Here is a 144,179-nt window from a genome sequence, read left to right on the forward strand (position 1 = left end):
ATGCACATTAATTTTCCCTCGTGTGGATTTGGGCCCCACTTAGACCCACCACCACTGTCACTATCCTTAACTAGTACTAATTAACCTTACCCCACATGTGCAACCTCACTCCCATCCCGCCACAGTACAGTACGCCCACCGTAACTCTCTCATATGTCAACTTCCATCCACACGCTCCGCACGTGTCACATTCAATACTCTTCTCATCTGTCAATTTTACTAAGCTTCATCTTTTGTTTTTTTTTTTCCCCCGTACTGTCCTATTTTGAAAGTTTAAAACTATTTCTTTTTCTTCTCTTTTTCTATATATCCACTAATTTGTACAATGGTATATTTTTATTCTATGAACATTCACTCATTTGAATGGCATCAATTTAAAGTTTACCGTTGTTAGCGTAATTCTTGTATATGTCATCAATTTATCCTTTAAACACATAATATATGGTAATGGCGGAGTGTTTGAGTCAATTTACATATTTTTAACTAACAATGGAATCATTTGAATACCTTATAAGTCCAAATATCATATAAATCCAATATGATAAATGATTCAAAATTCGAACTCAAAATATCAATAAAGGGAATAAACCTTTTTAACGTCGAACAGACCGTTTGGGGTTAATACCTACATATTAATGATCAATTGTTAAACTCACCAATTTTAGACTCAATTTTCTAAGCAAATTGAGGGTATTGCTAATATCATAAAAGAATTGATTAAAAATCTCTGTGAAATAACTAAAACCCTCTTATGGTATATTGAAAACCTGTCTAATAGTCGATCAGGTAAACATGAGAAACTATAAATAAAAAAATGTAATAATTATGTTTACGTAATTGGACCCTAAATTTAGTATAATATTACTATTTAAAACTTTTAAAAGGATAAGATCATAGAATGTCTAAAATATATAAAATAAAATCAATATTTTGATGTGAAATGAATGATTGAAAATTTGTATTTAGTTTGTCACTTCAAAATTTGGTGTGTTAATAATTAAACATAAGAAACTAAAGGCCATAATAATTGATTAGAGTCCTTTAATTTGAAAATTATACTTGATTTAAATCTCACAACTGAATCATATCTATCTTTCCTAATCAAAGATTTTAGGAAGAATTAATATAAAAAATATTTTGATTTAGATTAAATGGATGAAATTTATGTATATAATGAACAAATTATAATAATTAATATTTGGCAAATAAAACGTAACGTGGCAATGTTGAAGGCACGAATGGACTGTCTCCCTCTACCCAACAAGAAAATGACACTCGTACAATGAACCTCTTCATATATCTCTCTCTTCAATCAATTTGAAGATTTTCTATCCAATCTCTTTTTTTTCTTCTCCTCAAAAGCCCCCTCTTTCATCTGTTATTACTATCAAAATATGTCTATAGTGATTTAACTAGAAAACAAAATAATATTAAATTCAAATTTTGTCTATAGTGATTTGAATTTCTCTTCTGCTGGCCTTTTTATTCAATTCCCCTCTCCTAACAGAATTCCACCATCCACCATACTCCTACTGCCACCTGTTCATTCCACTTTTTCTTCACACTCACACATTAGTTGCCCATTTATTACAATTAATCCACTATTGCCCCTTCCTACGTTTCTTATTATAGACCAGCACCTCACGTGTTTCATCGGTAACTAAGGTGTCGAGACCAATTTGCGTGCACCTCAACTAATCATTGAGGTTCATTGAATACCCTATAAACCCAAAACCTCAAGGAATTGAGCATACCTCTTTTACTGTCAGACCAATTGGCAATTTTTGGGGTTATCTGTAAATATCCTTCAATGCTGCCAATGAGAAGCCCTTTTTCTCCTTTCTCCTTTGTCTTTTCGTCTTTTTGGGGTCCCAAATAATCCTCCAAAATTATCCTCATTTGGTAGTAAGTAGATGGCAACTGGCACAAAAACAGTCTGTAAAATCCCCACTCTTGAGTTTCTGAAGATCAAAGACATGATTTTTTGGGCTATAATAACAACCACCATATTCTTAGATTTGATTTTGATGCACCAAATTGTTATATTATTTATTTAATCACAGGTGTCACAAGACAAGAGCCAGGAATCATTTTCAGAGATTAACAAAATTATTTATTTATTAGTTTAAGCAGAAGAAATTACTTGATATAAAGGGGATTATAAAAAGAGTATAATAATTGTGTATTTCATCAAGTTAATGGTTTTGAGAATCTTGGGAAAAGGAAAGGACAAGTTTTTACAGGTCCCCGGTCTTTGATGTTCGAGATCAAATAACAAGATAGGCCGAATCACATTTTGACCCCCAATCTTTTTTAAAAGTCCAATGTTACTCTCAAAGTTAGTCATTCCATACCTGTTTTTATTTGAGTAGCTTTGACCATCAAAATTTCAATTTACACTTGTTTTCATTATTAGGAAGAGTAAATATTTTTAAAGTTAATTAAACTATGAAAAAAAAATTATATAAAACAAAAAGCCAAAAATAATAACATTATCAAATATTAAAAAAAATTAATCCTTAAAGTTCTTCAAAAATGATAAATTTGATCATCCGATTATGAATTTTTTTTATTCTTCATGCTTTTGGATTATTCAGAGATTTTATGATTTATTTGCATTTTAGTCTAAATTTTTAGTCTTTTGAGTTAGGTTATGTTTTGTGTCTGCATAATGTTTTATATGAGAGGCAAATTTGAAGAAATTTTCCTTCTTAATTAAATTTAACGTATTAATTTAAAAGATTGGGGTGATATTGTGTGTTTCCGAAACAGAAGGGGGAAAATTTTTCTTTCACGATAGATCAGGGATGAAGATATGATTCATGTTGATTTCCCGCAAAAGGAAAACAAAGAGAATAAAAAAAAATGGTGAAGATGATGGAGGGATTAAAGATTGTTGTAAAGGACAGAGCAAATCTTTGGCAAATCCCTGGTCTTTTGTTGGAAATCTTGCAGAAAATCATTACAACCAAACTCTCACATTTATGCAAATCTAAAAGCCATAGCTTGGGGGATTTAATTTTTGAAGAGTTTTTAATCATCAACAAAGCCACATATAAAGATGTATTCATTTGACTTGGACACCAACCAAACTTTTTTTAAAAGACAGCATCTACATTGTCCAACTAATTTTCCGTCTTTTGAGAGTGCCATTAGCTTTTAGCCGCTAATAGTAAGAGACAAAAAATTTATCAGAATTTTGATAGGAGAATGGTGAAAATAGTTTGTATTTTTTAAAAAGGTATAAAATAATTTTATAAACTTTCACTTACGAATTCCGCGTAATAGTTAATAATTGATTTTTTATAAAATTTTTTGTTCAAGTTAAACTTATTATCAGTTATCACATCATATGTGTGAAAAAAAGTTTGTGAGAATCATTTATTACTCTATCTCTATTGTTTAGAAAAATATAAACATCCACAAAACATACTAACTAAATATACATATAATAAATTATCACTAAGTGGCTCTGATAATAAAAGAACAAAAAACAAATTTATAAGCTCCTAAATTCAAGTCCCCAAACTTTAACAGGAATGGTCATTGAAACTTTTATCCGAGATTAATTAAAATGTATACAAATTTACTGGAACACCCAATACATTAAATTTCATGATTTTTGACAGGTAAAAAAGGCTTGATCTTTTATCCTCCTTTCTCCTTTCCCCCGAAAAAAAGGGTAGAACATATCAACAAAATTAACTGTCATGATCTCTGAAGCTCTGTTTTCAGAATTTATTCCTTCAGTGATTTAGGGGTCCATGCACAGGCACAGCAAACATGACAGATCAATAATGGATTTGAATAAATAAAATAAAATAAATATCCGCCAACAAACAGTTTGCACATGCCTTGCTCCAATCTTATCACATTGTTGAGAGATCTTGTTCTTCATATTTGCCCCCTCCACCATTCACATACTTTATAAACACGCAATATTTTTTAACTTGAAAGTTTACAGTACAGATAATGCAGAGATTCTTATCATTATTAATACAAAATGAAAGGGAACAAAAACAGTCATGACAGCTACACCAAACGATAACAATAATAATAATAATAAAAAAAGTATTATTAGACAAAGCCATAGACAATAAACAAAGCGAAGTCACAGATGGGAAAAAGACTTATAAACATGTTCTAATTATATATTATTATTACTTCTTGTCCCTTAACAAATCTCTCACAAAATTAACATATTAATTCCACATCATCTTCATCTTCATCTTCATCTTCATCTATACTAAACAATCATCATACAGACACATCATCAACATATTCAAACTCCCTGCTTGAACCCTCCCAAGCCGGTTTGCCTTTGGGTTTGAATTTTCAACTTCTTGGAACAAAATACAACTTGCTTTCAGCTTCTGTTCTTCAACTTCTCAACTGCTCTTGGAGCTGCAAATAATAATAAAAGTAAAATGTTCATATCAGAAACAAAAGTTGAGAATTACTATAAAGATTATACAAATAATAGATAATTTACCAAGTCCAATGGCCTCGGATCCTTTCATTATCCTTAAGCGTTTGCATGAATCAACAAACATCCTGTTAAATCATCAACTAATTAGTTAAAACTCTCGAAGAGAAATGTTAATATTTTAATATCAACTTGTTATTATGGTGATGAACAAACTTACTCCCATGGCACATCACCCACAAGCATCCAGTCTCCATCTTTGTCTTCATAAGTAGGTACATACTCAGAACCACACAAAAGATCTATCAGTTTGCTCTCGTTCATGAAATCCTTCATTCCTTGTGATCCACAGTTACCTATACATAAAATTAACCCAAACCCATTTTGTCACTTTTGTCTTTCATTCTTTTCTTTTATGTTTTCAAATAAACATTGTCGAGTATATTTTTATTTTTTAAATTTTAGATTATTGAATTTCAGTCAAAAATCTTTATCGTGCTTTTTAAATTCATCTATTCTTATTATTGTTATTTTTTTAATTCTTATAAAACACTAAACAAACAAATCGATAATACGGACTTCCAGTATTTCTAAGAAAATGGGCTTCTGAGTACTGAGTAGGGGTTACCAATCCATAACTTTGTGTAACCCTAATTATGAGTACTAGCCCAATAACCAGCTATTTGGATCTTCTATGGACCAAATTTAGACCAGAAGGCAGCCCGACTTTCTTATTTGCTTTTGGTTTCTTCAACTTATGGGTGTTAAATGAATATTAATAATACTGCTTTATCTCAAAAGAAGTGGAGATTACATTGAGTGTTTAGATGGGAGTGAATTTCACACTACCAAATAGTTGATAAGTGTTTTGTTTATAATTAAGAGTAAACGACTTTTTCCTACCCCAAATTTACTGGTGGATTGAATGGTGGTGACCGATTGAATATTCGTCGCTAAAAATCAGTTAAGAACAAGAAACCCTAGCTTTGCGATAACCAACAATTGACGAGAAATAAAGTGTCGAAGAGGGGCTTTGTAGAGAGGAGACAGGATGTTCAAATAGTGGTGATGGAGAGAATTTTTGCCATCGAAATCTGAATAATCGACTTTGGGTAGTAACGGAATATTAACTTTGGGTGAGAAAGTAATATTTTGAAACATTTTTGTTGGGGGGAAATGTCATTGTCATTAAGGCAAACCTTGGGTGGGAAAAAGTCGTTTACTTGAGTATTGCTAGATGCTTTTATGGAAACCTAACCCAAAACCCAATTCTCTACTCTTACAAGACAAATTCTTCTTTTTCATATGTAAATATCCCTTTTTTTTTTTTTTGGTAACCAAGACGTCAAGAGTAATTTGCGTATACCTTAACTAATCATTGAGATTCATTGAACACCTTATAAGTCTAAAGGATCAAGTAAGTTACAATGTGATAAGTGATCCAGAGGTTTGAACCCAAGGCCTCAAGGAAGGGAGCATACCTCCTTGACTTCCAGACCAATCCCTTGGGGTTTCTCTGTAAATATCCTTCAATGCTGCCAATGAGAAGCCTTCTTTCTCCTTTCTCCTTTCTCCTTTGTCTTTTCGTCTTTTTGGGGTCCCAAATAATCCTCCAAAATTATCCTCATTTGGTAGTAAGTAGATGGCAGCTGGCACAAAAACAGTCTGTAAAATCCCCACTCTTGAGTTTCTGAAGATCAAATACATGATTTTTTGGGTTATAATAACAGCCACCATATTCTTGGAATTGATTTTGATGCACCAAATTGTTATATTATTTATTTAATCACAGGTGTCACAAGACAAGAGCCAGGAATCATTTTCAGAGATTAACAAAATTATTTATTTATTAGTTTAAGCAGAAGAAATTACTTGATATAAAGGGGATTATAAAAAGAGTATAATAATTGTGTATTTCATCAAGTTAATGGTTTTGAGAATCTTGGGAAAAGGAAAGGACAAGTTTTTACAGGTCCCCGGTCTTTGATGTTCGAGATCAAATAACAAGATAGGCCGAATCACATTTTGACCCCCAATCTTTTTTAAAAGTCCAATGTTACTCTCAAAGTTAGTCATTCCATACCTGTTTTTATTTGAGTAGCTTTGACCATCAAAATTTCAATTTACACTTGTTTTCATTATTAGGAAGAGTAAATATTTTTAAAGTTAATTAAACTATGAAAAAAAAATTATATAAAACAAAAAGCCAAAAATAATAACATTATCAAATATTAAAAAAAATTAATCCTTAAAGTTCTTCAAAAATGATAAATTTGATCATCCGATTATGAATTTTTTTTATTCTTCATGCTTTTGGATTATTCAGAGATTTTATGATTTATTTGCATTTTAGTCTTTTGAGTTAGGTTATGTTTTGTGTCTGCATAATGTTATATATGAGAAGCAAATTGACGAAATTTCCCTTCTCAATTAAATTTAACGTTTGAATTTAAAAAATTGGGGTGAGATTAGGTGTTTCCGAAACAAAAGGGGGAAAATTGTTCTTTCACGATAGATCGGGGATGAAGGTATGATTCATGTTGATTTCCCGCAAAAGGAAAACAAAGAGAATAAAAAAAAATGGTGAAGAGGATGGAGGGATTAAAGATTCTTGCAAAGGACAGAGCAAATCTTTGGCAAATCCCTGGTCTTTTGTTGGAAATCTTGCAGAAAATCATTACAACCAAACTCTCACATTTATGCAAATCTAAAAGCCATAGCTTGAGGGATTTGATATTTGAAGAGTTTTTAATCATCAACAAGGCCACATATAAAGATGTATTCATTTGACGTGGACACCAACCAAACTTTTTTTTAAAGACAGCATCTACATTGTCCAACTAATTTTGCGTCTTTTGAGAGTGCCATTAGCTTTTAGCCGCTAATAGTAAGAGACAAAAAATTTATCAAAATTTTGGTAGGAGAATGGTGAAAATAGTTTGTATTTTTTAAAAGGGTGTAAAAGAATTTTATAAACTTTCTTACGAAATCGGGTGTAGTAGTTAATAATTAGTTTTCGATAAAACTTTTCGTCTAATGAATTCAAGTTAAACTAATTATCAGTTATCATGTCAGATTTAGAAAAAAAGTTTATAAAAATCATTTATTATTCCATCTCTATTGTTTAGAAAAATATAAACATCCACAAAACATATTAATTAAATATATGTATAACAAACTATCACTAAGTGGCTCTGATAGAAAAAGAACAAAAAAAATAAAATTATAAGCTTCTAAGTTCAAATCCCCTAAACTTTAAGGCTATTGAAACTTTTATCTGAGATTAATTAAGATGCGTATATATTTGATTGAACACTTAATACATTAAGTTTCATGATTTTTGACAGGTAAAAAAGGCTTGATCTTTTTTCCTCCTTTCTCCTTTCCCCCGAAAAAAAGGGTAGAAGATATCAACAAAATTAACTGTCATGATCTCTGAAGCTCTGTTTTCAGAATTTATTCCTTCAGTGATTTTGGGGTCCATACACAGCAAACATGACAGATCAATAATGGATTTGAATAAATAAAATAAATATCCGCCAACAAACAGTTTGCACATGCCTTGCTCCAACCTTATCACATTGTTAAGAGATCTTGTTCTTCATATTGCCCCCTCCACCATTCACATACTTTATAAACACGCAATTTTTTTTAACTTAAAAGTTTACAGTACAGATACTGCAGAGATTCTTATCATTATTAATGACAAAATGAAAGGGAACAAAAACAGTCATGACAGCTACACCAAACAATAACAAAGCCATAGACAATAAACAAAGCGAAGTCACAGATGGGAAAAAGACTTATAAACATGTTCTAATTATATATTATTATTACTTCTTGTCCCTTAACAAATCTCTCACAAAATTAACATATTAATTCCACATCATCTTCATCTTCATCTTCATCTTCATCTATACTAAACAATCATCATACAGACACATCATCAACATATTCAAACTCCCTGCTTGAACCCTCCCAAGCCGGTTTGCCTTTGGGTTTGAATTTTCAACTTCTTGGAACAAAATACAACTTGCTTTCAGCTTCTGTTCTTCAACTTCTCAACTGCTCTTGGAGCTGCAAATAATAATAAAAGTAAAATGTTCATATCAGAAACAAAAGTTAAGAATTACTATAAAGATTATACAAATAATAGATAATTTACCAAGTCCAATGGCCTCGGATCCTTTCATTATCCTTAAGCGTTTGCATGAATCAACAAACATCCTGTTAAATCATCAACTAATTAGTTAAAACTCTCGAAGAGAAATGTTAATATTTTAATATCAACTTGTTATTATGGTGATGAAGAAACTTACTCCCATGGCACATCACCCACAAGCATCCAGTCTCCATCTTTGTCTTCATAAGTAGGTACATACTCAGAACCACTCAAAAGATCTATCAGTTTGCTCTCGTTCATGAAATCCTTCATTCCTTGTGATCCACAGTTACCTATACATAAAATTAACCCAAACCCATTTTGTCAAAATTATATTATTAATCACATAAGTTTAATTAATTTTTAACACCACCCTGAGTTTAATTTTTTTACCAATGGTGAAGGAGCTAAACATTTTGCCAAGGGCATCAGAGAGTTCCTGGTAACTCTTGTATAATTTAAGGTCAACCTTACGTAAATATGGGGCACCATCCATGCTCACTTTAACAAAAGCTGCAGCACCAACAACAACACTACCATTAGCAGTGCTGGCCTTATCACTTTCCTCACTGCTATTCTTTTGGACGGCCATGATGTTCTTTCTGAATGATCTCACGGGTGGCCAACCAACCACTTGTGCCCTGTATCAACATCATCATTATAAATTATTTCATAAAAAAGGATGATTCTGTTTCTGTTTCTGTTTTCAAATATTACAGCACATCAAAATGGTGCCGTGTTCTGCGTTACTTTTACTTTTTTGGTGGAGAGAAAGTCCGTACCATTTTTTGTTTACGTGTACAACATGATATGGGTAGAAAGCTATGGGCTAGACAGTAGCTATACTTTTTCTCCTCCATTGAAATTTTGTTTGGTGGTTGAGAAAAAGTAAAAGATTCCTTATGTTTTGTTGTTTTCCTCTTTCTTCCCGACAACAAACCAAAGCCTCTTGAAATTATAACTAAAATCAATAAAATATCTATTTTCTTTATTAACATTTAATTAAATTAAAAAAAAAATTAGTTTGTTCATGGCCGCAACACAAACACTTAGCTCACCAACATCGTCCTGACTTCTAAATGCTTCATTAAAAATCTCCTAAACTCCAAATCTCAAGTGAAAAACATCATTATGATGCTAAAAACTTATCTCATCATCCACATCAAAGTAATTCATGGATCATTTTGAAGTTTTTTCTTGATTTCGATTTAACGGTAAGATAATAATAAGTTAGTTAGTAGAACAACTTACTTTGCCGGTGGCTTTGAAACACTAGTCTTCTCCTTCATCTTCTCCACAGCATCAACATCAATCACGACCGTCGCCGAAGACGACGACGACGACTCTTTAGTCGACAAATTAAGCTTCAAGTCAACCTCCGTCTCCGCAAAGCCTCTCTTTCCACAGCTCTTGGTTATCTCACTTTCGCCACCACCGCCACCTCCCGGTAACCCCAAGCGCAGCTCCGTTTCTTCAAAGTTAATCATCTTAACTTAACAACTCAACGTAATTAGCGTCCCAAACTTTAAACACTAACAATCTCTCCTTAATTCGCCGGCGTCGTTCGAGAGTTTAGTCTGTTTGTGAATTTGTCACAGCGGGAAGAAACGCAAGCAGAGAAAGAAAGAAAGAAAGAAAGAAAGAGGAACAAGCGTGGATATAACGGGGGAATAATATATGGTAATATGGTATTGATTTGTTGGGTAAAAGGAAGATTTTGGACGGTGGATGTGAAGGACACGTGGATGGTGTGATTTAAGTTTTAAGCGTCCGTAGTTTGTCGGGCGAGTGATGTCATGGATGATGTAATATTTTAGAATGATTGTGGTGAAGTAAGTGGACAGACCAAGTTGGCCATGTTTGCCTTTTATTTGTTTCATTGGCTCCACCAATTAATAATTACTAATATTTTGGTTTTTAATTAATTAATTAACTTTTAGATCATTTACTCAAAACTTTAATTTTTTTATATTTTTTGGTGATCAGGGTATCCGAGCCAACTTGTACGTATCTCAACTAATCTCTCAAGACCTTGAAATTGACAATTGGATAAATCCTCTCTATAGTCACTACTATTAATAACTCGGGTGAATCGAACTCATAATATACTCACTCTTAAGTGGGATAAAATTGTGAACCATTCTAGCAAAGCAAACAATCTCTCTTACTTGGACAAGTTTGACAAAATTTTAATTTAATTTACGAGAATTTGATATTTTGGATTCTTCAAGGATATTGTTCTATGAGTGCTTTTATGAAAAAGTATGTCCAAGCGTGCTTAGAAGAAAAGAAAGAAGTTTTTTTAATTTTTATTTATTATTATTGAGTTAAAGTGAGTTCTTTTTTCTTATCTTTTTTTAAAGGCATTTTTTAATAAATTAGGTACTTTAAAAAATGAAGTAATTTTATTAATGAAAAAAATAGGTAACATATTAGATTAATTCTAGGATTAATATATATAATATAATATAATTTTATAGTTAGCTAATTTGCTTTACATTTAAGGAGAATAATTTGTAATTGTATTTATTTATCAATGAAATTTATAGTTAAACCTTTATATATATATATAATCTTATCACTTATAAATGTTTGGTATTATAGTTATCCACTTACTCCACTTCGTGTGGTGAACATCAAAGCACCTAAATCATGAAATGATGGGTTCCATTACAAAATAATGCCAAAAATTACATGAAAATGTTCAACTCCATCTAGATAACATTTTTGTAATTTTTTCTTTTTGGTAACATGTAATTCAGTTTTTGTAAAAAATAAATAGTGTCATATCAAGTATTATTGCATCTTTCTAAGTTCATCAAAATTGGAAAAAAATGAAAATCTATATGGTTAAAGAGAGTATCACATAATTTGTATGATTACAATAGCATTCATGCTAGAATGCTTCTTTTATTCTAAATTATATTTACTTCACATAATAATAATAAATGATATATTACTCTAAGATGAGAAATATAAAATAAGTATTTATAACTCATAAATCCCCTAACTTCGCTTTACAAACCCAATTCGAAATTGGAATATTCATAGAATGCTAAAATCTTTGATAATCAAGCAATAATAATAATAATTTTTTACATAAGGTATTCATTAGGAACTCTAAACCCATATGATCATACTTTTTTTTTATAACCAGAGTGCTCGGGCCAGTTTGTGCTCACCTAAACTTATTCTCGGGACCTATTAAATACTTTACAAACCCAATATTTCAGACAATTCACAAATATGTTAGGTGTCCTTAATATAGTTTAAACCTATAAAATCAATAAACAGAGTAAACCTTCTAAACCATCATGCCAACCTTTTGGGTTAATATGACCATACTTTGTAGAGTAATAATGCAAAATTATTATAAATTTGTTCTCTCTCTCAATCTCTAATTAGGGTTCACTTGCAATATTGGGTATTTTTACCCTTGTATGATTTAATGGTCGGGGCAGCGGAGGTAACCGGTATTAGTCGTAACATACATCATTTCTCTTAAAGTAAAAGGAGATAACACGTGGCAAAACGTAATTGGTGAAGGGTGGGTGTGGACGTTGGGAGGAATCAACAGAAGACAGGTGGGTTAAGAAAGTCAAAGAAAGAAAGCATGTGGAGAGCTTGATTGGGGGAGAGGATATTCGGTGTGCCCCACCAACCCCACTTCTTGTCCTTAGACTTTTAAATCCAACTCGACCCATGTGCCCTTGTTTCTTCTTTTTCTTTCACCTACGTATTCTCATTTCTCAATACCCCGTGTACATACATAACAGAATCTCCATACCACCGTATAAATTATTTCAACTCTTAATTATTTTTAACATATACCATAGTCCATAAAGCTAGCACAAAGAATCTATTCCCATATCAACATGTAAGTATTATATTGAAAAAAATAAAATAAATTATTCAAACGAGGTTATTATCTTAACCTCATCAATGATCTTTTTTTTTTTTTTTTTAATGATCGAGGGTGTTTAGATCAACTTACATACACCTCAACTAATCCTTCAAACCCTATAACTACCGGTTAAGTAAAAGTTTTAGTGGTTACTCTTATTAGTAACAGATAAAAGACTTGAATTCATAACCTCTTGAGTAATAAACTAAAGAGTCTCTATCGACTCACTTGGTCAACCAAAAGTACTTATTAATGATCGTTTAATTTCATCTATACTTACGTTATCATAAAGTATTATAAATTTTTCGAAGGAAAATCTATAATAAGAAACTCGAGAAAGAGCTTATAACATGTTCTAAAAAGTAAGAGTTGATAATAGTCAAATACATTTGAAGTGAAAGTAAATTTATTTGTCGATAATTTTTCTTATCCTATGTCACTTGTGGTCCTATGAACCTACGTAGAGGATATATCTACCTTATCCAATTTTATTTTATTTGAATGAGGTCAAATTTAGACCTTACCTCTTTTTTGAATATCGAGTTTTATCTTATATAAAAGTATCGTATTTTGACTTCAATTCTGATAATGAAAGCTCTATAAACTTACTGACAAGTATTTATATCATGGTCATACCCATACAACAATTTGAATTTTTATTTATTCAGTCAAAGAAAACCTTATATTTAATACTTTATACCACAATTTAGGCTTCCTAAAGTAAATTAACAAGAAAGTATTTAACAACTAATTAGACACGTCCAACTATTAAAATTATGTACTAAAAACGGACAATATATAATAGATGGGACCTGGGGTCGTTGCAAATAAATTTTTGAAAACCTTTTTATGTAAAGAAAGTAGTTGGTTAAAAATTACTGAAGAAAAACAAATCATAATATTTAATAAATGAATGGATATGATGATGGATGATGGTGATGATGGATGATGGGGAATGAATGTGATGAGCATGACATAAAAGAGATAGGGAACAAGGAGCAAATGTGAAATAAATTTCCCCAAAAAGCTGACAAAACACAGAAAGCAAGGATTGAAAAGGACTTCCCATCTACTCCCAAACAAAAGCCATCAAAATAATAAGGCCCATTGCCAGCCTGCCACCCAATCCATTTTCCCTCGTGTGGATTTGGACCCCACTTAGGCCCACCACTACCACTGTCACTATCCTTAACTAGTACTAATTAACCTTACCCCACACGTGTGCAACCTCACTCCCATCCCACCACAGTACAGTACGCCCACCGTAACTCTCTCCACATGTCAACTTCCATCCACACGCTCCGCACGTGTCACATTCAATACCTTCTTCTCATCTGTCAATTTTACTAAGCTTCATCTTTTGTTTTTTTTTTTTTTTTCTCCCCGTACTGTCCTATTTCGAAAGTTTAAAACTATTTATTTTTCTTCTCTTTTTTTTTCTTATATATCCACTAATTTGTACAATTGGTATATTTTTATTCTATGAATATTCACTCATTTGAATAGCATCAATTTAAAGCTTTACCCGGTTGTAGCGTAATTCTTGTATATGTGTCATCAATTTCTCTCTTTAAGCACTTATATATATATATATTAGTAATCGGAGTGTTTGAGTCAGTTTACAAATATTTCAACTAATCATTGGAGTTTTTTGAATGTCTTATAAGTCCAAATGATCATAGAAATCACAATATGATCGTCGGACCAACTGTTTGGAGGTAAACGCCTATACATTAATGATCAATTGTTAGATAACTCGCAAATTTTAGACTCAATTTTCTAAGTAAATTGACGGATATTGCTTAATATCATAAAAGAATTGATTGAAAATATGGTATATTAAAAACCTGTCTAATATCAAAAGCCCCTTTATAATAGTCGTATCAGGTAAACATGTGAAACTATAATATAAAATATAATAATTTATGGTTACGTAATTAGACCCTAAATTTAGTTATAATATTACTATTTAAAACTTATAAAAGGATAAGATCATAGAATGTCTACATAATATATAAAAATAAAATCATATATTTTGATGTGAAATGAATGATTGAGAATTTGTATTTTAGTTTGTCACTTCAAAATTATTGGTGGTGTTAATAATTTAAACATAAGAAACTAAAGGCCATAATAATTGATTAGAGGTCCTTTAATTTGCTAAAATTATACTTGATTTAAGCCTCACAACTGAATCATATCTTATCTTTCCTAATCAAAGATTTTAGGAAGCAATTAATATAATAAAATATTTTGATTTAGATTAAATGGATGAAATTTATGTATATAATGAAAACATTATAATAATTAATATTTGGCAAATAAAACGTAAACGTGGCAATGTTGAAGGCACGAATGGACTGTCTCCCTCTACCCAAACAAGAAAATGACACTGGTACAATGAACTCTTCATATATATCTCTCTTCAATCAATTTGAAGATTTTCTATCCAATCTTCTTTTTTCTTCTCCCCAAAAGCCCCCTCTTTCTTCTTGCTATTACTATCAAAATATGTCTATAGTGATTTAACTAGAAAAACAAATAATATTATAATTCAAATTTTGTCTATAGTGGTTTGAATTTCCTTTTTAAACATTTATGAATCGAAGAATTACTTGATTTTAACACACACACCGTCCACCTTATTCAAAGTTAAATATAGAGTAAACCGACTTTTTCCCGCCTAAGGTTGGCCTTAATGACACCTTCCTACCAAAAAAATTTTAAAGTATCACTTTCTCATCTAAAGTTTATATTCTGTTAATATTCAAAATATATTTCACTTTCTCAATCGACGTTCAATGAGTCACCATGAGCCAATGTAAGAAGGGTTTTATATAGCGGAGGCTGGTAGAATGAATAGTAGTGATCAATTGAGTATTCATTATTGGAATCAGTCGAAAATCAGTTAAAAATAGGAAACCCCAACTTTGCGTGCAGGAGTGAAAGAAATTTTGTAAAGAGGAGACCAGAGGTTCAAATGATGATGACAGAGAGAATTTTCACCGCTAAAATTAGCTTTGGATAATAACTAAATATAAACTTTGGGTGAAAAAAGTGGAATTTTGAAACTTTTTAGGTGGAAAAAGTTATTAAGGCAAGCTTTGGGTGGGAAAAAGTCATTTACTCTTAAAAATACTGATAAAATAAAATCCTAACAAATTAAAATAAGTTTTTACCTCACATTTTTTTATCAAGAGTATAGGACGTTCAGTAAAAGGAAAAAAAATAATATTACATATTCGAACATTTATATACATTCAGCGGGCGTTTGGTTGGGGTTGTGTGAGATTACTGGGGCTAAGTCATCTTATATTATTTGATTACCATATTTGATTTGTTAAATAATATAAGATTCCGGTAATATTTAAATATTAATAGTGACTATTGTTGGTAATATTGGAAATAATCTGATTATCTCCATTTTTTTAGGTATTGTAAGATTACTTAGGTAATTTTTTTTTTTTTTTACAATTCTATCCCTTATTAATAAAATATTTAGACAATAATGCCCTTATTTTTTAATTTATTTACATGAATCTTGCTTTTACCATTTCACACCATTTAATTAATTTTTGGACAAAATTACCCTTGAAATCAAAACAAATTTCAGCTTGCCCAACCACCCCCACCCACCTGTCGCCAGCCAAACCACCGCCGACTGCCGCGGAAAGTCACTGGAAGTCACCTAGAGTCACCGTGAGCAGTCCACCGTGATCGGGAGGCCCCGATATAGCCGTTACTAGCCATATTTATGGCCAAAAAGGTCATATTAGGAGTAGATCTGGCCGATAAAGGCTAAGGGTCTGGCAGTTAACGGCCAGACCCATCGATCTAGCTAGATATGACCTTTTTCGTCCATCAATATGGCCAGAAACGGCCATATCGGAGCCTTATGGTCACAGTGAGCTACTCACGACGACTTTTGGAGACTTCCGGCGGTGGTTTGCAACACTGTTTTAAAAGTCGTACCGGACAGGTCGGTCCAACCGGTTGGACCGTGAACCGTCACATGTCCTGTTCGAGTTAACATAAAAATCGGTATTATGCAATAAGCCGTTTTAACCCGTTCGTGGACCGCGTGAACAATACTGGACCGCCGGTCCAACCGAACCGCAAGCAAAACCGGCCCAATATTGGAAAGGGAAAAAAAATCCCTAATTTTCTCACTTTCTCCCCATCGAGCAGTTTCTTCTTCCTTGGTTCCTTTGCGCGCAAAATACTCTAGAATTTTTTTTTAATGAAATTGCGAAAATCTGAAATCCCACACAAATCAAAACCGAATCTTGCTGAAATCGCAACCATTCGTTGCTGAAATCGATCACAACTCCAGTCTCTGAAATCGAGACGACGCGTTCCTCCCTCGCTGGAAATCGATGATGCGTTCCTCCCTCGCTGGAAATCGATGACGCGTTCCTTCCTCGTCAGAAATCGACGCATGAAGGCTGATTGGCATGCATGTCTTGACAATCCAATTTGATTCAAGGTGAGTTGCAAACAATAAATTTGATAATTCTCGTATCTTGAAGTTCCCGGAATGGGTATCTACTTATGCAGATTAGTATAACTGCTATGATGTTTACTATATTTCAGATTATGTGTGATGACGTCATCATGATGTGTGATAACATCACTGGTCCAACCGGTTAGATTGGTTGAATCGTGACCCGAACAGCAGAGCGGGTTGCCCTCCGGTCCGGTTTTTAAAACAATGGTTTGCGGTGGCGGCAAGGGGTGAGGGTGATTTTGTCAGAAATTAAAGTTTTATATAAGCGGGTGTGTTTTAGCTAAATCTGAAATATTGGGGGTTAAAAGAAATTATTCAAAAATTAATAATAACAAAAATATTATATTAATATTTAAAAAGAGGGTAATTTAGTAATTTAAATAACATATCCACCAATGAGCAATACTACTCTTACAAAGACAAAAACAAAGAGGTCATACAAAGACAATTTCCACCCTTCATCTTCATGATTTCTCTCTCTCTCTCTCCCTCTTTTTCCCTTTTTTTTTTGTTTTTTCCTTCCAGGTGATGTCACTTTGTAGCTCTCTTTGTATTGTCTTTGTAAGGATAGTATTTTTCATCCACCAATTTATTCTTTCTAACGAAACATATTAATATAACATATACACTAGCTAACTAAACACATTTTTCTAAAAATTTCCAGTACTTAAACCTAAACAAACAAACGATAATACGGACTTCCAGTTATTTCTAAGAAAATGGGCTTCTGTACTGAGTAGGTTACCATCCATAACTTTGTGTAACCCTAATATGAGTACTAGCCCAAACCAGCTATTTGGATCTTCTATGGACCAAATTTAGACCAAGGCAGCCCGACTTTCTTTTTGCTTTTGTTTCTTCAACTTATGGGTGTTAAATGAATATTAATAATACTGCTTTATCTCAAAAGAGTGGAGATTACATTGATGTTTAGATGGGAGTGAATTTCACACTACCAATAGTTGATAGTGTTTTTTTATAATTAAGAGTAAACGACTTTTTCCTACCCCAAATTTACTGTGGATTGAATGGTGGTGACCGATTGAATTTTCGTCGCTAAAAAATCAGTTAAGAACAGAAACCCTAGCTTTGCGATAACCACAATTGACGAGAAATAAATTTTCGAAGGGGGCTTTGTAAGAGGGAACAGGATGTTCAAATGTGTGATGAGAGATTTTTGCCATCGAAATCTGAATAATCACTTGGGTAGTAACGGAATATTAACTTGGGTGAGAAGTAATATTTTGAAACATTTTGTTGGGGGGAAATGTCATTGTCATTAAGCAAACTTTGGGGAAAAGTCGTTTACTTGAGTATTGCTAGATTGCTTTTATGGAACTAACCCAAAACCCAATTCTCTACTCTTCAAGACAATCTTTCTTTTCATATGTAAATATCCCTTTTTTTTTTTTTGGTAACCAAGACGTCAAGAGTAATTTGCTGTATCCTTAACTAATCATTGAGATTCATTGAACACCTTATAGTCTAAAGGTCAAGTAGTTACAATGTGATAAGTGATCAGATTTTTGAACCCAAGGCCTCAAGAAGGGAGCATACCTCCTTGACTTCCAGACCAATCCCTTGGGGTTTCTCTGTAAATATCCTTCAATGCTGCCAATGAGAAGCCTTCTTTCTCCTTTCTCCTTCTCTTTGTCTTTTCGTCTTTTTGGGGTCCCAAAATATCCTCCAAAATTATCCTCATTTGGTAGTAAGTAGATGGCAGCTGGCACAAAAACAGTCTGTAAAATCCCACTCTTGGTTTCTGAAGATCAAATACTGATTTTTTGGTTATAATACAGCCACCATATTCTTGGATTTGATTTTGATGCACCAAATTGTTATATATTATTTTAATCACAGGTGTCACAAGACAAGAGCCAGGAATCATTTTCAGAGATTAACAAATTATTTATTTATTAGTTTAAGCAGAAGAAATTACTTGATTAAAGGATTATAAAAAGAGTATAATATTGTGTATTTCATCAAGTTAATGGTTTGAGAATCTTGGGAAAGGAAAGGACAAGTTTTTACGGTCCCCGGTCTTTGATGTTCGAGATCATAACAAGATAGGCCGAATCACATTTTGACCCCCAATCTTTTTTAAAAGTCCAAGGTTACTCTCAAAGTTAGTCATTCCATACCTGTTTTTATTTGAGTAGCTTGACCATCAAAATTTCAATTACACTTGTTTTCATTATTAGGAAGAGTAAATATTTTTAAAGTTATTAAACTATGAAAAAAAAATTAATAAAAAAAAGCCAAAAATTAACATATCAAATATAAAAAAATTAATCCTTAAAGTTCTTCAAAAATGATAATTTGATCCATTAATGATTTTTTTTATTCTTCATGCTTTTGATTTTCAGAGATTTTATGATTTATTTGCATTTAGTCTTTTGAGTTAGGTTTGTTTTGTCTGCATAATGTTATATATGAGAAGCAAATTGACGAATTTCCCTTCTCAATTAAATTTAACGTTTGAATTTAAAAAATTGGGTGAGATTAGGTGTTTCCGAAACAAAGGAAAATGTTCTTTCACGATAGATCGGGGATGAGGTATGATTCATGTTGATTCCCGCAAAAGGAAAACGAGAAAAAAAAAATGGTGAAGAGTGGGAGGGATTAAGATTCTTGCAAAGGACAGAGCAAATCTTTGGCAAATCCCTGGTCTTTGTTGGAAATCTTGCAGAAACATTACAACCAAACTCTCACATTTATGCAATCTAAAAGCCATAGCTTGAGGGTTTGATATTTGAAGAGTTTTTAATCATCAACAAGGCCACATATAAAGATGTATTCATTTGACGTGGACACCAACCAAACTTTTAAAGACAGCATCTACATTGTCCAACTAATTTTGCGTCTTTTGAGAGTGCCATTAGCTTAGCCGCTAATAGTAGAGACAAAAAATTTATCAAAATTTTGGTAGGAGAATGGTGAAAATAGTTTGTATTTTTTAAGGGTGTAAAGAATTTTATAAACTTTCTTACGAAATCGGGTGTAGTAGTTAATAATTAGTTTTCGATAAAACTTTCGTCTAATGAATTCAAGTTAAACTAATTTCATTATCATGTTCAGATTTAAAAAAGTTTATAAAATCATTTATTATTCCATCTCTATTGTTTAGAAAATATAAACATCCACAACATATTATTAATATTGTATAACAAACTTCACTAGTGGCTCTGATAGAAAAAGAACAAAAAAATAAAATTATAAGCTTCTAAGTTCAAATCCCCTAAACTTTAGGCTATTGAAACTTTTATCTGAGATTAATTAAGATGCGTATATATTGATTGACACCTTATACATTAAGTTTCATGATTTTTGACAGGTAAAAAAGGCTGTCTTTTTCCTCCTTTCTCCTTTCCCCCGAAAAAAGGGTAAGATATCAACAAATAACTGTCATGATCTCTGAAGCTCTGTTTTCAGAATTTATTCCTTCAGTGATTTTGGGGTCCATACACAGCAAACATGACAGATCAATAATGGATTTGAATAATAAAATAAATATCCCGCCACAAACATTTCACATGCCTTGCTCCACCTTATCACATTGTTAAGAATCTTGTTCTCATATGCCCCCTCCACCATTCACTACTTTATAAACACGCAATTTTTTTTAACTTAAAAGTTTACAGTACAGATACTGCAGAGATTCTTATCATTATTAATGACAAATGAAAGGAACAAAAACAGTCATGACAGCTACACCAAACAATACCAAAGCCATAACAATAAACAAAGCGAAGTCACAGATGGAAAAAGACTTATAAACATGTTCTAATTATATTATTATTTGCTTCTTGTCCCTTAACAAATCCCACAAAATTAACATATTATTCACTCACTTCATCTTCATCTTCACTTCACTATACTAAACAATCATCATACAGACACATCATCAACATATTCAACTCCCTGCTTGAACCCTCCCAAGCCGGTTTGCCTTGGGGTTTGAATTTTCACTTCTTGGAACAAAATACAACTTGCTTCAGCTTCTGTTCTTCACTTCTCACTGCTCTTGGAGCTGCAAAATATAATAAAGTAAAATGTTCATATCAGAAACAAAAGTTAGAATACTATAAAGATTATACAAATGATAGATAATTTACCAAGTCCATGGCCTCGGATCCTTTCATTATTCTTAAGCGTTTGCATGAATCAACAAACCTCCGTTAAATCATCAACTAATAGTTAAACCCTCGAAGACAAATGTTATATTTAATATCAACTTGTTATTATGGTGATGAAGAACTACTCCCATGGCACATCACCCACAAGCACCAGTCTCCATCTTTGTCTTCATAAGTAGGTACATACTCACCCACTCAAAAGATCTATCAGTTTGCTCCGTTCAGAAATCCTTCTCCTGTGATCCACAGTTACCTATACATAAAATTAACCCAAACCCATTTTTGCAGAATTATATTCTAATCACATAAGTTTAATTAATTTCTAACACCACCCTGAGTTTTTTTTTTACCTATGGTGAAGGAGCTAAACATTTTGCCAAGGGCATCAGAGAGTTCCTGGTAACTCTTGTAATTTAAGGTCAACCTTACGTAATATGGGGCACCATCCAGCTCACTTTAACAACTCTGCAGCACCAACAACAACACTGCCACTAGCAGTGCTGGCCTTATCACTTTCCTCACTGCTGTTCTTTTGGACGGCCATGATGTTCTTTCTGAATATCTCACGGTGGCCAACCCACCACTTGTGCCCTGTATCAACATCATCATTATAAATTATTTCATAAAAGGATGATTCTGTTCTGTTTCTGTTTTCAAATATTACAGCACATCAAAATGTGCCGTGTTCTGCGTTACTTTTACTTTTTTGGTGGAGAGAAAGTCCGTACCATTTTTGTTACGTGTACAACATGATATGGTGAGAAAGCTATGGCTAGACAGTAGCTATACTTTTTCTCCTCCATTGAAATTTTTTTTGTGGTTAGAAAAAGTAAAAGATTCCTTATGTTTTGTTGTTTCCTCTTTCTTCCCGACAACAAACCAAAGCCTCTTGAAATTATAACTAAAATCAATAAAATTCTATTTTATTATTAACATTTATAAATTAACAATAAATTAATTTGTCATGGCCGCAACACAACACATATCTCACCAACATCTTCCTGACTTGTAAATGCTTCATTAAAATTCTCCTAAACTCCAAATCTCAAGTGAAAAACATCATTATGATGCTAAAAACTTATCTCATCATCCACATCAAAGTAATTCATGGATCATTTTGAAGTTTTTCTTGATTTCGATTTAACGGTAAGATAATAATAAGTTAGTTAGTAGAACAACTTACTTTGCCGGTGGCTTTGAACACTGGTCTTCTCCTTCATCTTCTCCACAGCATCAACATCATCACGACCGTCGCCGAAGACGACGACGACGACTCTTTAGTCGACAAATTAAGCTTCAAGTCAACCTCCGTCTCCGCAAAGCCTCTCTTTCCACAGCTCTTGGTTATCTCACTTTCGCCACCACCGCCACCTCCCGGTAACCCCAAGCGCAGCTCCGTTTCTTCAAAGTTAATCATCTTAACTAACAACTCAACGTAATTAGCGTCCCAAACTTTAAACACTAACAATCTCTCCTTAATTCGCCGGCGTCGTTCGAGAGTTTAGTCTGTTTGTGAATTTGTCACAGCGGGAAGAAACGCAAGCAGAAAAAAAAAAGAAAGAAGAGGAACAAGCTGGATATAACGGGGAATAAAATATGGTAATATGGTATTGATTTGTTGGGTAAAAGGAAGATTTTGACGGTGTGTGAAGGACACGTGGATGGTGTGATTTAAGTTTTACCGTCCTAGTTTTGCGGGCGAGTGATGTCATGGATGATGTAATATTTTAGAATGATTTGGGTGAAGTTACAGACCAGTTGCCCTGTTTGCCTTTTATTTTTTCATTGCTCCACCAATTAATAATTACTAATATTGGTTTTTATTAATTATTAACTTTTAGATCATTTACTCAAACTTTAATTTTTTTATATTTTTGGGTGATCGGTTATCCGAGCCACTTGTACGTATCTCAACTAATCTCTCAAGACCTTGAAATTGACAATTGATAAATCCTCTCTATATCACTACTATTAAAACTCGGGTGAATCGAACTCATAATAACTCACTCTTAAGTGGGATAAAATTGTGAACCATTCAGCAAAGCAACAATCTCTCTTACTTGGACAAGTTTGACAATTTTAATTTATTTACGAGAATGATATTTGGATTCTCAAGGATATTGTTCTATGAGGGCTTTTAGAAAAGTATGTCCAAGCGTGCTTAGAAGAAAAAGAAGAAGTTTTTTTTTTTTTTTTTTTTTTTTTTTTATCATTTTGAGTTAAAGTGAGATCTTTTTTCTTATCTTTTTTAAAGGCATTTTTTAATAAATGTACTTTAAAAAATGAAGTAATTTTATTAATGAAAAAGGTAACATATTAATTAATCTAGGATTAATATATATAATATAATATAATTTATAGTTGCTATTTGCTTTACTTTAAGGAGATAATTTGTAATTGTATTTATTTATCAATGAATTTATAGTTAAACTTTAATATATTATAATCTTATCACTTATAAATTTGTATTATAGTTATCCACTTACTCCACTCGTGTGGTGACATCAAAGCACCTAATCATGAAATGATGGGTTCCATTACAAATAATGCAAAAATTACATGAAAATGTTCAACTCCATCTAGATAACATTTTTGTAATTTTTTCTTTTGGTAACATGTATTCAGTTTTTGTAAAAAATAAATAGTGTCAATCAAGTATTATGCATCTTTCTAAGTTCATCAAAATTGGAAAAAATGAAAATCTATATGGTAAAGAGAGTTACATAATTTGTATGATTACAATAGCTTCATGCTAGAATGCTTCTTTTATTCTAAATTATATTTACTTCACATAATAATAATAATGATATATTACTCTAGATGAGAAATATAAAATAAGTTTTTATAACTCATAATCCCCTAACTTCGCTTTACAAACCCAATTCGAAATGGAATATTCATAAATGCTAAAATCTTGGATAATCAAGCAATAATATAAATTTTTACATAAGGTATTCATTAGGAACTCTAACCCATATGACATACTTTTTTTTTATAACCAGAGTGCTCGGCCAGTTTGTGCTCACTACAACTTATTCTCGGGACCTATTAAATACTTTACAAACCAATATTTACAATTCACAATATGTTTAGGTGTCCTTAATATAGTTTAACCTATAAATCATAAACAGAGTAAACCTTCTAAACCATCATGCCAACCTTTTGGGTTATATGACCATCATTGTAGGTATAATGCAAAATTATTATAAATTTGTTCTCTCTCTCAATCTCTAATTAGGGTTCACTTCAATATTGGGTATTTTTACCCTTGTAGTTTAATGGTCGGGGCAGCGGAGGTAACCGGTATTAGTCGTAACATACATCATTTCTCTTAAAGTAAAAGGAGATAACACGTGGCAAAACGTAATTGGTGAAGGGTGGGTGTGGACGTGTGAGGAATCAACAGAAGACAGGTGGGTTAAGAAAGTCAAAGAAAGAAAGCATGTGGAGAGCTTTGATGGGAGAGGATATTCGGTGTGCCCCACCACCCCACTTCTTGTCCTAGACTTTTAAATCCACTCGACCCTGTGCCCTTGTTTCTTCTTTTTCTTTCACCTACGTTTCTCATTTCTCAATACCCCGTGTACATACTAACAGAATCTCCATACCACCGTATAAATTATTTCAACTCTTAATTATTTTTAACATATACCATGTCCATAAAGCTAGCACAAAGAATCTATTCCCATATCAACATGTAATTATTATATTGAAAAAAATAAAATAAATTATTCAACGGGGTTATTATCTTAACCTCATCAATGATCTTTTTTTTTTTTTTAATGATCGAGGGTGTTTAGATCAACTTACATACACCTCAACTAATCCTTCAACCCTATAACTACCGGTTAAGTAAAAGTTTTAGTGGTTACTCTTATTAGTAACAGATAAAAGACTTGAATTCATAACCTCTTGAGTATAAACTAAGAGTCTCATCGACTCACTTGGTCAACCAAAGTACTATTAATGATCTTTTATTTCATCTATACTTACGTATCATAAGTATTATATTTTCGAAGGAAAATCTATATAGAACTCGAGAAGAGCTTTAACATGTTTAAAAAGTAAGAGTTGATAATAGTCAAATCATTTGAAGTGAAAGTAAATTATTTGTCGATAATTTTTCTTATCCTATGTCCTTGTGGTCCTATGAACCTACGTAGAGGTATATCTACCTTATCCAATTTTATTTTATTTGAATGAGTCAAATTTAGACCTTACCTCTTTTTTGAATATCGATTTTACTTTATATAAAAGTATCGTATTTTGACTTCACTGCGATAATGAAAGCTCTATAAACTTACTGACAAGTATTATATCATGGTCATACCCATACACAATTTGAATTTTTATTTATTCAGTCAAAGAAACCTTATATTTAATACTTTATCCACAATTTAGGCTTCCTAAAGTAATTAACAAGAAGTATTTACAACTAATTAGACACGTCCAACTATTAAATTATGTACTAAAAACGGACAATATATATAGTGGACCTGGGGTCGTTGCAAATAAATTTTTGAAAACCTTTTTATGTAGAAAGTAGTTGTTAAAAATTACTGAGAAAAACAATCATTATTTAAATGAATGATATGATGATGGATGATGGTGTGATGGATGTGGGGAATGAAGTGATAGCATGACATAAAAGAGATAGGGAACAAGGAGCAAATGTGAAATAAATTTCCCCAAAAAGCTGACAACACAGAAGCAAGGATTGAAAGGACTTCCCATCTACTCCCAAACAAAAGCAATCAAATATAAGGCCCATTGCCAGCCTGCCACCAATCCATTTTCCCTCGTGTGGATTGGACCCCACTTAGGCCCACCCTACCACTGTCACTATCCTTAACTAGTACTAATTAACCTTACCCCACACGTGTGCAACCTCATCCCATCCCACCACAGTACAGTACGCCCACCGTACCTCTCTCCACATGTCAACTTCCATCCACACGCTCCGCACGTGTCACTTCATACCTTCTTCTCATCTGTCAATTTTACTAAGCTTCATCTTTTGTTTTTTTTTTTTTTCTCCCCGTACTGTCCTATTTCGAAGTTTAAAACTATTTATTTTTCTTCTCTTTTTTTTTCTTATATATCCACTAATTTGTACAATTGGTATATTTTTATTCTGAATTCACTCATTTGAATAGCATCAATTTAAAGCTTTACCCGGTTGTGCGTAATTCTTGTATATGTGTCATCAATTTCTCTCTTTAAGCACTTATTATATATATTAGTTAATCGGAGTGTTTGAGTCAGTTTACAAATATTTCAACTAATCATTGGAGTTTTTTGAATGTCTTATAAGTCCAAATGATCAAGAAATCACAATATGATCGTCGGACCAACTGTTTGGAGGTAACCGCCTATACTTAATGATCAATTGTTAGATAATCGCAATTTTAGACTCAATTTTCTAAGAATTGACGGATTTGCTAATAATCATAAAGAATTGATTGAAAATATGGTATATTAAAAACTCTTCTAATATCAAAAGCCCCTTATAATAGTCGTATCAGGTAAACATGTGAAACTATAATATAAAATATAATAATTTATGGTTACGTAATTAGACCCTAAATTAGTTATAATATTACTATTTAAAACTTATAAAAGGATAAGATCTAGAATGTCTACATAATATATAAAAATAAAATCATATATTTGATGTGAAATGAATGATGAGAATTTGTATTTTAGTTTGTCACTTCAAAATTATTGTGGTGTTAATATTTAAACATAAGAACTAAAGGCCATATAATTGATTAAGGTCCTTTAATTTGCTAAAATATTACTTGATTTAAGCCTCACAACTGATCATATCTTATCTTTCCTAATCAAAGATTTTAGAAGCATTAATATAATAAAATTTTGATTTAGATTAAAGGATAATTATTGTATATATGAAAACATTATAATAATTAATATTTGGCAAATAAAACGTAAACGTGGCAATGTTGAAGGCACGAATGGACTGTCTCCCTCTACCCAAACAAGAAAATGCCACTGTACAATGAACTCTTCATATATCTCTCTTCAATCAATTTGAAGATTTTCTATCCTCTCTTTTTTCTTCTCCCCAAAAGCCCCCTCTTTCTTCTTGCTATTACTATCAAATATGTCTATAGTGATTAACTAGAAAAACAAATAATATTATAATTCAAATTTGTCTATAGTGGTTTGAATTTCCTTTTTAAACATTTATGAATCGAAGAATTACTTGATTTTACCACACACACCGTCCACCTATTCAAAGTTAAATATAGAGTAAACCGACTTTTTCCTTTCATGTGTGCAGGTCTAACGGATTGTCAGTGACCTCAACCTCACGGGATCACACCCTATTTTCATGACGGTAGATTTTTTGCATCTACATTAAAGCAAACACGAAAAATGTGTCAATTGTGGTTTTGTCTTCATTCTTTTATTTATGTTTGCAAATAAACATTGTCGAGTACATTTCTATTTTTTAAATTTCAGAATATTGAATTTCAGTCAAAAATCTTTATCACACTCTTTAAATTCATCTATTCTTATTCTTATTATTATTATTTTAATATTCTCATAAAACATAAAACAAACAAATTGATTGGAAAGGATGAGATTAAATACAAAATATTATAAGATTCTGAGAATGTGTTTGGTATAATATTTGAAAATTATATCATAGTTGAATAAAAATATATAATAGTTGTTTGATACATTTTTAAAAACATTTTCTAAAAATATTTAAATTATTGTTTAACCTCCTGCATTATTTAATTTGGCTTTATTTCTTGATATTATGATATGATATGATATGATATGGTAGTCGAACGTAAACCCTAATCTTCTTAAACAGTGATTTGAAGCAAGTTTAAAGATTTTTATAAATAAAAAGTAGTTATGAAGAAATGGAGGAAGAATGTGCAATGGAAGAAAGCTTAGTAGTTGGAGAAAGATTTATTGTTAATAGAGAATTCTCAATGCGTCAACATGAGATGTTACACAAGTATAAGCTTCTTTCTCCTTTGATCAAGAGTAACAAAGGAGTTCTTGAGTAAAAAATTAGGGCACATTAGTTAGCGTCATTTTTATTTTTAGTTTTTCAATATATATTGGCAAGAGAAATACTTATATAGGATGGTCTTACTACCTCATTTAGGTAATGTGATGCGACCATTCAATGAAATAGTGGCATGTGCTGTCACATATTATGATAACTATATGATTCTTTCGTTCACTTATTATCATGATTGTTCTATATGATTCATCAATAAACACCACCATAATGGGTGGTTATGATAACTAACTTTATATGTCATTATATCATTGGATGGTTTTACCACGTCAACCTGGTAAATTGGTAACATTGTTTCATATAAGTTTTCTCATGTCAACAAATGTTTTTTGGTTTTGTTTTTGCAAAACAAATGAAACCTTTTGTTTTTGTCAAGAAGGTACATAGGTTCTCCACCTTGTCTTTTGGTAATGGGAATGAGAATGAGAATATGTGAAGAAATAAAAATATAATTACTTTGTTTACTTGTAATAATGAATAGTGATGGAACGGAATAGTGGTGATGTCGAAAACATGAAGCAACGTTGCCATTTGGCTGTGTTAACCTGTTTTAAAATTTTGAAATTTTTTTAATCTTTTAAATAAATAAAATAATTTATATGTTTAATAAGAATTTAAATTTTTAAATAGAAATTAATATTTAATTAAATTAAATTAAATTAAAAAAAAAAAGATAAAACAGGAATATTTGTTTGAAATAGGGGCAAGGATGAAATTTTCAGTCATTCCCTTCCATTGGAATACCCATTCCTCTGGATTCCCTCATTTTCCCAAATAAAGTATCAAAGTAAACAAGTATATATGCATTTCGGCAATCCGTTAAGTAAACACAGCAGAAGTGTCTTAAAATAGTTTTATCAATTGTGTAAATTGCTTTTTTTTTTTTTTTTTTTTTTTTTTTTTTTTTTTTTTTTTTTTTTTTTTTTTTTTTTTCAAATAAACATTGTCGAGTATTTTTTTATTTTTTAAATTTTAGATTATTGAATTTCAGTCAAAAATCTTTATCAGGATGTTTAAATTCATCTAGTCTTATTATTGTTTTTATTTTTTTAATTCTTATAAAACACTAAACAAAACAAATCGATAATACGGACTTCAGTATTTCTAAGAAAATGGGCTCTGAGTACTGAGTAGGGGTTACCAATCCATAACTTTGTGTAACCCTAATTATGAGTACTAGCCCAATAACCAGCTATTTGGATCTTCTATGGACCAAATTTAGACCAGAAGGCAGCCCGACTTTCTTATTTGCTTTGGTTTCTTCAACTTATGGGTGTTAAATGATATTATATACTGCTTTATCTCAAGAAGTGGAGATTACATGAGTGTTTAGATGGGAGTGATTTCACACTACCAATAGTTGATAAGTGTTTGTTTATAATTAAGAGTAAACGACTTTTTCTCTACCCCAAATTTACTGGGGGATGAATGGTGGTGACCGATTGATATTCGTCGCTAAAATCAGTAAGAACAAGAAACCCTAGCTTTGCGATAACCACAATGACGAGAAAAAGTGTCGAAGAGGGGCTTTGTGAGAGGAGACGGATGTTCAAATAGGGGGGATGGAGAGATTTTTGCCATCGAAATGAATAATGACTTTGGGTAGTAACGGAATATTAACTTTGGGTGAGAAAGTAATATTTTGAAACATTTTGTTGGGGGGAAATGTCATTGTCATTAAGGCAAACCTTGGGTGGGAAAAAGTCGTTTACTTGAGTATTGCTAGATGCTTTTATGGAAACTAACCAAAACCCAATTCTCTACTCTTACAAGACAAATTCTTCTTTTTCATATGGAAATATCCCTTTTTTTTTTTTTGGTAACCAGAAGTCAAGAGTAATTTGCGTATACCTTAACTAAAATTGAGATTCATTGAACACCTTATAGTCTAAAGGATCAAGTAAGTTACAAGGTGATAAGTGATCCAGAGGTTTGAACCCAAGGCCTCAAGGAAGGGAGCATACCCCTGACTTCCAGACCAATCCCTTGGGGTTTCTCTGTAAAATCTCCTCAATGCTGCCAATGAGAAGCCTTCTTTCTCCTTCTCCTTTTCCTTTGTCTTTTGTCTTTTGGGGTCAAATAATCCTCCAAAATTATCCTCATTTGGTAGTAAGTAGATGGCAGCTGGCACAAAAACAGTCTGTAAAATCCCACTCTTGAGTTCTGAAGATCAAATACATGATTTTTTGGGTTATAATAACAGCCACCAATTCTTGGAATTGATTTTGATGCACAATTGTTATATTATTATTTAATCACAGGTGTCACAAGACAAGAGCCAGGAATCATTTTCAGAGTTAACAAAATTATTATTTATTAGTTTAAGCAGAAGAAATTACTGATATAAAGGGGATTATAAAAAGAGTATAATAATTGTGATTCATCAAGTTAATGGTTTTGAGAATCTTGGGAAAAGGAAAGGACAAGTTTTTACAGGTCCCCGGTCTTTGTGTTCGAGATCAAATAACAAGATAGGCCGAATCACATTTTGACCCCCAATCTTTTTTAAAAGTCCAATGTTACTCTCAAAGTTAGTCATTCCATACTGTTTTTATTTGAGTAGCTTGACCATCAAAATTTCAATTTACACTGTTTTCATTATTAGGAAGAGTAAATATTTTAAAGTTAATTAAACTATGAAAAAAAATTATATAAAACAAAAAGCCAAAAATAATAACATTATCAAATATTAAAAAAAATTAATCCTTAAAGTTCTTCAAAAATGATAAATTTGATATCGATTATGAATTTTTTTTATTCTTCATGCTTTTGGATTATTCAGAGATTTTATGATTTATTTGCATTTTAGTCTTTGAGTAGGTTATGTTTTGTGTCTGCATAAGTTATTATGAGAAGCAAATTGACGAAATTTCCCTTCTCAATTAAATTTAACGTGAATTTAAAAAATTGGGGTGAGATTAGGTGTTTCCGAAACAAAAGGGGGAAAATTGTTCTTTCACGATAGATCGGGGATGAAGGTATGATTCATGTTGATTTCCCGCAAAAGGAAAACAAAGAGAATAAAAAAAAATGGGGGAAGAGGATGGAGGGATTAAAGATTCTTGCAAAGGACAGAGCAAATCTTTGGCAAATCCCTGGTCTTTGTTGGAAATCTTGCAGAAAATCATTACAACCAAACTCACATTTATGCAAATCTAAAAGCCATAGCTTGAGGGATTTGATTTTGAAGAGTTTTTAATCATCAACAAGGCCACATATAAAGATGTATTCATTTGACGTGGACACCAACCAAACTTTTTTTAAAGACAGCATCTACATGTCCAACTAATTTGCGTCTTTTGAGAGTGCCATTAGCTTTTGCCGCTAATAGTAAGAGACAAAAATTTATCAAAATTTTGGTAGGAGAATGGTGAAAATAGTTTGATTTTTTAAAAGGGTGTAAAAGAATTTTATAAACTCTTCTTACGAAACGGGTGTAGTAGTTAATAATTAGTTTTGATAAAACTTTTCGTCTAATGAATTAAGTTAAACTAATTATCAGTTATCATGTCAGATTTAGAAAAAAAGTTTAAAAAATCATTTATTATTATCTCTATTGTTTAGAAAAATATAAACATCCACAAAACATATTAATTAAATATATGTATAACAAACTACACTAAGTGGCTCTGATAAAAAAGAACAAAAAAAATAAAATTATAAGTTCTAAGTTCAAATCCCCTAAACTTTAAGGCTATTGAAACTTTTATCTGAGATTAATTAAGATGCGTAAATTTGATTGAACACTTATACATTAAGTTTCATGATTTTTGACAGGTAAAAAAGGCTGATCTTTTTCCTCCTTTTCCTTTCCCCGAAAAAAGGGTAGAAGATATCAACAAAATAACTGTCATGATCTCTGAAGCTCTGTTTTCAGAATTTATTCCTTCAGTGATTTTGGGGTCCATACACAGCAAACATGACAGATCAATAATGGATTTGAATAAATAAAATAAATATCCGCCAACAAACCGTTTGCACATGCCTGCTCCAACCTTATCACATTGTTAAGAGATCTGTTCTTCATATTGCCCCCTCCCCCTTCACATACTTTAAAACACGCAATTTTTTTTAACTTAAAAGTTTACGTACAGATACTGCAGAGATTCTTATCATATTAATGACAAAATGAAAGGGAACAAAAACAGTCATGACAGCTACACCAAACAATAACAAAAAGCCATGACAATACAACAGCGAGTCACAGATGGGAAAAAGACTATAAAACAGTTCTAATTATATTATTATTTGCTTCTTGTCCCTTAACAAATCTCTCACAAAATAACTATTAATTCCACTCATTCATCTTCATCTTCATCTCATCTATACTAAACAATCATCATACAGACACATCATCAACATATTCAAACTCCCTGCTTGAACCCTCCCAGCCGGTTTGCCTTTGGTTGAATTTTCAACTTCTTGGAACAAAATACAACTTGCTTTCAGCTTCTGTTCTTCAACTTCTCAACTGCTCTTGGACTGCAAATAATAATAAGTAAAATGTTCATATCAGAAACAAAAGTTAGAATATAATAAAGATTATACAAATGATAGATAATTTACCAAGTCCAATGGCCTCGGATCCTTCATTATTCTTAAGCGTTTGATGATACAACAAAATCCTGTTAAATCATCACTAATTAGTTAAACCCCGAAGACAAATGTTAATATTTAATATCAACTGTTATTATGGTGATGAAGAAGAAACTTACTCCCAGGCACATCACCACAAGCATCCAGTCTCCATCTTGTTCTTCATAAGTAGGTACATAATCAGAACCACTCAAAAGATCTATCGTTTGCTCCGTTCATGAAATCCTTCATTCCTTGTGATCCACAGTTACCTATACATAAAATTAACCCAAACCCATTTTGTCGAATATTATTACTAATCACATAAGTTTAATTAATTTCTAACACCCCCCTGAGTTTAATTTTTTTACCTATGGTGAAGGAGCTAAACATTTTGCAAGGGCATCAGAGAGTTCCTGGTAACTCTTGTATAATTTAAGGTCAACCTTACGTAAATATGGGGCACCACCATGCTCACTTAACAAAAGCTGCAGCAACAAAAACAACACTGCACTAGCAGTGCTGGCCTTATCACTTTCCTCACTGCTGTTCTTTTGGACGGCCATGATGTTCTTTCTGAATGATCTCACGGGTGGCCAACCCACCACTTGTGCCCTGTATCAACATCATCATTATAAATTATTTCATAAAAAAGGAGATTCTGTTTCTGTTTCTGTTTCAAATATTACAGCACATCAAATGGTGCCGTGTTCTGCGTTACTTTTACTTTTTTGGTGGAGAGAAAGTCCGTACCATTTTTTGTTTACGTGTACAACATGATATGGGTAGAAAGCTATGGGCTAGACAGTAGCTATACTTTTTCCTCCATTGAAATTTTGTTTGGTGGTTGAGAAAAAGAAAAGATTCCTATGTTTTGTTTTTCCTCTTTTTCCCGACACAAACCAAAGCCTCTTGAAATTATAACTAAAATCAATAAAATATCTATTTATTTATTAACATTAATAAATTAACAATAATTAATTTGTTCATGCGCGCAACACAAACATAGCTCACCAACATTCCTGACTTGTAAATGCTTCATTAAAATTCTCCTAAACTCCAAATCTCAAGTGAAAAACATCATTATGATGCAAAAACTTATCTCATCATCCAATCAAAGTAATTCATGGATCATTGAAGTTTTTTCTTGATTTCGATTTAACGGTAAGATAATAATAAGTTAGTTAGTAGAACAACTTACTTTGCCGGTGGCTTTGAACACATGGTCTTTCCTTCATCTCTCCACAGCATCAACATCAATCCGACCGTCGCCGAAGACGACGACGACGACTCTTTAGTCGACAAATAAGCTTAAGTCAACCTCGTCTCCGCCGCAAAGCCTTCTTTCCACAGCTCTTGGTTATCTCACTTTCGCCACCACCGCCACCTCCGGTAACCCCAAGCGCAGCTCCGTTTCTTCAAAGTTAATCATCTTAACTTAACAACTCAACGTAATTAGCGTCCCAAACTTAAACACTAACAATCTCTCCTTAATTCGCCGGCGTCGTTCGAGAGTTGTCTGTTGTGAATTTGTCACAGCGGGAAGAAACCGAAGCAGAGAAAGAAAGAAAGAAAGAAAGAAAGAGGAACAAGCGTGGATATAACGGGGGAATAATATATGGGAATATGGTATTGATTTGTTGGGTAAAAGGAAGATTTTGGACGGGGGATGTGAAGGACACGTGGATGGTGTGATTTAAGTTTTAAGCGTCCTCGTTTGTCGGGCGAGTGATGTCATGGATGATGTAATTAGAATGATTGTGGTGAAGTAAGTGGACAGACCAAGTTGGCCCTGTTTGCCTTTTATTTGTTCATTGGCTCCACCAATAATAATTACTAATATTTTGGTTTTAATAATTAATTAACTTTTAGATCATTTACTCAAAACTTAATTTTTTTATATTTTTTGGTGATCAGGGTATCCGAGCCAACTTGTACGTATCTCAACTAATCTCCAAGACCTTGAAATTGACAATGGATAAATCCTCTCTATAGTCACTATATTAATAACTCGGGTGAATGAACTCATAATACTCACTCTTAAGTGGGATAAAATTGTAACCATTCTAGCAAAGCAAACAATCTCTCTTACTTGGACAAGTTTGACAAAATTTTAATTTAATTTACGAGAATTTGATATTTTGGATTCTTCAAGGATATTGTTCTTAGAGTGCTTTTGAAAAAGTATGTCCAAGCGGTGCTTAGAAGAAAAAGAAAGAAGTTTTTTTTTTTTTTTTTTTTTTTTTTATCATTATTGAGTTAAAGTGAGATCTTTTTTCTTATCTTTTTTTAAAGGCATTTTTTAATAAATTAGGTACTTTAAAAAATGAAGTATTTATTAATGAAAAAAAAAGGTAACATATTAGATTAATTCTAGGATTAATATAAATATATAATATAATTTTATAGTTAGCTAATTTGTTTACATTTAAGGAGAATAATTTGTAATTGTATTTATTTTCAAGAAATTTATAGTTAACCTTTATATATATATATACTCTCACTTATAAATGTTTGGTATTATAGTTATCCACTTACTCCACTTCGTGTGGTGACATCAAAGCACCTAAATCATGAAATGATGGGTTCATTACAAATAATGCCAAAAATTACATGAAAATGTTCAACTCATCTAGATAACATTTTGTAATATTTTTCAACATTAATTCGTTGTAAACATGTATTCAGTTTTGAAATAAATGTGTCATTCAATATATTGCATCTTTCTAAGTTCATCAAAATTGGAAAAAAATGAAAATTATATGGTTAAAGAGAGTATCACATAATTGTATGATTACAATAGCATTCATGCTAGAATGCTTCTTTTATTCTAAATATATTTACTTCACATAATAATATAAATATTTACTCTAAGAGAGAAATATAAATAAGTATTTATAACTCATAAATCCCCTAACTTCGCTTTACAAACCAATTCGAAATTGGAATATTCATAGATGCTAAAATCTTGATAATCAAGCAATAATAATAATAATTTTTACATAAGGTATCATTAGGAACTCTAAACCCATATGATCATACTTTTTTTTATAACCAGAGTGCTCGGGCCAGTTGTGCTCACCTAAACTTATTCTCGGGACCTATTAAATACTTTACAAACCCAATATTCAGACAATTCACAAATATGTTAGGTGTCCTTAATATAGTTTAAACACTATAAAATAAAACAGAGTAAAACTTCTAAACCATCATGCCAACCTTTTGGGTTAATATGCCATACTTTGTAGAGTAATAATGCAAAATTATTATAAATTTGTTCTCTCTCTCAATCTCTAATAGGGGTTCACTTGCATTTGGGTATTTTTACCCTTGTATGATTTATGGTCGGGCAGGGAGGTAACCGGTATTAGTCGTAACATACATCATTTTCTTAAAGTAAAAGGAGATAACACGTGGCAAAACGTAATGGTGAAGGGTGGTGTGGACGTTGGGAGGAATCAACAGAAGACAGGTGGGTTAAGAAAGTCAAAGAAAGAAAGCATGTGGAGAGCTTGATGGGGGAGAGGATATTCGGTGTGCCCCACCAACCCCACTTCTTGTCCTTAGACTTTTAAATCCAACTCGACATGTGCCCTTGTTTCTTCTTTTTCTTTCACCTACGTATTCTCATTTCTCAATACCCCGTGTACATACATAACAGAATCTCCATACCACCGTATAAATTATTTCAACTCTTAATTATTTTAACATATACCATAGTCATAAAGCTAGCACAAAGAATCTATTCCCATATCAACATGTAAGTATTATATTAAAAAAATAAATTATTCAAACGAGGTTATTATCTTAACCTCATCAATGATCTTTTTTTTTTTTTTTTTTATGATCGGGGTGTTAGATCAACTTCATAACCTCACAATCCTTCAAACCCTATAACTACCGGTTAGTAAAGTTTTAGTGGTTACTCATTAGTAACAGATAAAAGACTTGAATTCATAACCTCTTGAGTAATAAACTAAAGAGTCTCTATCGACTCACTTGGTCAACCAAAAGTATTATTAATGATCGTTTAATTTCATCTATATTACGTTACATAAAGTATTATAAATTTTCGAAGGAAAATCTATAATAGAAACCCGAGAAAGAGCTTATACATGTTCTAAAAAGTAAGAGTTGATAATAGTCAAATACATTTGAAGTGAAAGTAAATTTATTTGTCGATAATTTTTCTTATCCTATGTCACTTGTGGTCCTATGAACCTACGTAGAGGTATATCTACCTTATCCAATTTTATTTTATTTGAATGAGGTCAAATTAGACCTTACCTCTTTTTTGAATATCGAGTTTATTATATAAAAGATCGTATTTTGACTTCAATTCTGATAATGAAAGCTCTATAAACTTACTGACAAGTATTTATATCATGGTCATACCTACAACACATTGAATTTTTATTTATTCAGTCAAAGAAAACCTTATATTTAATACTTATACCACAATTTAGGCTTCCTAAAGTAAATTACACGAAAGTATTTACAAACTAATTAGACACGTCCAACTATTAAATATGTACTAAAAACGGACAATTATAATAGATGGGACCTGGGGTCGTTGCAAATAAATTTTTGAAAACCTTTTTATGTAAAGAAAGTAGTTGGTTAAAAATTACTGAAGAAAAACAAATCATAATATTTAAAAATGAATGGTATGATGATGGATGATGGTGATGATGGGATGGGAATGAATGTGATGAGCATGACATAAAAGAGATAGGGAACAAGGAGCAAATGTGAAATAAATTTCCCCAAAAAGCTGACAAAAACAGAAAGCAAGGATTGAAAAGGACTTCCCATCTACTCCCAAACAAAAGCCATCAAAAATAAGGCCCATTGCCAGCTGCCACCCATCCATTTTCCCTCGTGTGGATTTGGACCCCACTTAGGCCACCACTACCACTGTCACTATCCTTAACTAGTACTAATTAACCTTACCCCACCAGTGTGCAACCTCACTCCCATCCCACCACAGTACAGTACGCCCACCGTAACTCTCTCCACATGTCAACTTCCATCCACACGCTCCGCACGTGTCACATCAATACCTTCTTCTCATCTGTCAATTTTACTAAGCTTCATCTTTTGTTTTTTTTTTTTTTCTCCCGTACTGTCCTATTTCGAAAGTTTAAAACTATTTATTTCTTCTCTTTTTTTTATATATCCACTAATTTGTACAATTGGTATATTTTATTCTATGAATATCACTCATTTGAATGCATCAATTTAAAGCTTTACCCGGTTGTAGCGTAATTCTTATATGTGTCATCAATTTCTCTCTTTAAGCACTTATATATATATATTAGTAATCGGAGTGTTTGAGTCAGTTTACAATATATTCAACTAATCATTGGAGTTTTTTGAATGTCTATAAGTCCAAATGATCATAGAAATCAAATATGATCGTCGGACACAAACTGTTTGGAGGTAAACGCCTATACATTAATGTCAATTGTTAGATAACTCGCAAATTTTAGACTCAATTTTCTAAGTAAATTGAGGATTGCTTAATACATAAAAGAATTGATTGAAAATATGGTATATTAAAAACCTGTCTATATCAAAGCCCCTTATAATAGTCGTACGGTAAACATGTGAAACTATAATATAAAATGTAATAATTTATGGTTACGTAATTAGACCCTAAATTTAGTTATAATATTACTATTTAAAACTTATAAAAGGATAAGATCATAGAATGTCTACATAATATATAAAATAAAATCATATATTTTGATGAATGAATGATTGAGAATTTGTATTTTAGTTTGTACTTCAAAATTATTGGGGGTGTAATAATTTAAACAAAGAAACTAAAGGCCATATAATTGATTAGAGGTCCTTTAATTTGCTAAAATTATACTTGATTTAAGCCTCACAACTGAATCATATCTTATCTTTCCTAATCAAAGATTTTAGGAAGCATTAATATAATAAATATTTTGATTTAGATTAAATGGATGAAATTTATGTATATAATGAAAACATTATAATAATAATATTGGCAAATAAAACGTAAACGTGGCAATGTTGAAGGCCCGAATGGACTGTCTCCCTCTACCCAAACAAGAAAATGACACTGGTACAATGAACTCTTCATATATATCTCTCTTCAATCAATGAAGATTTTCTATCCAATCTTCTTTTTTCTTCTCCCAAAGCCCCCTCTTTCTTCTTGCTATTACTATCAAAATATGTCTATAGTGATTTAACTAGAAAACAAATAATATTATAATTCATTTGTCTATAGTGGTTTGAATTCCTTTTTAACATTTATGAATCGAAGAATACTTGATTTTAACACACACACCGTCCACCTTATTCAAAGTTAAATTGAGTAAACCGACTTTTCCCGCAAGGTTGCCTTAATGACATTCTACACAAAAATTTTAAAGTATCACTTTCATCTAAGTTTATATTCTGTTAATATCAAATAAACTATTCACATATCTTCTACTAATGACGTTAATTACATATTCAGCACAATGTATGTAAGGGTTTATATATAGCAGGAGGTGGTGAGTTAATAGAATAGTAGTGATCAATGAGTATTCATTATTGGAATCAGTCGAAAATCAGTTAAAAGGAAACCCAACTTTGCGGAGGAGTGAAAGAAATTTTGTAAAGAGGAGACCAGAGGTTCAAATGATGTGACAGAGAGAATTTTCACGCTAAAATGCTTTGGATAATAACTAAATATAAACTTTGGGTGAAAAAAGTGGAATTTTGAAACTTTTAGGTGGAAAAAGTTATTAAGGCAAGCTTTGGGTGGGAAAAAGTCATTTACTCTAAAAAATCATGATAAAAATAATCCTAACAAATTAAATAAGTTTTTACCTCACATTTTTTTATCAAGAGTATAGGACGTTCAGTAAAAGGAAAAAAAATAATATTACATATTCGAACATTTATATACATTCAGCGGGCGTTTGGTTGGGGTTGTGTGAGATTACGGGGCTAAGTCATCTTATATTATTTGATTACCATATTGATTTGTTAAATAATATAAGATTCCGGTAATATTTAAATAAATAGTGACTATTGTTGGTAATATTGGAAATAATGATTATCTCCATTTTTTTAGGTTGTAAGATTACTTAGGTAATTTTTTTTTTTTTTTTACAATTCTATCCATATAAAAAATATTTAGACAATATGCCCTTATTTTTTAATTTATTTACATGAACTTGCTTTTACCATTTCACACCATTTAATTAATTTTGGACAAAATTACCCTTGAAATCAAAACAATTTCAGCTTGCCCAACCACCCCCACCCACCTGTCGCCAGCCAAACCACCCGCCGACGCGCGGAAAGTCACTGGAAGTCACCTAGAGTCACCGTGAGCAGTCCACCGTGATCGGGAGCCCGATATAGCCGTTACTAGCCATATTTGGCCAAAAAGGTCATATTGGAGTAGATCTGGCCGATAAAGGCTAAGGGTCTGGCAGTTAAGCGCCAGACCATCGATCTAGCAGATATGACCTTTTTCGTCCATCAATATGGCCAGAAACGGCCATATCGGAGCCTTATGTCACAGGGAGCTATCACGACGACTTTTGGAGACTTCCGGCGGTGGGTTTGCAACACTGTTTTAAAAGTGTACCGGACAGGGCGGTCCAACCGGTTGGACCGTGAACCGTCACATGTCCTGTTCGAGTTAACATAAAAATGGTATTATGAATAAGCCGTTTTAACCCGTTCGTGGACCGCGTGAACAATACTGGACCGCCGGTCCAACCGAACCGCAAGCAAAACCGGCCCAATATTGGAAAGGGAAAAAAAAACCCTAATTTTCTCACTTCTCCCCCATCGAGCAGTTTCTTCTTCCTTGGTTCCTTTGCGCGCAAAATACTCTAGAATTTTTTTTTAATGAAATTGCGAAAATCTGAAATCCCACACAAATCAAAACCGAATCTTGCTGAAATCGCAACCATTCGTTGCTGAAATCGATCACAACTCAGTCTCTGAAATCGAGACGACGCGTTCTCCCGCTGGAAATCGATGATGCGTTCCTCCCTCGCTGGAAATCGATGAGCGTTCCTCCTCGTCAGAAATCGACGCATGAAGGCTGATTGGCATGCATGTCTTGACAATCCAATTGATTCAAGGTGAGTTGCAAACAATAAATGATAATTCTGTATCTTGAAGTTCCCGGAATGGGTATCTACTTATGCAGATTAGTATAACTGCTATGATGTTACTATATTTCAGATATTGTGTGATGACGTCATCATGATGTGTGATACATCACTGGTTCAACCGGTTAGATTGGTTGAATCGTGACGAACGAAGAGGGGTTGCCCTCCGGTCCGGTTTTTAAAACAATGGTTTGCGGTGGCGGCAAGGGGTGAGGGTGATTTTGTCAGAAATTAAGTTATATAAGCGGGTGTGTTTTAGCTAAATCTGAAATATGGGGGTTAAAAGAATTATTCAAAAATTAATAATACAAAAATATTATATTATATTTAAAAAGAGGGTAATTTAGTAATTTAAATAACATATCCACAATGAGCAATACTACTCTTACAAAGACAAAAACAAAGGGTCATACAAAGACAATTCCCCTATCTTCATGATTTCTCTCTCCTTCTCCCTCTTTTTCCCTTTTTTTTTTGTTTTTTCCTTCAGGTGATGTCACTTTGTAGCTCTCTTTGTATGTCTTTGTAGGATAGTATTTTTCATCCACCAATTATTCTTTCTAACGAAACATATTAATAACATATAACACTAGCTAACAAACACATTTTTCTAAAAATTTCCAGAATCTTCAAAGTAAATAAGATTCCAGTAATCCAACATTTTTGATAATCCAACATTCCCTGAACCACGCCCTCAAATATGTGACGTAATGAAGAGAGATGAATTTATATAAAGTCAACTTAAAATTAAAAAAAAATTAGTGGAATGTTACAAAAACAATGGCAGATATCCATATTGTATATATATTTTCTTAGCATGGCATCACCTAAATCTAATTCTATCTAATGATTTTCAAAATAAATTAATTACAAATAATTTGTTATAGAATTAAAAAAAAAAAAACTGTCACATTTGGAACTTTAAAAAACACAATAAATAGTAACGCTAACGAGATCATGTCAAAATGTTGGGACACAAATGAAAGAAAATAAAGTTTTCAGTACAAATTCTGAAAAAAAAAAGGAAAAGTGATAAGATTAAATAGCTGGAGATGGGGCCCGTACTGTGATGTGTGGGGGCCAGATTGGCTGGCCATAATTGGAGAAGAGACCCCAGGCAGACAGTAATAATGAGGTGTCATAAATCGGTAGGATTAATGGGCCCTATTCTACATCTTTTTAGGCCCATAGAAGTGGGTCCTTGTCTGCTGTAGGCCCATTCAAAGAAGGTTGTTGATTCATTTGCTTACCTTAAATATATTTAAAAAAAAAAAAGAAAAAAAGACATCATTAAAGTAATAAAGCGGACACATGAAAGTCACATGGAATTTGCTGATTTGGTGCAATCTGATTGGTAGGTTTGTGTAGAGGTGTCGGTGATACATGAAATTGAGACATTAGCAATTAATTGTTAGATTAAATAAAAAATATGAATAATTGAAAAAATATATTTCACTCTCATTTTAATATCTCAAATAAAAATTTATAATAGTAAATGAAAATAATAAATAAATATATATATGTATATAATTAGTCAAAATTTCCAAACTTAATTATATTTATAAATTAAAGTTGCAACAATTTGTTAAACAAAGATGGGACAATTAACTATTTCCTTGTTGACTTAATTAAAGTTACAATACATTTAATCAAAATCTATGAAGATTTTATTAATATTTTGGTAGAGCAATCAACATCCATAACAAACCAAACTTTTCCTATGTTTTTGTTACATTTATCATGAATCAATAATTTATTTGAAGATAGGCTAAACAAATATGTCAACCTTTCACTTCATTTAGAGCCATTTTAAGTTTAACAAAAAGTTGACTCTTTTAACTTTAATTAAAGTATCAAATTAAGCGCTTTTAAAAAGATTCAAAGGGTAAAAGTATTTTCTTTCTAAAAAAAAAAGGTTTTTGCTTAATGAAAGAGGTTACTATCTTATTTAACTAATTTCCACAATAAAAGCACAAAAATTGCTTTTTGAAAAACAACCAAAAAACCTCTCCCCTTGTGACCGGATGACAAACTCGTTAACCACTGGGATTAATTATATTTAAAAGGTCTTATATTCAAGTCGTATGAGAGGTATCTACCACATAATTTGTACAATTATCTTGATCTATTTAGTTTGTTTGTAGGGTATTTCGTGGCTTTGAGGATTAGACATACTCTTAAAAAAAAAAAAAAACCAAAAAAAAATATGCATAATATGTATATATATATATTTCATGACAGATTAGCTAGGTGGTCAGGTACGTGGTTTGCTCTTACAGGTTTGAGATTTATGGGCACCTACATGGTCAATAAAGGCATATTTGAATTTAGCTGTCTAGTTTCAAACACGTATAATAAATCTATTCTCATGTTCTTGAAAAACAATTTTTTTTTTTTAAATTTTTGATTGCTATTATTTTCTATTTTTTAATAAAATTATTATAAAGATAATTTTTGATAATTTTTTTTAATTGTTTATCATAAGGTGATGATGTTAATAAAGAAGTCCTAAATGCAAGGCATGGGTGATGGGGCTGCTCTAAACTGTTGACGAAATTAAAAGGGCTAAGGCCATACCATGCCTTGCCCATCAACGACAACCCATGTGGACCCAATTCACATGGGGATGACTTTTGATCCAACCAACGCTCCTGATTTCTCTAATCAAAATGGAAGAATGAAGATGGAGCGTTAGATGTGCAGTCACGGTCTTCAAAATGAGCGGCTAAGGTTTGTCCCAAACTTGTCCCCAATATACAAGGACATGAACCTCAGTTATGCTGTTCATGTGACAAACACCCTTAGTTGCCTTTGTTCAAATTCATGCACTCTTAGTCTCTTAAAGATGCTCTCTCCACGCTCTCTTTCCCCACCTATATCCCACTCTATCCCACCAAATAAGGGTAACAAATAATGGTAAAAATTTATATGATTACAACTGAATTATACAAATAAATAAAAAATAAAGAATAAAATAGTATTTTATATAAATTTTGTATAATTTTTATCAGATTATATTACCCAGTTATAAGCAAAATATTATTAAAATTATACACTCGGAGTAATTTATTATTTTTGGGTATAAGGGGGAAAAATAATTTTTGAAAACGCATTTGTTAAAATTTTTACCTTAGGACCTAGATCCTAGAATTTTTGATTAAACAAGAATTTCAGTGACTACTCTTATTAGTAGTTAAAAAAAAAATTAAACTCAAAAACATCTTAAATAATACATTTAAAAATCTATTTTAAATCACTCGATTTCCCGGTGTTAGTTTCCACGTTAAAATTCTCTCTATGAAGAAGGTATATGTAGTTACTTACCATGCATGCAGACGAAGCTGTGCACGCGCTGTCAGGAGTGGTGGGGCTCTCTTCGTTTTCAATATTCTTAGCCTTCACCGCCTTAGTCCTTCTATAAAACACCATTAATTTTGCTTTCGTCAACCACACGTTTTCTCACAACAACTCTCAACCAATTTGCAATTCATTAACTTCTCATCAAATCAACAATTTGATTCCAGTTGCATAAAGAAGGTGTTCAAGATTATAAACTACAAAGATCTTGTAACAAGAAGAAAGTTATGGCATTTATCGAGACTAGAGATCTTAACCTCGATGCTACCGAGCTTCGGTTAGGCCTCCCGGGCACCACCGAAGAATCCGAGAAGCAAACACCTCCTCCTATTGCTAGAAGCAATAAAAGGGCATTGCCCGATATGAATGATGACCAGCCTGGACCTTGCAACGACAATTCTCATATATCAGATGCCAAAAAATCTGCTCCCCCCACCAAGTAAGCAAATCTTACAACTTTTTCTATATATTTACTTTAGTTTTATAGTTGATTATTCATGAGTATTGATGGAAACGGATCTTTATTCTTACAGGGCACAAGTAGTAGGGTGGCCACCAGTTAGATCTTACAGGAAAAACTGCTTCCAAGGGAAGAAAGTGGAGTCGGAAACTGCAGGAATTTTTGTGAAAGTGAGCATGGATGGAGCTCCTTATCTCAGAAAGATTGATTTAAACATCTATAAGGGCTACTCTGAGCTGCTTAAGGCCTTGGAAGAGATGTTCAAGTTCAAAGTCGGAAAGTATTCCGAGAGGGAAGGCTACAATGGCTCCGAACACGTACCGACTTACGAAGACAAAGACGGCGACTGGATGTTGGTCGGAGATGTGCCATGGGAGATGTTCATCACTTCCTGCAAGAGGCTGAGGATCATGAAAGGATCAGAAGCAAGAGGGTTGGGTTGTGCTGTGTAGTTCAAAATCAAATCCCATTATCCACAGGCACTAACATGTGATAAACAAGTTGAGAATTACAGAAGAAAATCCATTGTCTTTTCAGCTGAGTCTTTTTTTTTTTTTTTTTTTTTTTGGATTTCCTTCTTTGTTTGCAGACGAAGCACAATTTTTTTTTTCTTTTTAAGGGGAAAAAAAGAACTCCCCGTACAGATTGGCTTGTTTTCTTGTAGTGGAAATTGTACAAAGAAAAACATGTTATATGTACTTTCACAAGTTTTTTTTTTTCCATATATCAATGAGAAATTATGTTACCCAAAAGTTACATAAAATGGCATCTATTCGGAAACTGAACCTCTTATTCTAACAGATCCAGATCTAGTGTGCCTTGAAGGAAATGATGCCATTTTCATTTCCAGAGTTTTAGGATCTCAATATGTAAAGAAACACTTACTATTTGTAATTCCAATCTTAGCAACTTAATTGGTTGATTTCAAAGAGTTTTTATGCTACTTATTGATTCCATTATCATTTCCAGAGTTTTTTTTTTTTATTTTTTTGCCGTGGATGTCTGAGTCACCTTAACTAATCATTTGAAACCTTGAAACTATCGGCTGGATAAAAGCTTCAACAATCACATTTATTAGCAATCGTGAGGACTTAAACTCGAGAAACTAACCGGACTTAAACTCGTGAAACTATGTTAGATTCTCTTCTTGATCTTTTACAGGTTATTTCTAGAATTTTAGGATCTAATTCTTGACAATTTACAAAGAGGGTTAGTGTACAGAAGATTTAGTTTTAAATTGTAATATTCTACTGTGTTATCCTAACAAAACTTCAAATTGTTTTAGGAAATGATTTTTAACCCCATCAAGTTGATCAATATCCTCCTCCATTACTATTGTATTTAAAAAAAGAAAAAATCTTTAAATCCCGTTTAATACTAAAAATAGCTCAGCTTAATAAGGGTTTCTGTTTGCACTCATTTCCCCCAATTTCAAACTTAATTAGGGTTTTTGTTTACACAAATTTCCTCAAATTTCAAGTGTGAAACTTTTTTTATTTATATTTATATTCATCTTTTTATTTGATTACATTCTCTAGAAAAAATGTTTCAGATTTAGGATATTTAGAGTTAGGTTTATGATTAAGAATTAAATGTTAAAAAATAAAATTTAAAAAAATAAATTCGAGTAGAAAGTATTATATCACTTATAAAAATTTTCATAAAGGTTAAAATTCTTGAAACATAAAAAATATTTAAAAGTGGGGATACGGATCAATTTGGGCTGAAAATCACTTCCCTTAGTATTTGAAGAACAAAAACCTGGCCCAACCCAACCCAGCCCAGCCCAGCCCAATCGAAGGCCCATCTTCATCCCTCTTTGACTCTGAGATTGTCTTCCTTATTCCTATTGACAACTCTCTGTATTACGACCGACCTTAATTATGTCGGCGCTCGCCACGTCTCATCTAATAAACTCTGGTAAGTTTTCATTGATTTTCTTTGTTTATGTTTGCCTATGCTTTGATCGGTTTCTCCTTTAATTTTTATTAAGGGTTAGTTGATTTTGGGGAAATTAAGGGTCCGTTTGTTTTATTATTTCAAACCCTATTTCGTATCCTATTCCCAAAATACCTGTTTGTTTAATTATCTGGGAAATACTATTATATTTTTTTAATTACTTTTAGACATCTTAAGTTTATTACTTTAAATAAACACCCCTAGAAAAAAAGGTTTAAAAATTAACAAAAACGCCCCCACTCACCCATAGTTGCCAGATTCCGGTAACCACCGTCGGTGGTTACTAGAATCTGTCACAACGACGAAGAAATGACCGGAAATAGCTGTTAATTCGCCGATCTAGCCGTCGAAGAAGGCCAAATCTGGCCTTTTGCGGCCGAATCCAACATGGATTTGGCATTTTCTGGCCAGATCCATGGTGGATTTGGCTGGAAAAGGCCATATCGACGCACGACCGGCTAGATTTGACCGTTTTGTATCGTAATGCCATTTTTGGCCAGATTCCGACGGTGGTGGCCGGAATCTGGCACTGTGGGTGGGTGGGGGTGTTTTTGTTATTTTACAAAATTTTTAGATATTGGGGTGTTTAGTTAAATTAGCAAACCTAGGGGGTTTTTTTTGTTAAATTTTAAATTTTACCTCGTAATACTCACCCTATTCAACTACCCAATATTATTCCCAAAATCCTATCCAAAATAACAAAACAAATGCACCCTAAATTTCACGGTTTTGGTGAGTAACAGAATGGATTCTCAAGATATGTTAAAAATTTGATTTTTTTGATGCTCAGTGCAAGTTTTTTACATACTTATGGAATGTGGGTGATGTTTAAATTGGGATGGTTTATGTTGATTAAAAGGAATTAAATTCGGTTTTATTGCTCTATGACATTATTGAAATATGGTTTGATTGCTATGACTAAATTTTGAATTTTATTGAGTTAGAATGATTTCAGTAATCGTGTTGTAATCTTAAATGATATTTGAAAAATGGACTAACATCATAGTTTAGATAACAAGGCTACTTTTGATATTTCGTTATAAAAATGGGCTACATGTGAGTGTGTTTTGATATATTTGACAACTCTGGTAAACCCTAGAGGGTGCTTTTAAAATTTTGGCAAGTAAACCAGAAAAACTAATATTTAACATGTCAAACGTGTTTTTGATATATTGACATCACGAGGGGGCTTTTCATATATTGGTAATTAAGGGCTTATTTAAAAACTTGAGGGTGTTTTTGATATATTTATAACATAATGAGCTTGATTGACATTTCAACTCAAGGATGCTTCTGATATATTTGTAAATACATGTGCTTAAAAATATTTAACTCATTGAGGGTGCTTTTGATATTACGGTAAGTGAAGGGGCTAAACAAAATTTAACACATTGAGGGTGTTATTGATATTTTTGTAAACTAATGGGCTCAATAACAGTTTACAACTATAGGGTGTTTTTGGCATATTGGTAAGTACATGGACTTTGATGATATTTGACATAACGAGGGTGCTTTTAACATTTCAGTAAGTATAAAGACAAAATTGAAATTTAACAAGTCGAGGGTTTTTTTTGATATATTAGTAAATACATGTGCTTAAATAGCATTTAATATCTTGAGGGTGCTTTTGATATTACAGTAAGCGACAAAATTTAACACATTGGGGATGTTGTTGATATTATTGTAATTTAATGGACTTAAATAATATTTGACATACAGAAGGTGATTTTGATATTTTGTTTAGTATGGAGGCAAAATTGATATTTAACATATGGAGGGTGCTTTTGATATTACCGTAAGTGAATGGCCTAAATGAAATCTAACACATTGAGGTTTTTTTGATATAATTGTAAAGTAATGGGCTTAATTGATATTTGATAATTTCAGTGCGTATTGACATATTGGTAAGTACATGGGCTTAAAGGATATCTGGCATATTGGTATGTACATGGACTTGAATGATATTTGACATACAGAGGATCCGTTTACAATTTTGTTAAGTTAGGCTAAATTGATATTTAACAAGTCGAGGGTGTTTTTGATATATTTATAACTTAATGAGCTTGATTGATATTTGACAAATCAAGGGTGCTTCTAATATATTAGTAAACAATAGGCTGTTAATTAAATTTCCATCATGAGGTAAGAGAAGTCCAAGTCTAAGACCAGAATACCCTTTCAAGTATTTTAGAACCTTTGTAGCTGCATCCATATGAGATTATTTTGGCCCATGCATGAACTGATTGAGAATATGGACAACATAGCTGATATATGGTTGTGTCATCGTAAGATAAATTAGACAACCAACAAGTCTTTGGTAATGTGACAGATCCTCAAGAGGTGGATCAATATCTGAAGATGATATCCCATTATCATATTCTTGAGTGGTGAGGTTGGTGTTTTGTTCAACATGGATAGTAATTGGTTTGCAGGTTGATAACTCAGAGTCTAATATGAGCTCTAAGACATATTTACGTTGACTAAAAGATATACCAGCTGGAGATCTTGCAATTTCAATTCCCAAAAAAAATTCAGCTCTCTAAGATCATTGATACGGAAATGCCAATTGAGATGCTCTTTTAAGTTGCCGATACCCACTTCATCATTCCTTGTGATTAGGATATCATCAACATAAATAATGAGAGTGATGAATGATTTACCTCGACACCAAGAGAAAATTGCATAATCATGCTTGGACTAAATAAAACATATGCCTGTGAATGCCTCTGTGAACTTTGCATTCCATTGTTAGGATGTTTGTTTTAAGCCGTAAAGAGATTTTCGTAGACGACATATTGTGACATATTGTATTCTTCCCATGTCTACGAATACCCAGAGGAAGATATAAATGTCCTCATGAAGATCCCCATGAAGAAATGCATTATGAAATCCATTTGGTTCAAGGACCATTTGCGAACAGAAGCAACATAAAGAAATGCTCGGATAGTAACATGTTTGGCAATAGGGGAAAAAGTCTCCTGATAATCAAAACCTTTGCGTTGAGTCAAACCTTGGGCAACAAACAGGCTTTGTAGCGTTCAATTGAGCTATTAGCACGAAACTTGATTTTGTAGACCCATTTACATCCAATAGGTTTAAGGTGAGTAGGGTGAGGTACAAAATCCCAGGTATAATTATGAGCAAATCATTAAGCTTGTCTACCATAGTCTGGCGCCATGGGTGTACTGAACAACTTCAGAGTAATAGGAAGGTTCCCCGTTGACAGATATCTAACTAACACAAATCTGATGGACAAGGGAGAGCTTGTCAAAACTAACATAATTAGAGGTGGGATAAGGAGTACTTGAGGACGTTGGGCTGGTGGGACACACATAATCAGCTATCCAAATGGTGGTCAAGAGACATGAGAGGACCACCATTGTGAAGCTAGCTCCAGAGGCAAAACAAGAGACCCTGGAGGAATATTAGGAGAGATATCACCAGATGTAGAAGATTCTACTAGATGTGAATATGAAGGAGGGTCATTTGTAGCAACTGGTGAAGGATCAAAATCTGGCTGTGGTGAACTAGTGTTAGTAGTAAAGAGCATGATAAAATGAGGTGTTGGCGAAGATGCTGAGAAATCTTCATCCAAGTTTTGACATAAGGGCTGAGAGGAGGAATTGGAGTCTACACCAATTTCTTTAAAGGGAATAGTCTTTATGAAACACAATATCTTGAGAGACAAAAAATCTTTGCTTAACTGGATTATACAATCGATAACCCTTTTGAAATATATGATAACCCATGAAGATACACAGAGTGGCACGTGGGACAAATTTATCACGTGAACAATAACAGTAGAATAACAAAGGCAACCAAAAACAAAAAGGTGGTTGATGTCAGGGGGTTTCCCAGATAAAATGTCATAGGGAGTCTTGCTACAAACTCGGGTCGGCAAGCGATTGATAAGGTAAGTAGCTATGACCACACATTCACCCCAAAATTCTATTAGAATATTGGCTTGGTGTTTTAAGGCTTAGGCTACTTCTAATATATGGTAGTGTTTTCGTTCAACTACCCCATTTTGTTGCAAAGTATAGGCACATGAACTTACGTGGAGAATCCCAAGAGACAAAGACATGGAGGAAAAATTAGAATTAAAAAAATACTTAGCATTATCGGTTCGAATATGTTGAATTAATATGTGAAATTGGGTATTGACCATGGAAAGGAAGTTTTTGATATGGTTAAGTGTTTGGGTTTTGGTTTACATGAGGAAGACCTATGTCCATTATGATTAGGGGTGTGATATGGTCCACAAATGTCAAGATGGACCAGGGCAAACAAATGTGTGGTAATGGATGTACTGGTAGGAAAAGTGGTACGAGATTGTTTTACAAAAGGATACATTGGACACTGCTGGTGATAAATGGAAGAGCTATGGCTTAATATTTGATGAAAATGAAAAGAAGTTTGATTAATGTTTGTATTACGATGCAAAATGCAAGAAGGTGACTTTGAAAATCCTCAGAAAAGCCAGTAGTATCCTAGTAGTATAAACCATGATGAACCTTACCCAAGCACATTAGTTTTCCAATTGAAAGGTCCTAAAATTCACACGTAGTAGGAAGGAATTTTAAAAGGCAACTGTTATCCATGCAAATTTTTGAGACATAAATAAGATTGAAATGGAAAGACATTCTTAAGTACTAAGTGTTTTGTGAGTTGGACAATGCCTATGTGAGTAGTGGGTGTTATATTCCCGTTTGACATACAAACGGAAGTGGATGATTTAAAGGATACATGACTGATGAGAATGCAAAATGTCATATTTCCCCCCCTTAATATCTAGTCTTTTATACTTATTTGGTGCCTAAATGTACTCATTATTATTTTATTTTGATTTAGGATGCAAATGGAGGCATTAAATGCAAAACGAAACTAATTAGGTGAATTCGGACAGTTTCGACATTGCTTCATAATCTGAGCATAACTCTCTCATCCGAGCTCCGATTGACATGATTCAAAATTTTGTGGAACACCAAGAAAGATATCTACAACTTTCATGTTTTGAGTTTGGAGAGATACTCGCTGCATCAAGGTTGGAATCGGGCTTGAATTTGACGTACCTGCACTGTTGACGTTCTGGAACATTCGGACTTATCATGCAATTCAAATATGCGGTTTATTATTGGAAGTTTTGAAGATCTTGTGCACAAAAGTTACAGCTGGAAACACCACTTTCCTAGTTATATTAGAACTTTATTTTATTTTTAATTAATCAGATCTGGATAAATGTTATTTTAGGATAAAACTTAGAATATTTTTAGGAGATTGAGTAGAATTCAAATACTTGAATTGGATATTTTTAAGAGGGGGAGAGAGATCAGATTGGGGGATACTACACACGCCTCTCCTTCCCCTCTTCTTCTTCTTCTTCTCCTTTTGAGTTTTCATGATGGCCATGAGCGGCTAAATTTTCATAACTTGGTCGAAGGAAACGGAGGCCTCGGAATCAATAAAACTGTGAGATCTAATCTGTTTTTAGTGTTCAATATATGCTTTGAGTATTGGATGTTCTTCTATGCCTATTTTCATGATTGTCTCATTTAATTATTAGGAGGCCTACTAGTTTATTATTTGTTGCAATCTATCGTTATATTAGATATTAAATCCGTAATTGTTTGATTCCTCTAATTTGTGAGTAACTAAGATTTAAGAATTTGCTGGGTCAAGAATTATTAAATCTTGAGAAGAACGCTCAACTAAATTAAATACAACCACTTGTGTTTGTGCTGTTTAGCTTCATCGATCTCTCTAGTTCTTAAGGCTGCTTCTAGATTAAACCTTTAGCGCTTGTCTTGGGTTGTTTAGTAGTAAGATTAATTAGATCGCATGTTTCCTAATTAAAAACAACTAAGGAGAGATAGGAAAATAGTACAAACGGTGAATAATCAAAGTAAAAATTGATATATACTTGCATCGATGATCAATTGTAAAATTCCGATGGTGGATGTTGACTTAGACCAAGGTTTGCTCTTTTGATTGATTTCGATAATTTTATTTGAATTGTCCCTTAGTTGTTTTTTTCCTGAAATTGTTTTCGTTATACTCAAATCCCCCCCTTCCTTGTTCACGTAACAAAAAACTAGGCTAGACACTCTCCGTGGGAACGATCCTTACTCCCACTACTACATGTATTCTTAGATTTTAATTTTGGTTGCCTGCGACAGCACACTAATGACCTGTGGAAAAAAAATTTGCATTGTAAATTATGTGGTCACTAGCCCTTGAATCAATTATCCAGATAACTTCTTTAGTAAAATTGAGACAAAAATATGTACCTACATAGGATGCCATATTTGTTTGGGGAATACGATTTAACATCTAAAGTAATTGGTTATACTGTTCTGTGTTGATTAAGGGTGCTAAAATTTGATTCTCGACAACAACAACCTAAAAAATGAAAAATTTACCAATTTTATCTTTATTGGTCGTATCGAGACGTCCATGTTATTTCCAAAAATTTTCCCAAGTATGATTCTGTCTTTTGCAATACTCATAACATAATTTTCCCTTTCCAAATTTAAAAAATCCAAGCCCATTTGAACTTGCTGGCCCAAGCCCATTAGTGGATGACATGGCGCCTTATGAGTAGGGCTACAAAAAAAAAAAAAAAAACCGATTCGAATTGGGAAACCAAACCGAAAAACCGGTTTTCCAAATTAACCAGTTCGGTTTCGGTTTTTAAAAATGATTAAACCGAATTTTCGATTCGGTTAACGGTTTAAGGCTAATATTAAACCGGTTTTGAAAAAATATAAGAAAATATTAATAATGCCTACTTTTCAATTTTCCCCCACTTTTCCTTGGGTATTGCGTCTATAGTCTGCTATTTTGCTTCAACTCTTGTTTTCTTGGGTTTGCTTCTCCACTTTTTTTCTTTTTCGCCTTCTTCTCTTTTCACTTCTTTTCTATTTCTTTTCAGTTTTTCTTCTTCTCTTCCTCTCCTTCTCCATTTTTATTTTTCTTTTTCGTCTTCTTCTCCTTTCACCTTTTTTTTTTTTTTTTTTTTTTTTTTGTTTTTTTTCATTTCTTCTCCTTCACTCATTTTCTCTTTCTTTTTCTTATTTGCTTCAGTTCGGAGAGGAGATTTTGGGTTGGTGGAGGTTATACACAACCACCATAACAAACACCAAGGTAAAATATGAGCACAGAAAGGGGAAAAAAAGGGCGATTTGCATTAGAAAAGGGTCGCAAAGGGCGACTGTTGCACGGCTGTGAGAGTTGATCATGAACGACGAATGACGAGTGGGGAAAGTTGGTGGGGGGTGGGTTTTGTTGAGGAAAGTATGAGGGTTTGATAGTGTCTCTATCATCATGGGCACTTGGAATGAATTGTTTTTGAACTAGAAAATTTCAGCAAATTGAAGGATTGGATTACTTATTCAATTATTGGGAGTTTATATATTTAGAAATTAGAATTAGGTTTACTGATTTTTAGTTTTATAATTGGTAACTGAACTGATAATTCGGTTCGGTTAATAACTGATTCAAAGGATAATTCGGTCCGATTTCGGTTTGGATTATCCTTTGAACCGAAAAACTGGTTCGATTTGAAAAGTGGTCAATCCAGTTCGGTCAATCGGATTTTCACACCCCTATTTATGAGCTGTTGGATGATTGAATGGAGGCGATCAATTGCTAATCGTCAGATTGCCTTGATGGATCTCATCCAATCATCCCTCTATATATAAGCCCATCATTTTGCACCTTTCGGAACCATAATCGCTCTTCATTTTCTCCAATCATCTTTGAAAAGACAAAGGTAGTAGCCTCAACTCTACCCTTCATTGTCACCAACCTTTGATTTTCATCTTGAACTGCAAGTTGGAAGATGCGACAAAGAGACAACGTTGGAGAGGAAGCCAACATTTGGGTGCGAAACGGCAGAAAATTATCGTTCAACCTAAGTAAAAAAGCCTGGGGCATTCCCGATCCTTTACCCGTTGAAACTGACGCAACATCTTTTGGTGTTCTTTCAAATGACTCTCGATGACGTCGAGCTCATTCCATACGGCAGACAACCGACTAAAATAAGTTGTAATCGATGTGTTTTGTTGTTTGATGTTGGCAAATTGTTGTCGTAACGTGAAGGTTTTTGCCAAATCTAACTTCCCATACATCTCTTTAATGTTCACCCACATCTCGGGGCCGTTTTTCGTTGGTAGAAGGCCAATTGCCACGTCATGTGATATGCAATTGCTGATCCAGTGACAGATCAACATATTGTAACGGTGCTAATAGCTAGAGAGATGTTGTTCAGTTGGAGGAGGAATGACACCGTCGAGAAACCCTTCTTTGTCTTTTGTCACCATCGCTCACTGGAAATCTTGTGGCCATGTGGCATAATTGTCGGAGTTGTTGAGCGACTGTTTGATTGTGATGAGTTCGGGGTTGTCGGACACGAGCACATATAACATATCGTCGAGCTCCGATCAGTTGTTGGTGGCAGTTGGAATGAATTAGAATGTGAATGGGTAAATTGACCTGGAATGTGACCCGAGAAAATAAACAAGTCTGGATTTGGGCCTGATTGTTGGTTTGGGTTGGATTGTGGGTTTGAGCTTGGTTCGAATTCTTTAGTCAGGTGTGGCCCATCTAAACGTGGGTTGGATTTTGGATTGTTGGTAGGCTCATGCTTTTGTTATGAAATGTTTGGAGATTGGTTTGTGGCCATTTTCGAGTTGTGTTTTTTTTTATCTAACTAAGTGTGTTTGTTTGTAGGAGAGGAGGGGAACAAATGGAAGTTGGTTTAGACTAGGGCTGTTAGACGAGCCGAGCAGCTCGCGAGCCGTTTCGACTTGACTCATCTAAAGCTTGTTAAAGACTCAGCTTGAAATTAGTCGAGTCCACTTGGCTCAAACTCGTTATATGCACCGAGTCGAGTTCGATCAGTAGCAGCTCGGCTTGATATGCTCGCGAGCCTGAGCTGGCTCACATATGCAGGGTTACTTCAGTGACTTTTAGAAATTGGTGGGGGGGGGGGGGGGGGGGGGGGGGGAGTGGGGGGGGGGGGGGGGGGGGGAAGGTTATCTTCAATCTTAAAAATTTGTAAAAATTACATTTCAACCCCAATGTAATTAATAGTAAAATACGAAGTAAACCCCACAAGCCAAATTTTCGAAATTGAAAATAGAGTCTGAAGTCTAAACCTTGAAATCCCTAAAATCATTTTGCCACATTTTGCCGTTCTTCTTGCCATCGGAGACACCAATGACGATCGATTCAGGAATTACCACGAAGCTTATTTAATCTTGAAACCACTTTGATTTTAGGTGCTTCAATCGAGGAGTTTTGCAAAGGTATCACTATCAGTCCTAAATTTCAGTATGAGAAATGAAGTTTAGCAGCTTGAACCATTTGAATACGATCTTCTTCAACAAAACCTTCTTTGTTTGACCCAAAATCCATGATTTAATTGGCAAAAATTTAGTTTTAGCGTCTATGGGTGAATGGATCTAGAGTGACTCCAGTCCAAGAGGATAAAGATAAAGGAAAAGAAAAATCAAGGGAATAATAATGATGAACGTAGATAAAGAAGGGAAGAAATTAGTAGAAATTGAGAGAATAAGAAAAAGGAAGTTGTTTGTTTCTTAGTAAAGCTAGGGTTCAAGAAATTAGCAAAAAAAAATTTGAGAGAATAAGAAAAAGGAAGGTCAGAGGAAAATGAGGGTTGTGGAAGTTTTTCTCATCTGACTGTCTTCAATCTCAAACACGAAACTAGGACTAAGAAGGGAAGATGCCCCTCATGGATGTTTTAACTCAACTCAAAAGAAAGAAAGAAGAATTGCAAGTTCCTCTTGTTGTTGACCTTAAAAAAATCAATAATAAAACTGGGAAATTGTAATAATATATTAATATTAAGCAAATAGATATTAAATTAGGGATATACATAGAATATTCCCAAAGTATGTGACGGATTTGCCCTTACCAAATCCGAGCACTACCCTTATAATCCAAGCACTACCCTAAGCATGATAATCGCCCAGAATTTACTAATTCAATATTATATTATCGGCTCGGCTCGGCTCGTGTATGGCTAAAAAAAAAAACTCAGCTCGAACTTGTCATACAAGCCGACCCTTAAAATCCAAAGCTCGATAGGCTCGGCTCAATTACAACCCTAGTTTAGACATGAAGCTCTGATACCATGTCAAAATTTGAATAGGCGAGAGTGACAAGAGGAAAAGAGACTACGTGAGTATGCCTAAGAAGATATTCAAAAAACATATTTATTTTTTGTATATTCAATTATATTGTGTGTCGGTACAATGCTAGATTTGTACAAAATTGTAGTAGCAAAGAATGAAAATACAATCACGCCATAAAAGCATAATCACACAAAATTAGGACAAGGAATATTGATATTAAAGGAAAATTCAACATTCCATAATCATTGTGTTGTGCGGTCGATCCGGAGAGGATAATTCCCTATTAGGAGAGAAAATATTTAAATTGACTCAATTTGGAAGGAAGATATTCAGATTAACTTAGACTTTAACTAAGGTAGCCGAAGATCATGCAACTTCATAATTCTACGTATTTGAATCTTATCTCAATTATATCATATAAATGGGTGCTATATAAACCATCATAACTTGTTTTCAGGAGGGGCCGGGCAATTGTTCTAAGCAAATTTTCCTAGGAATTATATTGTTTTTTGTAAGCTCTAAAAAATAATAAGATAATAGTGGACGTAGGCTCAAGTTCTAACTTACCGAACCACTTTAAAAATCTCTCTGCCATTTACTTTATTGCATTTATTATTCATCCACTGTTGGTTATTCGTAATCACGTGCACATCCATTACAGTTTCGACAGGGTTAATCAAAATTCTCTGGTTGATGTAAATTTCTGTATCAACACATTGTCATCAAAAACAAAAAGATAACCAAGTTAGCATATTAAAAATAGAAGAAAACAGCGTAAGCCGATTGAAGTGCCATAATTATCAAGTTTACAATAACCTTTTGTAAGCATGAGATTGAAAAAAGAAACCAGAAAGAAAAAACCCACTAAAGATCATTGATAAAAAAAAACTGTAACCGGATTACGACAAATTGCAAGTCAAACTAAAATTTCAGCATCGAAAAATGAAAAACCACAAAGAATATTCCAAAAAGGAAAAAGAGAAATGATTAACCTCAAACGCGAGATGATCAACCATCCCACAAACAATACAAAAAATTCATATGGAGAGAACCATGTTTACAGTCAACAAAGTATGCCACAGTTCTTAACCTGTATGACCCAAGAAAAAAGAATTAGTAAGATCATCTCCAACCCATTGCACCAATTTAGTACAAAATTATACCAAATTAGTGCAAAATACTATTCCATCTCCAACTCACAACACCAAATATTGCACCAAAAAGAATATTCCCTAGAATATTCTTTAGAATATTCTTTTTTTTCTTTTATTGTAATAATCAATAATTAATCTATTTCACTTATTATTTTTGTATATATTAATTAAATATTGGGAATGATATTTTTATTAAATAATAATTATTTTGAAAATTATACTAATTTAATAGAATTAAGCATTTATTTAATCAAATAAATATTACATTTAATATAGAAAAACATTATAGAAAAACATTACATCTAATATAAAATGATACAAAAAAAAAATGTGTTGTCTATTCAAGTTTTTTTAAATATTTGATGATCTTACTGGATCCGGAACTAATCTACCGAATACTAAATTGTTATTTTAGTTTATGTTGTATTTTCTTTTAATTTTAGTGTTAAATTTTTTTGAGTTATTGTAGTTTAATATTTGCATTGAATAAAGTTCTATTTTTAATTTTTCATCATTTTTTAAATTATATCATTATTATAAAATAATCAAATTAAATTAATACAAATACTCAAATTTGGTGTGATTTTTGGTGTAAAATTTAATACCCAAATTAACTTAACAAAATTAAAAAAAAAAAAACCAAATAAAAAAAAATAAATATTTTTTTGCTACAGTACCGCGCCATTTTGGCGCAGAATTTGCGCCGCACTGTAGCACTGCGCCAAATGGTGCAGTGTTTAGCGTGGGTTGAGTGCCAACCACGCCAATTTGGTGTTTTTTGCACCATTTTGGCATGGGTTGGAGATGCCCTAAGACCATCTCCAACCCATTGCACCAATTTGGTGCAAAATTGCACCAAATGGGTGCAAAATTTGGTGCAAAATACTATTCCATCTCCAACCCCAACACCAATATTGCCCCAAAAGAATATTCTTTAGAATATTCTTTTTTTTTCTTTTATTGTAATAATCAACAATAATCTATTTCACTCATTATTTTGTATATATTATTAAATATTGGGAATGGTATTTTTATTAATAATATTATTTTAAAAATTATACTAATTTAATAGAATTAAGCATTTATTTAAATAATACCATTACTTTAATATAGAAAACATTACATCTAATATAAATGATACAAAAAAAAAAAAAAAAACAACACAAAGGTAAAATTCCGTATTGATAGTAATTAATTTTCCAAATTAGTATGTTCTTCCCACAAATGATCAATTAATGCTTTCAAAGAGATTTGTGGCTTATTCAAAAAGATGTGTTGTCCATTCAAGCTTTGAGATTTATGGCTTATTCAAAATATGTGTTGTCCATTCAGGTTTTTGACTTTTGGCTTATTCAAAAAGATGTATTGTCATTCAAGCTTTTGAGATTTTGGCTTATTCAAAAAGATGTTGTCCATTCAAGCTTTTGAGATTTGTAGTTTATTCAAAAGATGTGTTGTCCATTCAAGCTTTTGAGATTATGGCTTATTCAAAAAGATGTGTTGTCCATTCAAACTTTTGAGATTTGTGGCTTATTCAAAAGATGTGTTGTCCATTCAAGCTTTTGAATTAGTGGCTTATTCAAAAAGATGTGTTGTTCATTCAAGCTTTTGAGATTAGTGGCTTATTCAAAAAGATGTGTTGTCCATTCAAGCTTTTGAGATTTGTGGCTTATCAAAAGATGTTTGTCCTTCAAACTTTTGAGATTTGTGGCTATTCAAAAAGATGTGTTGTCCATTCAAACTTTGTTATAAAAGGGCATACAACACATTAGTTTTGAACACACTCTTCTACTTCCTCTTAGAAAAAAAAAAGCATATATCTTCTTCATTTTTACAAAATGACTACACAACGAAGTTCTTCGTACACAAATAAAGAAGACATGCATCTATGTCATATTTATCTTGATATTTCTCAAGACTCGATTTTAGTGTATAAACCAATCTAGTGATCAATTCTGGTCTCGAGTTAGCTTGACTACAATAGTTCCAAATCCGTGTTTCTCACCCGGTTCGAAACAAAAGATCTTTGCAATGTCGATGCGACTGATCTTTAAAGCTATGGCAATCGAGGGGATGCTTACGTCAAATTGAAAATATGAATCCAATGGGTGCTTCTAGCAAGATATTTTGAGTATTTATTACATTTCATTCAAGATTTTTTTTTTTTTTTTTTTATCTAATTGTAAATTATGGATGAACTAGTAAAAAGATAAACCCTAGAAAATCATCCAAGAAAATTGAAATGCCACATTATCAAGCCTACTGTAACCAAAATCAAGAAGAGAAATCACAAAATTACACTAGTTTGGGAGAAGTAAGACGGAAATATATAGGAAAAGTAACAATCAATAATAAACTTCCAACAAAGAAGAATGAAGAGTACAAATAAGAACATAATGAAGAGAAACGAAACAATCAATCATGAATTTCTAACAAAGAAACATGAGAATTACAAATTAGAACAGAAAGTAGAGAAGCGTAACAATAATTCATGAGTTTCTAACGAAGAAACATGAAGATTACAAATAAGAACAGAAAGAAGAGAGAAGAAACCTCTGTTTGTGCTCTGTTTACTAAGAGATCTTCATTAACCCGTTAGAATAAATGGCTGTCTTGTATAGATCACTGAGGGTTTTATAGAGACGAAGTTAAAACTAAACGGTCATTTTTTTCAAAAGTTGATTTTTATTACATAATTCACTGGACTCCAGTGATTTTTCAAACTATCACATACACCCCTATATAATAGTCTAAGCATCTTTCGAAAATTATTTTTAAAATTTGAATTTTGAATGCCTTGCATGGTGATTTAAAATGCTAACAAACCATAGGAACGCATCTGTAAAAAGAAATAAATGTACTTCAAAAACCCCTTCTAAGAGTCAAATTGAAATCTCACCTCCTTTTGATTGGCTTAGTAGATAAGACCCTTCATCCAATTTCTTTCACTTTTGTCCTCTTCACTCTAGCGCCAGAGTTAGGGGTGTTAAAAAAAATACAGAAACCAAACCAAACTGAATTTTTAATTATCTAAAAAACTGGTCCAGTTTCGGTTCAAAGAAATTAAAAATCTGAATTTCGATTTGATTACCGGTTTAGGAGAATATGGAAAACGGTTAACCAAAACTGGTTTTACTAATTGGTTTATTTTAAAAAAATATTAAATTAAAATAAAACATAAAAAAATCCGGTATATTATAAAAATATTAAATATTAAATTAAAACCGGTTAACCGGTTCGGTTTCAGTTTAATAAAATTCATAAACCAGAAAACCGGTTCAGTTTACAAAATTGGTTAACCAAACTGGTTAATTGATTTGAACACCCCATCCAGAGTTGCTAGAGTGAAGGCATAAAAGTTGTGAAGGGTTAAAAACAAACAAAAGTATATGAAAGATCTTATCTATTAAATCAATTAGAGAAAAAAAGGGGTCATATTTTAACTTGTTAAAAGTAAAAGGCTCTTTTAAATAGGCTACTGGGGTATTATAAAAACATTATGGGTCTATTCAATATTTTCCCTATTTTTTGCTTTGTATTTTATAAATTTAAGATTATACTTTAGCTATTTATAATAAAATTTAGGGACTAAATTCACCCTTCTTCAAAATGTAACACCCAAACAAACTAATATCTATATATTTTAAAAAAAAATCAAACTTTTTCCTTTGGTTTTAAAAATATCTTAAAACCCCCAGTTTAGTAATCCAAAGGAGATTAAATGTAACTGTCCTTAAAATTTTGTAAAATAATAATAATAGTATAGAGAAATTTGATGCTATTACATATGAAAAGCGGTGATTAATATTTTTTAATACACTTGCTTACTCATTTTTCAATACACAGTACGACTTGACTGTCAAAAGTCAAAAGATCCCTCCACATAACCCTATTTTTTGTCATCCTAAAGAACTTAAGCCTCTACAATTTGACCAAAGGCTATCCGTGCAATTTTTACGCAAAAGAATTTTAGTAAGGCTTTTAGGTAAAAATATATAATTAATATTTTTATTTAAAAGTTAATTAAACAATAAAAAAATTCGGGGATGGATGGGGATTTCATTGTTGTGATATCTTCTCCATCCCTACTCCCAAAAATCCGAGGTTAGGGTTGAGGACGAAGGGGACAATATTTTTTTTTTGGTATGACCGAGTCAGTTTACGTATATCTCAACTAGTCATTTAAGATTTTGAAACTACCGATTTGATAAGAGCTTTAATGACTATTTCTAGCTACTTACAATCGAGGAGAGACTTGAATTCAGAACCTTCTAAGGGGGTGACATGTTAGCGGAGGCGGGGTTGGATATAAAAGATACTTGACCCAGAATCTCTTGAGAGGGCGACATGTTAGTGGAGGCGGGGTTGGACATAAAGGGTACTTGACTCATCTCGGAAATTCGCCAACCATAATTTCATAAAACAAACGCTGTCCTACTAAGAAAGAGTATATATTAAATTAATTTTGATAATGTTTGAGGTAATTTTTGTAGAAAAAATACCCACAAAGTAAAATGAAATGATATGAAAGTTTTTTAGACTAAAACTTCTTCTAAGAAACTAACTTTGGATAGTCAAATGGTTTAATAAAAACTCTTGGGTATATTATGTAAGAGATCTTGAGTTCGGAACTCTCATTAGGTACTAATAAAGATAGTTATTAGACTCTTATCCGAATGATAGTTCTAAGTTTCTAGGGATTAGTTAAGGTATGCTTAAACTGGCTCGAATAACCCCAAACATTAAAAAAAAAAAAAAAAAAAAAAATCTTCCGAGATACTTATCATTTAAAAACAAAATTTTGTATTACAAAAATTTCATAGTTCTCAAAATAAACAGTGTTAAATTAATTTATTATTATTCATCGAATCCAAAGTTATTGACGTGGCAATAATTTTTTTTGAAATGGGACCCATTTGAAAGACTTTCTTCTCTTTAAAAGGTGGGCCTCCTCCGCTTTTCTTTTCTTTCTTCCCCAAGCTATCGAGAGTCGAGAGATAGAGAATCGCTTCGTCAAACTTGAATAATAGAAAAGCAAAGCCCATTCATTCATTTTCACTTTCTCTCGCTCTCAATATCACACTAAAAACCAATAACAACGCCAAAATCAAACGAATCTGACCCTAATAATAACAATTTTCTCTTGTAATTTCTAATTTCATCTGCAATCAGATCTTGTAAACCCACCGTTAATAAAAAGCCCTAATTTTCCGGCTCCAATAATGGGTGAATTAGGGCAGCAGACGGTGCCGTTTTCGGCTCTTGTGAGTCGAGCCGCCGACGAGTCGTTTGCCTCCCTCAAAGAGCTCGTCGACAAATCGAAGAGCGGCGAAGAGTCCGATACCGATAAGAAGATTAACTTGTTGAAGTATATTGTGAGAACTCAGCAACGCATGCTGCGACTCAATGTTCTTGCGAAGTGGTGCCAACAGGTTAGTTAGTTAGTTAGTCACTGAGTTAACTGGTTCTCTTAGATTTTGCCATGTTTGTTTTTTGGGTTTAAAAAGTTTGGGGATTTAAGTTGTTTTGATTGATTCGAGATTCAGTGTCCAATTAAGTAAAGGAATTTGTAACTTAAGCCTCTTGGAGTTGAAAGTTTGTCAGCTTGGTCAATTTAGTTATTCTTTAGAATTCAATAATGAGAACAGATTGAAATTGCAATTTCTTTTTGTGGGTTCACTTGTTTTAGGATAGGAGAAATATTGGGTTTTTGGAGAAAAGAGTTTTTGAATATAGGGCCTTTTTTTTTTCCTTTTAATACGGTGGATTGCCCGCTTGAAATTGGCATGTTCTGGGATTTTGAAAATTATAAATTGAAAAAGGGTTTTTGCTGATATGGCGAGCTAAGAGAAAGGGTGTTATTTTGATTCGTTACTAGAAATTTGGACTTATGAAGAGTAAACATTAGACTGACCCGCTGGTAAGTTAAGGAAAAATATGAATGTAGGATATTCTGCATAAAAAGATCGTGAATTTTGTGCCAAGAGTTTTTTTTATTTGTTTCTAAATAGAAAACTCAATGTGGGTTGATTTCAAGAGGTCAATTAGCGACCGCTAGTTTTTTTAATGCTTTTTGACTTGGGCAATAGGCCAGTCCTTAGTAATGTCTTTACTTGAAAAGTTTAGATATTTAGGTTCTGAACTGAACCTTTTTTAAAAGAATGTGATTTAGGTTGTTTACTTAAGTGTGTTATAACATAGTCCAGTTTTTTGATTCCATTCTTTAATTGGATGTCAAAAAGTCAGTAAATGATGCAATATGTATAGATTTGGTTTACAGAAGTGGCTTGGTTCATTGTTTTTGCTCAGTGGTATCAAGAGGCTGGATTTGATTTGTGGAAATGGTTGGGTTCATTTTATTTTATTATTATTATTCTTTTTGGCTGGTGGGATCCAGAGGTTAATTCTAGTCATTATATTCTTTTCGTCATGGATGATATTATCCTTTTTACAGTATAATTGTTAATTAAGGTTTCCTGATTTGTCTCTTGAGTTAATAATATCCACTGGCCTGCTTCTGGTTGCTAGTAAAATGAAGAAAAGAAAAAACTTTGAAACTGGAATCTTATATTCTTGTTCTTGTAGTTTCCTCATTGATCAAATTTGCGCCTTAATTATTAACAATGCAGCTTTATTTTCTGCTAAATATTTTAAACTTTCTGAGTTTGACGGTTATTAAGTTTCCAAGCATTGGAAACCTTATTTTATTTAGGCTTATCATTTGAACCGCAGGTTCCGCTTATAAAGTATTGTCAGCGACTTGCATCTACTCTATCAAGTCATGATTTAGATTTCACCCAAACTGCAGACTCGCTGTTTTTCATGCATGAGGGGCTACAGCAAGCTCGTGCTCCTATCTATGATGTTCCATCTGCTATTGAAGTTTTCCTTTCAGGATCTTATCAGCGGCTACCGAAATGTATAGAAGATGTGGGTATGCAAAGCACATTAACCAAGGAGCAGCAGAAGCCAGCTTTGAAAAAGCTGGACACACTTGTACGGGCTAAATTGCTTGAAGTTTCACTGCCAAAGGAAATTTCTGAGGTGAAGGTTTCCAAAGGTACTGCACTACTTCGTGTAGATGGAGAATTTAAAGTGCTAGTTACTCTTGGTTATCGAGGACACCTATCAATGTGGAGGATACTGCATTTGGAGCTGCTTGTTGGCGAGAGAAGTGGATTTGTGAAGTTGGAAGAATCGCGACGGCATGCTCTGGGAGATGATTTAGAGCGCAGAATGTCTGCAGCAGAAAATCCATTCATGACATTGTATTCAGTTCTCCATGAGCTTTGTGTTGCCCTTGTTATGGACACTGTCATAAGGCAAGTACAAGCACTTCGGCTGGGGAGATGGAAGGATGCAATTCGGTTTGACCTCATATCTGATGGAGTGAGTGGGACTTCCACTCAACCGAATCAAGATGGTGAAGTTGATTCTGGTGGTCTACGAACTCCGGGGTTAAAATTAGTATACTGGCTAGATTTGGATAGAAACTCGAGTTCTTCTGACTCAGGATCATGTCCATTCATAAAAATTGAACCTGGACCAGATCTACAGATAAAATGCCTTCATAGCATATTTGTTATAGATCCATTAACTGGAAAGGAGGCAGAATTTGCACTTGACCAAAGTTGCATAGATGTGGAAAATTTACTTTTGAGAGCTATTTCTTGTAATAGATATACTCGTTTGCTTGAAATTCAGAAGGAATTGGGTAAGAATATTCAGATCTGTCGAGCTGCTGGTGATGTTGTTCTTCAATCTTACATGGATGAACCTGATGTTGACAATAGAAAGGTTGGTTGACCTATGTTTGAGACTTCTGCTGCTTGTTAAAACCTTTAGTTTACTTGATGGAGTTTGTGATTTTAAGACTACTCAATAATCTTGTTTTTTCCTACACTGAATTTCTGTTTGCAGAAGGATAACAAATTGGACTCTAGGGAATACGAGGGACAGGAAGTATTACGTGTCCGTGCCTATGGCTCAGCGTTCTTTACACTTGGAATAAATATAAGGTTTCATTAGTTGCTTTTTCTATTGAAACTCATTTAATTTACAATTGTCATCATTTTCTGCTTTTTACATTTCCTCTATATCTATATATCTATAGCCTTTTACATCATCATTTTAGTGTAACTGAAATGCTTGTATATGAAAGCTGAATTCCTACAAAATGATTTGTTAATTAATAATTTTAAAATCATGATATCGTTAAAGATGAAGAAGTGCATTCTTTGGTCAGTTTTTATCATAGAAGGCCTCCCTAACTCATTTCCTTCTTTCTTTCCTTTCCTCAAATACTATCTTGGTGATGGTTACTTAGATATTATTATTGGGTAAGGCTTGATGAGCTTCAGTTTTTGCTGTGATAAGCTTGAGCATCAGTTTAGCTGGTTGTTCATTCTTTTGGAAGAGATTTGTAGATTTTAGCTTATGATGGATTTAGCTGTTGTCAGACTGACCCATTTTTGACAAGTTATTGGCTGAAAAAAACCTAGTATTTTCAGATTGAAATCATGGAGAAGAATTGAATTTATCATTGAGATAATTCTGGCTGGCATAGCAAAGACTTCTGTGACAACGTTTTTAGAGAATTCATTTGATTTTTGGCAAGGTGTAATTGGATTTTAAAAGTTCATGGATTTTTAAAAGACATTGTGAGCAAAGTGGTGTAAGGCACTTGCTTAAATGGGATTAAAACTGGAGAAGTTAATATCTGGCTTATTAAATATGTTGCTAAATTTTTTATTTTACTTTTGAAATTTTGTTAACTAACATCCATCCTTTTCTATTAGTTAGCTGTATTTCCATTCTAAGATAAGTTACTTCATTTTAAAGGAGCAAAAAACCTGAACTCCGAAATTTTACTTGGCAGTATTCTTGAGACATATCAATCTTCAGTGGATTCCTAAGTTTCTTGCTTGACTTGCAGGAATGGCCGGTTTCTTCTACAATCATCACATAATATTCTAGCACCTTCAGCACTATCAGATTGTGAAGAAGCATTAAATCAGGGGAGTATATCTGCGGCTGAAGTTTTTATGAGCTTGAGAAGCAAAAGTATTTTGCATTTGTTTGCTGCTATTGGCAGATTTTTAGGCCTTGAGGTAAATCTTCTTTTTCATTTCTCCTTTACCCTTGTTCCTTTTTTCAAATGAAGAAGAAAATTCACGAAGAGCAGCTTATTGAATTTTCTCTTGGTGTTTATTTATGCTGATTTAGCTAATGTTTATGAGGCTGCATGATGTTTATTCTTGTAGGTTTATGAACATGGTTTTACTGCACTGAAAGTACCAAAGAACCTTTCGAATAGTTCAACCATATTGCTGATGGGTTTTCCAGATTGTGGGAGCTCTTATTTTCTGCTCATGGAACTTGATAAGGATTTCAAACCCATGTTTAAATTGCTGGAGACTCAACCAGATCAATCTGGAAAAGGTCATTCTTTTAATGACTTAAATCATGTGATGCGCATCAAGAAAATTGACATCAGTCAGATGCAGATGCTTGAAGATGAACTCAATTTGAGCATACTTGACAGGACAAAATTACTTTCGTTTTTGCCTAGTGCAGAGGGTCCCAATCAGACTTCAGAACATGGTCTTCTTCCCGAATTCAACCTTGACAGTTCTATGCAGATTGCAGGATGTCCTCCATCAAGTTTTTCATCTGTTGTTGATGAAGTTTTTGAATTTGAGAAGGGGCCATCTGTACCGTCTTACCCTGTTCAGAGTCTCTCTTCATCGTTCACTGCATCTCCTGCATCTCATTTTGGTTCTCTGCCTATGAATCTTCATGGTGTAAAAGCTGGAACACCCTCTCCAAAGTGGGAGGCTGGTATACAGATGTCACACTTTAATAATGTTGCAAAAGTTCCAATTGGGGCTACCAATTATAATGGTTCTTTATATTCATCAAGCAATGTAAAGGGCCCTGTACAATCAAGTTCTTTCGGTTCACTATCTTCTGGTCTAGGAAGAAGCGCAGCTGTAAAGAAACTGTCAGCATCGAAATCTGATCAGGATTTAGTTTCTCTAAGATCTCCAAATTCACTTGAGGTTGGCACTGTGGAGGAAGATTTAGTATCTGGGAATAGGTCATCTCGGCTATTATCTCCGCCAAGACCAGCTTCTGTGCGTGCCTCTGCACCAATTACAAAATCAAATGGACCCAGAAGCTCACCTACAGGGCCCCTCACTGGATCTTTCAGAGTTGCTGGCTCGAGCTCATTGGTTTCACCTCCCGTATGTAAGATACTTTCTTATCTGCACGGGATATGTACATTTTTCCTAAATCTCTTTTGGTTTAACTAAATTTGACTGGCAAACTGTTCCCTTTTCAGCCCAGGCAGCAGATACTGCAATTTCCCAGAGTTCTTGCCATGATGTTGCCTCCAAACTTGATAAAAATGCACGAAAGCGTACTGTTTCTGACATGATGGGTTTGATTCCATCACTCCAAGTTATAGAAGTCTCTACAGGATTTAACAATAAGAAAAGGAAAATATCTGAATTAGCTATTTCTCAGCAGCCTTCATCCGAGGCACTTTTATCAACTGAAATGGTTTCTAAGGTGGAAGGTTACAGTTATGGGAATCTTGTTGCTGAAGCAAATAAAGGAAATGCTCCTTCAAGTATTTACGTTTCTGCTCTTCTCCATGTGGTTAGGCATTGTTCGCTATGTATTAAGCATGCCAGACTAACGAGCCAGATGGAGGCATTGGAAATTCCTTATGTTGAAGAAGTAGGTCTACGAAATGCATCCTCTAATATATGGTTCCGGCTTCCATTTGCCCGAGGTGATACATGGCGACACATATGTTTGCGACTTGGCAGGCCTGGAAGCATGTATTGGGATGTCAAAATAAATGATCAGCACTTCAGGGATTTGTGGGAACTTCAGAAGGGAAGCAATAGTACCCCATGGGGCTCTGGTGTTCGTATTGCCAATACGTCTGATGTAGATTCTCACATCCATTATGATCCAGAAGGTGTTGTTCTAAGTTATCAGTCCGTTGAGGCTGATAGTATAAAGAAGTTAGTTGCAGATATTCGAAGGCTTGCCAATGCTCGAATGTTTGCCCTTGGGATGAGGAAACTGCTAGGAGTAAAAGCAGATGAGAAACCTGAAGAAAGCAACTCAAACTCTGATGCTAAAGCGACAGTAGCAGGCAAAACTGCTGTTGAGGCAGCTGATAGGTTATTGGAACAAATGAGGAGGGCGTTTAGAATTGAGGCTGTTGGGCTAATGAGTTTGTGGTTTAGCTTTGGTTCAGGGGTCCTAGCTCGCTTTGTTGTTGAGTGGGAATCAGGTAAAGAAGGTTGCACGATGCATGTTTCTCCCGATCAACTTTGGCCTCATACCAAGGTTTGTTTTCTTATTTCTTATGTCATTCCTTTCTTTTCTTCACTATTAGCATATTGGGACTTTGTCCTTCAGTTAAAATTTATAACAAAAGATATCTTGAATATCATTTTTAAGCTCCATTTTTTTTCAATTTTTGTTCTAATCTCTCTCCCTCTCTCTTTCTCTCCTTCTAAAAAAATCAATCTTTTGAGCAATTTAGAGAAGGAAAAGTATCTTTTTTAAAATAGAAAGTTAACAAACAATTTCAAACAGTAGAATTATGTTAAGTTGTTTTTGTAATGCGATGAAAACTGTGATACCTTTTTACTTGTTAGTTTTTACTGTAGATGTGTTTGATCTTTATAGCTATCTATTTTGCTCATAGAGGGGTGGATTTTGATGACCCTGTCAACCCCTGATTCACTTTTGTAACTTCGTCCTTTTAAAGATTCTCTTATCTTTTCTACAAACAGAAATCCTAAACAGGAAACAAGATCTTTTTATTATGTGCTCTTTTATCATGGAGACATTATTAAACCCATCCCTTGCTTTTTTCTGCAGTTTCTAGAAGATTTCATAAATGGAGCTGAAGTTGCATCGCTTTTGGACTGCATTCGCCTCACTGCAGGACCTTTGCATGCTCTTGCTGCTGCAACTCGTCCCGCACGTGCTGGTGCTGTTCCAGGGGTCCCTGGGGTAGCTGCAGCTGTTTCTACCATCCCAAAACAAACGGGTTACATACCATCACAAGGACTTCTTCCGACCAGTTCAACCACAAATGTGAGTCAGGCTGCTTCCGCCCCCTCAGGAAACCCTATTGCAGCTGCTGCTACAGGCTCTCTGGGGAACCATAACCTTCATGGGGCTGCAATGTTAGCTGCTGCAGGGCGAGGTGGCCCTGGCATTGTGCCAAGCTCACTGTTGCCAATTGATGTCTCTGTTGTACTACGGGGCCCATACTGGGTACGAATAATATATCGCAAACATTTTGCTGTTGACATGCGATGCTTTGCTGGAGATCAGGTCTGGTTGCAGCCTGCAACACCACCCAAGGGTGGCCCTTCAGTTGGAGGGTCGTTACCATGTCCACAATTTAGGCCTTTCATCATGGAGCACGTTGCCCAGGAGCTGAATGGATTAGATTCGAATTTTACTGGTGGTCAACAGACAGTTGGAATGCCAAATTCCACCCCAGGTTCGGGCTCACAGTTGTCAAGTGCAAATGGAAATAGAGTTAACATTCCTGGTTCTGCAATGTCCAGGGCAGCAAACCAAGTGGCTGGTTTGAACCGTGTTGGGAATCCTATTCCAGGATCATCAAATTTGGCTGTTGTAAGTTCTGGTTTGCCTATACGTAGATCTCCTGGTGCTAGTGTCCCTGCCCATGTGAGAGGAGAACTGAATACAGCTATTATAGGTCTTGGTGACGATGGAGGTTATGGAGGTGGATGGGTTCCTCTTGTTGCTCTTAAGAAGGTGTTAAGAGGCATTCTTAAATACCTTGGAGTGCTATGGCTATTTGCACAGTTACCTGATCTTTTGAAACAGATCCTGGGATCTATTTTGAAGGACAATGAAGGCGCACTCTTGAATTTGGACCAGGAACAGCCTGCCTTACGCTTCTTTGTGGGGTAAGTTAGATTTGAAATCACTTCTTTTCTATAAAGCTAAATTGAGTTCTTGTTTATTTCTTAATATTATCAGATGAGCCGGGTGGATTTTGAATGCTTATTGTGTTGTACAAATTATTTTTTGATCAACACTAGTGCATTCAAACCACAAGTTTACATGATAAAAACTTCTGAATGCTCTATGTGCTAGCAATGGAAAAGAAAACTATGAAGTGGTTAGCCTTGCACTCTCATTTTAGTCTGTTCATGTCTGCTTTTGGTTAGCCACAACTTGAGGCCTTCCATTTTGAGTGCCTGCTTGGAGCAGGTATGGTAGAGGCAGAATAAATTTGTAGCCAGCCAAAGTTTGTTGAATTATATGATGGTTTCTTTTTGGAGAGGGAAACCAAATCATCAAGTGACAGCGAGTGATACATAGGCTATAGATGTAGGGCATAAGGAGGAAAAAATTGGACTGCTGAACTGTTCAAGCCATTTCGTCTTTTGAGTAATGATTGAATCATAAAATCAACACCAGTGAAATTCATCTTAAATTTGTGTTCAGAAGCAGTAGTATCTTTTTAAGTTTTGGCATGAGGTAGTTGGTCACCATGTTAAAGACGTTTGATTTTGAGCATATTAAAGACAGATGTCTTGTTACGAATTCTAGGTGAATGAAACATGGTGGTAAATTAGAACTAGGCTATGAGAGGTTTGTGTTTGCATGTTTGAGGGATACTGCTGAAACATGGAGAAGCATGAGGCATGCTGACACACACAAATAAGACATCAAAGAGAAGATAAAGAGGCAACACTTTTACAGATGGTTAGGAAGTAAATCCCCCAAAAAAGCACCTTGGAGTTTTGTAGTTCTTCCGAAAGACATCTATTTACAGGTGGTGAAAAAAGAAAAGAAAAAAGATTTGGATCTTTTTGGCTCTTCAGAAGTTTTTATTATTGAGATTTGTCATTTTCCCCCATTGAAAAAAGGCGCAATTTAACTCATCCACCATTATTGACGAATTCCATCCTCTCATAAATACTATCTTTTATACTTCAGTATATTTGTAAGTTATAATCAAATCTTGAATAGGCATCATCAACATAGTCTGGTTCCGTTTGATTTCAATGCTTGGAACTTCTCTTGCCAAAACCCATGCTGTCGATTCATTTTAGATCTAGTTCTAAATTATATTAAGTTGTTTTGCATGTGTTGTTTTACATTAAGATGGACTTGAACTTGTTATATTATGACATGAAGGGTATTCTAGTGATGCTTGGAGCTTGCTGCCATGAAGAATGTGTGCATACTTCCAGCCTTCACCATGAATATGTTTTTTTTTTTTTTTTTTTTTTTTTCCTGGTGAAGTCACCTAATTTTTCAACTAGGTCTGATGGTGTCTTGTTGCACAGGGGCTATGTATTTGCCGTTAGTGTCCACAGAGTTCAACTTCTTCTCCAAGTCCTTAGTGTGAAGCGCTTCCATCAGCAGCAACAACAGCAGCAGCAGCAAAATGCCAACACTGCTCAAGAGGAACTAACTCAGTCCGAAATAGGAGAGATATGTGACTACTTCAGTCGCCGTGTTGCATCAGAGCCCTATGATGCTTCTCGTGTTGCATCATTCATTACTCTTCTCACCTTGCCTATATCAGTTCTAAGAGAATTCTTAAAATTAATAGCATGGAAAAAAGGATTAGCGCAGGCACAAGGTGGTGAAATCGCTCCCTCACAAAAACCCCGTATCGAACTTTGCCTTGAAAATCATAGTGGGTTTACTGTGGATGACAATTCTGACAGTTCATCTGCTTCTAAAAGCAATATCCACTATGATAGGCCACATTACTCTGTTGATTTTGCACTGACTGTTGTTCTTGATCCTGCTCACATACCTCATATAAATGCCGCTGGTGGTGCTGCTTGGTTGCCCTACTGTGTCTCTGTGAGGCTGAGATATTCATTTGGTGAAAACCCTACTGTTTCCTTTCTTGGTATGGAAGGAAGCCATGGAGGACGAGCTTGCTGGTTGCGTGCTGATGAGTGGGAGAAATGTAAACAGAGGGTGGCTCGTACCGTGGAGGTTAATGGAGTTTCGAATGGAGACCTAACGCAAGGTAGGCTAAGAGTAGTTGCAGACAGTGTGCAAAGGACATTGCATATGTGCCTTCAAGGTTTAAGGGATGGTGGTGGTGTTACTGCAAGCTCAGTGGCAACATGATGTATTGGTCCCCTGCATGCAACATGCGGTTTTGACAATGGGAATCGTGTTATATGTGTAAAATTTAACAGGGGTTACAGATTCAAAAATTTTGTTGCAGAAGGAACTTTCAGTGCCCGGGGAATGAGGGAAAATGATTTTTTTCGGATGAAGTTGGGAAATAAACTTGCAAAGTTCTCTCGAAAAGGTTGACAGCAGATTTGGATCCGTTTTCCTTCATTTTATTTTACTGATCTAATCTTCTAATAAGTAGGGTCTATCGTATGAGATTTTGAAGATACAGGATATTTTAGCTCTGGCTTTCCTTGTACAGAATCTACAGATTACACTGAGTGGAGACTATGTATAAAATTTTTATTTTTGTAGAATTGTTGTATACCACAAAAGGGACACTTGCAAGATGCCCAAGATTGTCTTTAGAAGCTATCCTGGGATGATTGTTGTAATTACATCTTTGTAGTCTTTTTCAACTTTTGCAAGTTCTTTGTTCTGTTAGAAAATATTACTGTGGGTTTTAGTGCAATGTGTGTCTGCTGCATGGGGTCTGATATATATTTGAGTAAAATGAGTCGAAGAAATGATTTTTGCGTTCTGAATGGTTTACTCATCATTTCAACCACAGAAACTCCCAGCACACGTTTGGCTGAAGTTGCACACAAGTTTACAAAAATCTAGTGGCTTCTCTCTCTTGGTTTTTATTCATATAAAAGCTTGTGATACAATTATTCTTCAAAAAATTGGGCTGAATGTAGACCAGATTTACCTTTCGTTGATAACAGAGACCTCCCATGAGGATCATCAGTGTAATTATCTGCACGCTACAGCATGAGCATTTCCCAGAATGCAACAGCTACGATTACTATAAATTGATCAGAAACAATCTGGGTGTTGAACTCCATGTGTGGCGACATATTAATCCTGAAGTCCCTAACTCATGATCTGCTTATGCCTAATACCCCATCTTTTACATAATACATGATCCCACTAAATGATTTCCCACCAAATTTGCTTGTCATGTAATCTAAATTCTCAAAGAATAAGCTAGCTCTGCATACAAAACAAATATACAGAGTAATAGAATATTAGAACTTGATGTTCTACTAGAGCCATCAAACTATCAAAATTGTACGGTAATAAGGTACATAAAATAGACCCAGATCAACTCATCTCCAGCAAAAGCAATAAGAAGTCCACAGGAAAATCAGCGCTCAACTTCATTTCACTATTCAACGTACTCATAATGGACTGCATGTCTAACCATCTTGGATGCCGCTTATCTGCAGCCACAAAATCATGAGTATGTACATCAACAACAACACTACTGCAACCTGCAGTTTTCTTCACTCCCCTGCTTTCCATGATCTCTCTAATCTTGTCAGAATAGCTCCACTTCTTGTTAGCAGCATAAATGTTAGATAACAATACATATCCACCCTCTTTTTCAGGCTCCAACTTTAATAACTCTCTCAAAGCTATCTCTGCAATTTCCACATTCCCATGAGCTCGACAAGCACTCAGAATTGCTCCCCAAATGGATTGGCTTGGTTTCATTGGCATCTTTTCAATGACATCTTTTGCGTCAGCCAACCTCCCTGATCGCCCTAAAAGATCCACCAAACATCCATAATGTTCAGTTGTTGGTTCAATACCAAACTCTTCCTTCATGCTATTAAATAATTTAAGCCCTTCATCCACAAGTCCAGAGTGACTACAAGCTGAAAGAACAGCAACAACAGTCACATTGTTCGGTCTTACCTCCTGTTGCATCTCTGAAAACAGTTGCAAAGCTTTTTTTCCATAACCATGAAATGCAAATCCAGAAATCATTGTAGTCCATACAGTGACATCCTTTTCAGTAACCTCCCTAAAAACTTTGAAAGCTCTTTCAATACTTCCACACTTGCAATACATGTCTATCAATGCTGAACCGAAAAAGGCATCTGTTTTAATCTCCATCCTCACCACCATTCCATGTATGCATCTCCCTTGGTCCAGAATACCAACTTCTGCTGCGACTGAAACCACGTTAATCATTGTAACATTATCAGGCATAATTTTCTGAGCAACCATGTTATTGAATAATTCTCTCACCATCATATAATCACCACTTTGGGCATAGCCCGCAATCAAAGAATTCCAAGAAACCAGATCCTTACTAGGCATTTGATTAAAGAGATTTTGTGCACTTTCCAACTCCCCAACCTTGGCAAACCCAGCAATCATGGTATTCCACGTAATAACATCCTTCACCATTAATATGTCAAATGTGCTTTCCGCAAGCTCTAATTCCTCACTTTTAACATACATATCTAGAAGAGCATTGCCCAAGATCAAATTTGATGAGATAAAGTGTTTCCTCCTTTCCATCCAAGCATGAACAGACTTCCCCAGCCGCACATCAGCTAACTGACCACAACAAACAAGAAGTCCTAACATGGTAAATTCATCAGGTTGAAAACCTGAAACCACCATTTCATGGAATAGTTTGATTGCCTCCAAACTATATCTCTTCTTGGCATAGCCAACAATCATGATATTGAAAGAAGCAACATCTGGTCTTGGCATACACAAAAACGTCTTATGAGCAAGACCCATTTGCCCATTCTCCGTATACATCTTAATGAGTGAGTTCTGCAAATAACCATAAGAAAGCAGTCCCATAACAATGGCATGACAGTGTATCTGCTTTACCTCTATTATATATTTAGCGGCCTTTAGCAAGTAAAGGAGAGTGTATTTATCAGGCCAAAAACACAACCTAAGCATAGAATTGTAGACAACAAATGCTTGACCAGTGGAAAAACTCAAAGCTGATATCATGGTATTGTAGATGTAGAGATTTGGTCGAGGAGTAAAGTAAGTAAAGAGAAGAATTGCCATGTCTAAGTTTTCAGGGTTTGTAATTGAAGTGGATAAAATGAGTCTGCTCATGGGAAATGTTTGGCCAATGAGATTAGACCTCATCATCTGCCCCAAAATCTGTTTAAAATGATCTCTTGAACTGCACTTTTCAAGCAAAACCAGAGTAGGGTGATTGAGTTCAAGTGATACAGTTGGATCCCAGTTGGTTCTGTTTGCTGCTGAGGTAAAACTGAGGAAGCGAATACCTCTCCCAAACCGATACATAGATAAACATCCAATAAATGAACAAATGCTCAAAAGCTAAGCAACTGCCAAACGGACTTCTATCTATGAAATAATGATATAAGTTCAACATAGCCAACCCTTAAATCATCAGTAACTACCACTCAAATTCCAAAAAGTTTCCACTTAATCTTACATATATGATCAATATCATTCACATGCCAAAAGTTTCCACTTGCCATCAACAAAAAGAGAGCAATGCAGATTCTATCTTGGACCTCTATCAACACAAACCATTATATACTACAGATTCTTATACTAAAGAAAAAATTATTCTAACTATCAAACAGAAGTGACTTTCTTAGGCTATATATCTATCACCGAGAGTTGAAAATCTTGACCCTTCAAGAACTGTATTTGCTCAACATCCACAAGTCCTTCTTAAAACACCAACATTTTGTAGTTTGATATTCGGACTTTTATATCCCTGCGCAATTCAACAAAGAATTTGCTCGAAGACTGATGCATGAAGTTAACATATCAAAGATGAAACAATTAAGAATCTGACAACACATACATAGACCATTTCAGTTTCTCTAAGAGGGTTTTAACGTCAGGGAAAAAAAAAAAAACTCAACCGTGCAATCTACAAAAATGAATCTTGGGCAATTCTGCAGAGTGGGCTGAGTGGAAGTGTCCAATAAAAACAAATTGAATTACCCAGAAAACATAATATAAAAGAAGCTGCTGTGAAAGAACATGACTGCTACTCACCAAATATAAACGTGAAATCTAAGAGATAGTAATATCAAGTTCTTCCGATGAAGAAAAACCCTGTTTCAAATGGCTTGGCATCGGGATTCTGTGGGTCGGGTCTTGAACACCTAAATGGACTGGCTCGGCCCGGCCTGATAGTTATTTATTTATTTTCAGTATCTTTTGCGTTTGATTGATGCTCTCAAATTCAAAACTATTGAGTTTAGGTTATAAATAAGTTGGTAGTTTATTATCCACTAGGTAGCTTGATGATAAAAAAATAAAAAAAAATTTCATGAGTTCTTGAGTTTGAGTTCCTTTAAGTACTAATAGAGGTGGTTATTGAAAGTTATTTCAGAGATTAATTGAAATATGTGTAAACTGATTTAAACATCTCTGTTGATAAAAAAAAATATTTATTTAACTTTAAATTTTACTCACCCTACATATTTTTACATATTTTTAATTCAAAACTATGAGTTTAGGTTATTAAAAAAAAAATGGTTAAGATATCGTGAATTAAAATTTTAACTTAATTTTAAACAATTTATATGAATAGTTAATCCAAGTGTGATAAGAGAGAAGTTAAAATAATTACATTTAACGCCAACTTAGTGTCTCTCAACGCAATTAAATGAATAAAAATGAACTGTTAAGAAGTAAATTTCGAAAAAATAAGTTAAACATTTAAGAAATTATATGATTTAGCCTTATTTTAGGGTGTAAAATAAAATTTAACCCATTTTAAAAAGTATCTCATGAAATAGCTTAAACTCATTTTACTCATTTTTCAAAGACAAAAATACCCTCATTCACGATTCTTAAAACACTAAATCAATAACACATATAACCCATTTTTCAAAACTAAAATCTCTATCAAAAACATGTTAATTAATGTATTCTTTGTTAGATGAATTTTGTATATGTTGTTTGAATTTATAATTAACCGCTGATGTTGAAAATGAATGGTTTGCCTGGTTTTCACAAAATTTGGGTTTGGTTATTGATGGTCTCAGTAAAAAAAAAAATTGTTTGTAGATTGAAGACGGTAAGTGATTGATCCATCCCCCCTCCCCCAATCGGTCACGTATTAATCATTTGACCATAACTTGTGTTGAGTGATAGATGGTATCAATTATTTCTCATCTTTAACTTTGTGATTGATCTTGGACCAATACCATCAATATGTGCCGATAGGCAATCCCAAGTTTCGTTAACAACATAAAAATCTTTTGATTTTCAACATCTTCCAAACAACCAACATTAGCATGCTCCTTACACATATATTTAACTCCAACATAAATAATTTTTTTTTTTTTTAAATTTAACTCGAACATAACCTATCTTTTTTTAATTTTTTAATCACTCAAGAGCTCAATAAAATCACACAATATCACCTCCGGAAAATCAAAAAATGTATTGATTTGGTAGAGATTGGAGTTATGAAAAATGGGTAAGATGAGTTTTGATTAAGTTAGACTATTTTAATCCTTTCAGAAATTCAGTTATTTAAAACTTAAATCTTATTCACTTGTTATATTTCATGATAACCCTTTTTGTCCTTTTTCTTTTGGCAAATAATCATATTTCAACTTTATTAATCTATTTACTTCAGCCTTAGAATGAATGAAAAACTATGGCTTAACTATGAAAATGGGTGGGATCATTTGTGAGATGCTAAACTATAAGTGATGCAAGATCCAAAGGTTTTGGAAGTATACATGGATTTACACCAAATGGCCATGAAATCAAATGCCTAAATTGGTGACTTCTGAGTACTGACAATCGTTATGCTTCAAGAAACTCAACTCCACTACTGGGAAACTACATATACCCTAGTAAATAGGATTAAGGACTTATTGACATAGTAGAAAAAAACTATGAGGAGTTGGGCTAGCCGTCAACAAAGTTTTCTCTCTTCACCAACTTCTTGGGTTCAGATCTTAGAGTCACCTATCATATACGTGACTTACCTTGAAACATTGGATGTGTAGTGTGTTCAATGGGCTTTTTTGAGTTCGAATTTTAGGGTCACTTACCATATATGTGACTTATCTTGAAATATTGGATTTGTTGGGTATTTTATAGGCCTTATGAATTAATTGAGGTATACGCAAACTGACCTAAATACCCCGGTCATGAAAAAAAAAGAAAAAAAAGAGTAAGTGGACACCAAATATCACTAATACAACACACCCAAAAACTTCTGCAATTCTTACAGGGATATGTTAAAGATTCCATTCTTTATTCTCACAGCTAACAGGCTCCATTGTTGCTCTCCTGATAAACAAATCATATTTCAGTCATGGTACCCTATTGCTCTCTCTCTCTCGCCATTAGCTCTTTGTTCGCTATCAAATGTCAATTTTGAAAGAAAAGGCTCAATTTACTTTTGCATAAGAAACAAACTCACCCGATAAAAAATGTTAGCAGCACAATTATTATCAGTTATTTATTTTTCAAAACCAGAAGCTTCCAAACATGCTTTAGAAAACAATCAACCATTTAGATATATCAACTTGCATTTAAATTTTTCTTCAAATACATCATACACATACCTATCTATCCCTTTTAAAAGGTCCCACATTGCACTAACCAAAAAGAAAGAAAGCGAGTTCCCACTTCCGGTATTTTGGTCATCCTCCACTAACCCCACCACAGATATTTCAGAGCAAGTACATTAATTCAGCTTTGAAATATTTTTACTTCGAATTGACCATTGCTTAGCATCAACTGCCTGTGAGTCACTCCTTGTTTGACAAAATTGTAAAGATGAATCAACACTTGCACTGGACTTGATTGTTTTTTCGAATGTAGTTAGAAATTGGAGCTAAGTATAAAATCTACCGCTGTTGTGACTGCTACAGGATTTGGGACCCCGATGCATGCCAGAAAATCCATCATGTGAAACTGCAATTCCTGTTCAGGTCTATGAAGGGGTGTTTGATTCAGGCTTGATGTACGGTTGTGCATCCGGCTGATGGCTCTGGAAGATTGCATTGGCAAGTGATATAGGCATGATACAAAGCGCCTTGGACTGAAGGAACTGCATTGCAGCGCCAACATCTTCTTCCATTAGCTTAGCTACTTCTTGTTCTGTTCCATCATTTGACCACTTCTCCCAAGCTGGCTGATTGGTTCCACCGTCAATGCTCTCTCCCTCAATCACGCATGGATAAGAAGTAAATCAATAATTCAAAAAGAATACTTTGAAAATACAATGGGTGGAAAAAGACAGAGCACTTGAAAGTTGGATCAATTGAGATATTTAAAAAAAAAAAAAAAAAAAGTTTCGAAAATGTACTACCTCAACTGACGATAGAGGTACATCCGCTACTAGCTGAGCCACAGCACCAGCTGCACCCAATCGACTCATGCTCAAAACCTGTTCAAACATATCAATGAAATGAAAATGACATGTAAACCAAAAACAATGATAGTAATGTAAAAAGAGGTTAGGAAGGTGGAAAAAAAATGTACTAACACATTCTATTCTATTAAAAAAATGAGATATTCAGCCCAGAGATTTCAGCACCAGACAAGAGTCATTTTAGGCTTCACTCCTGACAGCTTCGTTTAATTAAAGCAATGGCTTAAGGTCATTATAAATGTCAAGGATAGTCAAATGACAGGGCCTACCACAGTACAACAATGTTGGGACTTCCTAAAGACATTGGAAGACAATTATCAAGGCGATTTGTTGGAATTAGTTACAACTTTGGACAGCAATGATTAGTTCAATAGATAGTCCGAACGTCATGTGCAAGAGGGACCGGCCATAGACAACACCCGTGGAAGTATTTACAAATGCAAAGATCTTAATTTATGGCTCACTGATCCAGAAAGATATTTAACAAATAATACAGGAGAGATAGTTAATCTTTTTCTATATGAATCCAATTGGGTTTTTGATTGTCAATACCTTGACCTGAAGCCTCAGAAACTTCACATAATCCACAATTTCGTCAAGCATGGCTGCCCTATCCGTCTGAAGAGAAACGTACAGTGTATTATTAGGTATGAATCAGCAGGAAATTTAAGCTTAAATTGAACCCAATGGATTCCCAAAAGATAAAAAAGCAAACTCAGTGAGCTTGTCTTGCAATTTACAAAATACAAATGCATACGTCCAAACAGTACTTGATATAAGAATTACAGTATAGCCTAGCCAAAGCAATGAAAATGAAAAAATGGTTTCATTCCACCTTTAGCCTACTTCCTTGGGCAAATATTGAAAGGTGTAAGGAATGCAACTGAAGGTATCAATAAAGTAACTGCAGTGAAGAGATACTAACCTTGTTGCAACTAGGAACCAACTCCTGCAAAGCCTTCATTCTTTCTGCAATTCTTTCCCTACGTAACTGCATACCGAAGAACAAACCAAAGTGTGCAATCAAAGAATGAGAAACGGCCATAGAATGTCAAAAACAAATAACAAGTATAGAATCTGAACAATGATCAATATTAAATCTGGCAGGAAAAACATCTTCTGAAAGAATAATTATGCAGGGTCAGAAGTCCCATCTTAGAATCAGATTAGGCAGAAGTATTTAAGCAACCAGCTATCCTTATCCAACTTATAAATTCAAGACTTGCACCCTTTCATCAAGCCATCGACAATAAAACCAATACATGAAGCTATAAATCATACTGCATAAGTAAACAATATTGAAATATTTTCCATCTCAAAACTCTATTTGGTAGTGAGACTTTGTTAATCATACACGTATTTCAGGTTCAATGACGGGTACCTTAAATGTTTTACAATACTTTTCACGGAAGAAAAAACCTACAATGCCTGATTTTTTAGTCTTAATAACCATAGATCACGCTTACCCTCTCAGCAATACTATGAGGATCAGTGGCTTGTCCTCGTCTTGCTCTCACCCTTGGGCGGATGGCAGAAGGTTGCGGTACAGCAGGAACTCCTGGTGTTTGTTGGCCAGGAAATGGCTGCATAATGATTTTTAAATGATGCAAACACAATAATAGTTAGAAGAACATGTATTAGGAAAACTCAACAACAAATATTTATGATTTTACAAGAATGCATTGATGTTACAGCATAAAAATATCAGCAGATTTCATGGTAATTAATTGTATACATGACATTAACATTTACTCATATCATAACCTATTCTTTCTATCTTTTAAAAGTTCTCAAGGCAGGTAATTAAAAAATTTATTTTAGACTAAATCATACTAAATATCTAACGTCAAACTAGTATTAAAAACAATTTCTTTTAGGCGTGTTATTATTTTTATATATTGAACCCAACTAGCTTCATCTTTAGCTGATGTAACTCAGAATAAGAAATATTGATCAAGAAATTCAACATATAAAGAATAATCAGAAGATAAACATTGCAACCAAGTTTGAATTTAAGTCCCTCAAATCATGCCTATAAACCGGAAATCAAATTAAACAAGGGTTTGGACTGAATCAACCATGAACCTACACAACCAAATTTTTCACAAAGTCAAAAACTTGGACAAAGAATATGAAACTTTGAAACCAACTTACGTAAGTCAACTTAATAGGGGAAGGAGCGTGTAACAGACACGCTCAATTGCAATTGTGAAAGCGCGTGATGCAGAAAACTTTGAAGTGTAAAAATAGACAAAGATTACCACTACAAATGGTGAAAAGGACAACTGAGTCCTCATTACATTAAGATGACATAATAACAATAGCATAGTTCTCCGCACGTTTGCAATTGCTCGCACGTGCAGGACACATTCTGTCTGTCAGTACTCTGGGTCACTTTCCACTAGAGAGTAAAAGAAAGGAACCGCCCCACTCTCTATAGAAACGCGTGCACATCACAGGCCTAGACCCTCGCGATTACAATTTTACCCACTAGATTATTCTCGAAGACAAATACACCCCAAACCTCTAAACCCACTTGAAAGATAAATAATTTGTATAAATAAATGCAATAATTTGAAGTAATTAATGAAATAGATGGAAAAGTTAAAAAAAGAAAAAGATAATCACAATTTTCTCAGTTTCCCCTAAAAGAAAAATAAAGAAATTAGTTTAAGGCGCCTTTAAAAATGTTTTTTTCTAACACTTTGATCTTTTTTTTTTTTTTTTTAACCAAAAGATCCTAAATTTGGAGAAATTTTTTGTTAAAAAATTTAGAAATATTTTTTTCTAACCTTGTTGTTTTTATTAAGAAAATTAAAGTAAATTTTTTTTCCACCACATAAAATAACTAAAATTCACAATATGATAATAATATTTGACAAAAATAAAATAAAAGGGTATTTTGGTACCTGACGGAGTTGTGGCGGGCGTGGCGGTGACGGCCGTAGTGACTGAGTTTGCAACTGTCCAAACGCTGGAAACAAACTTGGCATGTGCACCGAATCTCTCTCCTACCACAAAGCACAAAACATTTAACATGACGAAATTACCCTCTTAATTCCCTCCATTTCTCATCAAAACCAATCCCATGTATTATTACTAATATTTTCTGAGTTGATATTCCCAGGGAAAGGATGCGAGAATTTATCAAACAAAATTCAACCCCAACTTGAGGAAAACCTCATCACTTCACGAAAGCATTCACATGTATTCTCAACATAATTGATGTAAATATAAATATATAAAGCAACTGACAACTCTATGAATCTGTCAGAAAATTGCCGGTAAATTTGCAGCAGTCCAAAAGAAAAATTCGTAGTACAACACAACTATAATCACAGTGTCTGGTTATTGTATGGGCAAAACTAAGAAAATCAAGCTGGTTTGTTCGCTGATGGTTTCGTAGAAGCTAGATAGCACATGAAAGAAGAAATAAAAGAGAAAAAAAGAAATAACACTTTCTTTTTTGTTGCCGAAATTGGGATAGAAGACAGATGAAACCCCAGAAAAATGACTAGTCAATCAAATGGTAACCCTAATCAGAGGCACAAGGACAAACAGTTGGGGAAAAACGGAAAGAAAAGTTTAAAGAAAGTCTTACGTTGATTGCAGAAGTAGTTGAAGAATTAGGAGAAGAAGAAGCATTATTGTTAGTGTTGTTATCTTCTTGTCTCAAGAACCCGTGTTCCAAATTCAAGCCTAAAGGCATCATATTCATGTTCATGCCCATCCCCATCCCCATCCCCATACCCATACCCAAGCCTCGCATGTCACCAACACCAACGGCGGCAGCAGCACCAGAACCCAGTTGGAGGAACATGGGCATGGTTGAACTGGAGCCGACTTCACCAGTGGGTTGAGCAGTTGAATACCCAGAAGGATGTGCCAATATTTGCTCAAAGAAATCATCTCCTAAACCTTCTTGTCCATTGCCAGCCATGATGAGGAAGTGAAGTAAATAGAGTGAGTTGAGTTATTGAGGGTTTGTGTTCGTGAGAAGTTGAATAAAGTGGAGTTGCTTTTAAAGGGACATTATATGTGGAGGATTGGGGAGGTTTGAGAACCCGAGAAAAGTGAGGTGTAGGGGAATTGGGAGGCAGATCCAGAACCCGATAACCCGGAAAGGAGAGTGGGGAGTTCAAGGAGGTGGAGAAGGAGGAGGAAGAGGATTAAGGGGTGTGTGTGTGTTTTGAATTATAAAAGATTTAATTGTGTTTTGTAAAGACAAAGAGTTGCAGAGAGAGAGAGAGATATGGGTCTGTGAAGAGGATTAATGTTGTTTAGTTTTGGCTTTTGGAGTTGTGGTGACTTGTGTTTGTGTTATGTTCGAGTGGGTGTTAAATATTGTAAATGGATGAATGGGAAAGTTTTTTATTTGCGTATAATGGACTGACACAGCCCTACGCGCTTCTCAAGGCTTTTGTTTTTACTATTTCTTTTTATAAGTAATATTAGCATTTTTATACACCTAATAATTGATTGAGTAAAAATTTATTTTTAATTTAAATTAGTCATGTTGTATAAAAAATATTATTTATGTAATACAGTATTATGGATTTTTTTTCATTTCGTTTCTAAATCAGAATAAGAAATCAAATTTTGGGACCATACTATAATAACTATCCATCACATTCAAAGTAAAGATAGATTATGAAAAAAAAGAATTTTAAATATTAAATATTTTATAATATAATAGGTAAATTGGGTATATTAATAATTAAATAAAGTTTAGAAATATAATATCTAAAGTAGATATATTGATAATTATGGAAAGTCTATGGTACTACGATTAGTAATAATACAATAATAGTATTATTAAAGTGGCATCACAAATTAGTGCATATATACTATGTAGTTATTGTATTTAGTAACTATGATTCATAACAATTTTTTTCTCATTTTTATTAAAAATTTATATATTGCTTCTATATTTTTTTAACAAAGTAATTCAAAATTTAAATTTAATATTAATAATCAATATATTAAAAAGTTAACATTATATATTTTTTTTTTTTTGTAGGTACCTGAGGTACCCAAGCCCACATTGGAGCCTGTCTAAACCTCATGGTCACATAACACCTTACAAGCCTAATGAACCAAAATAATTGCCCAAATATGGTAGATACTTCTTCTCCGACTCGAACAGAAGACCCTTGGGTATAATTAACTTCAGTGGCTAAAGAGTTTGTCATCCGACCACAAGCTAAGAGGTTTTTTCATAGGATAATTAAATAATGTATTATTCCATAGAGACATAGACATGCACCTTTGATCCCTAAATAAAGAGTTACTTACTCTATACATAAATATTCATCATCCAACTCATGAATCTCTTTCATTGATTTCTAAGAGGTAGAAGACTTGGAAAGTTGCATATATTATTAGTCTCGCTTGTGCTTAAAGTTGGAGAAAATTGAAGCTCTAGTCTTCCTTGACTTTGGAATTTACTTATTTTATCACTAATTCATTACCCACCGTGAACGAAAACAATTCTAGATTGTCCTATAAGCTTCATCGTACTAAAAAAAAACCCATTTCCTGATTAAATGAAAATAATAAAATATCTTGAATAAAAAGTAATACTATTATTAAAGCATTCTTGTCCCCATTACATTCCAAAGAAAGACTACTATAAAGTTTGTTTTTTAGATTTCCATTTTATAAATTTGCTATTAATATTTTCACCCAATTCAATATTTTAACCTCTCACCAACTTTTGCCCTTTAGAGTTGCCCATTTCTTTTCACTAAATTTGGGCAATCGATAATATATATATTAATTACATGGTGTGTATGAGAGTCTATTATTCCCTATGGATGTTCACCTCAGAGATCCATCAAACTAGTGATCAATTAGCCAATCAAAAGAAAAGGTTTTTCATCAATACTTTACTTTGCAACATAAATAATGAAATAATCATATTTTATTAAAGTTTAGTGATTTTAAATAATTAAATCTTTTCTATTGAGTCATTTATTTTAGTTGTTTAATTTTGCAATTTAAGACTATGAATATCCAAAATATCCCTATCTAAATTCTTTAATTCCAATTATCACACTTAATAAGGAAATAAATATGTATTATTATTTATTTTCTTGTAACTATTGTAATTTTTTTAAACAATTTTGTTATATATTATCAATTGATGGTTTATAACGCAAACTATATATGTTTATGGGTTATGAAAATAAACAACTTAATACTTATGATTCAATCCTACGTATTCAAAGTTATCTAACAGTTAGATCTATCTAGTCGTCGAAGAAGTTAACAAATGCCACAACTATCTCTGGGTGGTCAAGCGGTTCGATATGAACTCCTAGGTGTATTACTAAAGGGATCCTGAGTTCGAATCCCTCCTCTGGTGTTAAGAGTAATGTTATGCTTACAACTGAGTCATACAACCAAACAAATAACAAAATAGTCATTTTATAAAAATTTTGTGCAATTTTTGTTTGGTTATATGACTCAGTTGTAAGCAAAACATTATAGGGGTGCTAATAGGGATAACCATTAGAGTTCTTACCTGATCGGTAGCTCCAAGACCCTGAAAGATTAGTTAAGGTGCACGTAACCTGATCCAGACACTCCGATCATTAAAAAAAAAAAAAAGCACACCGCCTAAATGTATATTTAACAAATAGAATTAAATAGATTTCAAGGATGGGTTTTGATAAGATATATTTAACATAGCCTAAAGCTCTTCTTCTGCCTTTAGCTTCTCTCATTATGCATAATTTTTTTTGTTGTAAGATAAACAACCCTATGTCTCCCTTTTACCCATTTAATTAAGCTATATCTTTGTGATGTTTACTTTCTTAATGTAAATGTAAATGCAAATCCAAATCCAAATATCACAAGTTTATTCCACAGAAAAAGTGGGACTCATTTAACACCTCTTCCTTTATTCTATTTGTTTTAGCCTCAACCATTTATAAAGCGTGTATAACATTAAAAAGGCCCACCCAAAAGGTGAACCTTGGCCCATAAGTCATGGTACTTTAGAGGAACAATTAAAAAAAGAAAAAAAAAATTTCCCACGAAGCAAACCAAAAATCAAATTGAATGCAACTAGACTGGCTTGATAATTGATCATTATGGAGTTTTCAAGTTTCCCAAATCTACTGAACCAACTTCAAATTTGAAATAAGTCCTGTCGAACCCTACAATCTTTGAGAAGCTAAATGCTTCTAAGCCAGCTTGGTTTGTGGATACAGAATTTAAAGAACTAAAGAGTTTACAATTAACACATCAAGAGAAATAAATTTCATCTAAAGTTAATGCTAAACTAGTCTTCCAATTTCTTGAACAAGGCCTCCTAAAAATGAAAATCAACCAACGCCTCACATAACTGATATAATTTATTTTTTCATAAATGAACTTTGCTTGTTCTAAACTCATCAATACAACAATGGAAGGTTTATAAAGTTTACCAACTAAACAAAAAATTCTAATCTCATACACTTTCCTTTGAGCTTGGGACCTTGTCGTCTTGTTTCTCATCTACACTGACTGCTGTAGGATTCTCCGCAGGCGGGTCTGTTTCAGAATCAGGATTCTTTTTAAGCTCCGACTCAAACTCCTTCGCAGCCTGCAAAATTTTAAGCACACATCATTTAATAGTCATAAGATGCCACCCAAGAGTATTGGTTAGAATTTGTCAAAAGCATATGATATTATTCATTGTAGATATTATTCATTGTCAAGACTACAATGAATAATATCATATGCCTGCGTTTGTTTAATTATTTCACCAATATCCTATCCTTATTCCAAATACAAATGCACGTTTGTTTCCTTATTTTCAAAATCATATCCTAAATTAAGAAATTATTTTAAACCCCCTAAGTTTGTTAATTAACAAAAACACCCCCAACAAATTCTTTTTTATAAATTAACAAAAACACTCCCACCCACCGATAGTTGTCAGATTCCGGCAACCACTGTCGGTAGTGGCCAGAATCTGTCACAATGGCACACTACTGGCCGGTGATGCGCCAATCTGGCAGTCGATCTGGCCCTTTCTAGCTAGATCCGTGGTGGATTTGGCCGGAAAAAGCCAGATCGGCAAACGACTAGCTAGATCCGGCCGATCGTGCACCATAATGCCAGATTCCGACAATGGTGGCCAGAATTTGGCCACTGTGGGTAGGTGGGAGTATTTTTGTCATTTTACAAAAAATTTATATATTGGAGTGTTTAGTTAAATTAGCAAACCTAGGGGTTTTTTTTTGTAAATTTTTAAATTCTACCTCGTAATAATCACCCAACTCTACTTTCCAATAATATTTCAAAAATACTATTCAAAATAATAAAACAAACACACCCGTCTTAATCAGAAATCTTAACAATTAATTGCTAATGTGACAGAACATTTAGTATGGGAAACCCCCACAAAAGATCCAATATTTTTTCCTTCCATATGGGTGGTTGCTTGGCAACAATTAAACTACAAAAAAATACACAGGTCTACTTGGACCAATAATTTGTTCCATTTCTTGAGAAATTAGTGAACAAGAAATATCACACCAGTTTAGGTTGGATTCACAGAAAGTGCAATCTCAATATATATGGTTCTCCAATTTACTGGTAGTTTCACACATCTTTTACATAGATGTTTCATAGTACTGGTCCAAAATGAAAAACCCAATTGAGAGAACAAGCCTTCTCTTGCAAGATATATAGGCTATTGCTCGTTGCTACCGAAAGGCGATAAGATATATGGGTTATTGCTTAGGTGTCACATTCAACAACCAATTGGAAGAATTTCCTTCTTTTATTAAACTTGATTGTGTTTAAGGCACCCAAATGTTTTAGTAGTACCTTAGCTATAAATTTGTAAAATATTCAGTGTATAAATCAATTAGTCATGTGTTTGTCAAAAACTTCTGGGAATAAACATCTAAGTGAAATGAGAAAAGTATAGGACTGCCAAAAGGTGAAGTCAAATAGTAATGAAACAAAACTGCATGTTCTGATGGATAAAAGCACCACATTTCAATTAATTCTCTTGAACAAGAGAAAATGGGTAAAACCTGTCAATTATTATATGGTTGTCATGTAATTGGTGATACTGAAGAGAAAGTTGTGTACAGTTAAATTTTACAAAAGGCTCCACTAACGATGAAGAAAAATTAAAAAATGTTTCTTTTTTGTATCAAGTGCAAGTTTTCCCCCTCTGTTAGATACCCTGGTCACAGGTTTGTAAAGATTTTACTTGTTTTCTGGAAAGGGCAGTACATGCTCTAGTGGGACTTAAAATTTTTAGGTAAACAGTCCTGGTTTTTAAAGAGATTATTGTAACAAATCTAGATCAAACCATTTACACCCGTTGTTGTAATATGAAGATGTCCAGCAAATTAGGTGGAAACCTTATGACTAAAAATGTAACAGACAAATCAAGGAAAGTTTTTCTCCTTCCTAGAAATCAAACCCAAAACCTATTTTTCAACACCCTCAACTCTTCAACAACCCGATTGGGAGCACTAAAGTGAAACAGTTATTAGCAAGATCAATCAAACAAACTAAATGACTGCATTTTAACCATTCACAGACAGCTCTACTGGTAATTGAAGTGATCCAAAAATAATTCCAGATATTAATAACTGGAAGAAGAATACAAATAAGCTTCACCAATGAAAACACAGGAAGTGATCTTTCAAATGCTAAAGTAGATAAAACTACATCAGGCAGCACAACCACATCAATCTACAAGGCAACCATAGATCACAATGATCACACACGAGAAAAGATCATATATGTATAGAGATAGAATCTCAGGCAAACGAGTAATGCATTGAATATCTCAAAACAAGGTCTCTGCAAAAAGCTCACCACAATGATAGTCAACAAAAAAATATTTTAATTAATGCCTCACTCATTATTCGATCTTTCGCAGAAACACAAAAGTATAACTAAGCAAAACAGATAAAATTCCAAAGCTTTAGATTTTAAATCATCCACCACCTTCTTTGAACTCGAATTATTACAGGAATCTGGTGTGCTTAAGAAGTTAGTTCTTGTGTCTGATATTTAAAATAATATAAACACACTAATTGGAAGAAAAAAAAAAAAAGTCCTACGCTCTTCGACTCAGTAATAAAATAAAACTAGATCAACATAAGATTCAAGATTTTTTTCCCTTCTCTGTTATCTAAGCTAACATACCAAGTTTTAAACAAAATTTACAAAACTATATAATCTACTAGGACTCTACACAATTATTTCACTAATCTCACTAATAAATTTTATCATTCATTCATCAATTTACCACAAACCCCAAATGGGAAAAGAAACAAAAAAAGCTCAAAACTTTCCCTTCATTTCATTCATTTGATCAAAAACCAAACAGACCCAGATTAAAAAACAAACCAACCAACCTGTTGGAAGCTCTTGACGGTCTTGCCAATACTCCTGCCCACTTCAGGCAACTTCTTGGGACCAAATACCAAAGCAGCGACTCCAGCAATAACTACGAGTTCAGGCACACCAAGACCAAAAATAGCATTGCAAGAAAAACCCTTCTTGGGGTTTTGAGTTTTTGCTCTCCGTTGATTCAGAACCAAGGAACTAGTTTTGAAGTTAGTTCTGCTGAAAGGAGGACCGGTGGTGAAGAAAGTGGAGTGAGAAGAAGAGATGGGAAGAGAAGGCGGCGGTAAAGGTCTTGTTGAAGAAGAGAGAGGGAGAGTCAAAGAAGAAGAGATCTCCATGGTGTTTGTGTTAATGCTCAGATTTTGTGTGTTTCGGAGTTGAAGAAGGTAGATAACATTTTGACTTTGGTGGGTTGCGGAGTTTTCGGATTTTGCGGCTTGAGTTTGACTATTTTGACTCAGCTCGGAGATTCTACTTTTGGGAATTTATCAGAGACGTCCCTAGGGTTTCCCGATTCTAATACCTTCCCTTACATTTTAGAATTCATCACATAAATCCTTTACAGTTTAGACTAAGACAAGGACTAAGACAAGTAATGGACAGAAGTAGGAATTTCTTACTTACATTTGAAAATATTAATATCATCACACTTGGGTCTAATTATGATGCACGTGAATCTTTCATCGTTGGCTTCATCAAACTCACTGAACATCGAACTATGATATGATATGGTGTTTGGCAATAACGAAGAAGGCAAAACGAAAGGGCAACCAATAATTTTGAGAGAAATTAGATGTAATAAGTGACCAGTGAAGAATGAAGGTGCACCACTTGCATCATAAAATCTTTTGTTCTAAATTTGATCAATTTTGTATTTCTTGTCGTTAAGAGATTATCTTATCACCTTTGCTTATTGTCGAAATCTTATTTAGTATAAAAAAAAAATTCATAAAAGGGAAAAAAATTTAAGAACACACTAAAAAATGTTCATTCAAGATCATTTATGTAATTTTTGCTTTTCCATTAGTTTGACTATTGCCAACAAAAGGCATGTAATGATTTTTCAGAAGAGAAGGGGTAGTCTAATGCTTTTTGATATATAGGAGAGGTCGTGCATTTCAAGAAATTAAGAGCACTTCCTTGATAAATAGTCATCATTTTTAATGTTTGGACTACAATTATATTTAGATAAATGAGTAAAGATTTTTTACGCCTTGGCGGCTATTCCTCTGCTTAACATTCAACACCCACATGAACTCTCTTCCATGGCACAGATGCCTCGCGCTTCTGAACCTCAAAACACTCGCCACAACCCACTTCCAGCAAATACATGCCCAATTCATCACCAACTCCCATAACTCACCTACTCTTTATGCCAAACTCATTCAGCTCTATTGTTCTAAACCATCTCCACTATCCATCAAAATTTCCCACCTTTTATGCTCTCGCTTTCAGCCCCCTAACCTCTTTCTTTTCAACACTTTGATACGTTGCACTCAACCTCAACACTCCCTTCTTCTTTTCGCCAACTGGGTCTCTAAAGCTCTCTTACTTTTTGATGATTTCACTTATGTTTTTGTACTGGGATCTTGTGCAAGATTTTGTTCACTTTCAACTCTGTGGTTTGGTAGACAGATACATGCACGCGTAGTGAAACATGGTTTTATGTTTAATGTTTTGGTGCCAACTACTTTAATTCATTTTTATGCAAGCAATAAAGATGTTATTTCTGGTAGAAGAGTGTTTGATGAAATGACTGTGAGAAGTTGTGTAACATGGAATGCTATGTTAACTGGGTATTGTTCAAAGAGCAAAAAGGCTAAAGATTGTGCCTTTGATGCGTTGGTATTGTTTAGGGAGATGTTGGTTGGTATTAATGGAGTGAAACCTAATGATACTACCATGATTTGTGTTCTTTCAGCGTGTTCACAACTGGGTGTGCTAGAAACTGGTGCTTGTGTTCATGGGTATATAGAGAAGACTATTTACTTGCCCGAGAATGATGTGTTTATTGGTACTGGTCTTGTTGATATGTACTCGAAATGTGGGTGTCTTGACAATGCTTTATTAATTTTTAGGCTGATGAGAGAAAAGAATGTATTGACATGGACTGCATTGGCAACTGGATTAGCTATTCATGGGAAAGGAAATGAAGCAATGATGCTTTTGGATTCAATGAGGGCTTGTGGTGTCAAGCCTAATGCAGTGACTTTCACTAGCTTGTTTTCTGCTTGTTGCCATTCTGGCCTGATTGAAGAGGGACTTCATTTGTTTCATAACATGAAGACTAAGTTTGGCGTTGAGCCTTGTATACAACATTACGGCTGCATCGTTGATCTTCTTGGCAGGGCTGGGCACTTAAAAGAAGCATATGATTTTATAAAGGGTATCCCAGTTAAAACAGATGCTATCTTGTGGAGGAGTTTCTTGAGTGCTTGCCATGTTCATGGGAATGTTGTGATGGCTGAGAAAGTTGGGAACATCCTCCTCCAGCTACAGCCAGAGCTGACTTCTCCAGATATGCGTGGGACTAGTGAGGATTATGTAGCTTTGTCAAATGTTTATGCTTCAGCTGAAAGATGGCTAGAAGTGGAGAGTGTAAGAAGGGAAATGAAGGTTAAAAAAATAGAATCTGAACCAGGTTGTAGTTTAGTTCAAACCATTAGAGATTATGCCTAGAATGGGGTGTAGATATAGAATCCAGGTAGCAATTTCAGCACGTAGTTGTGAAGATTTCAATAGCAATTGTCAGAATTGAATAGAGCTAAAATAACNCAGTGAAGAATGAAGGTGCACCACTTGCATCATAAAATCTTTTGTTCTAAATTTGATCAATTTTGTATTTCTTGTCGTTAAGAGATTATCTTATCACCTTTGCTTATTGTCGAAATCTTATTTAGTATAAAAAAAAAATTCATAAAAGGGAAAAAAATTTAAGAACACACTAAAAAATGTTCATTCAAGATCATTTATGTAATTTTTGCTTTTCCATTAGTTTGACTATTGCCAACACAAGGCATGTAATGATTTTTCAGAAGAGAAGGGGTAGTCTAATGCTTTTTGATATATAGGAGAGGTCGTGCATTTCAAGAAATTAAGAGCACTTCCTTGATAAATAGTCATCATTTTTAATGTTTGGACTACAATTATATTTAGATAAATGAGTAAAGATTTTTTACGCCTTGGCGGCTATTCCTCTGCTTAACATTCAACACCCACATGAACTCTCTTCCATGGCACAGATGCCTCGCGCTTCTGAACCTCAAAACACTCGCCACAACCCACTTCCAGCAAATACATGCCCAATTCATCACCAACTCCCATAACTCACCTACTCTTTATGCCAAACTCATTCAGCTTTATTGTTCTAAACCATCTCCACTATCCATCAAAGTTTCCCACCTTTTATTCTCTCGCTTTCACCCCCCTAACCTCTTTCTTTTCAACACTTTGATACGTTGCACTCAACCTCAACACTCCCTTCTTCTTTTCGCCAACTGGGTCTCTAAAGCTCTCTTACTTTATGATGATTTCACTTATGTTTTTGTACTGGGATCTTGTGCAAGATTTTGTTCACTTTCAACTCTGTGGTTTGGTAGACAGATACATGCACGCGTAGTGAAACATGGTTTTATGTTTAATGTTTTGGTGCCAACTACTTTAATTCATTTTTATGCAAGCAATAAAGATGTTATTTCTGGTAGAAGAGTGTTTGATGAAATGACTGTGAGAAGTTGTGTAACATGGAATGCTATGTTAACTGGGTATTGTTCAAAGAGCAAAAAGGCTAAAGATTGTGCCTTTGATGCGTTGGTTTTGTTTAGGGAGATGTTGGTTGGTATTAATGGAGTGAAACCTAATGATACTACCATGATTTGTGTTCTTTCAGCGTGTTCTCAACTGGGTGTGCTAGAAACTGGTGCTTGTGTTCATGGGTATATAGAGAAGACTATTTACTTGCCCGAGAATGATGTGTTTATTGGTACTGGTCTTGTTGATATGTACTCGAAATGTGGGTGTCTTGACAATGCTTTATTAATTTTTAGGCTGATGAGAGAAAAGAATGTATTGACATGGACTGCATTGGTAACTGGATTAGCTATTCATGGGAAAGGAAATGAAGCAATGATGCTTTTGGATTCAATGAGGGCTTGTGGTGTCAAGCCTAATGCAGTGACTTTCACTAGCTTGTTTTCTGCTTGTTGCCATTCTGGTCTGATTGAAGAGGGACTTCATTTGTTTCATAACATGAAGACTAAGTTTGGCGTTGAGCCTTGTATACAACATTACGGCTGCATCGTTGATCTTCTTGGCAGGGCTGGGCACTTAAAAGAAGCATATGATTTTATAAAGGGTATCCCAGTTAAAACTGATGCTATCTTGTGGAGGAGTTTCTTGAGTGCTTGCCATGTTCATGGGAATGTTGTGATGGCTGAGAAAGTTGGGAACATCCTCCTCCAGCTACAGCCAGAGCTGACTTCTCCAGATATGCCTGGGACTAGTGAGGATTATGTAGCTTTGTCAAATGTTTATGCTTCAGCTGAAAGATGGCTAGAAGTGGAGAGTGTAAGAAGGGAAATGAAGGTTAAAAAAATAGAATCTGAACCAGGTTGTAGTTTAGTTCAAACCATTAGAGATTATGCCTAGAATGGGGTGTAGATATAGAATCCAGGTAGCAATTTCAGCACGTAGTTGTGAAGATTTCAATAGCAATTGTCAGAATTGAATAGAGCTAAAATGACGACAACTTAAAAATTGATTGGTGGGAGATGCAGTGCGGGGGTTGGGGAATGTAATCGGCCTGTGTTTTTCCCTTATAATTCTTGATCCAGTTTTGATATTCGTCCCAATGTAAAGCATTCATTTGATATGAACAAAACTCTCAGTGATCAATCCCTCCGTGGAGGGCTGAACTAAACTTCATAGCACTGTTAGTGTTGCCATATCAGTGAAGCAAACAAAATGCCCAGGGTGATTTCAGTGAAGCAAACAAAATGTCCAGGGGTCAATTCCTCCATGGGATTGCAACTGCTGAAGCCTGCAAGTAAACTTCAAAAGCACTGTTAAATTGTTGCTCAATATATAGTAGTAACTTGGCTTAGTTCATATATAGAGATTTGGCCAGCTCCTAGTATCAAGAAATGACAAACATCATCATAGAGTATAAATATCCCAATGGATCATATTGATGTGGCTGATAAACTGTATTTATGTCTTGAACTCAAACCAGTTTGTATTAAGTTATTGCATTTTAATTTTTAAAGCACTCCATCCTGTAATTTTGTCTTATCGTAACATCTGTATAACATCGATTGAGTTTCTCATTTGATTCTGGGGATTATTAATATTAAAAAATTTATCTTCTCTACCCAGTCAGAATTTCAAAAAACGTGACAAAGTAAAACAGGATATGAATTGAAGAGTAGAAAAACCATCCTGCAATCAGAAGTTGGAATGACACTAGTAAAATGTAACTGTACTAATTAGTTGATTAATAACTGAAGGTTAATATAGCATTCTGACCAAAAGTACTTTACTTATAAGAATTAGAGTTCTTACATACAGTTTAAAACCTAAAATAAAACTGCAATTGAATCACTCTTCAACAATAACCTTATTTAGACATGGGTCTGCTTTTTATTACTACTGTTCTCCACTGGACCCATGTGCATGAGGACTTACCCCCCCACGAATTCTCTTTTGTAGATGCTCCAAGCTAGCAACTCGCTGCATGGAAACAGTTCTTCCTATCTTATTCCCCGACAGGGATGCTGCTCCACCATTCGATTGCACGTTTTCAGCAGAAGAAATGTCTGTCAAAGCATTGTTGAGACTCCGGTCATGAGTAGACATATGATCTGGGGCATGAAAGAAGTGATGATCTGAGTCATCTTGCACAGGAACAGCAGCATCTGTTGATGTATCAGAAGGGCTTCCACCAAATGATGGCAGACTCATTGTGGATACTTCCGACATGCCATGGAACATAGGGTTCAACCCAGTAATTCTCTTAACTGACTCCTCAGCCATCTTCACCTGAAATATAATCAAGACAGGGAATGAAATTATTAAATATTAGGTTTCTCTTCCTCTTTTGCATCAATACCTCTACTCCTTTTGTTAAAAATGATAATCAATAGGATCCTATCACAATGGTTTTGATCCTCAACTTGCAAGCCCTTGGCTTGCATTATTAGTACTGATAAATTTCTTACCTTCGCTCTTAATGTTTCAACATCAGCTTTCAGAACTCTGTTGTCAACTGCTGCTTCATTGTACTTTTGGCTTATGTCAGTGAGACGCTTCAGTAAAGATGAATTTTCAACTCTTAATTGAGAAACCTACAAAAAGGGAAAGTTGCATTAGAAACTATATAAAGATTCTTCAATACTGAGGTGGAAAGCAAGAGGCAGGAACAAGAACCACACCTGCGTCTCAAGCTCAGTCAAATGGGCCTGCTTTCTTCTCCTGGAGCGTCTAGCAGACTCTCTATTGGAAAGCATTCTGGAAAAAAAAATATGTATCAATGAAAAGCCTTCTACATCAAATACACCCCTGAGAAAAATTAAATTTATGTAAATGGACAGCATAATACATTGAAGGGATTTAAATATGCACATTGAAAAAACACTTTTATTAGACTGGCTACCAAACTATTTCAGAATGTAAGGTTACATGTCTTGTTATCAAAAGTTTGAAGCAAAAGCTTAAGGCTCTGACCTCTCTTTCATGCCAATTTCACAGTCCAATTCAAATAAACCATTGGATACCTATATTTTCCAAATAAATCCAGTTGCCCAGTCTACAATAAACAGCATAAACGTAACATCGGCAAGCATCAAACCTGCAATATTTTGATTCAAAAGAGCAGAGACAAAAATTACCTCCTAACACGTTTTACATCAGCAGGGTCCATATTCTCAGTTATTTCAGTTTCTCCATCAATTTCATCATCTTCGGACTGTTCTCTTGATGACCCACTGGTTGCTGACTTCATTGGTGCAGCATTTTTCGTCTGGGTGGTTGACGAGGGGATTCCATTAAATCCATTAGAATCCTTATCTTGGGACCTAGACAATGCAGCTCCTATATGGTAATGAGAATCCCAAAAAAAATAAAAAAATTATATTATTCTAACATGAAATATTTTATAACCCATCATGCTACAGTCAACTCGGAAATTGCTCAGTACATGCATAGAGAATAATGAAGAACGCTAACACACATTCCATGAACAACAAACACAAGTTAATAGAAGCAAAGGCCCAAATATGAGTCATATGCTCCTTATCCCCCTTTGACTTCTTATGTGCCTAAGTCTTTGGATAAAGATGGAATCACAACTTCAAAAGAGAAAATCATTATATAATTGATTATCAATAATCCCCAATGTCACCTAGTGCTAGCATATCCACCAATATCTTCTTTGCTCACCTTTTTAATCTTTAATCTTTGACTCACCCTCGCTCCAAATGGCGCAATATTCTCAATCAATTTATGTCCAAGCCACTTAAACTTGTAATATATTGATGTGTCAGTAGCTTATAGATGCAATTAAACTTATTTATTAATTCATTGAAAAGAGCGATAAAGTGATTATCATTGCTGTGAACTTAGAATTTGTGAACCAATTTTGCTAATAAAAAGTAGATTTATGAGGCAGCAAAAGCAAAGAAATTTTTTCAGTAAAAATTGACATTTATTTTCATTGTAGCTTTTTCAGTCTTCAAATACCTTATCGTTTTCTCTCTCTCTCTCTCTCTCACACACACACATTCTTCATGCTAAGTAACAAGATTTACGAACCAAAAGAATATGTAGTCTGATATAAAATCCATACATCAATTGAATTGCATATGTATACCAACAATCATAAAGAAACTAATTCAGTTGTGCAAACCATTGGAAGGAGCATGAGATCCTGGTTGTGATGTATTGGAAGCCTGTGATCCACTGTCAGCTCTCGCAGAAGAATCTTGAGGTCTTACAAAAGCTCCCTGTGTACACAAAGACACCAAAAGAACATTTAGATGGCCAATGTTAAGCAAAAACAAGATTCTCCTGCACCAAATTCCAAATCTCAGATTCAATTGCATGGAGCTTTCAAAAAGAAAAAATGATTGCAATTTGCATGAAATAATTATTTGGACGCATGTCTACATATTTTACAAAGTTATAATCTTTTTCACTTTATGAAATGAAAGTATATGTCCAAGTTACTTCACTACCACAGGGCGTCTATCAGGAAACCAGGAACTACATATCCAACCATTTACTTCAAGGAGAGGAATGTCCGGAAGATGATGAAGCAATACAGCAAAAACAATTTACAGGACAGGAACCAGTTACAGTTGTAAGATATCTTTTACTCTGTTTAAATAGAAGTAAAAAAGAGAAAAGATGGACGAATATCGTGAATGGTATTATGATATCATATATCTGGTAAGCAGAACTACATGTTATATACAAAACGAGTTCAATTGAAACCAAAAGAGAAGAATTTTCGAAAGTGAAACATATTGAAGGGAAAATAAATAAAGAAAAAGAAGAGGAGCATGACATCATAGAGGTATCAACTTTTGACTCTTCATGAGTTTGATACTTGACAAAGGTTGACAAAGAAGTCAACAAAAGTTACAATGGATGGCCATAAGCAATGTAAAAAAGTTTCAAGAAGATTACCTATGTCTTTCTTATCCTAAAATCAAAAGTTACAATGGATGGCCATGTGGGATTAGAATCATAACTAACATGGATGTTTGTTTTCTATACGTCTCTCTTATCCTAAAATCTTGAGCAAAATTTGCCTTTCTCAAGTCCAAACAAAAATAGCCTTATACCCAATATAATTTTAGTTCACAAAAAACATATCCAAATTTCTGTTATCATTCAAATATCGCAGAACGATTAAGGAGAATCAGATTAACCAAATAAAAATCTCTAATCCCCAATTTTAGATGTAATTGAATCCTTTAACATTAAAGAAATAACTGAAATTCTAAATAATGAACTTTTGATGTACGCAAATATCGACTCAGCTAACACAAGATTTAGATAAATCAATCTGATCTCTTTTCTTTTTTTCCCACAATTTAGAATCCTTTTCCCCAGTTTTCTGAGCTGCCAACACGAACCAAAACCATACACAAAAAAGCCCAATAGAAAAAAGGTCGTTTACATTATTTTCTCCTAAGTTTTCTCACCAACCAAACACAAACCCAGAACCTACAAAGAAAAAGATACAGAACTTTGACCGATTGTCCTCTCATTTCTCACCGACCGAATAAACCCAACCAAAAAAAAAAAAAAAAAATCTAAAAAAAAAAAAAAAAAAGCTTACACGAGACAAAGCACAGCAGCACAGCTAGATTAAGCTTGTTCTTAAGATAGTCGGTATTCCTCAGCGTCCACCGGAATATTCGGAGCACACCATTGCAGCGCCCACATTAACGACACGTCGTTTTGTTGCCACCTTTTACATCACAACGTTTTTATTATTGTTGTTACCGTGAGGATTATTGATCTCAACGCAGTGTCGTTTTTGGTGTCAGCACAAGCAGCAGCAGCCGCCGAAGAAGATTGTTGAGGAGAAGATCCTTCTTGAGCCTCTTGAAGAAAACGTTGGAAGGCCCACTCATGATTCGCTCGGTTCATTTTTGACGATTCGTCCGGTGAGTTAGCCCACAACTGGCCGGAGATTTCATTCACTGGGAAACCCTATCCATTTTTGTTTTATTTTTACTTCGTAAGTTTAGTTTATCCGGTTGTTCTTGTCTACTTGTCTTCCAGCCGCATAATAAAAAGTTGTGTTTGTAGGTCATTTTCGTCCATCTACTTCTTTTTATTTTTTTACTTTTATTTTATCCAAATTTCTTTTCACTAATTTATATCAGTGGTTGGTCGTTGTTGTCAATTTTGGGAATTTGGAATGGATAAACGTTGACAAGAATTTTTCCAAAAATTTGGTTTATTACAAAGAAACTAATGAATTAATTTATAATAACTAATCGAAATTGTGATTTATGGATTAAAATCGTTAATAATTCATTCATTATGATTATGTAATATTTTTTAGGTAAGGATTTTATGAATGGTGTTAATATTGTATTTTTTTTTTTTTTTTTTTGTATGATATGGTTGTCCGAACTAATAATAATATTGTATTTCTTTTTAGATCTTCCATATAAAAATAAATTGGGAATAAAAAGATTAGCTATTTACTAATTCAATGAATGACTCAGTCTTTGACCAATAAGGTGGAAAAAAAGAGGATGTTTATCCATTTGATATTTACAATTGGCGATTTGTCTTGTGGGGTCTATTAAATAATAAAATAAAATTTAACCAAATCCAAAGCAATCAAATAATATCTCTATATATATATATCCTTCATTAAAATATTTTTTTTCTAGAAAAGAAATCAAACGAAAACTGTAAAAAAGTCAACAAAATTCTGATAATATGAATTAAAAAAAAAGGGAAAAATGTGATTGGGTAATGTTCATAAATTGTTGGATAGGAAGAAATCAAAATGAGTGTTGGTATTGGATGCGTTCCGTGTGATGCGGCGGCTATTTTCTTTCATATTTGTGGTAAATTTGAATCTTGTGGCCCACAACATATTGGTGGGCCAGGCCCTGGGCCTTCGGTCTGGGTTGGCCCACAACTTTTTGCCTTTAAAGGCACATAATAAACTTGTGTCTGTTTGTTGCCACTCAAGTTAAGACAACTTGTTTATGCCATTTTGACAAAAAATGTCGCTTTCGGATCCACGAAGAATTAGTCCATTAATCAGATTTGTGATTTGTTTCACAAGGTTTAGAGTTTAAGTTTCTTACATGATTAAAGGTTATTATTTTTTGTTTCTCAAATATTATAAAAATGACGGAACTCTAATTTCAATACAGATTTGTAAAACGCACTAAGAAAAGAGTGTTTTTTTTTTTTTTTTGTAACTGAAGTGTTCGAGCTATTGCATATACGATACCTCATTTATTGTTGAGGTCCATTAACATTCTAAAAGCCAAAAGTTTAAAGGTTAATCTCCTCATAAGTACTTACATGGTCAAAAGTATTATTTTCCACTTCTCAATATTGTAGTTTGGGGAAGCTCTTCAAACTTGGATTTGGAAAATGAAATCAAAAAATTACAAAAAAAACAAAACAAAAAAAAAACACTTGGAGGACATGTAAAAGGAGATTGTTGCATTTGCCAACCATGGGTATATTTTATATGTTTTCCTTTTACTTTTCTAAGAAGCACTAAGTAATTTGTAATCAAAGTGTTACTAGAACTTTTAATCATGTTTAAGCCAAAGATTTACATAAGTAATAGGACCTATAAAGGAATAGTTGCATATGCAACTAGGCAGATTTTTTCTTCTTTAAAAGGAAGCACTAACAAGTTGTAGATGCATGTGAAGTACCAAAAAAGCTACATCTTAAACAATATAACAAAAGTTATCTACTAATAGATGTGATATTTGGATTGGTTTATATTGTTAATTTAAGCTATGCTGAATCAACCCAAATTTTTTTTCTTTCGAAAAAGTAGAAAATTAGGTGCATCAAAATATGACAAAAAACCAATTACGCAATGTGATTGTGAATGAAATTTGTTGATATAGTATGAACTTGTTTGATGTGGTACATAACCTAAATAGGCCTTACTCTTATATATTACGTAAGGGTGTTAAAAAATACCTGATACTAGAATTAGAATCAGAATCGAACCAAATCGAAAAAATCGGGTATTTGAAAATCCAATTTGGTTTTGGGTTACAATATGGGATGAACCCAGATTTTTTGTTCAAATACCGATTTGGACTTTGGATGTGCTTAGAATCGAATACCCAAACCGAACCAGTTTAGGGTTAAAATAAATACCTAATCTAATTTTGTCTACTTCCCAATCCCAAATAAACTTAGCCAGAGCCCTCAGTAGCCTCCTTAAAGGCTAAACTAATCAAACTCTTCACCATCGTCATCAACCTGCTAGAAATCTCCGTTGTCCAATCGTGAGAACCCCGACCACCGCCTTATCAACACTAGGGGCAGGCGGGTCTAAGTACCAGCCCAAATTCAAAGGAACTGGAATCGACCGGTTCCTAAGGTTTGGAACCAGAAACAGAATCGGAACCCACTAGTTCCAGTTTCTAGAAGCCAGGAATTGGAACCTGAAACATAGGTTCCAATTCCGGTTTCGGGTACCCGGGTTAATTTCAATTATCCTTCTACTTTTTAAAAAATAACCAATAAACCCTATAAAAATTACAAATTCATCGCCAATAGGTTACACAAATTACAATTCATTCTTGATTCCTATCCAAGTACCTAGATCTCGATTCCGTTCCTATAGGAGTGGAACCGGAACCAGCTAGTTCCTAATTTCTAGAATTGAAACCTACCTTGTGAGGGTCAGTTCCATGTAGGAACTGAGACCGAAACCCTGGGTAACCGTCGGTTCTGGTTCCGACTGGTTCTTTTGCACACACCTAATCAACACCTTTGAAAAAAAAACCAAGTCAGTTTCTCTTTAAAACCCTCTTCTCAACATCTTCTTCAGCTCTTCCCCTTGACTCTAACCAACCGAATCTCCTTTCTCAGCTCTTCTTAATCCTCTCAAAAAAACCCTAAGAAATGGCAAAAACGCCCCTCAATGAAAAAGCTCATTCCTTTCATTTTCATTTCTCGTGTTTCTTCCCTTTATAAACTGAACTTGAATCCAATTGCGCTTGATTTTTCTTTCTGGATTTCGTAGAAACCTGGGTTCAAACAGAGCATTGAATCGTATTATTCTCAAAGGAAAAATTGCTTCTATTACGTTTAAATCTTGTCATTCTATGGAAGATGTTGGTGTTGCATTAGATATTTTGCAGAAAATAAATGACGGCGATGGCAAATCTAAGTTTAAGCTTATTAATAAAAAATTTGGACAAAAATAACCTTATTTTGAAATTAATTTACAAATATATTCATAGACTATTTTATCCTTATAGACAAATTTTTTAGGATGTAAATACCCTTGGACTTTAAAAAAATTACCTATCTGGCACCACCGCCCGTCGTCGGCCACCACTGATCAGCCAGATTTGGTCTGCTGTGCACCGATAAGCCCGTTTTCAGCTAGATTTATGGCTGTGAAAATGCTAGATATTAGGTCGTGAAACGACAGTCGTTTCACGGCCAAAGGTATGGCCCTTGCACGACCAGATCTGTGGCTGTTTCACAGCCACATCTTTGGCCGTAAAACGGCTTGATTTGGTCGTTTCCAGTATAGGCTTTATCGACACACGACCGATCAGCAACTGTTGGCGACAATCGACGATGGTGGCTAGGCCAACTGGTAGCAGGTAGTGGCTTGGGATGGGTGGGGATTATTTTGTTACAAATTAAAGTTTTATATGGCTGGGGTATTTTAGCAAAATTTCAAACGTAGGGGGTTAAAAGAAATGATTTAAAAAATATTATTATATTAATATTTAAAAAGGAGGGCAATTTAGTAATCTTCATAACATACCCACCAATTTATCCTCCTAACCAAACATATTAATATAACATACCCACCAATTTATTTCAACCTAACCAAACACATTTTCCTAAATATTCTCAATAATCTTCATGGTGTGTTTGGTTCAGGGAATGTTATATTACTGGGATGGGTCGTTTGAATCATATAATGCTTTATTATAAAGGGATATTATATTAACGGAATATAAGATCATCTTGAAGATTACTGGGAATGTTTAGAAAATGTGTTTGATTGGTTCAAATAAATTGGTGAATAATATGTTTGGTTGGGACGATAAATGAGTGGGTATGTTATATAGATTACTAAATTGCCCTCCTTTTTAAATATTAATATAACAATATTTTTTATTATTATTTTTTGAATAATTCTTTTTAACCCCCTACTTTTCAGGTTTAGCAAAAACACCCTAGCAACCAAAAACGTTTTAAACTAAACAAAAACACCCATATCCACCCCAATCCACTGCCGGTAGCCAGCCACCACCTCTGGCGGTCGTTGGTATTTCACAGATCTAGCCGTGACACTGCAGTGCCACAGATTTGGCCGTGAAATGGTCAGGTCTTTGGCCATGAAACAATCATAGATTTGGTCGTGAAACAGCCAGATCTGGCCTTTTTCGACCATGAATCTGTGATCCACAGTCGAAAAAAGCCTCACCGACGCACGGCTGGCCATATATAGCCTGTCATACGCCATTATGGAGACTTTTGGCAACCTCTGGCAATGGTCGACGATGGCTGGCGATGGTGGCTAGTTCTGGGTATAATGACATTTTTGTAAATAATGATAATAACAATGGCAATGTCGTCCAAAAACTTTAAAAAGCGAGGACAAAAGTGGCTGTGTAACACCCACATTAAGGTATGTAATTTTATTTATGCCTTAATACTCTTAGTTGGATTTCTTTGAAGTTACCTTAGACAAATGTGAAGAAAATTTCTTAAAACTTCATTAGGGGTAAAATGGTCCTTTTACTCATAGTTAGATGAAAAAGTGGGAAGTGAAAGGAAGCAAAATGATGTGAAGAAAATAATAAAAATGAGAGTATTTTAGTAATTGACTAAAGGATATAGATAGAATTTCATAGAAAGTGCAAGGGCAAAATGGGAATATATGCATATAATATTAGATATAAGGTTTCATTGAAGAAACCCTAGCCATATATGCAGCCCTTGTTCATGCCACCTTCACCCCATTTTCTCTAAATTTTCTTCACTAAATTTCAATGAGAAATCATAGAATTTAGCTTGGATTTTTATAGATTTTCAATCCTAAAGCATCCAAAGGTAAGATTCTAGCACAATGAGTGTGATTAAACTTTAAAGTTTTAAATTCTTATGGTTTTTATATGATCTAGGTCCAAGAGGAAGAGACTTTTAGCAAAAGGAGGGATATCACACATTCAAGGTAAATAAACCTAATTTTAGCCTTGATTTGAGCAGGACTTGAGTAGTATGATTCTTGCATGTTTTTATGTGATTGTATGTGAGAATTGTTTGTTGTTTTTTATGTTGAATGATGTGTAATTTCCAGCCATGAGAAGTAGTGTATGGTTATGTGATGATTTGGTGAAGTTATGGAAGAAATAGTGTTGAAATTTTTGAAGTGTTGAAAATTGCCAAGTTTGATGCTATAATAAGTGAGTTTTTGCTCAAATTTTGGTAGATTTAGAGAGATGCAGAAGTGTAGCCAACTTAGTAGTTGTATGTGCATATGAAGTGTTTGATGAAAATCCAAAGAGAAAATGTATGCATGAGTTGGCTAAACTCTAATGAAGAAAGGGTTAGAGAAATGCAAGAATTGAAGTAGGAAGATTATGTTTGGGCTTAACCAAGTGTAAATGTTAGTATTCAAGAGTGCATATTGTTATGCCAAAATTTAATATATCACTTGGTCATGTTAGTTCCATGAGAGAAATGACCCTTAGTGCTTGGTTCTAGTTACTTGAACCTTTATTACTTCTTGAATTGCACATGGAAGTGTTGGCGAAGAATTACAAGTTAAAGTGTTACTTTGATAAAATGGGCTTGATCATGCATATATTGTGCACATGATATATATGTATAGCCTTGATTTAGTAAATGAGAATATGAAAGAATTTATTAGCAAAGAATGAGAAAGAAAAAAAGAAAATTGCTAGTAATTTTCTTTTAAACTAACATGCAAGTATGTATATTTTCTCATTTACTAAAGAATGCAAGTGTAGAATTTTCATAGCTTGGAAATTCATGTTGAAATGTGTATAGTATCTCTTTCTATTCTCTTTCTACAACATGCTATGTTATAAGGTNTATATTACAAAGAGAATAATTCTATTTCCTATTTTACATTTCAACAACTGGGAATGTTTAGAAAATGTGTTTATAGATTACTAAATTGCCCTCCTTTTTAAATATTAATATAATAGTATTTTTTATTATTATTTTTTGAATAATTTTTTTTAACCCCCTACTTTTCAGGTTTAGCAAAAACACCCTAACAACCAAAAACGTTTTAAACTAAACAAAAACACTCCTATCCACCCCAATCCACTGCCGGCAGCAAGCCACCATCGCTGGCGGTCGCTGGTAGTGACACAGATCTAGCCATGACGTTGCAGTGCCACAGATTTGGCCGTGAAATGGCCAGGTTTTTGGCCGTGAAACAGTCATAGATTTAGTCGTGAAACAGCAAATCTAGCCTTTTCCGAGCATGAATCTGTGATCCACGGTCGAAAATAGTCTCACCGATGCATGGCTGGCCATATATAGTCGGTCGTACGCCATTATGGAGACTTTTGGCAACCTCTAGCAGTGGTCAACGGTGGCTGGCGATGGTGGCTAGTTCTGGGTATAATGATATTTCTGTAAATAATGATAATAATAAGGGCAATGTCATCCAAAAAATTTAAAAAGCGAGGACAAAAGTGTCTATGTAACACCCACATTAAAGTATGTAATTTTATTTATGCCTTAATACTCTTAGTTGGATTTTTTTGAAGTTACCTTAAACAAATGTGAAGAAAATTCCTTAAAACTTCATTAGGGATAAAATGGTCTTTTTACTCATAATTAGATAAAAAAGTGGGAAGTGAAAGGAAGCAAAGTAATATGAAGAAGATAATAAAAATGAGAGTATTTTAGTAATTGACTAAAGGATATAGATGAAATTTCACAGAAAGTGCAAGGGCAAAATAGGAATATATGCATATAATATTAGATATAAGGTTTCATTGAAGAAACACTAGCCATATATGCAGCCCTTGTTCACGCCACCTTCACCCCATTTTCTCTAAACTTTCTTCACTAAATTTCAAAGGGAAATCATAGAATTTGGCTTGGATTTTTATAGATTTTCAATCCTAAAGCATCCAAAGGTAAGATTCTAGCATAAGGAGTGTGATTAAACTTTAAAGTTTTAAATTATTATGGTTTTTATATGATCTAGGTCCAAGAGGAAGAGACTTTTAGCAAAAGGAGGTGATATCACACATTCAAGGTAAATAAACCTAATTTTAGCCTTGATTTGAGCAAGACTTGAATAGTATGATTCTTGCATGTTTTTATGTGATTGTATGTGAGAATTGTTGGCTGTTTTTTATGTTGAATGATGAGTAATTTCCAGCCATGAGAAGTAGTGTATGGTTATGTGATGATTTGGTGAAGTTATGGAAAAATTAGTGTTGAAATTTTTGAAATGTTGAGAATTGTTGAAAATGACCAGGTTTGATGCTATAATAAGTGAGTTTTTGCTCAAATTTTGGTGGATTTAGATAGATGTGGAAGTGTAGCCAACTTAGTAGTTGTATGTGCATATGAAGTGTTTGATGAAAATCCAAAGAGAAAATGCATGCATGAGTTAGCTAAACCCTAATGAAGAAAGGGTTAGAGAAAGGCAAGAATTGAAGTAGGAAAATTATGTTTGTGCTTAACCAAGTGTAAATGTTAGTATTCAAGAGTGCATATTGTTATACCAAAATTTAATATATCACTTGGTCATGTTAGTTCCATGAGAGAAATGGCCATTAGTGCTTGATTCTAGTAACTTGAACCTTTACTACTTCTTGAAATGCACATGGAAGTGTTAGAGAAGAATTGCAAGTTAAAGTGTTACTTTGATATAGCAATTGTGATAGTAGAGAATGGTAGAATATTACTTTGATATGGCAATTGTGATAGTAGAGAATGGTAGAATATGTCATGACATACCATTATGCCATAATGAATTTGCAAGTTTGTATATGTGAATTTGGAAAGCATATTAAAGAATGGGCTTGATCATGCATATATTGTGCACATGATATATATGTATAGCCTTGATTTAGTAAATGAGAATATAAAAGAATATGTTAGCAAAGAATGAGAAAAAAAAAAAGAAAATAACTAATAATTTTCTTTTAAACTAACATGCAAGTATGTATATTTTCTCATTTACTAAAGAATGCAAGTGTAGAATTTTCATAGCTTGGAAATTCATGTTGAAATGTGTATAGTATCTCTTTCTATTCTCTTTCTACAACATGCTATGTTATAAGGTTTTTGTGATGGGGAACCCGTGAGTGACAGAGATGCCCATATGCACGCCGCCACGAGCGAGCGGCCACAGCAGAGAGATACAGTATTTGTACAGTCTGTCAGTAGTGTATGTGGATGAAGACTGTACCTAGCAGAACATACCTACATGCACGCCACCACGAGCGAGCGGCCACAACAGAGAGATACAGTATTTGTACAGTCCATCAGCAGTGCATGTAGATGAGGACTGTACCCACTCACATGGTCAGGGTTCCAAATCCCTGCATCAACCTAGTCCAATCGGCAAACCAGAAAGAAGAAAGAAAAGAAAGAGAAACAAAGAAGAAAAGAAAGAGATACAACATAAGAGATAGAAAACAGAAAAGAAAAGAAAGTTCTTTTCTCAAAAAAGTCTTTATGTGCTTGACGATGTACAGTTTTATTCATTGTCTTTGCACGTTGATAAGTAACAAATCAGAATATCAAAAAAGAATGCAGAATATTATCAAAGAATAAAGTGAGAAAATGAAATCAGAACGTGAGTAACGAAGAAAACATAGTAGTGCAGTTTGGTTTAGTTACTGAGCAATTAGTGCTCACTCCATTATTTTACTATTTTGCAAGCACTAGATGATTTACAATCGGGTGGGACGTCAAGAAGCGGAGGAGTTTGGCGACACTGTTCAAGATTACTTTGTGCTCACTAAAGTATATCAGTATTTTTTGTATATATTTATATGAATTAAAATGAGAATTTTCGGATTTTACATTATGTATATATGTTTATAAAAGTTATTTACTGGATTTTATTATATATTTCTCAAAGAATTAATAGCTATACAGTATAATACAGTTTGCATGAGTGAATTGGGTGTTTTGTAAATGTTAACAAATATAAGGTTAATTTGGACCAAATGCTCAACTGTTTAAGGGCAACATGGGAAACAAAATTGTATTATTACTAGGGGTAAGTTTTAATAACAGCACAGCGTCGCCCGCCCCCGCGCCCCCCCCCCNTTCATAGCTTGGAAATTCATGTTGAAATGTGTATAGTATCTCTTTCTATTCTCTTTCTACAACATGCTATGTTATAAAGTTTTTGAGATGGGGAACCCGTGAGTGACAGAGATGCCCACATGCACGCCTCCACGAGCGAGCAGCCACAGCAGAGAGATACAGTATTTGTACAGTCCGTCAGTAGTGTATGTGGATGATGACTGTATCCAGTAGAACATACCTACATCACCCCACCACGAGCGAGCGACCACAACAGAGAGATACAATATCTGTACAGTCCGTCAACAGTGCATGTAGATGAGGACTGTACCCACTCACATTCCAAATCCATGCATCAACCTAGTCCGATCGACAAACCAGAAAGAAGAAAGAAAATAAAGAGAAAAAGAGAAGAAAAGAAAGGGATAGAAAACATAAAAGAAAAGAAAATTCTTTCCTCAAGAAAGTTTATTATTTTGTATATGCTACTTACATGATTCAGTATTCTTTATGTGCTCGACGATGTACAGTTTTATTCATTGTCTTTGCATATTGATAAGTAGCAAATCAGAATATCAGAAAAGAATGCAGAATATTATCAAAGAATAGAGTGAGAAAAGGAAATCAGAACATGAGTAACGAAGAAAACACAGTAGTGCAGTTTGGTTTAGTTACTGAACAATTAGTGCTCACTCCGTTATTTTACTATTTTGCAGGTACTAGATGATTTACAACCGGGTGGGACATCAAGAAGCGGAGGAGTTTGACAGCACTATTTTGATTACTTTGTGCTTACTAAAGTATATTAGTATTTTGTGCATATATTTATATGAATTAAAATTAGAATTTTCGGATTTTACATTATGTATATATATTTATAAAAGTTCTTTACCGGATTTTATCATATATTTCTCAAAGAATTACTAGCTATATAGTATATTACAGTTTGCATGAGTGAACTGGGTGTTTTGTAAATGTTAACAAATATAAGGTTAATTTGGAACAAATGCTCAACGGTTTAGGGGCAGCATGGGACAAAATTGTATTATTATTAGGGGTAAGTTTTAATAAACAACCAACCCCCNACCATAAGTAGTTGAGACCTATTAATAATAGAAAGCTAGAGAGATTATCACTAAGGGTGTGTTTCGTCCGATAATATTATATTATTAAAAATATTATATTAATTAAAAGATAAATTATCTTAAAAGTTAATGAGAATATTTAAAAACATGTGTTGAGTTATGTTGAAAAAAAATTAGTAGGTGTATTATATTGATAAGTTTGGTTGAGAGAAATAAATTGGTAGGTATGTATTATGTAATATAGATTATTAAATTATTTTTATTTTTAAATATTAATATAATATTATTTTTATTATTATTTTTTGAATAATTTCTTTTAATCCTCTATATTTGAGATTTTGCTAAAGTACCACAACAACATAAAAATTTAATTTCTAATAAAATCACCCCACCCACCCTAAGCCATAACCGCTCCCTGATGATAGTGATAGGAGCGATGCACAACCGATTGAATCTAGTTGATGGTGCGTCGATTTGGCCATCGTTAACTGCTTAAATCAACGGATCTAGCTAAAAACGGTCAGATTAGCACACGACCAACTAGTTTGAACCAGTCGTGCACTGTTTTGGCATCGGTGATGGTGGCCAGATCCCGTCACCAGTCTTGGGTAATTTTTGTCAAGTTCAAGGGTATTTATGTCCTAAAAATTTTGTTTATAAGGATAAAATAGTCCATAAATATTTTTTGTAAATTGTTTTTAACAAGCATTATTGTCCAAAAATTTTAATAGTTAAAAGTAAAATTGTACTAAAATTAATATTACAAAGTACTCTTAAAATACCTAAGAAAATAGTGATATCCAAATTACCTCCTATATAACCAACTGTAATTACTATTGGTTTTGAAAGATTATCTGAATCTTATATTATTTGTTAATCAAATATGGTAATCTAAGTAATATAAGATGACTTACCTCATTATCGGGATAACACCCAACCAAATGCCTCCTAAGGTCAAAATTATGTTTATTTTTAAAAGAGTAATGCTACAGTTACCGAAAGTAATATACCGAAAATATATACCGAATGACGTGGCACAATCATGACTGTCGATTAATATTAAGTTATAATTAATGAACGGTTAGGATTTCATCACATCATTTGATATATACTTTTGGACTTTCGATGGCTCTATCGTTTCCGTTTTTAAAATCTTAATCATAAAACCTTAAACTAAAAAATTATAAAATAAAAGGGAAAAAGTTTGCCCCTCCCATTATCTATCCTAAGATGAAAAGAAAAATTAAGTTACATGTTGATGAGGCATAAAAAAGATATTCTCGTAATTTTGAGGAGTCGTGAACTTAAGGCCCCACAAATTGCACCCCTAAATGAAATAAGTATAAAACTAAGCCACTAGTATCACCAAGCTGTGTTAGATGAACACTTTGACACATGGAGCGGCACTGTCAAACACCAAAGAAATGCAGAAACATGTGATACATTTGCCTGAGCATACTAAGAGCTCCTAATGTCACCATTAGAAAGTGGCAGAGACAATTGAACAAGCATGAAGTAATTGACACATTGATATCGCTCTTTGATTGTGTAATGGAAAAAGTTCCTTGCATAACTACACAAACTGAAAAAACAAACTCATGAAGATGCTCCGATAAACTATTATCAATTACCTCATCAGCAATCATGGCAATAAGTGCTGAGTTGTTAGTACGGATTTGAGCCTTCCAGCCATTTAAATTTATATAATTGAACTGCCAGAAGAAAACCAGAAAACAAAAAAATCAGAAACAAACAGGAAATCTTAGAGTAAAAGAAAAATATTTAAATGATATAATCATGAGATCTGAATCCCTACCTCCAATATTACCTAGACAGAGATTTACTTAAACAAACCACTTAAATCTTTTCACTAAAACTTTATTCATTCTTTCCGTGACCAAAAGTATCTAGCAGCTAATAAGTTAAGTTACTAAGTAAACAGACTGAAATCCAAATAGTGATATCACAACATGCATAAACAAATAAATAAATGTGCTCAATACCAGAAACTTAAATATGAAAACTCCACAAACAAGTTCATCTCAACTTCATACATACCCAATCTTCCATTGTTTCATATGAAAATTCCGTCATTTGAAACCTCTAAAAGGGTCAAAACAACATCATAAAGTTTAGTTGTACTATATTCAAGCAAAAAAACTACTAACCCACCTTATAAAAACGCTTCTAAATCCTGAAATCCTCATATCTATATCTTATGATTAGCATCGATTATAAACATATAAAGTGCAATTCTTTCCCGTAATAACGAAAAAAAATCAAAATCCCAAAATGAGTCACTCAGAAGACGATCATGCTCCAGATTCACTATAATAACACATCTTTGAAGCTCAAATCATGGCACAATAATTAAACAAAAACTGAATTGGATTGTCGAAGTTTTCAGAAAGGAAAAGCACAAACCTGACAAGTTGTTCTCGGTCTTTCAATTCTCGATCCAAAGTTGCAGAAGGGATCAAATTGTGAAGGTTCAGCAGCCATATGGTGGATTTGTGCGTTCATATGACCCGAATACGAAATGATCGGATTTTGATCGATCCAGCCCAATTGAATCTATCTAGTTCAATAAGTCCAGCCCATTTTTTCTTCTGTGAAAACATTTTTCTTTAAATATAGATGAAAACGCTTTTTTATTTTTTATTTTTACGATAGAGTATCAGGACTAGTTTATTATATTTCAATTAATCTTTTACAAATTTTGTCAAATTAGTTGTTAATAAACAAACCAACATTGAGGAACTATAACATCTATGTTATTGCATGTAAGTTGTTTCTTCACATATTCAAACTCGCAATGAGATAGACGGTAAGAATTTAGTTATGTTTAGGATTTTACGAATTATCATTACGTATAAATATAGGGAGAACTCAAAAGAATCATGTTAGTCTCTTTTTTTTTTTTAAGGTTAAATTTTCTAACCCTTATTTATTATACGACATTTTTATTTAACTTTATAAAAGTTTTTTGGTAATATGAGAATGATTGTCTTATCAAAGCTTAATGTTTACTTTCAAACAAAATGTATTAAGTGCTTAACCTAAAGGGGTGGCGTGTGTTCGAATAGGTTAATCCTTCATTATTTATTATATTTAAACCACCTTAAGGTCATTTACTCATTTGTGGCTTACCTTAGAACATTGAACTTATAAGATGTTCAATAAACTTTAGGGATTAATTGAAGTATTCGTAAATGGTTGAATAATTGATCATCATGGAAAAAAATAAGTATAAGGGTTTTCTAAAAGATTGGTGTTATTTGTTTGGGTATAAAATGAGTTCACATTTAATGTTTATAAATGATGTAAAAAGTACAAAGTGTAACATTAGTCCTGTTTCAAAACAAAAAGGAAAGTGCTTATAAATTGTACATTTGTACTTGGTACTTGTGGGTAAAATTTAAAATCGTGGTAGTGAGAAGATAAGAAGAGGGGAGCTATAATCAGAAGCGGCTAAGCAAAAGCACTTTCGGAGCAGCTTGGGTGGTCCCAACCAAACAGAGCTTTGGCTTTTAAGGCATTTTCCACGAATTTCTTTCCACCCCACGTGTTCGGTGCCGTGCCACCCAGTCGCGGACTCGCGGCCATCCTAACCCACATGAATGAGATAAATAAGTCCAAAACTTTGAATTTTTCTTGGAAAAGTGCTTTTAGATGACAGGTAATTTCTTTTTATAAAATAGTAAAACTTTGTTTTTTCTCTAATTTTTAAGAAATACATCAAGAAATGACATATTTTGATAAATAAAAAGGTAAAGAAAGCATTTCATAATTGTTTCTCTACAAAATCTTGTGACCATAGCTTCATAAAGGGAAAATAAACATAATTTTCTTTTCATCTATATATTTAAGAAAAAAAAAATCTTAAATCTATAATAGTATTTGAAATCTTCATTTATTGTCCACAAAAAAAGATAATAAACTATAAAATCATATATTGGGCACAAATTTGAGATTAATACATCGGAGTTGTTATATTGTATTTCCTGAGCAGTGTTAATTGAATAAATCTCAACATTCCTTAATTTATTATGTAATGTAGAAGACCAATAGTGTCTATAGAACAACAATATAGTGGAAAGTGGAAACTCCATTATGTGGGTGGCGCTATGAATATGATGATTTCTACAAAAATCAAATTAATTGATATGCAGCTGAGCTTATCAGTTACCGTCATCAATAACTAATAAATTGGTCTTCCATGTCTCAGACCATTTTAATATCAGTCTTGAAGCTTCAGGGATGACAAAGGCCGCTCAACAACATTCTTGACCTCCCCAACAAAGTCAATTTAAGAAAAACAAACCATGTGGTCAGCTCAACCTGGCAATTTATTGTTAAATGGTGATTACAGAAAGTCTTGATCTCATCGATAAATTGAAAACGGAGGCAAGAAGTAAAGAGAGAAAATGATAGGAGAAATACATCGATGAAGGAAAAGATAAGAACATATAAAACAACCATTTGCTGAAATGCAAGCATTTGGAGCTTTCAACTGGGAACCTTTTCATGTTTGCAACCTGATAAATGGAACATTTATATATCCTCAACGCCTTCCAGATGCTACAGACTCTGCAGAGAAGAGATTTTTCACTCGTGAAAGAATTGAATCATGAGCAGGGTCGTATGGATGGTCCTTGGAAGGAATCTCCAAGATTGCTGGAATTGGCTTATTGTAGCTATCAACTAAGAACCTTATCATGTTTGCTACCTGCAAGCAATAAGAAAATTTAAAGTTTGTAAAGAAAAATTTCTTGATTGACAACAAATTTGAAGACAAATTGTAATTATCTAACCTATTATGAACTGGCTTTTCAATCATTTATACCCACCTTCAATCATATTATGTACTATAAAAGTGTATGTGAAAACTTACATATTGGCTGATTAATACAATAGCAATATCCTCCTTTGTTGTAAACTCTTTGAATGCGTCTTCAATCGCTTTCACCGTTGTTTCTGAGCAGAAAATATGAAGACAATTAGCACATGAAATCAACATCAATAAACTTTATTTTGGCAATTGACAGGAGTGATGGAATTCCAACTGAAATTTCACTGATTAGTCTGATTAGAACACAAAATCAATTCTCTCATTTATGAGACTTGTGATGATATGACTTAAAACTAAAATGAGCCCATTCCAAGTAAATGAAATCTTTTTAGGAAGCAAAAAACATACAAACCAAGTTTCTTTTTCTTTTTCCTCCACATTACCAAACCAAGACCCCGATTGTCCTTTGGGCCTAGACACAGAGTCCCACCTAAAAAAGTCTCACTTCAATCTTCATGGACATAAGCCTTAGATTTCATGGAGGACTCCAATTGGAAAATATGACAAATAGAACTAAAAATATACCAGAAATTAATGCCCGGAAAAGATTCATGAACTTGCCAACTTTCTATGTCAAAACTATTTGCCTAAATGTTTCACAAGATGACAAGAAATATGGTTTACTCTCCAAAAAGCTTAAGTTTTCATCTTTCAGCCCCAACCTCAACTTTCTTCTTCAAGTATCACTCGGTAAGTTGGTCATAATCTCTTAAAAACATGTTAAAGAGAAAGCAAATCTGAAGTTTAAGAAATGGAAAATCTATACAAGCAGATTTTTTATTTTAGTGTGTACAGGCTTCATATAAAACTGCACAAAACTCATCATAACAAAGCAAGGTAACACATTTAGCCATAACAAGGCCCATGAACATACTTGAATCAACAATAAGGTAGTTTGTCTTTCTCCGCAGGTCAACATTACCAACACCGGCCAGCAAAAATCCAGTAATAGTATCCTACATGATTGAAAAAAAAAAAAAAAAAAAAATCATCTTAAGAGTCTTCCAGAGACGCAAGTTTAATTCATATGGTCTAAATCAGTACAGGCAGCATTATACTTATGTAAACCCATCTGAGGATCATAAAAAGTAAGGGGAATTTTACATGTGGGAATGAATGAATATAAAAATCAACTATTTTCAGACATTCTAAGGCAAAGCACCACAGAAAATTCATGAAAACTATACCAATTATGATACCTTTCCGTGTCAAGGATCATCTGATCCACAATTGTCACACATCAACAATGTTCACAAGTGTCTGACACATTTTAACCCTCACAAAAAACCAACCATTATTTAGTCTATTATTCTTAGAAGCTCAAGGACACATTAATTCATATTCTAACTAGCGCTTTTTTTTTTTTTTTTTTTTATTCGCTACCTAAAAAGACATGTTTGGGAAGGCTGGAACGGCTCCACATTACCAAACCACGCCCCCTATCACTATATTGCCATTTTTCTTATAACTCATACTGTTTTTCTGTCCTGTATCATGTATGTAAAAGACTTATGCTTTATCCAATACAACAGTGCATCAAGTATGTCTTAGACTTAAACCAGTTGTCACAAGAAACACCCATGTCTTCTTTAGAATGTGAAACAACACCCAAATCAACAGATCATATCATTTTATTAAGAACATCAAAAAGAGAAAAAGACAGGATCATCATCATCATCATCATAGCCCCTCCCATTATCTATCCTAAGATGAAAAGAAAAATTAAAGTTACATGTTGATGAGGCATAAAAATATATTCTCGTAATTTTGAGGAGTCGTGAACTTAAGGCCCCACAAATTGCACCCCTAAATGAAATAAGTATAAAACTAAGCCACTAGTATCACCAAGCTGTGTTAGATGAACACTTTGACAGTATGAAGCGGCACTGTCAAACACCAAATAAATGCAGAAACATGTGATCCATTTGCCTGAGCATACTAATCAGCTCCTAATGTCACCATTAGAAAGTGGCAGAGACAATTAACAAGCATGAAGTAATTGACACATTGATATCGCTCTTTGATTGTGTACTGGAAAAAGTTCCCTTGCATAACTACACAAACTGAAAAAACAAACTCATGAACTGATCTCTACGATAAACTATTATCAATTACCTCATCAGCAATCATGGCAATAAGTGCTGAGTTGTTAGTACGGATTTGAGCTCTTCCAGCCATTTAAAATTTATATAATTGAACTGCCAGAAGAAAACCAGAAAACAAAAAAATCAGAAACAAACAGGAAATCTTATGAGTAAAAGAAAAATATTAAAATGATATAATCATGAGCTCTGAATCCCTACCTCCCGATATTTACCTAGACAGAGATTTACTTAAACAAACCACTTAAATCTTTTCACTAAAACTTTATTCATTCTCTTCCGTGACCAAATGTATCAAGCATGCTAATAAGTTAAGTTACTAAGTAAACAGACTGAAATCCAAATAGTGATAATCACAACATGCATAAACAAATAAATAAATGTGCTCAATACCAGAAACTTAAATATGAAAACTCCACAAACAAGTTCATCTCAACTTCATACATACCCAATCTTCCATTGTTTCATATGAAAATTTCCCGTCATTTGAAACCTCTAAAAGGGTCAAAAGCAACATCATAAAGTTTAGTTGTACTAATATTCAAGCAAAAACACTACTAACCCACCTTATAAAAACTGCTTCTAAATCCTGAAATCCTCATATCTATATCTTATGATTAGCATCGATATATTAAACATATAAAGTGCAATTCTTTCCCGTAATAACGAAAATAAAATCAAAATCCCAAATTGAGTCACTCAGAAGACGATCATGCTCCAGATTCACTATAATAACACATCTTTTGAAGCTCAAATCATGGCACAATAATTAAACAAAATCCTGAATTGGATTGTCTGAAGTTTTCTTAGAAAGGAAAAGCACAAACCTGACAAGTTGTTTCTCGGTCTTTCAATTTCTCGATCCAAAGTTGCAGAAGGGATCAAATTGTGAAGGTTCAGCAGCCATACTGGTGGATTTGTGCGTTTCATATGACCCGAATACGAACATGATCGGATTTTTGATCGATCCAGCCCAATTGAATCTATCTAGGTTCAATTAAGTCCAGCCCATTTTTTCTTTCCTTGTGAAACATTTTTCTTTTAAATATAGATGAAAACGCTTTTTTGTTTATTTTCTTTTATTTTTATGATGGAGAGTCAGGACTAATTTACAATTTACATGCATTTCAACCAATTTTTATGCAATATATTTTTCAAATTAGTTGTTAATCAATAATAATCAACATTGTGAAGCTATATAACATCTATTTTATGCATGTAAGTTGTTTCTTCACATATTCAAACTCGTCAATGAGATAGACGGTAAGAATTTAGTTATGTCTTAGGATTTTACGATATTATCATTATCGTATAAATATAGGGAGAACTCAAAAGAATCATGTTAGTCTCTTTTTTTTTTTTAAGGTTAAATTTTCTAACCCTTATTTTATATTATACGATCATTTTTATTTAACTTTATAAATAGTTTTTTTTGGTAATATGAGAATGATTGTCTTATCAAAAGCTTAATGTTTACTTTCAAACAAAATGTATTAAGTGCTTAACCTAAAGGGGTTGGCGTGTGTTCGAATAGGTTTACTCTCTTCATTTATTTCTTATATTTAAACCACCTTAAGGTCATTTACTACATTTGTGGCTTACCTTAGAACATTGAACTTATAAGATGTTCAATAAACTTTAGGGATTAATTGAAGTATTCGTAAACTGGTTGAATACTTGATCATCATGGAATAAAAAATAAGTATAAGTGTTTTCTAAATGATTGGTGTTATTTGTTTGGGTATAACATGAGTTCACATTATAATGTTTATAAAATGATGTAAAAAGTAACATAAGTGTAACATTAGTCCTGTTTCAAAACAAAAAGGAAAGTGCTTATAAATTGTACATTTGTACTTGGTACTTGTTTGGGTAAAATTTAAAATCCGTGGTAGTGAGAAGATAAGAAGAGGGGAGCTATAATCAGAAGCGGCTAAGCAAAAGCACTTTCGGAGCAGCTTCGGGTGGTCCCAACCAAACAGAGCTTTGGCTTTTAAGGCATTTTCCACGAATTTTCTTTCCACCCCACGTGTTCGGTGCCGTGCCACCCAGTCGCGGACTCGCGGCCATTCCTAACCCACATGAATGAGATAAATAAGTCCAAAACTTTGAATCTTTTCTTGGAAAAGTGCTTTTTAGATGACAGGTAAATTTCCTTTTTATAAAAATAGTAAAACTTTGTTTTTTTCTTCTAATTTTTAAGAAATACATCAAGAAATGACATATTTTTGATAAATAAAAAGGTAAAGAAAGCATTTCATAATTGTTTCTCTACAAAATCTTGTGACCATAGCTTCATAAAGGGAAAATAAACATAATTTTTTTTTTTCATCTATATATTTAAGAAAAAAAAAATCTTAAATCTATAATATTGTATTTGAAATCTTCATTTATTGTCCACAAAAAAAGATAATAAACTATAAAATCATATATTGGGCACAAATTTTGAGATTAATACATCGGAGTTGTTATAATTGTATTTCCTGAGCAGTGTTAATTGAATTAAATCTCAACCATTCCCCTAATACCTAAAAACTGTACCATAAGTAGTTGAGACCTATTAATAATAGAAAGCTAGAGAGATTATCACTAAGGTTGTGTTTGCTCAAGTCAAGACTATTATATTATTGGGAATATCATAGTAATTGAGAGACAAATTATTTTAAAGATTATTGAGAATATTTAGAAAAATATGTTGGGTTATGTTGAAAAAAATTAGAAGGTATGTTATATTGATATATTTGGTTGGGAGAAATAAATAGGTGGGTATGTAATATAGATTATTAAATTACCCTCATTTTTAAATATTATTTTTATTATTATTTTTTGAATCATTTCTTTTAACCCCCTATATTTGAGATTTTGCTAAAACACTTCAGCAACATAAAAGTTTAATTTCTAATAAAATCATTCCACCCACCCTAAGCCATAGCCGCCCCCTGACAGCAGTGACAAGAGCAATGCACAACCGATTGGATTTAGCCGTTGGTGCATCGATTTGGTCATCGTTAACTGCTAAAATCAACAGATCTGGCTAAAAACACCAGATCAACGCATGACCAACCAGTTTGAACCAGTCGTGCACCGGTGGTGGTGGCCATATCCCATCACCAGTCTTGGGTAATTTTTTTCAAGTTCAAGGGTATTTATGTCCTAAAAATTTTGTTTATAAAGATAAAATAGTTCATAAATTGTTTTCAAAATAAAAGCATTATTATCCAAAATTTTTAATAGTTAACAGTAAAATTGTAATAAAATTAAGATTATAAAATAATCTTAAAATACCTAAGAAAATAGTAATATCCAGATTACCTCCTATATAACCAACTATAATTACTATTGGTTTTGAAAGATTATTAGAATCTTAAATTATTTATTAATCAATCATGATAATCTAACTAATATAAGATAACTTAGCTCAATAATCCGGATAACACCCAACCAAATGCCTCCTATGGTCAAAATTATGTTTATTTTTAAAATGTTAATCATAAAACCTTAAACTAAAAAATTATAAAATAAAAGGGAAAAACTTATTAAAATTATTAGATAAAATTAGGTTAACGTGGTGGTTAGTGATGAGTTTTATAAAATCTAGGCTCATTATTGATAAGGGTAGCGTACTTAGGTTTATTAATATAATATAGGGGTGGTTAATGAATAATTATTTATATTATTTTTTATCACATGATTAATATGGAAGGAATCTGTGGAGGAATCATATCTTTTCTTAATGTGAACGAAACTACAAAACAAAATTATTTTGTTAACAATAGGAAAATTATTTATTGTTAATTTTGACAAAAGCAAGTAGGTTCATATTTGAAGTAAACGACTTTTTCCCACGCAAAAAATAGCTTAATAACACTTCCCACCTTTAAACTTTTAAAATACTGCTTTTCCACTCAAAACACAAATCTGTTAGTAATTTTTATTGTGAAAAAGGGTAAGATGGTCAAAACTAGTTAAAAGGAAGGGCAAAATAGTCATATTATCATTTTAGCCAGAAACCTTTCCAAACCGTAACTGCCGATTTAGGCGGTTTGACATGATTTTAGCGCTGTTGATCAATGTCGACTTCACCCTCAGCTTCCCCATCATTCACTCACAAAAACCCTTCACTTTCCCACCACACCGAGCACGCCAATCGCTGGTCTTTTTCTTCGCATGACCGTTGAGCTACCAGGCCAGATTCCGGTCGATTTGGTTGCCGAAAATTCCACTTGAGCCACTTGCAACATCAGAAACACCTCCTCTCTAAAAGCCCCATCATCCTAAACCTTGGTTGTTCACTATTCATCTGACGCCAACCATTCAACAAAAGGACTAAACCACTGTCATGGGCAATTGGAGAGCTATCACAGTCCAAATTGTTAGGGCTATTGAAGAGGAATGACCGATGATTCGTTTGATGGTAGATGGTTAGATTGTGATGGTTGGAGCATTGTTTTTAAAAATTGGACTAGAGGGCAACCCACTCTGATGGTCGGGTCATGGTTCAACCGGTCCAACCAATTGGACAGCCGGTTGAACCGATGGTTTAACAGGTTTAAAATCTAACAAAAACACCCCTGATAAATACCATCAGACCAATGATTCGTTTGATGGTAGATGGTTAGATTGTGATGGTTGGAGCATTGTTTTAAAAACTGGATCGGAGGGCAACCCACTCTGATGGCCGGGTCACGGTTCAACCGGTCCAATCAGTTGGACCGCCGATTGAACCGATGGTTTGACAGGTTTAAAATCTAACAAAAACACCCCTGATAAATACCATCAGATCCTATAGGTTTGAAATCTAGCAAACACAACTTTGGCCAAATGTAAATCGGCAATTGATTGGGAGAGCAGCGACGACACACCAGGAAGGGTAGATCGGATGATGGGGAGGGCGAATCGGCAGCTAGCAAGTAGAGGCATCGCCGAAAAATGGCAGATCGGTGGTGGAAGTCAATGGTCGCGGTGGCTTTTTTTGGTGAGATGACTGGATCTTCGTGAACGACAGTAAGGGAGATTGGGAGAAGGTAGATCGGTGGCTGAGGAAGCCTGTCGATGCCGGAGAAAGCCGATCGACGTCGAAAAATGGAAGAAAAATCACGCGGCGAAGGTGGATGACGAAACATCACGCGGCTTGGAGATGAAGCGTGACAGCGCCGGAGAAAGTCAGAACTCAGAGGGTGGTTTTTGACAGTAAGGGAAGGTGGAAGGTCGCCAGAAAAAGGGAGGTCATTGCCGATTTGCATTTGGTCAAAGGGTGTGTTTGCTAGATTTGAAACCTTCAGGGACTGATGCGTATTAATCAGGGATGTGCTTGTTATATTTTAAACTTGAAATAGTTAAAAATAGTGACTCGACCCGGAGAAGGCCCCGGGTCTCGGTCCGGTTTTTAAAACAGCGGGTTGGCGTTGATCAGAATCACATGCAAAAGTTTAATTTGCGGTGGCTGGCAATTAGGGATTGAAATTTGGTGAGGATATTTTTGTCTTTGCAATCAACATTATTGTATTTAAAGAGAATTATCAACGGAATTTGTGTTTTGGGTGGGAAAGTGATATTTTAAAAGTTTCAGGGTCCAATGCATTAAATCATTTTTTGGGTGGGGAAAAGTCGTTATCTCCTGCATATTCTAAAGACTTCTAATTGAATTGGATCACATCTCTCTGAATAATTGTTTATAAAAATTCTTGGAAAAAAGAAAAAAACAAAAAAAAAAAAAAAAGGGTTTCTTTTCTCATAAAAATGAATGAAAACAACACAGTAATATATATGGTAATAGGCTACAAGCTTTTGTGGCCGTGTAATTTGTCTGCTCTGTGTGTGGTGTGTGTGTGTGTGGTGTGTGTGTGTGCGCAAGTGTGTTGGGTCTATATATAGCACGCAGGAGCAAGTGTTAAGAGCGCTTCATTCACTTCTTTATCTTTTATCTTCTTCACATTCTCTCTGCATTACCTTCTTCATCTTCTGTCACTCCCGAGTTTCAGTCTTTTCAGGTAAAAATCTCATCTTGCTTTTCCTCACTTTGTTTCGCTGCTTTGTTTTTGTGATATTTTTGTCTCTGTTTCGCTTTTCTTGTGATTTTAAGCTTGCATTTTGTGGGTATGTTGTGAATTCTTTGTTTAGATGCTATGTGGTCGCATTGATTGAGATCTCTTGTTTATGTTGTCTCTGTGGGGTTGTTGTTCTCTTGTTCAGTTAAGATACGGGAAGTGACAAAGAGTAAAGGCCGGAAATCTGAAAAATTGGATTGTTTCTGCATGTATTTTATTTCATTAATTTCTTGGTTTTAAAGCATTTTAGGGCTAGGGTAATTTTGTTTTTGTTTTTGTTTTTTGTATAGCGTTGTTCTTTTCGCTTGAATAAATTGTGTTCCTGAATCTTATTAAGTTTTCTTCTAATTTGGCTCTATCCGTTTTGTGCATGGATGTGAACTTTTGTGATATATATACTGGTTAATTTTCTTTAATTATTCTATTGTTTGATTTATGCTAATGCTCGGTGCGACTTCTCCATTAGCTTTCTTAATCAGTTGTTGTTTTGATCCCTAAGCTTGGCCATTGTTGAAGATTGCATAAACGGGGTGCTTTCACATGTTGGTTTAATGCACTAATTTTTTGAAAGCTAAAATTTTGTATCTTTGTAGCAGTCTTTGTTTCCAAGTGACTTACCAGCCAATTTGATTTATCATTCAGTAACTCTTTACATATCTCTGACCAATTTTCAAATCTGCATACCACAGAATGGGAAGTAATGATGGAACCAACTATGGTGCATACCCTATGAGGCGCTTGAGAGGGAACCTTACTGGCCATCTGAGAAACTCCGGATCTCCATCACTGGGGCAGGTGGTTTTATGCCTCCCACATTGCTCGTCGTTTGAAGAGTGAGGGCCATTACATTATTGCTTCTGACTGGAAGAAGAGAGCACATGACTGAAGATATGTTCTGTCATGAATTTCACCTTGTTGACCTCAGGGTCATGGACAATTGCTTGAAGGTTACTCAGGGAGTTGACATTGTTTTAACCTTGCTGCTGATATGGTGGATGGCTTCATTCAGTCCAACCACTCTGTCATTATGTAAATAATACAATGATCAGCTTCAACTGCTTGAGGCCTTAGATCAACGGAGTTAAGGGTTAGTGTATTGGATACAGTGTACCTTGGTATCATTATAGTGAAACTCACCATTTAAAAATTGAAATTGTTTTCCTTGCTTCAAATCTTTACAGTTCTATATTCCTGTTTGGGCAGGTTTTTCTATGCCTCTAGTGCATGCCTACCCTAATTTAAGCGCTGGATACCAATGTGGAGCTTGAAGGTCTATGCCTGGCCTAGAGGGTTTTTACTTTCAGTGCTTATAACTCTCAGATTGCCCTTTCCGCTAGATTAGTAAATAATGGACTTATAATGATTTGTGTTTCTCCTCTTTCGGTTGTAGCCTCAAGATGCCTATGGCTTGGAGAACTTGCAACTGAGGAGCTTTGCAAGCACTATACTAAGACTTGAATTGAGTGTTCGTGTTGGAAGATTCCACAACATTTATGGTCCTTTTGGTACATGGAAAGGTAAGGTCGTTACTCAATGAGTATTTACACGTAGGGTTTTTTCTTTCTTGCCTTATTGATTGTAAATTTGTTGTTTTTTAATTTCATAGGTGAGGGAAAAGGCTCCTGCTGCTTTTTGCAGAAAGGCTTCATTCTATCGACAGTTTGAGATGGGGTGATGGACTTCAGACCCGATCTTTCACCTTCATTGATGAATGTGTAGAAGGTGTGCTGAGGTATGCATTGCTATTTTTGTTACTAATTTGGCTGAGGCTAGTATATCCTTCTCAAAGTCTTGCCTAAATTCATATTCCATGGATCCACAGATCAATGCATATGATTTTTATCTTAAAAACGTTAAGATTAGTTTAACTTTGGAAATCAATGGATACTTGAGATGTATATATGGATTGTTAAACTTTTTCAAGGAATAGGTCTTATTCTTGATACTAATTTTGATGGTTGGGACCAGAGTTTGGAGGCTGACATATTTTGTTTTTAATCTATCACGTTTGGATCAGGAAGCAACAAGTCTCTTGCCATAGAGAAGAAAGTGGCTTTAATATGTTTGGTATTTTGTTTGTCAGATGCTCTATGTTGCATCCTTAGGAATTATGCTGCCCTCAAACTGGCAAACATTTATTAACCCTGTTTTATGTTTACATGAAAAGCTCGTAACACTTTTAACGCCACCACTTGAAGTTTTTACTTTTTTTTTCATTTTGAAGTTAACAGATGTTTTTAACTCCTTTCCATTAATATACTATCTCCAATTAATGGTTTAGGTTGACAAAGTCAGACTTCCGTGAGCCAGTGAACATTGGAAGTGATGAGATGGTCAGCATGAATGAGATGAGATTGTTTCTTAGCTTTGAGGACAAGAAGCTCCTATTCATCACATTCCTGGCCCTGAGGGGGTTCGTGGCCGTAATTCAGACAATACATTGATTAAAGAGAAGCTTGGCTGGGCACCTACATGAGTTGAAGGTACTGAAAACAATAATATTCTATTTTTTCCCGGCCGTCTACTTACGCCCCTGTCCAGGAAAAAATGTTTACCTTTTCTATATTCAAATTTAAATGTGAGAAGTTGTAAATTAGAAGATAAGTAATTTCGAAACATGTCCTTTTGATTCAACTTCATATTAACTCATTTATTTACTCATGGCAAATCCTAATATTGTTAGGTGGGAGAATTAACATATTCTGGATCAAGGACCAGATTGAGAAGGAGAAGTCTCAGGTATGACCTATCTATTTATGGTCTCTAAGGTGGTTGGAACTCAAGCCCCAGTTCAGCTGGTTCACTGCGTGCTGCTGATGGTAAGGAATAAGTGATAAGCGACATGGTTATTGTAGATGCCCCCAGAAAAGCCAAGTTTTATTATTATGTCTATCAATGGCTTATGAGGTATTTATGGTTATGGAGCTCTAGGAAGGTATTTTTGAGTATATCATTATTCTTTTGGTGTCTGTTTTGTACTATGTTACCTTGGTAGGCGAAGGGATAAGCTTTGATGCTCCCATTGTATTTAATCTGGCTTTGTCAAGAGCGGCTACTACAGTTACCATCTTATGTTTGTTGATTCAACGATAGTTTTTCAATAATAATTTCTACTTTATTCAGAAATTTTTATCAGTTACATCTGGTTACTTAATGCTTTGCAGTCAGAGAGAGATGTTACTTGTGGTCTTTGGATGATGGTGATCGATTAAATGGATGCAAATTAGATTTTGTGTTATCACAATTTCTCCATCAGCATCAATTTTCTCCCATGAAACTTGGTCCAGCAGTGCCAATAGCTACATCCACTTATCACAATGGATATTCTCTAGAATATTCAAATCATCTGACCACTTGATTCTGTTTACCAGTCCTGTCCTGGGTTTTGCCCTGCAGAGCTTGGTTTGGTTGTTGCAACTTGCACCATGCTTGGGGTATTCTACCTTCAGCTTTGCTGAAGTTGCCTTCGCTACAAGTGTTGGGGCCTACCAACGTTTACATCTGGTACCCACGATATAAAGGACTTTGGAGAATGGAAGGATGAAATTAGAGTCCTTAATTAATGTGGCTATTCTGATGGTGAAGAGCCTTGAGATTAAATGGTTCCACAATCCCAGTGGATAATATCTCACGTGGCACCATTGAACCAGGGCTAAGTACTGAACGTTAAGTTTATTCAATACTCTGGCGATCATGTGGTGAAGGCTGAGCCGCTGGTTCATTTCCACCAGGTGCCGGGGCCGGGGATCCTGGCAATGGGATTCTTCCAAAGCACTTTTGGAATTTCAACTGTAAAGGGTGGCCAGGTCACAGGTGGGGCTTCTGGCAGTGGTATGCCCTCATTCTTACACAAAAATCATTTGTTCAACATTGGTAGCAAACATACTTATTTATGATACTTTGTCAAGTCTTTTGGGACCCTGCAGCTCCACTCTTTGTATGTGGGGACATGTATGATATAACAGAGAGCCACTGAGAAAATTTAATCCTAATGAATGCGTAACCTATCACTCTATCAGACACACAAAGGCCTCAAATTGCATTTATAGTTTACAACATTGATATATATGATGTATAGATGATAGAAAAGCATTAGATATGCTGATGTTAAATTGTACTTTTCATGCGTTCATTTTATGCTGAAATGGATACAATATAACATTAAAATCAAGGGTGTATGAAATGCACAAAAAGGAGGTCAGGCTGTGACAACCATTCCCTCAGTATTCAAATCATAATAACAGGATTGGTTTCGGAGCTGCTCTGCAAATTTCTCCAGGAGTGTTCTTCACAAATTCCCTAAATTCATCATCCATTTTTGCAGCTGTCTTAACTCTCCTTTATATCGCCAAAACAGCATCATAGAGAAGAACCACAGCTTCGTTGGCTTCTGAAGGTGGCAGCCATAATCTTTTCCATTTTTCTCAAGGAAACCCCTGTATTATCTATGCTTGATCGTTCATCTCCAGTGTCTTCTTCTTTCCTGGAGTACCTTGTCTATGACGTCGTTCAATGCTTCTGTCTGCCAAAAGCTGCCATGTTTATGAAGAAGTAATTAAAAAATTTACCATAAGAACAAGATATAAGAAATTGACCTGTCATTTCAACTAATACATGCAGCAATGTTTCTAAGTAATTTCTGTTTCATCATTCTTTAACTAGTATGGCTTTAGTAAGAATGTATTATTTTTTCTAAAATTTATTTCTTCTGACTTCTACAAGGCCAACTTAGTTAACGATTTGCAATTTTCTTCATCTTCACCAGATTGAACATTCCAGTGGTGCAGACAGAGAAGCACGTTCTGTGATCATAATTACCATATGTTCTTCTCTGTCAAAATTTTCTCAAAGCCTTCTTGAATAATTTTCCAGTAATTGTTAAATTAAAACTGCAGGGTAACATGGCGTTACTCAAATATCAAAGGATAGTTAGTATATCATTGTTTGGCAATTCCCATATAACAAATGGATCCAAAGAACAGTGTCTCGAGTAAATAATCTTAGGCAAATTTTGAAAAACAGTGGAATTATAACCATAACAGAATAAGGTTGAGATAGATTACCATTCTAAGCTTGGAAACCATTAATGATCTTAATGTTCGAACGACGACAATATGCTTCTCAGCTAAGGCATCTTCTATTCTGTAGAATTCTGCATAACTGGGCGAATTTGCTTGGCCAACTCTTCTGAGCCCTAGCTCCATGTTTCTTTAAATGTCATTTATCAGAGGAAATTCCCCTCACAGTAATTTCAGTGTATCATTTCTTTATGAAATAAACAATCCTAAATAATTACATCAAAAAAAGGCCATCAAATTGAACCTAGAATTTGATGATAATCATGTTTCAAGAGCTACAAACAGGCTACATGGGAAATACTATTATCACTATTGCCAGAACTATATATGCATACGTTCTTTGCATGAATGCTAGACCTGGTAGAATCGTTCTCCCTTATAACCTCAATGGTAACATCCCCAAAAATAAACTCTAAATTGAATTGCAGAATAGTTTAGAACAGTACTGACCTTAATCTAATCTACTAATATTAATTTATAGAGCATCTTTATACCATCATAAAAGAGGTGAGAAAAAAGAAGATTTTTGGTTACATTTTCGTAGCACTTGACTTTTCTAATATCCAGTTTTTAAAGCCAAAATGCTGTGATGCATTGAGGAAAAGAAAGAAATCGTTTTGACAACCTGCGCTAACTAGAGTATAATAAACAATAAACAATGACAATGCTATTGATCTTCAAAGTAAAATGGACCCATTTACGATCCATCTACCTTGTAAGAAGCACCTTAGACAAAACACACTGAAAATGGGGACACCCCATTCAATCCCATAGAGGAGGAGCATTGATGACTGAGACTTCAAATCTTTCCTTATCTTCAGTCTCCAAATATGTGAAGAGATTCTCAGCTAGCATGGCGAAATCATTTCGTCTTCCAAAAACAACACTCAGTGTGCTTCCCATACAACACGACACCACAGCGGATCCTCAAAACCAAACATAACAATCATCCAACACTTTCAATCCATCAAAACACCCCAAAAACAAAAATTTTTTTTTTTTTCTTTTCCCTCCTAATGGTTTGATATATAATTACCAAAGTTTGAAATTCATCCTACTTGTTAGAGGGTTGACGATGATTTCTGAAACTTAAGATAACTTTTTACTACGTTTCAAACAGAGGCTTCACTTGTAATTAGGGTAAGGACATAAGGGAAATGAACAATTCGAGCGAAGCACAAATTAGTTTACTGATGAAATACCTTTTAGTACAATCGGCGTGCGCAGTGAGGTAATTTGTGACCACTGGTAGGGCCGTGATCTCGTCAGCATTTCTTTACTTCGGAAAGTGCGTCATGATCTGAAACGCGTGCACGTTTTGAGAGCCGACGACTTGAGGTTTGGAGGGCAATGAAGGCCCGAATGAGAGAGGAGGGAAGCTTTTGATCCCGCGAATCGGGACGTGGACTCCAGTTATGACTGCGGCGTCGGAGTCCGGGCAGTGTGAGAGGGAGAGGGAGAGTAGATTGGGAGGAGTTGGGTTACCGTCGACCGCGCGTCAAACCTCCGCGGACATTTTGAGTGTGATGGAGTATTGCGAAAAGTTTTTGAGTTTTAGGAACGTGAAGACTGGGAATTGACCGTGGTCCTGTTGTGGGTTAAAAACCACTTGTTTGTGTTGGCACTTGATTCAATCAGGAGATTTTCCAAAATGCCATTTGTTTCTTTATTTCATTTTCTTTTAAAAGTTTATTTTTTAAATGGTAAGTTTGATTTTTGTTGTTCTTCTTGAAGAAATCACCATTGCCTTAAATGTCAGAAATTATACCTTCATCATTTTCTAAGACAAAATTCAATATTACCTTTTTTTTTATAATTTTTTTTTTTTATGAATCGACTGTTCGAGTCAACTTACACGTATCTTAACTATTCCTCGGACTTGTGGACTTACTGATTTTGATAAGAGTTCCAATGACCACCTCAATTGCAATTAGACAATCGAGAATGGACTCGACACTTCATGCATCTTGGTAATACACTTAAGGTCTTTATCGAATAAATCTCCAGGGTTAAGTTATTAATAAAACCTTTTAGATCAGCCAAAAGTTTGACAAAATTGTAGGATGAGGATGACATTCTTAACTATTATTGTTTGATTTCAACATTCGTAGGTTTTGAGTTGTTTTCATTAAAGTCAAACACATTTTCTAGAATAAGGAACAAAACCAAATTTTTTACCAAGAAATAACAAACAGGTAAGGGCAGTTTTTGTAATTTAATGACTACCACTAGACGAAGGCCAAAGTAAAACCCAGACTAGGACTTGGTGCCTTGGTGGTACCAGATGGCTTATGTCATGATGGGTCCCGTTAATATCTTTCCCGTTATAAACGCGTTTACGGCATTGATTTTCTCAAGTTGCCTGGATTACGTGTACCCGAAATCCCACCGTTTCAACGTGATCCACGGGGCCACAAGTGCAGGCTTTCCTCAACGATCTCTTCGATAAGGTGGTCTTTGCCTAATTCTCAAAGATAAGGGATCTTTGTAATATGCTTAACTTAGGTGAATAGATATTCCTTGCCTTGTGATTTATTGTATTGTGTTTTGATCCTTTGACTTTCTATGTACCCAAAGTTACAACAGTTAAAAGGTTTTAATTAATTTTTTTTTTTTGTTTAATATATAGGATGTTTGTATACTGTTATGAAAATAAAATTAAACCATCACTAACGCGGTAATAATATTTTATTTGTTACGTATACAAAATTATCAAAATTACAATATTTTATTATAAGCGTTATATTCAATGATACGATGCATGTTTTATACTAATTATGTGCAATTATCTAAGTTTATTTTGGTGTTGTTTAGCTTTGCCTTAAGATGCTGGTCACGAGCTATGAAGATGGGTTTAGATATTAGATCCCAATTCTCATTTTGATGTTAACGCTTCTAGAACCGGCATTTGAAATTGTTTAATTACTCTATTTGAATTATGTGCTCAGTACGTAATTCCTTTTGCAAATTCTTACTTATATGATGATTACGTTGCTTAGTCAAATAACATAAACATATATTAATGCTGATTGCATGCCCATTATTTAATAGAGAATTCAACCCACCAATTGTACATGTGTCCTTCATCTAAAAGAGCTCTCCTATCTTTTGAGTTGAACTTGCTTTGAGTATAAGTCTAACATTAGTGTTTTCATTGAGGATTTGGGTTACAAAAATGCCTCTGTATAGGCTAGATTAATTACGATATGATTCTCTCTCCTGGGAGGGGGTCTGCAATCAACACGATAACTTATGGATAATAAAGCCGCTCCCAAAGTCAGACCATCTTTTTATGGTTTCTCTTCCTTGTGTTTGAGTTTTAAAACAAATATCTATAATAATTTTAGAAACAAGAAAAATATTCGCTTGCTATTCCGTGGTTAATTTCCTAACAAATATCCATGATAATATTTAAGAAACATGAAAATAATTCAATAAGAGTGCTACATCGATAACTTATTAGGCTTAGTAAAACGCTCAAAGGTCAGCGAAGTCTTTAGGTTTGAACTCTTCCTTGGACTTAATTCTAACAAATCTCTATGACAAATATTAAGACACGAGGAAACATTCATAGTATTACATATTGATGACGGGATGACAGAATACCCGTGGTATTTTAGATTTTTTTTTGTCCCAAAATCAAACTTCTTGTAACATTGCTAAAATTACATATCTTTAATATCATGCTAGTAATATATTTTGTAAAAAAAAATTTTACAACTTATAATACAGCGATCAACTGATTTTTAAACCATCTGAACTCACCAAGAGCTTTGAAGTGGCATATGAAAACTCTCCGCATCATAAATAGAATTGTATCTTAGAATTCTAAATCTCATCCCATCACCAAACAACGCAAAAAGCTTCTTCCCCATGCAACGGCCTCACGCCACATTGGAGTTGTTCCTCCTCGGTCATTCTAATCGGCACTATTGCCCCGATCACAACATAAGGCTCGTCGTAGCAATGTTTCAAGCATATTACAAACGCACGCCCGCTACTTGAATCCAATTTGCTTGAACCTGCTTAAGTTCTAACCGTTTTGAAGTCCGTATGCTAGCCTCAATGTACTTCTCCAATCGGGCACCATGTAAGAAGTATGCCGACATAATTTGGGTAACGGCAAAAACCCGGTCAGGAAAATCCGCCTAGGGTTCCCGGTGAGTGCCTGATATGATGAGGGCCATCGGATCCGACGAGTCGTAAAAATTTAACCTTGTAGGTGCACCATCATAGTGTACCATGGTACCTTCCCTGTATTATTCCCCTTAGAATTGCCGCCCAACTTGTACAACTCCTGTTTCTGTCACCTTGTTAATTTAAACTTAATTAAAACTTTTTAATATGTAAACAATCACTTATTTGAATTTTTTATTCACAATCACTATTTAAAACGTTAAAATTTATTGATAATATTTTTGTTCAATACAATTTACTTTTTAAATATATGGTACACAATAAGGAAATCATACCAACGTAGGAAACCATAAAAAATCATAATTTATAAACTTAACTAAATTACCAAATACACTCAATAGAATATGATTCATAGGTAACTAAGAATTTTCCCATATCAAAAACCTTAATATTCATTAGTTTGTTATAAAATGCTTATTTTCATTTATGAGTTACAATTTCATTTATTTTGCTTTTAGGGATACTTACTGGATGAGGGCATTCACTTTGTATATGATGGGCTTATTTCCAATCTAAAATTTCATTTTAGTTTTCGTTTTTAGACTCAATTATTGAATGGGTAAAAAATGTTATTACTATGTTTTTTTATTTAAATTATTTGAGGGGGGTAATTGGAACTATATTAACATCTGGTACCAAGTGTATAATTTTTTTTAAAATTCCCAGGGGCGCTGGCCCACCTTGGGCATACATTGGCTCTGCCAGAATATTATCATAATTATGTATTGAGGTAATTGAGGTTTGGATCCCGGGAGGGTAATAAAGTAAAGTGACCTGCAGCAGGAGTGATCAAACGAGACCGTGATCCATGGCCCGAACAGCACCAATGACAAAGGCTTTCCAAGAAGAAATATCCAAGTAGAGCCACGTCAGCAGGCAGAAGCAGTGCTACGTGGTGTTAAGAACGGCCAAGATGCATCCTTCACTGACAGCAAAAGTGCTCCACCGTTAATCCACTCCACCCATCCAAAGTAAGCCTGCACCTGCAAGCATCAATAATAATGTTGTTGGCGGGAACATCTCTCGATCCTGTCGCCTCTCGGCCCCACCTACATAAGTGATTTTTTTTTTGTAAATTAAAAAATTTCAAATGACGTTATATTGCTATTATGATATCATAATCAAACTTCTGTATTTGTATTAAATTAAATACTTCAATTTTTTTAAATGGACTCTTATTAATTGGTTTAAGTAAGATCTATGCAGTTCCAAATAATTGTTAAAAAGAGTAATGCTATTGACCCCATATTTTATCTCTTTAGACATCGTATTCTTAATTTTTTAATTACAATTTTATTCATTATTCGTTAATAAATTATTAAATAAGAAATAAAATAGTTTATAAGTATGTAAAAAATTTTCATTCCTCTTTTAAACTATAAACCCTAATTTAATAAACCTTAATTTTATTTTTAACCAATGAAAATATAATTTATGAAATTGAAAGAATTTGATCTAGATCATGTAATTACTAAATTCTTTGCTTTATTATTTTACTTTTTAATTTTTCTATACTTTTTTCTTCTTTTGCATTTCCCCAAAATTTATAAGACTAATGCATTCAAATTTCTTAATCGTTATTCTTCTGTTCTTGGAAAGTAGAAACATATATTAGTGAATTTTATCTTTATCATTACATTCAAACAAGAAGCATAAAAAATATTAAAAATATAAATAAAGCGGTATTTTTGAAAATAGGTGGAGTTTATAAAGACATTTACATATTCTAAAACATTTTAATGAGACGAAAGATAAAATGGGGAGGGCCAATAGCATCACTCTTTTTAGAAAATATTAAATATTTATATCAAATTTCAAAAACTCCATAAAATTATACGTAAACTTCCTAAAAATATAAAAAACCTTACACATGAGAGTATTTAATACTTTTTAAAAAATTGTTGGACATTTGTGACTTAACTATCTCAGTGGGTGAATAATATTAACCATTTTCGATATAATAATATATTAAAAGAATGTCTTTTGATATAAGGTAAAAATGATAAATTGTTTGTATTAGGTAATAAATGAATTATGTATTTTATAAAAAAGGCGGATGGTGAATATGGGGCTTGGTTTTGGCAAATTCTTGACAAGTTCATTATATGAAGCGGAGTTAATAACTTTTCTCCCACCAAAATAATAGTAATAGTTTAACGATACTTTTCCTTTCATAAACTTTTAAAATATAATTTTATTATTTAAATTTATATTTCAATAATAAAATGAGAATAAATTCGTTTCAAACTATTAGGACTTTTAAAAATAGAAGACCAATAAATCTTTTGATGGTGAAATATTGAATTTTGGTGATTAGGGTTGATTATAATTTGACTTGGGAGGGTTAACTATACAAACCATAATCGCTTGATTGTTGACGATTGACAAGGTCAACGGAAGTAGGGTTTGAGAGATTTTGGTGAATGATGATCGGAAAAGAGAAAGATGGTGATATGAGATTGCAACGATATCGAAATCAGAAATGGAATATAAATTTGGGTAATAAATTGGTATTTTAAAATTCTGTATATAAATTTGACAATTGTGATTTTCGCTTACCCAATAAGATGCAGTGAAACCAGCGACACCAGACGAAACATGAATAACATATCCACCAGCAAAATCAATAACTCCAAGTTTCGCCAGCCAACCATCAGGGCACCAAATGCTAAACGCCGCAATCGTATACGAACATGTAAGCCATAATGGCACAAACAGTATCCACGCACGAAAGTTCATTCTCCCCAGCAGCGCCCCGGCGATCAAAATCAATGTAATGCAAGCAAATACGCCCTGGAAGAGCACCATTGTCGCCGTCGGAAAGTATCCTAGAAACGCTTGCCCTAGCAGGAACTTCTCGTCCAATGCAACCGCAGGTTTTCCTAGAAAAGCCACGAGCTTATCGCCAAACGACATGCGGAAACCCCATCCCACCCAGCAGACAATGACCATTGCGAAGGCGTAGAAGGCCATGAAAGCTGCATTTATCGCCCATTTCTTCTTTACCATGCTGCCGTAGAGGATGACTAGGCCTGGAATGCTTTGCAGGCCGACTAGTGTGGCCGCCGTGAGTTGCCATGCGTTGTCTCCCTTATTCAACCACTCCTGGCTCGCCTCATCGGGTAAAAGATTCTTCGGCAGCTGCTCCATTGTTCAATCTCAATAAGGGTTTACTTTGTTGTGCTAATAGGATATGAAATAGAATACTGTCCACTTTGAGGTTTAAGTTTAGAAATGAATGAGACAGAAAGGAATAAAATGGCTTGTATGTTTTTCAGGCCGGCCATTACGGCATGTCGGCTTGAACTTTTCTTTAGAATTACCAGATTAAATATCTGATTTGACAAGCTTTCGGCAACAGGCCAATTATGAGAAGTCACCAAGAATTAAATAAACGGAGAAGGGATGTTTATGATGTACATGGAATTTGTGTCGTATTTATTTATATGTTTTCAATTGATCGAAAGAGTATGGTTAACATCACACACTTTACTTGTCAAGCTAATTAAAGAATTGTGAAGAGTCACTTCACTTGATGTCTCTTTCTTTCTAATGCCGGCATGCTGATTGAGCGTTGGCTATGGCCTGCGCGATCTTCTTGCCATTTTAGTTCGTTAATATAGTGTACTGGTTAAATCAGTAGAAATGTGTGCTTGTAATCGGGCATATAAATATTAACTTAATTAGTAACTTACTGATAATAGTATTAATCAGCGCACATAGGGATAGTAATAACGAAAATGTCGATTTTTTTGAGACTCAAGCAGCACGAGAATTTTATACATGAATACTCTTGATTTTCTGATATTATAACAACACCAACTTTTTGTTGTCTAGCATATTTTGAAAACTTTAACGGTAAAAATTTGAAACAAAAAAAGACCTGGAAATGCAACAATCAGAAAAAGACAGTAAATCATGGTGTAAAAGAATTGTATTAATAAATGTTGATGTTTTTAAATCAACTGGAAATACGTAAATTTCTTGAAGAAATTTACGTAAGGGTTTGTAATAAACCGATATTTTTGATGAAATATGGAATGCTGAAGATATTTATGCTGGAATCAAGCAATTATTGATTTACAATTATTTGATTGATTATTGTAATATTTTGTAATTAAGACGATGGAACCAACTATGGTGCATACACCTATGAGGCGCTTGAGAGGGAACCTTGGCCATCTGAGAAAACTCGGATCTCCATCACGGGGCAGGTGGTTTTATTGCCTCCACATTGCTCGTCGTTTGAAGAGTGAGGGCCATTACATTATTGCTCTGACTGGAAGAAGAATGAACATGACTGAAGATATGTTCTGTCATGAATTTCACCTGTGACCTCAGGGTCATGGACAATTGCTTGAAGGTTACTCAGGGGTTGACCATGTGTTAACCTTGCTGCTGATATGGGTGGGATGGGCTTCATTCAGTCCAACCACTCTGTCTATGTATAATAATACAATGATCAGCTTCAACATGCTTGAGGCCTCTGGATCAACGGAGTTAAGAGGTTAGTGTATGGAACAGTTGTACCTTGGTCTATATAGTGAACTACCATTAAAAATTGAAATTGTTTTCCTTGCTTCACATCTTAACAGTTCTATATTCCTGTTTGGGCAGGTTTTTCTATGCCTTAGTGCATGCATCTACCCTGAATTTAAGCAGTGGAACTAATGTGAGCTTGAAGGAGTCTGATGCCTGGCCTGCAGAGGTTTGTTACTTTCAGTGCTTAATAACTGTCAGATTGCCCTTTCCGCTAGATTAATAAATAATGGACTTAATAATGATTTGTGTTTCTCTCTTTTGGTTTTAGCCTCAAGATGCCTATGGCTGGAGGAGAGCTTGCAACTGAGGAGCTTTGCAAGCACTATCTAAAGACTTTGGAATTGAGTGTCGTGTTGGAAGATTCCACAACATTTATGGTCCTTCGGACATGGAAAGGTAAGGTTATATCAAGTGAGTATTTACACATATGGGTGTTTCTTTCTGCCTTCTGATTGTAAATTTGTTGTTTTTAATTTATCATAGGGAAGGGAAAAGGCTCCTGTGCTTTTTGCAGAAAGGCTATCACTTCTATTGACAAGTTTGAGATGTGGGGTGATGGACTCAGACCCGATCTTTCACCTTCATGATGAATGTGTAGAGGTGTGCGAGGTATGCAATTGCTATTTTTTGTTACTAATTGGCTGAGGCTAGTATATCCTTCTCAAAGTCTGCTAAATTCTATAGATTCCATGGATCCACGGATCAGTGCATACGATTTTTATTTAAAACGTTAAGATTAGTTTAGCTTTTGGAATTAATGGAGTATTGAGATGTATATATGGATTTTTTAAACTTTTTCAAGAGATAGGTTATTCTTGATTACTGAATTGGTGGTTGGAGACCAGGTTTGGAGGGTGAACATATTTGTTTTTTTAATCTACCACGTTTGGATCAGGGAGAGAACAAGTCTCTTGCCACAAGAGAAGAAAGTGGCTTTAATAGTGTTGTTTTGTTGTCGATGTCCATGTTGCATCCTTGGAATTATGCTGCCCTCAAACATAGCAAACATTTATTAACCTGTTTTATGTTTACATGAAAAGCTCGTAACATTTTTACACCATCAACTTGAAGTTTTTACTTTTTTTTCATTTTGAGTTACAGTTTAACTCCTTTCATTATATACTATCTCCAATTAATGTGTTTGGTTGACAAAGTCAGACTTCCGTGAGCCAGTGAACATTGGAAGTGTGGATGGTCAGCATGAATGAGATGGCTGAGATTGTTCTAGCTTTGAGGACAAGAGCTCCCTATTCATCACATTCCTGGCCCTGAGGGGGTTCGTGGCCGTATTCAGACATACATGATTAAAGAGAAGCTTGGGTGGGCACCACAATGAGGTTGAAGGTACTGAAACAATAATATTCTATTTCCGGCCGTTAGTTTACTCCTGTTTCAGGAAAAATTGTTTACCTTTTCTAAGTTCAAATTTAAATGAGAGTGTATTGAAGATAATTAAGAAATTCAAACCATGTCTTTTTGATTCAACTTCATATAAACTCATTTATATCCTGGCATCCTCTAATATGTGTAGGGGGCTGAGAATACATATTTCGGATCAAGGACCAGATTGAGAAGGAGAAGTCTAAGGTATTGACCTATTATTTATGGGTCATCTAAGGTGGTTGGAACTCAAGCCCCAGTTCAGCTGGGTTCACGCGTGCTGCTGATGGTAAGGAATGAAGTGGATAAGCGACAGGGTATTGTAGTTGCCCCCAGAAAGCCAGGTTTTATTATTATGTCAATCGAATGGCTTATGAAGGTATTATGGTTGTGGGCTGTAGGAAGGTATTTTTGAGTATGTATCATTATTCATTGGTGTCAGTTTGTACTATGTTACCTTGTGTAGGCGAAGGGAGAAGCTTTGATTGCTCCCACTGTATTTAATCTGGCTTTTTAAGAACGGCTACTACAGTTACCATCCTATGTGTTGTATTCAACGATGTTTTTCAATAATAATTTCTACTTTATTCAGAAATTTTCTGCAGCTACCATCATGGTTGCTTTAATGCTTTGCAGTCAGAGATAGTGGAAGGCCACTTGATGTACTTGTGGTCTTTGGTGATGGTGATCGATTAGAAATGGATGCAAATTAGATTTGTGTTATCACAATTTCATCCATCGGCATTCAATTTTTCCCATGAAACTTGGTCCACAGTGCTCAATAGCTACATCCACTTATCACAATGGTATTCTCTTATAATATTCCAAAACATCGGACCACCTGATCTATGTTGCAGTCCTGTGCTGGGTTTTGCCCTGCACGAGCTTAGGTTTGGTTGTGCAACTTGCACCATTGCTTGGGCATCTACCTAGTCTTTGTGAAGTTGCCTTCGCTACAAGTGTTGGTGGGCCTACCAACGGTAATCCTGGTACCACGATATAAAGGACCCTGGAGAATGGGAAGGAGTGAATTAGAGTCCTTAATTAAGGGGCTAATTCTTGATGGTGAGAGCTGCTTGAGATTAATGGTTCACAAAATCCAGTGGATAAATCTCACGTGGCTACACTTGAACCACTTGAACCAGGCTAGTACTGAGGGGACGTTGGTTGAGGGTTATGTGGATTATACTTAGTTACTTGAGTACTATGTTGGTTGTCGAGTAATATAAGATACCGATAATCTTCAAATACTAATAGTGGTTACTATTGATAATATCAGAGGTAATTGTTACCTTCATTTTTTAGGTATTCTAAGATTACTAGGGTTATCTATTTTGTTATAATTTATCCCTTATAATAAAAATTTTGGACAATAATACCCTATTTAAAACAAATTTACAAATATTATTTCAATTTTATTTGTTTAATAAAATTTGGATAATAATGCCTTATTTAAAATAATTACAGACACCATTGGATCCCAGCCACCATTGTCGATAGTGGGTCAACCACCATGGGCCGTTGTCGGTAAATACCGGAGTCTCTAAAAAAGAACGAGATCGTGGAGAACTCCGGGAGCTTCGATATGGTCGTTTCCGGTCATATTGATGGTCGAAAATGGCCATATTAGGCCGATGATGGAACTGGCCGTTAACGGCAGATTCCTAGCCATTACGGCCAGTCTGGGTGAGATCTAGCCGGAATAGATCTGGGTCGTTAACGGGCAGATCTCGCCAGACCTGGTCGATAATGGCCAAGGATCTGGCCTGATATGGCCGTTTTGGCATTAATATGGCCAAAAATGGCCACATCGGAGCCTCTTGGTCACGGGAGGTACACGGGGACTTTCGGAGACTTCGACGGTGGCGACAGGAGGGGCGCAGGAGGTGGGGTGATTTCGTTATAAATAAGTTTTATATAAGCGGGGTGTTTTAGTAAATTGAAATATTGGGGGTTAAAAAAATTATCAAAAATTAATAATAAAAATAATATTATATTAATTTAAAAGGGGAACAATTTAGTAATTTAAATAACATACCCACCAATTTATTCCATAACCAAACATATTAATATAACATACCCACCAAACACCAAACACATTTTTTTTTTTTTTAAATTTAAGGTAATTATCTTCCATACTCAAATATTCTAATAATCTAATTCCTGTACCAAACGTCTCCTGCATGCTAAGTTTTATGCATTACTCTGAAGCGATTCAGTGTGTGAAGGCTGAAGCCGTGGTTCATTCCCAGGTGCCGGGGCGGGGGATCCTGGCAAGTGGTTGACTCCTTCCAAAGCACTTTGGAATTTCAACCTGTAAAGGTGGCCAGGTCACAGGTGGGGCTTCGGCATGTGGTATGCCCTCATTCTTAACAAAAATCATTTGTAGCAAACATACTTAATTTTAGCATACTTTGTCAAGTCTTTTGGGACCCTGCAGCTCCACTCTTTATGTGGGGACACTTTGATATAACAGAGAGACACGAAGAAATTTAATCCTAATGAATGCGTAACCTATCAGACCACACAAAGGCCTCAAATTTGCATTTATAGTTTACAACATTGATAAATAATATATGATGAAATAGCATAGTATATGCTGAGTTAAATTGTACTTTTCATGTGTTCATTTTATGCTGAAATGGGTAACAATAAACATTACAAATCAAAGGGGTATATGAAATGCCACAAAAGGAGGTCAGGCTCTGACAACCATTCCCTCAGTATTCAAAATCATAAAACAGGATTGGTTTCGAGCTGCTCTGAAATTTCTCCAGGATGTTCTTCAAAAATCCCTAAATTCATCATCATTTTTGCAGCTGTCTTATCTTCCTTATATCGCAAAAACAGCATCATAGAGAAGAACCACGCTTCGTTGGTTCTGAAGGTGGCAAGCATAATCTTTTCCATTTTCTCCAGGAAACCCGATATATCTATGCTTGATCTCATCTCCAGTGCTCTTTCTTTCCTGCAGTACCTTGTCTATGACGTCGTTCAACTGCTCTTGTCTGCAAAAGCTGCACAGTTTGAAGAAGTAATTAAAATTACCTAAAGAACAAGATTATAGAAATTGACCATGTCATTTCAAACTAATACAATGCAGCAATGTTTCTATAAGTATTTCGTGTCATCATTCTTTTACTAGTATGGCTTTTGAAGAATGTATTTTTTTGTCTAAAATTTATTCTTCGACTTTTCTACAAGGCCAATTAAGTTAACGATTGCAATTTTATTCATCTCACCAGATTGAACATTCCAGTGGTGCAGACAGAGAAGCAAGTCTGTGATCATAATACCATATGTTCTTCTCGTCAAATTTTTTTGAAAGCTTCTTGGATAATTTTCCTGTAATTGTTAAAGTAAAACTGGGCAGGTAACATGGCGTTACTTCTCAAATATCAAAGGATAGTTAAAGTATATCATTGTTTTGCAATTCCCATATAACAATGGATCCAAAAAAGAACCAGTGTCTTGAGTAAATAATCTCAGGAAAATTTTGAAAAACAGTGGAATATTAAACCTAACAAAGATAAGGTTGAGATAGATTACCATTCTAAGCTTGGAACATAATGATCTTAATGTTACGAATGACACAATATGCTTCTCAGCTAAGGCATTGCTAATCTTTTGAGAACATTCTGCAGTAACTGGGCGAATTGTGCTTGGCCCAACTCTTCTCGCCTCAGCTCCATGTTTCTTTAAGATGTCATTTATCAGAGGAAATCTGTCAACAGTAATTTCAGTGTATCAATTCTCTTATGAAATAAGACAATCCTAAATATTTACATCCAAAAAAAGTCCCTCAAATTGAACCTAGAATTTGATGGTAATCATGGTTCTAGGAGCTATAACAGGCATACATGGGAATACTATTATCATATTGCCAGAAAATATAATATTGCGGACGTTCTTTGCATGAAATGCTGATGGGAATATCGGCCTCACTTATAAATCAATGTAACATCCCAAAATAGACCTCTAAATGAATTGGCAGAATAGTTTGAACAGTTACTGACACTTAATCTAATTTCTACTATCATAATCTATATAGAGATCTTTCACCATACATAAAAGAGGTGAGAAAAAAAGAAGATTTTGGTACATTTTTAAAGCACTGCTTTTACTAATATAAGTTTAAAGCAAATGCTGCTGATGCATTGAGAAAAAGAAATATTTTGACAACCTGAGTAACTAGATTATAATAAACAATAAACAATGAAAATGCTACTTGATCTTCAAGTAAAGGACCCATTTACGATCATTTAGCCTTTGTAAGAACATACTTAAGACAAAACAAACCTGAAAGGAGGGACACCAATTCAACTCCCATATGAAGAAGGAGCTGTGATCTGAGACTTGAAATCTTTCCCTTATCTCTGTATCCAATCAGTGAAGAGATTCTCAGCTAGCATGGCGAATCATCTTCGTCTTCCAAAAACACCTCAGGTGTCTTCCCATCCAACACGACACCAACAGCGGATCCTCTAAAACAAAGATAATTCATCATCAACACTTCCAATCATCAAAACACCCAATAACAAAAAAAAAAAAAAAAAAAAAAAAAAAAAAAAGAGGAAAGAAAGAAAAGAAAATCATTTCCCTTCCTTATGGTTTGATCTAATTACCAAATTTGAAATTCATCACTTTAGAGTTGACGATGATTTCTGAAACTTAAAAGATAACTTTTTACTAATTTCAAACTAGATGCTTCACTTGTAATTAGGGTAAGCATTAGGAAAATGAAAATTCGAAACTAAAGCAATCAAGTTCAGTTATATGATGAATACCTTTGTACATCGGCAATGGCAGGAGGTAATTTGTGACCAACTTGGAGGCGTGATCTCTGTCCAGTTCTTTACTTCGGAAATTGACGTCATCATCTGAAACGGCGGCACGTTTGAGAGCCGACGACTTGAGGTTTGAGGCAATGAGAGGCCGAGAGAGAGGGGAAGCTTTTGAGTCAGCGAATCGAGGACGTGAGCCAGTGAGGACGGTGGCGTCGGAGGCCGGCAGTGCGAGAGGAAGAGAGGAGTATCGGAGAAGTTGGGTACCGTCGACGAGCGTCAAACCTCCTTCGGACATTTTGAGAGGTGATGGGG

The 144,179-nt window shown here is 34.2% G+C and overlaps 10 protein-coding genes and 5 pseudogenes across 10 annotated transcripts; 6 read left to right on the forward strand and 9 right to left on the reverse strand.

Annotated features, from left to right (window-relative positions):
* Positions 1–8,219: 8,219 nt before the first annotated feature.
* Positions 8,220–10,264, reverse strand: LOC116127428 (auxin-responsive protein IAA16-like). The gene is made up of 5 exons (XM_031413080.1): positions 9,840–10,264; positions 8,982–9,229; positions 8,746–8,881; positions 8,592–8,653; positions 8,220–8,503 (listed from the first exon to the last, which is right to left on the reverse strand). The coding sequence occupies exons 1-5, from the start codon at positions 10,073–10,075 to the stop codon at positions 8,466–8,468; spliced, it is 720 nt and encodes a 239-aa protein (XP_031268940.1). The 5' UTR covers positions 10,076–10,264; the 3' UTR covers positions 8,220–8,465.
* A 10,750-nt stretch (positions 10,265–21,014) lies between these two features.
* On the reverse strand, positions 21,015–22,553 carry LOC116127231 (annotated as a pseudogene).
* Positions 22,554–30,089: 7,536 nt separating this feature from the next.
* On the reverse strand, positions 30,090–34,208 carry LOC116127232 (annotated as a pseudogene).
* Positions 34,209–44,369: 10,161 nt separating this feature from the next.
* LOC116127275 (auxin-induced protein IAA4-like) lies at positions 44,370–45,468 on the forward strand. Its single transcript, XM_031412933.1, has 2 exons — positions 44,370–44,728; positions 44,823–45,468. Exons 1-2 carry the CDS (start codon positions 44,517–44,519, stop codon positions 45,199–45,201), a joined length of 591 nt encoding a protein of 196 aa, XP_031268793.1. The 5' UTR covers positions 44,370–44,516; the 3' UTR covers positions 45,202–45,468.
* A 17,535-nt stretch (positions 45,469–63,003) lies between these two features.
* On the forward strand, positions 63,004–73,450 carry LOC116127426 (mediator of RNA polymerase II transcription subunit 14). The gene is made up of 8 exons (XM_031413078.1): positions 63,004–63,451; positions 64,752–65,816; positions 65,940–66,037; positions 66,955–67,129; positions 67,283–68,270; positions 68,365–69,389; positions 69,930–70,999; positions 72,392–73,450. The coding sequence occupies exons 1-8, from the start codon at positions 63,242–63,244 to the stop codon at positions 73,194–73,196; spliced, it is 5,436 nt and encodes a 1,811-aa protein (XP_031268938.1). The 5' UTR covers positions 63,004–63,241; the 3' UTR covers positions 73,197–73,450.
* Positions 73,451–74,259: 809 nt separating this feature from the next.
* LOC116127258 (pentatricopeptide repeat-containing protein At3g04750, mitochondrial) lies at positions 74,260–76,576 on the reverse strand. The gene has a single exon (XM_031412900.1). The coding sequence runs from the start codon at positions 76,320–76,322 to the stop codon at positions 74,355–74,357; it is 1,968 nt and encodes a 655-aa protein (XP_031268760.1). The 5' UTR covers positions 76,323–76,576; the 3' UTR covers positions 74,260–74,354.
* Positions 76,577–79,518: 2,942 nt separating this feature from the next.
* LOC116127384 (transcription factor UNE12-like) lies at positions 79,519–84,740 on the reverse strand. The gene is made up of 7 exons (XM_031413031.1): positions 84,008–84,740; positions 83,316–83,417; positions 81,873–81,989; positions 81,332–81,397; positions 80,959–81,024; positions 80,344–80,421; positions 79,519–80,196 (listed from the first exon to the last, which is right to left on the reverse strand). Exons 1-7 carry the CDS (start codon positions 84,344–84,346, stop codon positions 79,966–79,968), a joined length of 999 nt encoding a protein of 332 aa, XP_031268891.1. The 5' UTR covers positions 84,347–84,740; the 3' UTR covers positions 79,519–79,965.
* A 2,800-nt stretch (positions 84,741–87,540) lies between these two features.
* On the reverse strand, positions 87,541–91,635 carry LOC116127369 (sec-independent protein translocase protein TATA, chloroplastic). Its single transcript, XM_031413015.1, has 2 exons — positions 90,786–91,635; positions 87,541–87,997 (listed from the first exon to the last, which is right to left on the reverse strand). The coding sequence occupies exons 1-2, from the start codon at positions 91,113–91,115 to the stop codon at positions 87,863–87,865; spliced, it is 465 nt and encodes a 154-aa protein (XP_031268875.1). The 5' UTR covers positions 91,116–91,635; the 3' UTR covers positions 87,541–87,862.
* A 393-nt stretch (positions 91,636–92,028) lies between these two features.
* LOC116127370 (pentatricopeptide repeat-containing protein At3g18970-like) lies at positions 92,029–93,545 on the forward strand. The gene has a single exon (XM_031413016.1). The coding sequence runs from the start codon at positions 92,029–92,031 to the stop codon at positions 93,454–93,456; it is 1,428 nt and encodes a 475-aa protein (XP_031268876.1). The 3' UTR covers positions 93,457–93,545.
* Positions 93,546–93,728: 183 nt separating this feature from the next.
* Positions 93,729–95,578, forward strand: LOC116127233 (pentatricopeptide repeat-containing protein At3g18970-like). Its single transcript, XM_031412879.1, has 2 exons — positions 93,729–93,793; positions 93,948–95,578. Exons 1-2 carry the CDS (start codon positions 93,729–93,731, stop codon positions 95,422–95,424), a joined length of 1,542 nt encoding a protein of 513 aa, XP_031268739.1. The 3' UTR covers positions 95,425–95,578.
* Positions 95,579–96,282: 704 nt separating this feature from the next.
* On the reverse strand, positions 96,283–100,431 carry LOC116127235 (light-inducible protein CPRF2). Its single transcript, XM_031412880.1, has 7 exons — positions 100,285–100,431; positions 99,006–99,104; positions 98,678–98,774; positions 97,662–97,863; positions 97,206–97,281; positions 96,993–97,118; positions 96,283–96,813 (listed from the first exon to the last, which is right to left on the reverse strand). The coding sequence occupies exons 1-7, from the start codon at positions 100,429–100,431 to the stop codon at positions 96,421–96,423; spliced, it is 1,140 nt and encodes a 379-aa protein (XP_031268740.1). The 3' UTR covers positions 96,283–96,420.
* Positions 100,432–115,197: 14,766 nt separating this feature from the next.
* On the reverse strand, positions 115,198–118,802 carry LOC116127382 (V-type proton ATPase subunit F). Its single transcript, XM_031413029.1, has 5 exons — positions 118,664–118,802; positions 117,850–117,932; positions 116,609–116,690; positions 115,777–115,859; positions 115,198–115,611 (listed from the first exon to the last, which is right to left on the reverse strand). The coding sequence occupies exons 2-5, from the start codon at positions 117,910–117,912 to the stop codon at positions 115,447–115,449; spliced, it is 393 nt and encodes a 130-aa protein (XP_031268889.1). The 5' UTR covers positions 117,913–117,932; positions 118,664–118,802; the 3' UTR covers positions 115,198–115,446.
* Positions 118,803–124,573: 5,771 nt separating this feature from the next.
* Positions 124,574–126,713, forward strand: LOC116127236 (annotated as a pseudogene).
* A 6,458-nt stretch (positions 126,714–133,171) lies between these two features.
* On the reverse strand, positions 133,172–136,308 carry LOC116127237 (annotated as a pseudogene).
* Positions 136,309–136,416: 108 nt separating this feature from the next.
* On the forward strand, positions 136,417–139,380 carry LOC116127238 (annotated as a pseudogene).
* Positions 139,381–144,179: the final 4,799 nt, after the last annotated feature.

The sequence above is a fragment of the Pistacia vera genome, unplaced genomic scaffold (genome assembly GCF_008641045.1).
Source record: "Pistacia vera cultivar Batoury unplaced genomic scaffold, PisVer_v2 Contig190, whole genome shotgun sequence".
Taxonomy (NCBI): Eukaryota; Viridiplantae; Streptophyta; class Magnoliopsida; order Sapindales; family Anacardiaceae; genus Pistacia; species Pistacia vera.

What these genes read in the sequence shown, in the direction of transcription:
- LOC116127428 (XM_031413080.1), bottom strand. Translation starts at nt 10,075, where the DNA reads ATGATTAACTTTGAAGAAACGGAGCTGCGCTTGGGGTTACCGGGAGGT. An exon ending in GTTTAGCTCCTTCACCATTG is followed by an intron (nt 8,882 to 8,981) that starts GTAAAAAAATTA and finishes TTTTATGTATAG; the next exon opens with GTAACTGTGGATCACAAGGA. An exon ending in GTGGGTGATGTGCCATGGGA is followed by an intron (nt 8,654 to 8,745) that starts GTAAGTTTCTTC and finishes ATGATTTAACAG; the next exon opens with GATGTTTGTTGATTCATGCA.
- LOC116127275 (XM_031412933.1), top strand. Translation starts at nt 44,517, where the DNA reads ATGGCATTTATCGAGACTAGAGATCTTAACCTCGATGCTACCGAGCTT. An exon ending in AAATCTGCTCCCCCCACCAA is followed by an intron (nt 44,729 to 44,822) that starts GTAAGCAAATCT and finishes TTATTCTTACAG; the next exon opens with GGCACAAGTAGTAGGGTGGC.
- LOC116127426 (XM_031413078.1), top strand. Translation starts at nt 63,242, where the DNA reads ATGGGTGAATTAGGGCAGCAGACGGTGCCGTTTTCGGCTCTTGTGAGT. An exon ending in ACACTTGGAATAAATATAAG is followed by an intron (nt 66,038 to 66,954) that starts GTTTCATTAGTT and finishes CTTGACTTGCAG; the next exon opens with GAATGGCCGGTTTCTTCTAC. An exon ending in AACTTTGGCCTCATACCAAG is followed by an intron (nt 69,390 to 69,929) that starts GTTTGTTTTCTT and finishes TTTTTTCTGCAG; the next exon opens with TTTCTAGAAGATTTCATAAA.
- LOC116127258 (XM_031412900.1), bottom strand. Translation starts at nt 76,322, where the DNA reads ATGTATCGGTTTGGGAGAGGTATTCGCTTCCTCAGTTTTACCTCAGCA.
- LOC116127384 (XM_031413031.1), bottom strand. Translation starts at nt 84,346, where the DNA reads ATGGCTGGCAATGGACAAGAAGGTTTAGGAGATGATTTCTTTGAGCAA. An exon ending in TGGTTCCTAGTTGCAACAAG is followed by an intron (nt 81,025 to 81,331) that starts GTTAGTATCTCT and finishes GTTTCTCTTCAG; the next exon opens with ACGGATAGGGCAGCCATGCT. An exon ending in TACCTCTATCGTCAGTTGAG is followed by an intron (nt 80,197 to 80,343) that starts GTAGTACATTTT and finishes TGCGTGATTGAG; the next exon opens with GGAGAGAGCATTGACGGTGG.
- LOC116127369 (XM_031413015.1), bottom strand. Translation starts at nt 91,115, where the DNA reads ATGGAGATCTCTTCTTCTTTGACTCTCCCTCTCTCTTCTTCAACAAGA. An exon ending in CCGTCAAGAGCTTCCAACAG is followed by an intron (nt 87,998 to 90,785) that starts GTTGGTTGGTTT and finishes AAAATTTTGCAG; the next exon opens with GCTGCGAAGGAGTTTGAGTC.
- LOC116127370 (XM_031413016.1), top strand. Translation starts at nt 92,029, where the DNA reads ATGAACTCTCTTCCATGGCACAGATGCCTCGCGCTTCTGAACCTCAAA.
- LOC116127233 (XM_031412879.1), top strand. Translation starts at nt 93,729, where the DNA reads ATGTTCATTCAAGATCATTTATGTAATTTTTGCTTTTCCATTAGTTTG. An exon ending in TTGACTATTGCCAACACAAG is followed by an intron (nt 93,794 to 93,947) that starts GCATGTAATGAT and finishes AAATGAGTAAAG; the next exon opens with ATTTTTTACGCCTTGGCGGC.
- LOC116127235 (XM_031412880.1), bottom strand. Translation starts at nt 100,431, where the DNA reads ATGAACCGAGCGAATCATGAGTGGGCCTTCCAACGTTTTCTTCAAGAG. An exon ending in TTCCTGATAGACGCCCTGTG is followed by an intron (nt 98,775 to 99,005) that starts GTAGTGAAGTAA and finishes TTGTGTACACAG; the next exon opens with GGAGCTTTTGTAAGACCTCA. An exon ending in TTGAAACATTAAGAGCGAAG is followed by an intron (nt 96,814 to 96,992) that starts GTAAGAAATTTA and finishes ATTATATTTCAG; the next exon opens with GTGAAGATGGCTGAGGAGTC.
- LOC116127382 (XM_031413029.1), bottom strand. Translation starts at nt 117,912, where the DNA reads ATGGCTGGAAGAGCTCAAATCCGTACTAACAACTCAGCACTTATTGCC. An exon ending in TTGCCATGATTGCTGATGAG is followed by an intron (nt 116,691 to 117,849) that starts GTAATTGATAAT and finishes TCAATCATGTAG; the next exon opens with GATACTATTACTGGATTTTT. An exon ending in TTGTATTAATCAGCCAATAT is followed by an intron (nt 115,612 to 115,776) that starts GTAAGTTTTCAC and finishes TATTGCTTGCAG; the next exon opens with GTAGCAAACATGATAAGGTT.